We start from the raw sequence: 144179 nt of genomic DNA, 5'->3' as shown, positions 1-144179 counted from the left end.
AAAGAAAACACCTCCCCACCAGAAATTAACAGTCTCCTTAGTCCTGCTCTCCCAGATGGGGCTAGATAATTTTCTAGAATAGAAAATTAGGGAAAATACAGAGAAAGGGGACAGAGAAAATGGGGAGATAGAAAGACAAGTAATAAGGAAGAGAACAGAATAGGAGAGGAAGAATTAGTAAGAAAAAGAAAGGAGGAAGAAACCAGTGGGCCTGTGGTATGGTGACAGGTTGTCAGGGATTCCTTCAAAGTCACATAAATATTCCAAGGTCATTGATGACCAAAGTCTGCTTCACAGTGTTTTTTAAATCTAGTACATAGTATTCTATAGAAGTAAAAGTAATTGATTGTTTCAATTCTATGTGTTAAGGTGCAAACTGGCACCATACACAGAGGGCAAGGAGAGACTAGAGAAAGGCGCAGGCCATTCCAGATTGGTAGATGGCAGGTTTTAATAAGCAAGGGAACTAACTGATGAGGCTTATGTCAGGCAGCCTCAAGACAAGTAGATCTTCACATGAGCCCACTAGAATCTTAAAAGTTTATAGAGGCCTTAACAGGGTTCTGTCACATACAAGGTACAACAGATAGGCTCACCAACGCATTGTTCTCTCAAGTCTGCATCCTTGAAAACAGCTTCAGCTGTGGGAATAGTGAGCTGAACATACATATCAAGGAATGAGGAGGGTGAGGAAGTTCAAATTGTCCTGATCCATCCCTGAGTCAAGTGGTCACAGGCACAAAACAGACACAGGGATCAAGAGAACAGAACAGAGAACCCAGAAACGGACCCATAAATGTATGGCTGATTAATCTTCAACAAAGCAGGAAACAATATCCAACAGAAAAAAGACAGTCTCTTCAGCAAATGGTGTTGGGAAAACTGGACAGCCACATGCAGAAGAATGAACCTGGACCACTTTCTTACACCATACACAAAAATAAACACAAAATGGATGAAAGACCTAAATGTAAGACAGGAAACCATAAAAATCCTAGAGGACAAAACAGGCAACAACTCTTTGACCTCAGCCACAGCAACTTCTTACTAGCCATGTCTCTGGAGGCAACAGAAACAAAAGCAAAAATGAACTATTGGGACCTCATCAAATAAAAAGCTTCTGCACAGCAAAGGAAACTATCAGCAAAACTAAAAGGCAACCAATGAAATGGGAAAAGATATTTACAAATGACATATCAGATAAAGGGTTAGTATCCAAAATCTATAAAGAACTTATCAAACTCAACACCCAAAAAGCAAATGACCCAGTGAAGAAATGGGTTCTACTTTTTCCAAAGAAGACAACCAGATGGCTAACAGACACATAAAGAGATGCTCAACATCACTCATCATCAGGGAAATACAAATCAAACCCACAATGAGATACCATCATACCTGTCAGAATAGCTAAAATTAACAACTCAGGCAACAAAAGATGTTGGCAAAGATGCAGAGAAAGAGGATCTCTTTTGCATTGTCGGTGGGAATACAAACTGGTGCATCCACTCTGGAGAATAGTATGGAGGTTCCTTAAAAGTTAAAAATAGAGCTACCCGACAACCCAGCAATTGCACTGCTAGGTATTTATCCAAAGGATCTAAAAATGCATGTCACAGGCACCCCAATGTTTATAGCTGCACTCTCAACAATAGCCGAATTATGGAAACAGTCCAAATGTCCATCGACTAATGAATGGATAAAGAAGATGTGGTATATATACACAATGGCATATTACCTGGCAATCAAAAAGAATAAAATCTTGCCATTTGCAACATCATGGGTGGAACTAGAATGTATTATGCTAAGCAAAATAAGTCAGCCAGAGAAAGATAAATATCATATCATATGATTTCACTCATATGTATAATTTAAGAAACAAAACAGACAAACATAGGGAAAGGGAAGCAAAAATAATTTAAAAACAGAGAGGGAGGCAAAGAGTCTCATAAGAGCCTCTGAAATACAGAGAACAAACTGAGGGTTGCTGGCTGGGAGATGGGTGAGGGGATGGGCTTAGTGGGTATTAAGGAGGGCACTTGTTGGGATGAGCACTGAGTGTTATATGTAACTGATAAATCACTAAATTATACTCCTGAAACCGTTATTACACTGTATGTTTACTAACTTGGATTTAAATTTTTAAAAAAAAGAAGAGAAAAAAGAAAAAAAATTTTAAATAAAATTCAGCCCAAATATAATTACCTTGGTGTGTTTGGGTCCCTTGGATCTGTGTTAGTTATGCATTGCATTTCCACCATTTGAGATCTCTATTGTGGGAAGGAAAATGCTGCATTTGCCAATGAAAGAAAATGCATGGGCCATATGTAGGCCAGATATTACTAAAACTGCATTGACTGTCATTTAACATGACTTGATTTCAACGAGTGTCAGAGAAGAAGCCATTGCAAATATGAAAGGAGTGTATAAGGGACTCTGGAGAAAATTAATTCCCATATTCCACACTCTGAAACCAATGTTGAAATCGAAATGTGAGTGAGATTAATATGTTTTATTTTTCCTATAATTTTCTCTCCCTGTTCTAAGATGGCCACCAAGTCTTTATGTTTTCTTCTCACGGGAGTTCATGTTGCAAGGTCCAAGCAAAAGTTGCCTTAAGATTTTGCATCTTTCTGGACTTTTTTTCCTAAAAGCTTAAACTCATTTAGAGAGTTATGCTAAGTCTACAGGGGAAGAAAGGAAGAAATAGGGTGAGTGCTTGGAGGGAGAACTCCCAAGACAAAGAAAGGAACTGAGATCTGTGAGTTCAACAACAAAGAGGTCCCGCAAAGACAGAAGATGGCAGGGCCCCTGAGAGAAATGATCGCCTGGTGTTTGCTGAGTGCCAAGTAGGTATGTAGGCACCCAGCCTCGCAAAGACCCACACTCCAGCTTGTAGCAAAAGCAGAGAGAAAGACAAACAACTGTGTGGTATCGCTTACATGTAGACTCTTGGGGAGAAAAAAAAAAAGGCAAACTCAGAAACAGAGAGTAAAATGGTGGTTTCCAGGGGCTGGGCATGGGCAAAATGAAAAAATCTTGGTCAAAGGGTACAAACTTTCAGCTCCAAGACGAATGAGGTCTGAAAAGCTAATGTGAAGCATGGTGACTATAGCCAGTCATACTGTATTATATACTTGAAATTTGCTAAGAGGGTAGATCTTAAGGTTTCTCAACACCAAAAAGGAAAAAAAAAAAAGGAACTGCGTGGTGATGGATGTTTCTTTACTTAATTTTGGTAAACTTCACAATGTATACATATATCAAATCATCATGTTGTATACTTTAAATATATACAATTTTATTTATGATTTTATTTGTAACTCAATAAAGCTTTAACAAAAAAAAAAAAAAAAAAAGAAGCAGAGCCTGTCCCTATCCAAGATAAATGTGAGCTCGAGTAGACATCCATCTGAACCAAAAACAGGAGAATCATCCCCAAATATTCGCACTGTAGTATTCATCCCCCACCCATCCCACTTCACCAGCACTTTTGCCCAAGTTGGCAATAGAGAAATCCAAAAACCACTGAGGTTGAATTTCCAGCCAACACAATGAGATAAAGGCTTGGATCAGATTAAATTTGATTTAGAGAAGTGAAAGAAACTTCTTATACCTAAATGTTAGGGTAGAATAAAATATATTGCTGCTGACCCACTTTTAATGAGTCACTTTAATTTTGTAGAGTTCAGTCACATCTCACATTAAATGCAAAGTAGAATCATTCTTATTCTCAGCTTCCTCCACTCCCAGCTCATGAGCTACAATGTGTGAGACACTTTTCTCAACACTTCATTGCAACTCTATGAGGGAGATACTATTATTGCCCCCCTATTACATTTGAAGAAACTGAGGCACAGAGAGGTTAGATAACTTACCAAGACTGTAGCTTGTGAGCAAGAGAAGAAGGACTCAAAACCTGGCAATTTGACTTCAGAGGCCATGGTCTCTACCAGCTGGCTACTACCCTGACTGCACAGGCTGGGTGGGGCCTCCTGCCTTCAGACAAGAATCCAAATCATGTGGAACAAAAAGTTCCTTGTGCCCTCAATGTCCTGGTGTAGCCATATGATAACAAATGTGAAAATTGAACGTTAAAACAAAATAAGCTTCAGTGAATAGCTGTTGATGAACTGAATGTTTTCCTGGACAATCTCCAAAACCAGAAACTTAAAATCTTTTTCTACAATAATACTTCTTCTAGTGCTTTTAAGTTTTAAATATAGTGTCCTGAGGTCCAACCAGTCCCTTTTTTTTGTTGTTGTTTTTTAGTTTTCCACAGAAATAGAGAAAGCCCTATCAGCACCTCTTTCATTAAAGGCCATGTGGCTTCACACAAGGGAAATGCCATCCCCCACCCACCATCCCCCCACCCCCACCAGAGCTTGTGGGCATGGCTCCAGCAAGGAGGAAAACCAGAGCCAGTGGCTGGGCCAGTAGACTGTCACAAGGTGGGAACTGGGAAGGGGAAGTACATAGGCACCACCTTGTCTCTGAAGTGCGAACTCCCTCCACTCTAGACCCAAGAGGAAGACGAGGGCTGGCCTGTCATTCTGGGGAGGAGTATTATGAGGTGGGAGATGGGGTGGTAATAAAAAAGGAGCAAAGATCTGTTTAAAATCCTCAGCATATTCCCAGTCTAACCTCTTTTTTTTTTTTCATTTCAACACAATTTCAGCAATTATGTTTATCCCTTAAATGCCTCCTCTTGTTCATAACTTTGATGATTCTCACATGGGCTGTAGACTGTTTACTCTAATTGTGTTCTTATTAACATTCCCATTTTAAATGGCTAAAAATAAGACTTTGACCTTCCAACGTGAAAGCCTGTTTACTGCCCTTCCTCTGGGAGAAATTAACTTTGGAAATATCTGCAAGTATGTCCAGGGCGATATGTCCATTCATTTTTTTTTTCCTATTTGGTTCTTTAAGGTAGAGCCTCTTGTTTCTTTCTGGAAGAGACATGGGGGCAAAGACTCACTGGGTCCCCAAAGAAATATCACAAGACACTAGGGACAAATGGAAAAGGTTTTCATAGGAGAATGCTGAAGTGACGACTCTTTCCCACATACCCACTGATCTATTGCTTTGGGCTTCAGGAAAGAGACCAAATAATGAAAGTAAAGTATTTCTCTTAATAGGTGCCAGCCATTAAAAATGATACCATTTAAGTTCAATTTTTTCATGTAAAGAAAACTATCATTTGATCATTCCAGGACGAAAAAACATGCATTTCTACCAGGAAAAAAAAAAAAACCTCCTCTGAAATGTCAACATGAAAAAGCAGGATAGTGAGGATTTTTTTCCTATACAAAACTGAAGGTTAAAAAATATGAATTAACCAACATTTAAATATGAATTAAAACAATCAAAGATCAAAAGAGTTATTTTCAAAGACTTGGAAAACCTAACCCAACATATTCCCTGTGCCTTTATAAATGTGTGTGATAAGTGGTGAGTGTCAGTGCCAAATAATAATTCTATACATTTTATTGATAATTGTCTTCAGCCTGACATATGGAAAGAAACATAATAGTTGCAGGAAATTGCAGCAATATATTTAGTTCCTTTAAACCTCTACTTCAATCACCTTTCATAAAGTAAAAGAAATGAAAGGAACTTTGTAAGATATACAAAGGAAACTAAACTTATTGATATATGCTAGGAGACCCAAACCAATTCCTTTCATCCAGACACACATAATTCTTACTGCAGACCAGGCTTTATTTTTTGGATGAGCAGTCACTCCCTCCCATTAGAGCTTGGGAAGAATGACTATCTGTGATCATGTATCACTATCATTAAAACCAAGGAAATATGCCCATCCACCCCTTGCATATGAAAGGGAAGAAAAGTAAAAAATAATCATCATCAGTGCTTCCAAGCACTGACTTTTTATATCTTTTACAGAGATCATGAATCTTCCAAAATTAATGACAATGGATAAGCTTCCTCAAAGATTTTGCAGGATGCTGCTGGCACTTTTCTGCAAGGTAAAGCGATTTACTTTGCCCTCAGAGGAGGGAAAAAAGGGAGGGCTTAGAAAAATAAACTAGCTTGAACATAAAATTATAAAGCTGAAGAAATAACATATGAAAGAAACATCCCACCTATTCTCAATTTTAATCATCTCAAAACCTAAAGGAGAATTAAAGTTATTTATTTCCCCAACTGAGGCCATTTTTGCTGAAATTGCAAAACCAGTCATTTTGCAAAAGAAAGGGAACAAATAATAAAGATTTTGTGCTGTCCAGAGTAAATACTATGGATTAAAGAAGAAGGAAAGATGAAAATAAAGCTCAGTTGGAAAGAAGTAACTTTAATAAATACATTCTCTACTATGTACTTTAATAATAATTGATTAATCAACATCCAAAATATAAAAAATTTTCTGACAAAATAATTCCTAAATCCACAGCTGACTGCAGGAGATTATAAGTGATCAACAATATTTTGAAAGTTAAATATCCCTAAGATATTTACTGGTAATTATTCACAATTAAGCAAAGGAATGCTCTTTCTGCCCATTATGAATTAAACACTGATGAAACAGTAAAATTCAATTCAATTATTTTTTCATTCAAAAAGTATGTATTGAAGATCTGCTATGTGCCAAACATTCTTCTGGACACTGGACATACAGCAGTGAACAAGGCGGGGGAGGGGGAATCTCAGCTAGAGGAGTGTAAGAATAGAGCTTTTATTCCAATAAAGGAAGACCAAAAATGAATAAAACATATGCATGTTTGGCAGTGGTAAGTACTATGGAGAAACAATATAGGAAAGGATGATGAGAAGTGCTGAGGGTGGCAGGATTTGGGGAGAAATGGAGAGGGAGAATTGAAAAGTAACACTTCACTCAGAAGGTAGTTTTTGCGGGGCGCCTGGGTGGCTCACTCGGTTAAGCAGCCGACTTCGGCTCGGGTCATGATTTCGTGGTCCGTGAGTTCCAGCCCCGCGTCGGGCTCTGTGCTGACAGCTCAGAGCCTGAAGCCTGTTTCAGATTCTGTGTCTCCCACTCTTTGACCCTCCCCCGTTCATGCTCTGTCTCTCTCTGTCTCAAAAATAAATAAACGTTAAAAAAAAAGGTAGTTTTTGTGAAAATACCAGATATCTAGAACAAAAACATTTCAGGCAGATTAAACAGCAGGTGCAAATAGCAAGTGCAAAAGCCCTAAGGCAGGGGTATGGTTGTCATTTTCAAGGAGCATCAAGGAGTGTGTTATTTCTGAAGCAATGTGAGGCAAGAGAGTAAAGATGACCTCATGGAGGGAAAGGAATGAGATTAAGATTGTGGACCTTCTTCTAGTCCATTGTAAGAATTTTGGCTTTTTCTCTAAGTTGGGAAACTTTTGGAGGGTTTTGAAAAGAATGACATGATCTGAGTTCTATTTCAACAAGACCACTCTGGTTGTAGTATTAAGGAAGACCACCAAGAGAAAGGGACAGTAGAATGGAAACCAGAAAAAAGGTTATTATAATTAATCCAAATAAGATATGATGGTGGCTGGGACCTGAGTGGTAACAGGGAAGGTAGTGAGATGTGACAGATTTGGGGTGTATTTTGAAGGTAGAGTCAACAGGATTTATTGATTAAATGTTGGGAGCCAGTATGAGAAAGAAGAATCAAGTATGACACTGAGGATTTTGGTTGACTGTGGTCAACTGAATTATTAACTCTAATTCCTCATGTCTCCCAACATCAGCATCTTTCTTATTACCTCAATATGGGCATCATCTGTTTCTCCACCCCTTGACCTTGGGCTCAACCACAAGCTCAAAATTTGGCCAATGACATGCATATAGAAGTGACTGCCTGCTGGTTCCAAGCCTACGCCTTAAGAAGCCTTGCACTTTGTTTCTTGCCCTCTTATATCTTTGCCATCAGCTTGAAAAGAACATGTCCTACCCTGCCTGCTTGTTCCAGAAAAATAGGAAACAAGTGGAGTAGAGGTGATCAGGTGACCCACAGACCTGCACCAGGAAGGAGAACCGCCTTGGCCTCTGAAACTTGAAGCAGAGGTGCCTAGGCAAGGCCAATCTAGATTAGCCAATTGCAAATCAACCTTTAGATACATGAGTAAGAATAAATGATTATTGTTTTAAGAGTATCCTTTGAGAGTAGGGTAATTTGTTATGAAGCAATAGCTAACTGATACACTGAACAACTTGATAGAGATGTGTTTACTAAAATAAGGAAGCCTGAAAGAGAGGCAAGTTTGGGGGAGAAAACCAAAATCTTAGTCTTGGGCATATTAAGTTTGAGTTGCCCGTTAGACTTTAAAGTGGAGATCAGATAGAAATTACACATATCAGGCAAGAAGTTGAGGATAAAATATAAATTTAAGAGTCATAGGCACTTAGATGTTATTTAAAGCCATGAGGTTGGTTAAGATCTCCAAGGAAATGAATGTAGGTAACGAATAGGCAAAATCCAAGCCTTGGGACACTTTAATGTAATGAGTTTGAGGAAAGGAAGGAGACAGAGTAGGAGCAGAGGTGTAGGAGCAAACCCAAAAGAAGATGGTGCCTGGAAGCCTAATGAATCAAGCCATGTGCGGAGTAAGAGAGCCATTGGACCAATTTTACTGATAGGTGAGGCGAGATGAAGACTGAGACGTTACCGTTGGATTCTGCAGTGTGAAGGTCTGATGACTTACTAAATTTTGGTAGAGTGCTAGGGGTAAAAGCTTGGCTGGAATGAGTTCTAAAGAGTAGAGAAGATGGGCATTTGGGTGGCTCAGTTGGTTAAGCATCTGACTTCAGCTCAGGTCATGATCTCATGGTTCAGGTCATGATCTCAGGGTTCATGAGTTCAAGCTCCACTTTGGGCTCTCTACTGTCAGCATGGAGCCTGCTTCAGTCCTCTGTCTCCCTCCCCCCACCTCACAGGTCTGTGCTCTCACTCTCTCTCTCTCTCCTGCTCAAAAATAAACATTCAAAAAAAAATAGTGGGAGAAGAGGAAAGTGTCAGTATATATAGATTGGTCTTTAACAAGTTTTGCTACATAGGGGAGCAGAGAAATGGAGAAATAGCAAGAGGAAGAAATGAGATTTTACAAAGAGTTTATTGGATTGTTGTTGTTTAATGGTAGGGATAATGGCATTGTTTTTTCATATGCTGATGAGAATGATCTAGTAGAAGATGAAAATTTAATGAAGGGGAGAGGGGGACAATTGATAAGCAGGAGAGAAGAGGGCATATATGGAACTAGGGCTAGAAGGCAAATAGTCTTGGATAGAAGCTTATGGAAAGCCTCTAGATTGCTTGTATTTTCTCAATGGAATAGGAAGCAAGGCCAGCTAAGAGAGGGATGAAATATGCAATATGGGAATTTAAAGAGAGAGGAGAAAGTAGGACATAATGTGAGAGTGAAAAAATACATGGCCACATAAGGTCAGGCTGCCTGATCCCCACTTGGGGTGAGTGATCACAGATTTAAAGTGAGACCAACCACACACTTGTGTGTTTGTCTACAATCACAGTCTGTTGCATGGTTATAGGCGCAGAGTAGAAAGATGATAAGATTTACCCAAGTTGGGATTTTCCCCAACAAATTTCAGAAAGCAAGAATGTGCATCAGGGCAGCTGAGGATGTATGCAAGGGAGTGATAATTATTGACCCTGGAATTTAAGCTGGAGAAGAAGGGAAATGTGGACAAAAGGCAGGTGAGGGAAAGTGAAAAGAGGGAACCAGCATTTTCAGAGTTGAGGTTACTGAAGGGAGCTGCAAAGTTGGGGTGTCAGCAGGAAGTAGTTCAAAACAGAACCTGTGGAGAGGTTGCAGTTATTGGCAACAACAAAGTCGGGACATGAGTGACAATGAAGAGCTGCAGGAGGCTGGAGAACAGGATATGTGGGGGGGGGGAGGAGGGGAAGGAAAGGAGAAGTCCGGGTGTTGAAAGATTCATCTGGGCTCTGCTATTAAATTGCCAAGAATCCCATCAAGAGGAGTGTTAGAAAGAATGCCAGTGAAATAAAAGATAAAATCTTCCAGAAACTCAAATTAAAAGTTTTGGGTTTCTGCAAAATATTTATTTCACACCTTAACTGAGCTCATAGTCAGTAGCATTTGAATTTCCCTATAAAACATTTAACAGGGATCCTGGAAGTATAGTAGAACTCTGTGAACCTACCTCCACTTAACCAACTTGCCAGGTTACCTGATACTCCCTGGATCCCTGTAAAGCTCTTCTGTTGGAGCCCAGAGCAGTGGGACAGCCACTGGCAGAGGGCACTCCCCAGCCAGCTCCCTCGATGCCGTGCCCATCAGCCGAGCTGGAGACTCTCCAAGAGGCAGCTATGTTTGTTCCCAGCACTGTACATGTCACTTAAACTTGTTTTTGTAATTGCATAACTTAATGAAATACCATCTAAATCCACGATATTTGAATGCAAAACAGTCATGGCTTCTTTGAAAACCATGCTGAATAAAAGTGAGTCACTAAAAATATGCTGTCAGATTAGATGTGAGTGAGACAATCGGAGAGTATTTTTAAAGAATCATAAAAATGAAAGTGTCAGCACCCAGGTTGCTGTGCCCATGTCTTAGGTTATTGCTCTACATGAAGAAGCCAAATCAGAATTTTCAAATTATGGGTGTGGTTGATGGAAGCAGGGTGATGCAGAACTCCCATCAGGGGACACATACCCAAAATGAAGACAGTGGAGGGGCTCTTGGACAGCTCAGCTGGTAAAGCATCCAACTTGATTTCAGCTCAGGTCATTATTTCATGGTAGTGGGATCGAGCCCCTCATAGGGCTCTGCACAGATAGCGCGGAGTCTGTTTGGGATTCTCTCTCTCCCTCTCTCTCTCTGCCCCTCCCCCATTCGTGCATGCTTTAGAAATAAATAAATAGATAGATAAATAAATAGATAGATAATTACCTTTTAAAAAATGAATACCATGGGTCTACATTATAATACTGGTGAATGAATATAAATTTACATGTTCTTAAGGCAGGTAAAATCTATAAGGTGTCTTTTTAAAATAATTTCTTGCTTTAAACAACTTCTTCAATTAACCAATTTAACTACTGCCATGATTGCATTAGATTAAAAGGGTTCTGATGTTATTTTAAACTAGACCAGAATTTAGATAAGCAAACCACGGAGATGAAACAATTCATTCCTAAAGCAAGTCCATTATAAACATGGGAAAACATCACCTGGTTGAACTGGGCAGTGACTTTGATCTTCCTTGTTATTTGTGTAAAGTCTTGCCATTATCAGAATGGGAACAATGTTACAGGAACATCAAGGCCACACACTTGCCTTTAAGGCAGCCTGCTCCTGAATTCCTAAATAAATAAGAACCTCTGCATTGAAGTTTCCCTTTGATTCCTTTTATATTAGAATATGAGTTTTGGTATGATGAATTATGTTGTAACTTTACATTCATCATTCACCAGTGTAGGCTGCATGAATGTGGTTATGAAGAAGGTAAATAATTAAACTGACCTGCTCTAGTCCAGAAGGATATATAACAGTGCGACATAGGAAATATAACAGTGATTATGCTACTGCACAATTTGACCCAGTATTTCCACCCAATTCCAGAATGCTAGATGAACCAGGCAGCCCACAGGACAGAGAGAAACTCTGCAGAGGGCTCTAAAAACAGGGCAAATATTGCAAGGGTAGTAAGGAACAGATGAAAGGTGTTCAGCATGGTAAAAGAGGAAAGCCATCCCTTTTGAACACTGATGGACTCTATATTTTAAGAAGCAGAAGGAAACTAAAAATTTGCTGCAAATAGTAAGAAATGTCCTGTTCAAAGGAATTAGCCTTCTAAGTGGAACAAGAACACCATGAGATACACAGAAAAGGATCCAAAAAAAAAAAAAAAAACTTGTATGATACAAGGGATAAAACTAGAAACAAAACTATTTGCTCAGTCACATTCAACTAAGGCTTATACACATTCTTTAATAAGGATGATTGAAATTCTGGTCTCATTATCATCATTTAAATTTTATATGGCTATATTTAGGTTAACCAAATACTAAACTCTATATATTCTTCATCTCATAGCATGAATTCAGTCAAAATGAAAGTTCAAAGTTAAAGAACCGTTCCAGGTATTGTAGGAGCTGTGATTCAAGACTGAGTTATAGTCCTATTAACTACTGCAAGCAAACTTCTGGTACCCATTGCTGATAGCATCTCTTTCACAACAGTTTAGTGATATGTATCAGGTACTATAAATTCTTCATACCTACTCACCAAGTGATGCCCCATCTAGGAATTTAGTCTACAGAAATGGAGAGTGAATACACATTTATCCACAAAGGTTTGGAAATAATTCGAATTAACAACTATAGAGAAACGGTTAAATGATGGTACATTGATATGTTGTTGGGTCTTCAGTGAGACCAGAAAAGTAGCAAAATGATCAATGTGTATGTATATAGGGGATAATATTTGTTATTTTGAGAGTTGGGCCTTGAGTTCTTATTAGGATAGAAACGATTTCATCATAGGAAAGAAGGAGCAAGCTCATATACCCCAAGGAGGGAGGCGGGTGACATGGGTGAGTGAAATGGCCCATGTCTCAGAGATAACATGGAATAGTGGTAGTGGGGGTGTGGCTTACTGAACAGCAGTTACCTGCCTATAAAGACAACCAATCCTCAGCTCCATCTACTTATATCTGGGAATGTGCACTTGTGTATCTGGAAATGTTGCCATCTCTTCTGATTTTTTTTTTTCCTGAAGGAGCTAACCACCTGGATTTTTTTATGCTTTTTGCTTTATGGTCAATATTATACAGCACTACTCATAGCTCAAGGGCTGCCTAGGTGTCTTGGTGAATGTGTGTGTGCATGCACGGTGTGCATGTGTGTGTGTGTATGAGAGAGGGATAGAGAGAGAATGAGAGAGAGAGAAGGAAGCTCTCTAGGGATAGCCTGGATACGCTGGGACCAGTCAAAGAGTAGCTAGCTAAACTGCTCTGCAAAAAAAAAGTTTAATTTGGGGATGGGGGAAAGAAGAAAAAGGGAGAGAGGAAAGGAAATAAGAAACCAGCTAACATAGCAGCAGATGGGGTAAGGGCTTGTAAGTACAAGGATTTTTTTAGGGGTGTCTGGGTGGCTCAGTCAGTTAAGTGTCCGGCTCTTGATTTTGGCTCAGGTCATGATCTCACAGTTCATGAGTTCAAGCCCTGTATTGGACTCTGACAGCGTGGAACCAGCTTGGGATTCTCTCTCTGCCCCTCCCCCATTTGCACTCTCTTTTCTCTCTCTCCAAAATAAACAAATAAACTTTACAAAAAAGAACAAGAGTTTTTTAGATATCCAATTCTTTGGGTTGCACAAACCTTCAGCAAAGTATGCCATGCATACAAATAACCTGGATAAAGGACAGAAGCTGTTTTTTCTTCCACCGAGATTAATGTGGTCAAGAAGAGAACCAAGTTGAGAGATAAGTGAGTTTCAAGGCTTTAATAAAACAGGAAATCTGGGGCGCCTGGGTGGCTCAGTTGGTTAAGCATCTGACTTTGACTCAGGTCACGATCTCGCAGTCCGTGAGTTCGAGCCCCGTGTTGGGCTCTGGACTGATGGCTCGGAGCCTGGAGCCTGCTTCCGATTCTGTGTCTCCCTCTCTCTCTGCCCCTCCCCTGTTCATGCTCTGTCTCTCTCTGTCTCAAAAATAAATAAACGTTAAAAAAATTAAAAAAAAAAAAAAAACAGGAAATCAGAGACAGTACCATAAAAATGTAATTGGACATCCATGACACAGAAATTAGTGGGTGAATTACGGTAACCCTACCTGCTATTCCAAGATCTCAATGGTTTAGAACATAGAATTTTATTTTTCCTACACATCACAGTTCAATTGGTTGTGGTTAAGAGGGTAGAAGTCCTGCTTCATACAGTTATTCAAATTCTCAGGCTGACAGACAATGCAATGTATGGATTCCAAGGTCACTCTGGGCATTCAGCAAGTTCTTGATAGGAGAGAGAGAGTAGAGAATCATGCAAATTATTTCTATGGTCCACATTCTACTATCCATAATTCAATCATATGGCCATACCTAACTACAAAGAAGGCTAAAAATGTAGTCTAGACATATGCCCAGGAGAAAAGAAAAAGTAGGTTCTCTGACTCAGTGAATTCAAGCCAAGTTTGTTTAAATCTTAAGGAACTGGTAACATGTACATTGATAGATGGATGGACGGATGGATGGATGGATGGATGGAGATAAGGATATATGGATTTGGAGGAGAGATCCCCAAATATTTGTGTATATATTTATATGTCTACATCAGGGGGTGAGGGGGGGAAGTATATATATTCATATACAAATGGGCACTTTGTATGCCTTTCCCTTTCTTCGTCTTCTCCCAGAACCTCTAAGATATTGCCATGGTTCCCATGATCTTGCCGCCCCAGATGAGGGCTAACTAAATAGAACAGATACCTTACTCAACCTAGACCAATCTGAGCCCATTAAAGAGAGTTTGGAATTAAAGAGGAGCCGCAGTTTGAGTTCTTGAATTAGGAAGTCAAAGCAGAGACTGCTGGTTATCCACCAGTCCCCTTTGTCCACAGCAATAGGGTTGTAGCTGGGCACCTGGAAGCATACCTAGATTTGACATTTCCCAGCCTCTAGTGGCAAATTGTGGTTAAGTGGTTTAGTTCAAATCAAAGCACTAAGAGTAGAAGCTAGCTATACAACTTCTGGATTATCTGCTACTTGAAAGATGAGTCATTTCTCCTGAAATGGTGCTCCCCTGACTCCCTCCCACGAATTGGAAACCTGGATATGCCCATGAACCAATTTCAACCAGGCAGACTCTGTCAACCCTCTCGGGAATGGCAGGGCAAAAAGATGGAAGAAACCTAGAATCCAGAATGACTGCATGGAGCAGACCTGCCCCATTGCCCTGGAGAGAGACAGAAATAAACTTCTTTTAAGCCACTGCATTTTGGGGGCTCTTTGATGCAGCAGCTCAGCCTTTACTGAAACTAATACAAGGCCATGAACTAGAGTAGCCACATGCATGTCCAAAGCTGAAAAAATTAGTGTGCAAGAGCAGGAAAATACCAAAAAGAAGCAAAGATAAGAAAACATTCTCTCTTAGAGAAATGAAAAGAGCAAACCCTTCTTTCTTGATGTACTTGAATTTTACAGATGTCCTTTCACTAAATGTCCATTTTTGCTTGAGCTCATTTGAGCTTCTGTTGCTTCTAGCTATAAAACCTCTAAGACTATAAGACAGCATGAATGTCAAGAGCAGGTGTGTCTGTGAGGTAGGTGTGCATGTCATTTTATTTACTTTTTTTGGTAATTTCCCCAACACCCTATAATGAAAAGGCATTGTTTTTTTGTTTTGGGTTTTTTGTGGTTTTTTTTTACAGGAGAAAGGTTATATTGAAATTTTTTTCTACAACAAGAGGGGTTAAATAGGAAAAATAACCCTTCTAACAGAATTCTCTCTTAGCCATTCTTCTTGTCTGGGTGTGCCAGAAAATACATTAATAATAATGATACTCTTCCCCATATATCTGTCATGTGTAAGACACTGTACTATGAATTTTTAATACGTTATTTCATCTTTGCACCAAGTATATGAGAAAAATAATATCCCATTTTAAGATAAAGAAATTGATTAGCTTTCCCAAGGTAGCAAAACTATGCCCCCTTCCAAAATGCATATCCTAATCTCTAGAATCTGTGGATATTTTAAGTAACATAACAAGAAAGAACTAAGGTTGCAGATGCAATTAAGGTTGCTAATCAGCTGGCCTCAAAAAAGAGATATTATCCTGGATTACCAGGCAGACCCAATGTATTCACAAGAGTCCTTAAAAGTGAGGAAGTAAAACAGAAGAGTCAGAGAAACAGATATGATCACAGAAGCATAGTCAGAGGGATGCAATAAAAGGTTCCACCCACCATTGCTAGCTTTGAAGATAGAAGAAGGGGTCATGAGCCAAAAGTGCATTAAAAAATCACGATGTTGGAAAAGGAAAAAAACAAAAACAAAAAACAAAAAAAGATTCTCCCCTACAGTCTCCATAAAGGAAGGCAACCCTATAAGCACCTTGATTTTAGCCCATGAGACCCATGCCAGACTTCCAACCTAGAAAACTGTGTTGTTCTAGCCACTAAGGTTGCAATAGTGTTATAGCAGCAATAGAAAAGAAACACACCATGAACGTGACAGAGCTGCTTGTGGATGTAGGTAGAAAAGAAAGCTAAAATTAAAAAGAGTCTGAGACGAAAGAAAATGTGTCTGCCTGTGTGACTCAAACTGGCCTCTTCCTAAAAATGGTTAGAAAGAATTGCAATTAGTGACTGAGGTATAGAAGGGAAGGGACTCGTGTGATATGGTAGGCAAACCCTGAGAAATATTCGAGAATGTTAATATGCTTTCTGGCAGATTAATCAGCTCTGAAAACACCTGAAAACCTTGAACAGCCATATGACAGAGGAGCATATGGGTTTTGTGGAGTCTGGACAAAATCTGGCCTACAGATACTATTATAGATATGTTAAATAAATTTTGAAAATGGAAGTAGTCTTAGAAGCTATATAATCCAATCTTCTGGTTTCCAATTTATTTATTTATATTTTTAACAGCTTTATTGAGGGATAATTGATATACAAAAAGCTGCATGTATTTAATGTATATAATTTGATGAGTTTGGACATATGGTGAAACCATCACCACAACCAAGGTAATAAACATATCCATCATCTCAAAAGTTTCCTCATGCCCTCTTATTTTTATTTTGGTTTTGGTTTGGGGATTGGGGGTTTATTTTGGTGGTGGGGAGAGGTTCTGGTAAGAAAACTTAACATAAGATCTACCCTCTTACCAAAATTTTTAAGTGCATAATTCAGTGTTGTTAAGTATAGGCACAATGATGGGATATCTGGGTGGCTCAGTCAGTTAAGCCTTAGACTCTTGATTTCAGCTCAGGTCATGATCTCACAGTTTGTGAGTTTGAGCCCCACATCAGGCTCTGCGCTGGCAGTGTGGAACTTGCTTGAGATTCTCTCTCCCTCTCCCTCTGCCCTCCCTGCTCTCTCTCTCTCAAAATAAATAAATAAACTTTAAAAATTTGTTTAAAAAGTATAGGCACAATGTCATACAGCAGATCACATAAACTTCATCTTGCAAAGCTGAAACCATATGGTTTCATACAGAATAGAAATCATACAGAATTTGTCCTTCTGTAGTTGGCTTATTTCACATAACATAATAGTCTCCAGGTTCATCCTTGTTGTTGCATATAGTAGGACTTCCTTCTTTTTCAATGCTGAATAATATTCCATTGTGTGTGTATATAACACAAAAAAAATTAATCTCATTTCCCATAGAAAGGAAAACATCACTCCTAGAATAAGGCAGGAATCTGAGTAGGAACATATAGCCCATATGCATGGAACTTGATTGGCTATGTTCATGATTACATCCAGTACACAGGTGCTACATTCATACCTCCAGGGGCTGAAGGCTCAGTTCTTTGGAGTCCATAGCCCCATAACCCTTAAAGCTCTTCTCCTTTGGCTTCTAGGACCACACATTCATGACCCTCCTACTTTTCTTGATGCTCCTTCTCTGTTTCCATTGTCTCTCCTCTCTGCTCACCACTGTAAGAGCCCACCAAGGGACCTTTCCAACCTGCATGTTAGATTGATGATGTCAAATACAAAAGTGGGTAAAGAGTAGAGAGGGGGAGAATAGACTGGCCAAAGGTGGTGTTGACCACTAGTATAAGCTCACTTCACCCACTCCAAAAAAGGGAACATTTGATGAGAAGTTAGCACATCCAAAAGGGAGTGATAAAAATAAGACATGGGGGGTAAAGGTCCACCCGAAGTCTGGTCATTTAGGACCTAAGGACAAGCTCCATCAGGCACAATGATTTTTTTTAATGAGGCAATAGTTGTAGTCTGGACTATAAAAACCCATTTGGGTTTCTGCCCATGCCATCTTCTCCCAGAACTGCCTCCCTGCCCACAGGAAAGGGTCTCTGCAATTATATTTAAACCACCTTACCCTTCCACTCTGCCAACAGTCAACTGAACCAGGAATGGAAGTTGACCCACACCAGATCAATCAGATTCTCTTTCCCAAGAATTTGAAATTTGAAATCAAGCAGCACTTTCAACAATAGCCAAATTATGGAAAGACCCTAAATGTCCATCAACTGATGAATGGATAAAGAAAATTCCATATACAATGGAATACTACTTGGCAATGAGAAAAAATGAAATCTGGCCACTTGCAGCAACGTGGATGGAACTGGAGGGTATTATGCTAAGTGAAATAAGTCAGGCAGAGAAAGGCAGATACCATACGTTTTCACTCATATGTGGATCCTGAGAAACTTAACAGAAGACCATGGGGGAGGGAAAGGAGGGGGGGAAAGTTACAGAGAGGGAGCGAGGCAAACTATAAGAGACTCAAATACTGAGAACAAACTGAAGGTTGATGGGGGGTCGGGGAGAGGGGAAAGTGGATGATTGGCATTGAGGATGGCACCTGTTGGGATGAGCACTGGGTGTTGTATGGAAACCAATTTGACAATAAATTATATTTAATATAAAAAAATTTTTTTTAATGAAATTTGAATTCAGAGGCAGTGAGTCTGTCTTTAGCTAAAACTATAACATGTAAAACTCAGGAGTTTTAAAGTCACCATATTCCACCATGCAGATGGGTAAATAGAAAATCCCATCTGCAGGTTTTCAAGAAGATAAAAAAAAGTTCCAAAAAGTAGAATTAAACAGATGTGCAGGGAAGGCAAAGGTGAAGACAGAAAATTCTGAAGTCTTTCCAGTTACCAGCACTAGGCTTTTTTGGAGGCCCACTACATCCCTGTTCTTGGGTTCCATGAGTCATACGTAATAAAGCTCCCCATTGTAAACTAACCCAAATTATGCAAATAATACAAAAAAAAGTCAACGAAGTAAACGTTCAGGGGTGGAAAACAAAGCTAACAGTTGATCAATATTTTACTGTAATGTTTACTGAAATGAGGATCCATTTCAGTTCATATGTCCAATGTCCCTTCTCCCCGTGTGTCAGTTATGGTCCCACCTAACCTAGATCCTCATGTAAAGGCAACCACAAGGATAATTGCTCCGTCCACACTGGTGATTAGAAAGAACAGTATATTCAAAGTTGTTTCATTTAAAACCAAGATGAAAAGGATGCAAAAATGGAGCTCAAAGTAAAATTGAATCCAGCTACTGTTCCCCTTCCCATATTAGAATATTTTTCTGAAAGTGAATTCTCCAGAGAAGAGGACATCACAAAGGAAACAGATGGTTATTTTAAGGTAAGTAGGAGACACTCCATATTGCCTTTCCCTTGCTCCTTCCTTTAACAGGAAGGATTTAAGCAGTTACGGTTATTCCTCACATACATTTCAGCCATCCTGTTTATGCAGTGCAATAGATAGACAGATAATTGTGCTCCTGCACTACAAAACAAGCAGCTGAATGTGGAATGGGACTCCGAAACAGAAACCTTGCTGCTTAGCGTTAGTGAATCATCACATGAAACAAATTGTTCACTTTTTGTTCAGTCCATTAGCTATGAGGATGAAGGGAATTGCTCTCCCAATACATAATATTCCAATTTCCTATTTTCACTTAGCACTTCCCTTTCCTGCTTTACAAATAAAATGCATTTATATTCTGAACTTAATTTGTTTCCTCTGACCAGGACTTTATTTTCATTGGAGACAGCCCCGAGCAACTGTTCTCTGAAACAGAGCCTTGGGAATGCAGTACTTCTGACATAGAATGGGTTGGCTGGGCCTGCCTTGTAATACATGGACTGGTGACTAGAACATGTACCCACCAACCATTCTGCCCTCTATTTCAGCTTTTCTGAGCTAGAACTGCAGAGTGGCCCTGAGCCAACTTGCCATGATTCAATGAACTACAAATAATAGTTTGATTTGCTTAGCGTGTTTCTTCCAGAAAGTTCCAACCTTATATATTGTTTCATTAATTTAAGCAGGCTTTTATATTTTTATTCCCACTTCATAGATATAAATTTTGATGTCCACAGACAAATGCAAAACATCTCTGAGGCCACTGAATCGGTTAGCATCCATTGCTTTAGAATTCCCAGGTAGTGATTTAAGGCCATCATGCAAATGATCACAAGCCTACAGATTCACATCTGAATGAGATTCAGTCAGTTCTATTAAGATCTGGTCAAATAAAAGTATGAAGAGTCACAGAAATAAAAACAATGACCCATAACACTGGTGTCATACTTCTTTGGGCCATGAAGGTACAATGATTTCATCATCTACAAGTGTGGGACAAGCTGGAGATGTTTAAGTGCTGATAGATTTTAAAACAAGAAGAGAAGGAAATTAACATTTATTAAGTAATTTTTATGGTTAGACATATATATAATATTTAATTATGATAATTCCATAAAAAAATATATTCTTTCAATCCCACTTAGAAACAAAACAGAAAACAAAACAGAAGCTCAGAAAGTGTCGATATGTCTATAGAGATCACTGGGGTAGTAAGCAGAAAAACAAGACTTTGTACTTCTGTGTATCTGATTCCAAAGCCCATGTTCTCTCGCCATACTCTGAGGGAGAATTGTTGTTTAAAGCTGCTCAATTCCACTGAAAACGAGATCCTCCCAAGAGTTATGGTGTTAAAAGAAAAAGAAAAAAAACTGGTATGAGAAAGTCTTATACAGGTATCTTTTTTAAAATTGTTTAAAGTTTATTTATTTTGAGAGATACGGAGACAGTGCAAATGGGGGAGGTACAGAGAGAGAGGTAGAGAGAGAATCCCAAGCAGTTTCCACACTGCCAGTGCAGAGCTTGATGTGGGGCTTGAACTCACAAAACCTGAGATCATGACCTGAGCCAAAACCAAGAGTCGACACCTAACCAACTGAGCCACCCAGGCGCCCCATGGTATCTTAAGTTTAATTTGTCTTGGTATTCTTTTTCCATGGAACAAATCATGGCCTACGGATTGAACTGCAAGTAGCCACCTAGAACCCAACTAAATGCTTCTCTTGAGCAATTTTTCTGGCCACGTCTTACCGGAGGACGTCATACCATTCCCAGCACTCGAGGACGCGAAACAGGTCAGACATCCCATATTTCTCTGGCACAGACTAAGCCAGAAGGATATAAATAGTACTTCTTCAGGAAGTTGTGATTTCCAAAACCAAGTGGAAAAATGTGAAGAAAGCAAGTCTAAAATCTCCTGCCTCTCCTTTTGTGCTTTTATCCTGGGCGTTAGTACTTTTTTGGAGCCAGTGACAGCAGCAGTAAAATGAGAGCAAGGGAGGAGGGAGCATTTATTAGCTCACAGACCTGGAAAGTCTAAAGGTACATTTAGCTTCAGGCAGAGCTAAATCCATGGGTTTAACAATGTCATTAAGACATTGCCTCTATCTCTTATCTTAGTCCTACATTCCCTACATGGTGGCCCCTAGTAATTCCAGACTCACAAACTACCACCTTCCGGTCACAGAAGAAAGCAGCACACCTCTTTCCCAATGGTTCCAGAAAGAGCCAGGGCTCACCTCAGGACATGGCTCACCTCATGGACATGGCCCATCCCTGCACCAATTGTTGTAAGATAGCTCATTGACCAAGCCTTGGCCATGAGCCCATCCCTGGAACTGGGAAGTGGAATCGGCTTCACCCAAGCTATGAACAAAGCATAGGGGTGGGTGGTTCACAAAAGGAAAGGGGGGGGGGGGGGGGCTGCAGTTACTGGTAGATACTGGCAGCTGGCCAGTGTATGCAGAGTGAAAAACACCCTCAAAGGCATATTTCCAACGTGGGAAAACCTCCGTCCAGTCTACGTAGGACTCATGGGGATTTTTCCCTCTGTTCCCAGGCAGAGACTCAAGAGGCAGACTCAGTCTGGCAATTAGCTGTCCGCTGATCACCAATCAAATGTGCTGGAGCGGGCTGTGCTGATGATCTGCACTTGCAGTAATCATTTGGCTGGGTGAATCAAATTATACTTTCCAATGCCACTTCAAATCAGGATTTCTATGTCTGCACTCGTTTTCAGCAGTAAGTATTACCCTGCAAGTTATTTTCTTTGATATTGACTATACGTGGGAAAGGGAGGAATTTCGGCTTCTTTTAAATTCTGCTCAACAGGAAAGACCAAAAAGTTTTAGAGATTTGTGAGGAGGCTAATTAGGATCCATTCCAGCTTAATAGCTAGGCTTTCACACTGAAATGGATAGGGGAACATGTTCTGCCCTTACAAGGTAGAGATTTTTCTTCCAAGTATCTATCTGATTTGGGAACCTCATTCTTTCATAATGCCATGTGCAGTGATCAATCAGATGTAATGATCAAAAGGAAGTTTGTTTCAATCAATCCCGATAACAAATAACTGCTATAGTGGCAAACCTAATGTGTTCTTCACTTCAAATTCACTTGCCAATAATTGGCCTCATTAACGCCTGTGAAGTTAGCTGTTCCCTAAAATTGGGCAAGCTGTACATTAGATGTGTTCAGTGGTTTTCAAACCTTTGGGAATAATAGACCTACTGAATCAGCATCTTGCTAGTTCCATGAAAATTAACAAGCTAAAAAGTAAAGAGACTGCAAGGGATCTGGAAGGAGGCACCAGGAAATTCCCAGCACCTTCCTATAATTAAGATTATCTCTCTCAACCTAAAAATGAGGGCTAGGTTTGCATCTTTTTTAAAGATTTGATTTTGACAGAAAATGAACTTGATTTCTTTGTGCCACAAGCTTTCAAATTACCCTACCCACATCTGTCAGATGTTTCCGTTGTTCAATTATAAAAACTGTATCCAGACTGGATTATGAGAATGCTGTTTGCAGGCACCATAACCACAGACGCCCTTAGGTTGAACATCAGGCTCACTATGATCTTCCCAAAGAAGGAAATGTGCATCCAGCTGCTGCACCAGACCTGTCCTTCTTGGAGAGAGGAAGAAATGACAGCAAGTGAACCTTTCTGGGGTATCTGAAATATACATCTGGGGAGGTGGAAGGCAGCAAGAATAGTGGAAATAGACAACTGATTCGCTTTATGAGGTCTATTCCCACAGAAATGGCTGGATGGCACGGTGAACACAACTGTTTAGTGTGCTTGGAAATAAGGGAGCTTTTTTTCCTGAATTATCCTAAATGTCAGCACCACCAATTGTTCACCTACAATGCCTCATTTTCTACTTCATTTTTGCTTATGCAGTTAATATTTGTGGGTCATGAGGAAAAAAAAAATTGCATGGCTTTTTATCCTTAAGCTTGCCAGAAAAAGTTTAATCTAATATTACTTTGTCAAAGGAAACTTTAAGTATTTGCAAAAGACACAGGGTATCATTGGATATATGCTTCTCCAAATGATAACCCAGGTACCATTTTTCCAGTTTCCCCACTTTTCATCTGACAGTTCTAATCTACCCACCCAACTGTGTAACTTATTTAATTACTACTTTTAATAACGTCCACCATGATCCAGCAAGATACTGACTCTCTAGCATTGCAATAGCCTCCTAATTGGTTTTACCCCACCCTCCCATCCCCCTTGGATTCATTTCCACACAGCAGCCTGAGTAACCTCTTAAAAATGTAAATCAGATCTGTCACTGTTTTGCTACAGCTCTCCAGTGACTTTCCACTCCATTTAGAACATACCTGACCCCCTCTGAAACCCTATATTATCTTATCCTTGCCTCCCATGCTGCTCTCTTGTCCTTCCTCTGTAGGCTTCCACTGGCTTTGATCTTGCTGTCCCCTCTTCAAGAAACATTCTTTCCATGGGTCTCTTCATGCCTGGCTTCTCCTCATCCCATGGTTCTTAGTCAAATGCCATCTGCTCAGAAAAACTTACCCTAGCCACCTTATTCCTTCCTCCTGCCCATTGCTCCTTATCACTCCAATTTCTTCATAGAATTTGCTGTGGTCTCAAATAATCTGGCTTTTTGCCTGTATCTGCCCACCAGAATATAAGTTCAAAGTGGGCATAAACTTTCTCTGCCTTATTTACCACCATATCTTCAGTGTCTAGAAAAGTGTCTCATACAGTCCCTAATACAGTCTAAGCCACTGAATAAATGTTTTGAGGCCCCAGGTCATATATATTATAAAGAATCACCATTTCATGTTCCAGAACTGGTTTATTTTGAACACATGCAAATTTAATATTAGAAGCAGTATCTCACTATTAATTCCCTTGCCTTTTCCCAAAATATGGCAATCTGCATAAGAATCATTTCCCAAAATAAGAGAATGTCTTTGCAAATTGAAGAGGAAGAAAAAAAAAAAACTCAGACACACTAGAATACTCTGGACTGCTTTCTTTTTCATTATAAGTAAGACAAGGTTCATGAGAGTAAGCATCAGTGCTTGATTCTTTAGAAGTTGAAAATTAGATCAAATGAATTGGAGGACAACTACATCGTGTGTTAATGTTTTCCTTCTCGAATGAAGAAAATGAGATGATGTGAGCCATGACTCCATTTGAAAATGAAACCTTGTATTTCTATTTGCTTCCACGTTAAAGCGCACTGTTTTTCATTTTAGACTTTTCATGTTGGTAAATGTTGCAATACTTTGCATTCATTAGGCACAGGCCCATCTACTATGTGCAAGCAAGACAAGAACACATATATCATCCCCATAAAGCATCATTTCTAAATTACACAGTAAATAAATGAGACTAAGCCAGAAACCCAAGGCTCCACAACCCTCACCACAAATGTAAAAAAAAAAAAAAAAAAAAAATTAGCAACTTGGTTGGGTCAAAGTTCCCTACTCTTATAAGATGCAATTTATGAACAATCTATTAAGCTCTCATCATGCCAAATAAACGGATCATCCAAGCATACACTGGATGCCTGACCCTAACTTGTAACAGACAAAAATGCTTCCAGAAGAAAACTGGACTAATCAGATTTCTGGCTGTCTTTTGCCAAGGTGTGATGCATAAGAAACCTGGTATTGCCAGGAATCTTGGGTTGGTTTCTGATTAGCCGGTTATAGAAGTCAGCAGCAAAGTCAAAATAAAGTAGCAATTCACAATGAGATGACAGTGAGCAAGCATCTTTAAATTTATAATTGCCCTTGATTCTATTTAATTTAGCCTTAAGTCATGAGTCATAAGTGAGACAGATGGTTATACTAAGCAGGTATCAAATATGACAAGGAGCTAGCTGTGATTATTTGGTTGTACTATTTCCATTTGGGAACTTTTTCTGCCAACACTTTTCCTATGATGGCTGTTAAATTTTATAGGATTTTTCCCACCATTAGTTGTAATAGCATTTGCATATTAAATGCTCACGACAAATGAAAACCATGATTCCTTTGTTTCACACAGTGAAAACCATGGTTACTGCTCTTCCAAATGGAGAACAAATCTAAAAAGAATCATGTAATCCCTCCACCTTATATGATAACCTATATAAGCTCTGTGGGAAACCCTATTTACTTTGCAACTCTTCTATTTTTGAAACAACATAGATTTTGCACATGTGGGGAGAAAAAGCCAATCAGAAGATAGCTCAAGTGTTATTTTTGTTGAGGGAATTTGTTTACAATTAAATATAATTCTTCTTCCAGTCCACTTAACTGAGAACCTCCCCTCTCATGGGGCTAAAAGGGACAACCTTGATGGCTACTTATTACACCAAATTATGAAAACAAGGCGGAAGGTAGACATTAAGAGTTTCTTAGCCAATTTTCCTCTTTGAGAAAATTCAGCAACTAGTTCTGGAACTTTCTGGACTTATTATTCTGGGTTATTGTTCTAGGTTAGAATTTATAAGTAAATAATTACTCAGGGTCATCTAGACCTAGCAAAACAAGATGTAAGAAACGATGTCGTTTGGAATCTATAAAACTACTGAAATATGCAACTACTTGATCATTCTAGATCATTTTGCTTCAGCTTGCTCATCACTTCTCTACCACCAATAATCTCTCAAGGCACTATCTCTTCCATTTAAAATAGCATTTAAACTGCGTAACTGTCACATTCTGTCTACCAAATCCCTTTCCAAAACTCAGTTGTTCTGAGAATCCTTCAGAAACGAAAGACCCTCAGTAGTTAAGGAACCACTATTCAAACCTCTGATTTCTTTTCATTTTACCTCTCTCTGATGCATATTTTCACTCTTTTTCATGTTCTTCCCAAGTACATCTAGTACAAAAATTTCTGACTCATAATGGGCCCATATGAGTATGAATTCGTTTGAAATCACATGCCATTTGTTATTAAAAGAACATCTTAGAAATTGCTTAAGCAAATATTGTAGAATTGCTAACTTAAAAGTCATTTTGTCACCTTTCTCATCTCTTTTTCCCACCCTTTCCTTCATCCACCCAGCATTCTGCATGACAAAAGTACAATGTGAGGAACAGTGGTTGTGTTTGTTGAGAGAATCAGACAAAACTTATTCACTCATTCAGATTTTTATTTGTTCACTTAGTCACCTGATTATACCTCTTACAGCAAAGATGGCTAGAGATTTGTGGTGCATCACCATTATCTGCCCAAATTTGCCCAAACTTTGGGCAAACTGGACAAACTCTCAGAGATCTGGCTTGGTTTGGGGGCCGTGAGAGGAAACATCTGTGCTGTTGGAAGCCCTTGATCAAAAACCAAATCCTATTTAGCGATTAACATAGTTTTGTAAGTATTAGTTTTCCCTTCTCTACTACACACAAATATACCAAGTTGAATTTAGCAATCCAAAAGTGACATGCAATGGGCTGGAAATGTTAGTGCACAATTAACCGCTGCTTTGGGCAAATCACTTAACTTCTCTGAGACGCAATTTCCACAGTTTTGAAACCCAGGCTCTATGATATTGTTCTCTAAGACAAATGGATTAAACACCTGAGCATGATAATTCTCTTTATTCCAGCATAAAATTCATAGTCCCAAGACCTTCTGCCCATTGTTTAGTCTTTCCTAATGTCCTTTCTGGAAGTATTTTCTTCCAAAATACTTTGGAAAGCATGCCACAACTCAGTTTATACATGGTCAATGCCACCTACACATTCCATTTGCAAAATGTTCTCTTTTCTAACATTGTATAAATATTCAACCTAAAAACCATTCCAACCAGTGGGTTCACTAGTTTTCATTTTTGAAACAGAATACTGTATCTTTTGTTAATGTGATGGGAGTTTTCACACAATTCTGGGTTTATCTCAAATAGTGCTGTGGAAACACTGATACTATAGAAAATAGAAACAGTTTCACTGCTATTTTCATTTTATCTAATGAACACAGAGGAAAAGCTCAGATCTGAGGAAAAAAAAAAGTAATAAGCTGGAATCATAAGAGGGCTATTTGTTACAAATTTTAAATAGCTACAGTTTGGTTAAGGACACCAAGCAAGAATGTCAAATCTACTTAAGACATTTAAACATGTTACAATATTTCAAACAATGAGTGGTTATCTGTCATTGGGTTCTTTATGGTGTTTCACACATTAACACAGTAAATTACAAGTAGATAGAGATATGCAGAATTGTACAGAATTGCATGCTCAGTAGCCAAGCCATGACTCAGAGAGTTATTGGTGTTATATGACATTGATTGAATTGCTGCTAAGCCCCAGAAAGATCATTCTGGCAATGACAATGGTCCCAGGCATCAAATCCCCAGATACTGGTTCATTTTGTTCAAGGCATCACACACTGTGTTCAAATCACTGCGAAGGTCCTGCACCACGTTTTCAATACTTCTGGTGTCTTTCAGAATTTCAATACTCTGTGTATAGGGATTGAAGTACACAGAGAAGGGACGGGTAATTGACTTTGCAAAGTCCCTGCAAAATAAACAGAAATAGAGGGATAAGTGATCAACTGTCATTGGTATAGGAGATACAGATAGAAGGAAGGAACAGAGCCAGAAAAATAAAAAGTAATTTTCTGGAGATGGAAGAAACACAAGTTTACCTCATCTTTTCTTTGGCTTCTTCAAAACTTTCTGAAACAAAGTAGGCTTCCTGGAAAGTGGTGATAAGGCATTCCTGTAAGCAAGTGGTCTTTGGGTCAAAGGCTTTCACACATGCCTTGTCAGAAAGAGCATGCTGCAAAATATACCACGAAACCCATTAAACTCGATAATGAGACTTCCAAAGTGCCATGATGTCACAGTTCTATAACACAACTCAGTATTTTTACAGAGCTGCTCAGTTACTAGTCTGCCATGAAATACGGTACTCTCTAAAAATGCAGGGTAAAATGCGTGTTAGGGGTTTTGTTTTGTTTAAGTCTGTTAGAAGCTGAGAGGAAAAATGAGATTATGGTATTATTTTATGTATTATCAGACAAATTCATATGGAAGGACAGTTCAGAGCTATATCCCAAAAGAAATGGAATTTTAAATCTACGCTATGAATAGAAGCAAGGAGACAGCATAAATATGGTCCTAAATTTATTGCTATAAGCAGTGTACTAAAATTTCACTTAAATGGCAGAAGTAATAATTACCTGCGTGGAAAGGTAATTGGGACTCTGACTGAACTATTTGTGGCCTCATTGTGAGACATTTTGAGGCCAGGCACTGTGTATCAACAGAGTCTGGAGTGGGCTTGTATATTTGAGGGTGCTTGCAAAGCATTCATTTCCCTTCCAGCAAGTACAGCAGAGCAATACACAGCAGATAAATATCGTCAGGTGGGAAAAGGGAGCTAATATTAATAGTTACACTTATGCACAGAGAAGGCGTTAGGAAAACAGGGAAGCCAATGTAATTGCTCTTTGAACCATCATTAGCTCCATTCAACTCACTACATGACTGGCACTGAGAACAGCAAGAAACAATGGATGACTGTCTTCTCAAGATAAATTCACTGATGCTGAAAGTTAGTGGTCACTTCCTGCCACGTGCCACCTGCCTATTTATCGTCCCTAGATTAATGGTTCTCAAACCTCATGTGCATAAGGATGACAGAGGAGCTTGGGGAAAAATGCAAATACCCAGGCCTCAGTTTTATTTAGCAAGTGTGGATAAATCTCAGGAATCTGCATTTTAAAGGCTTCCGAGGTGATTCAGACTCCAGTGGTTGTGAACTATATTTCGAGAAATACTCCTCTGGATTCTGTCTTTTTCTCAATTAAAAGGGTAAATTAGTTGGGGGAGAGAAGCAGAGTGAGAGAAGAGGCAGCAGAAACTGTCTTGAACGGAGAGAAAATGGGCTCTACTCTAAATGTTACTGCTGTCAAGCTGGGTAACCTTGGCCTCTCTTCTGTGCCTCTGTTTCCATAACTGTAAATGAGAGGTTTGGGATGGATGATTTCTGAAGACACTTCATTCCAGCATCTGGGTTCCACCCAAAGCACTTTTCTCCCTCTCGGTACAAGAGGTAGATTGCTAAAGTTTCCTGGAGAAATGCTGAAAAATCTTTCCTGTTCAAATTCTTGGTACACCCCCAACAATTTCAAAATGCACGGGATGATTTGCTGCAGTCTTCCACGAACAAGGCTGTGGTGCCCTAAGTTTGAAAATACAATTGCAGACCAAAGGACTAACATGCAAGAGAAAGGGCACGAGGGCCCACCTGCATGTGATTTGCTTTCCTGCAAAGTTGCATTGTCCAGATCAATGCATATATGAATCAGGGAATGCAGAGGGCCTCTGGGAATGAACTCATTCATTCTTTTTGGCCCACAGAACAACTTCATTAAAAGCAGAAGGTCACTACACCTGAAATGCATTTGTGCCAGATTCAATCCAGTGCCATGAACATCAGGGGATTTGGGTTCCACATGACTAATAATTCTGTCCACATTTTAAAAACAACTTCACGGTTTCAAGAAACAAATGTCCTTTTCTGAGAGCTGGTGCTCCTTTGCAAAGAACAGGCCTCCTACTGACTTGCTGTGGTTTTCAGAATTAGAAGCGGCTTTCTTTGCAGCCATGTACTCGGGGTGGGTTTTACTTCACCCTTCACCGGTATCTATGTAAGGAAGGAGAGTGACAGATTCAGTGTCCTTGATCTTTCCATGTTCTCATGCTCATAATCAGGGGCATGAGGAGAGTGGTAGCCAAACAGACCATGAAAACAGTTAAACCTCTGCTCCCTCAGGCAGGGCATCCCTGCTGAGCCCAAGAATTTTCATTGGGTCAATACAAGCACAAGAAGGAGATGAAACTCATCTGCTTGGGTCTAAAAGGCTTTGCTAGGCCATTAGCCACCCAGCAGCCACCATGTGTAAAGGAGGCCTCCAGAATGTGTGTATACAATAACACAGACTGAAATCGGTGGGGTTTTAGAAAGAATTATCATGTGACAATTCCACTGGATACTCAGATGAGCCCATTTAGTTATTATAACTAGTAAAGGGGAGGAGAGTAAACCAAGAAAAAGGCCAGAAGGCGAGCGCTGTGCCCAGACTTCAAGTAAAGTCAGTGGATTCACAGAATAAAACTTGAGGCAAAGACCATTAGGCAAGACACATCACATTTGCCTAATGTAACAATCAAAGGAAAAACTGGGAGCTGATTATTTTAAGCTATCAACAATGCAGTCTATCCTCAGGGGCCTGCTGTGTCCGATATGCTAATTACCTACTGGGGACCTCTCCATCCACTGGGGTATGGGACCAGTGCTGCTCCTTAGCTATTACAATTATGGGGGTGATAGTGGTACCCAAAGATTAGCTGCCTGGAGAATGATAAGAGCCTGGAGTTGGGGGGCAACCAGTGGGTGAGGCCAAAAACGAGGTGATGCTCACACCTGTAAGTGGTCTCATTTACCTGTGGGATGACTGCCAGGAACATCCATGCAGCCTATGAGGTTCCTGTTTCTGAATACTAGAGTGTGACCCAAAGTCTATGAAATAGCATCCATGTCTCCACTGACACCCCATGGAGTGGAGCCCTACTGAGTTTGATTCTCAGCTCCCGTCCGCGTCTATCTCTAAGCTGCCTCCATGCGAGGGAGCAGCCTCCATGCTTCCCCACTATGTCCAGAGTAGATTCTCTGTAAACATGGAGTCACACTACTTGATGTCCCCGGGGACTTTGTGGCGAATCCTTCCCAAAGTGTTAGCAGTCTGATATCCTGAGGTCTGCAAGAATTTATCCGACTTTGGCAGACAGAGGCTTTATAAGGCTGAGAGAATGTGGCTGACAGTCTCTTCGTCTTAAGCCATTTTAAAAGTGCAAGAGTGCTTAAGAATCAGCTGCTCTCATCTAAATGCTGTCTAGAAGGATTGTTCTGTATTTACCAACAGTGCTAAAGACAAGTGTGCAGGACTGGGAGCTACAAGTCCTGGGTCCTAAACACAGTTGTCCCAGAGGCATGATATCGAATGAGTCAGACTTCTCCATCGGGACAGGGTGTCCTCTTTGATAAAACTGAAAAGATTGATCCACATGAATTCTAAAGTTTTCCTCACAATATTATTTTAAAAGGTCTACAGGGGTGCCTGGGTGGCTCAGTCAGTTGAATGTCCGACTCTTGATTTAGGCTCAGGTTATGATCTCATGGTTGTGGGATCAAGCCCTACAATGGGCTCCACCCTGAGCGTGGAGCCTGCTTAAAACTGTCTCTATCCCCTGTCCCTCTTCCCCTCTCTTCCATCACATCCTGTCTCTCTCTCTCACTCTCTAAAATAAATTTTTAAAAAAATTTAAAGGGCCTGCAGGTACACCGCACTCCCTGTCATCTCCCCCCTCTCCCCAGGCAGCACACATTGACCATAGCAACCTTTCCCATGGCCTAGGCATGGCCTTCCCACACTTCCCAACACAATCCTTCAGGACACAAATGAAGACTTATTTGCCATTACAGCCTTTTAAATACAAAAATTTTTTTTCCACATCAAGTTGCCTAGAACCTAATTATTACCTAAAGTTTCTATGTGACTTTGGGCAAGTTATTACACCTCTGGAAGCCTATTCCAGTATCCATCTGAAAAATGGGACTACTAATAGTATCTACCCCCCCCCAGGGTTGTGCCTGGCACATGGGAAGCACCGTATGCTGAGTTATTGCCACTCAGTGTGGAGATGATGTCGGTGTACACAGGCATTCAGCCACACCTGCCACCATTGATACAGCTCTTCTCCCCGCTGGGTCCAGAACCCATAGACAAGGAAACACGGCTCTAGCTATGAGGCTTTCAGGTTTCAGACCACAATAGTGCCTGCCCCAAGTTCACCAATTTAAAATCTTCCTTCCTCCCAGCCACCTGCCTTTGCAGACACAGGGTTATTATCTCAACTATTCTCCACATAAATCCTGTGATCCTCACCCTCTATATTAGGACTGGTTTAAGTTGGGAAAAAACTCAAGTGTGAAATCAGGTTTAGAGGTAGTTTGGGCCCTAGATTCTGAATAAGAATTTGCAAACACTCTTACACTCACACTGCAATCATCTTCTCCTTCCTCCCCACATCTGAACAGCAAATATATACTTCTGTATATGTAGATATGCATGTATGCATATATTTTTTTAAATTTCCCCAAATGTCTCTCCTGCTAACCAAGTACAAAGTGCCACCAACATCCCTATTGCTCAACTGGGTGATAACAGCATCACACCTTTTTTTTTTTTTTCAGTGATGTTGAAAGTTTCATTGGTTTGAATAAGTTCCTGTAGGGGCAAGGAACAAATTCCCGCTTCAAACAATCTCTTCGATTTGTCTGTGACTAGAGTTAGTGCTAATGGCTCCAGACTTCTCCCACCTTTCCCCTGCTCAGATGGCTCACACCTCCAGTCCCGGGCCCTTCCTTTTCCTGAAACCAGCACCGTTAGTAAAAATGGAGCTTCATGCTGAGCTCTACAGTGACAGTGCAGAGCCTGCTTAGGATTCTCTCTCTCTCTCTCTCTCTCTCTCTCTCTCTCTCTCTCCCCCTCCCTCCCTCCCTCTACTTTCCTCCCTCTCTCTCTCTCTTTCTCCACCCTCCGCTGTTCTCTCTCTCTCTCTCCAAATAAATCAATAAACATTTACTTTAAAAAGCAATACACAGACTTCAAGCTGTATTACAAAGCTGTAATCATCAAGACAGTATGGTACTGGCACAAGAACAGACATTCAGATCAATGGAACAGAATGAAGAACCCAGAAATGGTCCCACAAACATATGGCCAACTAATCTTTGACAAAGAAGGAAAGAATATTCAATGGAATAAAGACAGTCTCTTCAGCAAGTGGTGCTGGGAAAACTGGACAGCCACATGCAGAAGAATGAACCTGGACCACTTTCTTACACCATACACAAAAATAAACTCAAAATGGATGAAAGACCTAAATGCAAGACAGGAAGCCATCAAAATCCTTGAGGAGAAAGCAGGCAAAAACCTCTTTGATCTTGGCCTCAACAACTTCTTACTCAACACATCTCTGGAGGCAAGGGAAACAAAAGCAAAAATGAACTACTAGGACCTCATCAAAATAAAAAGCTTCTGCACAGCGAAGGAAACAATCAGCAAAACTAAAAGGCAACCAACAGAATGGGAGAAGATATTTGCAAACGATTAAATATCAGATAAAGGGCTAGTTAGTATCCAAAATCTATAAAGAACTTATCAAACTCAACACCTAAAAAACAAATAATCCAGTGAAGAAATGGGCAAAAGACATGAATAGACACTTCTCCAAAGAAGACATCCAGATGGCCAACCAACATATGAAAAAATGCTCAACATCACTCTTCATCAGGGAAATACAAATCAAAACCACAATGAGATACCACCTTATACCAGTCAGAATGGCTAACACTCACAACTCAGACAACAACAGATGTTAGCGAGGATGTGGAGAAAGAGGATCTCTTTTGCACTGCTGGTGGGAATGCAAACTGGTGCGGCCACTCTGGAAAATAGTATGGAGGTTCCTCAAAAAACTAAAAACAGAACTACCTACAACCCAGCAATCGCACTACTAGGTATTTATCCAAGGGATACAGGTAGGCTGTTTCAAAGGGACACATGCACCCCAATGTTTATAGCAGCACCATCAACAATAGCCAATGTATGGAAAGAGCCCAAATGTCCATTGATGGATGAATGGATAAAGAAGATGTGGTGTGTGTGTGTGTGTGTATATATATATATGTACATACACACACACACACACACACACACACACACACACACACACAATGGAGTATTACTCAGCAATCAAAAAGAATGAAATCTTGCCATTTGCAACTACATGGACGGAACTGGAGGGTATTATGCTAAGTGAAATTAGTCAGAGAAAGACAAATATCATATGACTTCACTCATATGAGGACTTTAAGAGACAAAACAGATGAACATAAGGGAAGGGAAGAAAAAATAATATAAAACCAGGGAGGGGGACAAAACATATGAGACTCATAAATATGGAGAACACACAGAGGGTTACTGGAGGGGTTGTGGGAGGGGGGATGGGCTAAATGGGTAAGGGGCACTAAGGAATCTACTCCCGAAATCATTGTTGCACTATATGCTAACTAACTTAGATGTAAATTTAAAAAAATTAAATTAAATTAAAGTCAGATTTCCAGATGATTTATCTCCTTATTAACTGCCACCCAGAGTGAGGAAGATATGGAAAACCCTACCCAGACACACTTTTGGAATTCCTGAAAGTACATCACAGAACAGGTAAGAGAGGGAACAACCACTGATGAGGTTAAAAAAAGAAGTCTTTGTGGTTCTCACATACAGCTTTTACAAGCTTTTCCTTATTTATTTTGTTTCTGTCTTCAAAGGCTGTCAAAAAATAAGCATTGTAATCATCGAAAAAATAAGAGGCAAAAATGAAAGTTATCCTCTGAGCTAGAGATACACCACTTGGGAGTCCTTGACCGGCGCTGTAATGCAACATCTACGCCCAAGAAATTTTAGCCTTTTACAGAACAAATTTTAAAACGTGTTTTGTTCAAGGAGAGAAGGCGAATTTTTATGTAAAAGTGACAAAGACTGCACCCAAACCTCCAACAACTTAGCTGGGACCTACATTTGGGCTGCAGTTTAAAACAACAAGAAAGACTTTACCACAAATGGTAACTGCATTCAAAATCATAAATGTGTTTGACACAGGAATTATTGCGATGCTATCAATAAAGTGATCCCCTGCCCTCCCCGGGTTCAGGATTATCATCTGTCCCCACAAACGACAGTTAGCCAGAAGTACTCAGAAGCTGTGTGAGGGTTCCGGACATTCGCACAGAGCGGGGCAGAGATGAGGGGAGGGGTGGGGATATGGAAAGCATCCTGTGTTATGTATTCTCTGTGAACAATCAGAAGATACTTCTCGGAGAAAGAATTTCTGAATTGTAAGAATGGTCCAAAGTAGCAATCACTGGGATGGTGGAGTGTAGAAATTTGAGAATGGAAGAATGCTAATGACCAGAGGTGATGGACCAGAACAAGATTCACGGCAGACAATGCCCTTCGGTGTACACATCCTGGCTGATTTCCATTTCTAGACTTTTCCGTCCACACCAAAAGCAACAAAAACAACAGATTCACCTCAATGCTGCCTACACATGCCCCATTAACCTGATTAGAGGGCCCTGTCGAAAGTTGGGGCAATGAGAGAGATTTGTTTCTTTTGTGTCTGGCATCATTTATAAACTTTCTGAGGAGAATGTAAATAGATGTAGCTCAAGAGCCACATCGTTTTCTAATTCTTTTCTCATGGAAATCAAGAAGCACTCCACAGAAGGCATGGGTCTTACAGGGATATGACATCATGCTATTGCTGTGGGCTTTGGTCACGGCACTGAAATGCTTTTTTTGTGGCTGAGGATTTCATTTAAAAAAAATAAATTACCACATTACATCAGGCTTTTGTCATGTTAAATGTTATCAACTACTCCAGCCATGCAGAGCCTCAGGCAGCTTCCTAAATGGGCCAGGATTTGATGAGAGCACACAATGCTGTCCGGACTATTTCCTGCATCTCATCCTCCCCTTATTCATCCTTTCCACTCCTCAAGAATCCGCTTGGGCAGCAAGGCCCTCGTCAGGAGCCTTCCCAGGCACGGCCTAGTAAGTGCCGGGCACACTGGTCACAGTTTGCATTAACAGATTGGCTGCTTACCCCCTTGCGCTAGAAAGTAAATTCTCTGATAACAGAGATCCCAGGCGGGACAGCCTACTGGTTACTGGCTGGAATCCTGGAGCCTAGTCCACTGGACGTGGGTCCAGCTCCAACACTTATTAGCTGTGTCACCTCGGGGAAGTTCCTTAATGTCTTTATGGCTCAGTTTTCTCATATGTGATAATAACACTGTTTACCTCATTGGATTGTTATGAGAATTAAGTGGGTTAATATGTTTAAAGCACCTACAATACTAATTAGGTCTATTTAAGTGTCTGAGGTAGCTGTTTTCTGCTTCTTCTTTCTTTCTTCTTTCTACTTTCTCCTTCTCTTTCTCCTGCTCCTCCTCCTCCTCCTTCATTATTTATTTCCCTAGAGACTGGCACAGTACATGGTACATAGTAGGTGTTCAATCAAATGTTTGAGGAATGAATTAATGAATAAATGGCACCATAAAGCAAACAGACTTAATAAAAGTACAGGAAAATTATATCTTTCAAGAATATAAACAACCAAGACGTTCCAATAATCATTACTCGACTCTAGGGATAATCAATACCCCAAATAAAAACCCTAAGATAGTCTATAATCCCGATCTTAGTCTGGATAATCAAAGAAAGATTAAATTATTTTCAGTACCACTTCCAGATTATACATCACACTGCATTCTAAATTCATCAAACCTTGCTGTCCCCCAGTGGTATAGACAGCACTTCTTAAGTAACCAAAAGATTTAAATGATCAGATGATCCAGTCCCCAACATTTCTGAATAAACGACCATTTTACTATATTTTAAGGCAAAAAAATAGCATTCTCTAAGCATCACTACACATATTAGCTACCTCTCTGAACATAGGTATATTTCAGCTTTTTTCCCCCAAATTGTATATGTCCACAAATGTTTTAATACACATTAATTTCACAGAAGCTAACATAATCTCAAATTCCCCTTGGAAAGGAAATTCTAGGGAGTCCATGGGAGCCATGGGGATAACAGAAATGAGAATAGCCAAGCTATCCTTATAAAGAAATTTCAATGAAGCGATCACTGCTAACTTGCTGCCCACTTTTCAGTACTAAATTTAGGCCAGTCGTATGTTACCCAACACTCAAGCATACATTTGTCATTCCCGTTGATCTGTGCACACGGCTGCTCGTCCATCTGAGCCACACCGCACACCTAGAAAGGCATGACCCATTTTCAGAAGTGCAAAAAGTTAGGTCAGCACCCACATCTGAGGTGCCACATCCCTGTATCAAATATTTATGACATACCTATGAGTAGAACTGCTCAGACAAACAAATCAATATTTTCCATGACCTTGAACCAGTTTGCTCAGGAAGGATATTTTCATTCACAGCTTCATACCTTCAATTCTCCAATGGAGGAAAGTAGTCCTGCTCCATATGCCCGTAGTTGCCCTTCTTGCTTGCAAAGGCCAAACTCAATTGTGAAGAAATAGCACTGAAAGAAAAAAAATGAGGGGAAAAAAAAAAAAAAAACCATGGACACACATCCAGTGAACTAGTTAACACAGTTCTTCTATAGAATAAATGGCACCCAAAATAAAAAGGTGCACTGGGCATAATATCTTCAATACTGTCAATGTAAATACATTTGAATCAAGATGCTTGTTGAAATGTATTCTCTTGATTAATAATCCCTCCCTAGGTTAAAGGCATACAGGAAATGTATTAATTACTAAGAGTCTTGTGCTTGGTGTATTCAGAAACCCCATAAGTCAACTCATATCCTTGGCAATAATTTTAAAAATTAAAAAAAAAAACTACAGATTTAGAAATGAATGATTATGCCATAGTCATACCAGCATAAGAATATACTTCTGTATTTGCCAAGTTGTGTTTCAGTTGACATAAATAAGTTCATGCGAACATAGAAAAATAACTTGGAATCCAGTAATCTCAAACTGATTTTTGCAGTTTGTTTATTCATTCAACAAACATTTGCGGAGTACCTACTAGGTGCCAATGTTTGGTAAAGAACTGTCGTACAAAAACAAGAGCAAGACCAAAAGAGCAAGTACACACCTACCAAATTACCAAAACCACAATTTTAGGCTGATTTTTTCAGTGAGATCTTAAGTGTATATCTACGTATGCTACACATAGACACGTGTATGTGTGTGTAGATACATGTATGTGTGTATATACACATATATAAAAACATATATAGTAAGAACCATTTCACTGACCTAATTTTACCAGCATCAACTACTACAGCTTTCCCAAGACATTAAAATCTACAGTTGTTTCTGTTGAGTTTAAGAAACCAGCCTAGACAGACAGAAACCTCTGAGCAACCAAAAAATCTCTCGATGCTCTTGAGAGAAGCTGAAATCACACTATTTTTGCTCTGGGAGAAAAGTGAGAAGTTGACAATGAGCAATACACATTGCATCAAATTAACACTGCCCTGCATTCGTGATGATAGAGCACTGACAGTGTTGAGAAAGAGAATTTAAACACCCCTGAAAAGGGGTGGAAAATAATAATTATTTCTAGCCCACAACAGCGTGCTCTATTTTCATTTGGAAGTTAAGATGTCCCTTTGTTCAGAAGGGTTTTATGTTTTTTAAACGTGAGGATGACCTGTGAAGTTCAATGGGCTGAACCCAAAGCACTGGTCATTGGAAGTCATGGAGCTAAACCTCCCAAGGCAAAACTTCCTTCCCTGATTCACCTCCCCAAAAGGGTAAAATTGTAGTCCTTCCTCCCCTCATCACCCACAATGCCCACCAGCCCTCCTTCTCACTCTGTTCTGACTTATCTTTCTTTCCCATCATACCACCTTTTTGACATGGCCTTTAATTTCTTTATGTATGATATACACTGTCATCTGTCTCCCCACTCTGAACTATAAACTCCATGAGAGTAAGTATCTGTTCATCTGGAACAGGGTCCCAATTGCAGCACTGTTGACACTTCAGGCTGGCTAATTCTTTGTTGTGGGAGGCTATCCTGTGCATTATAGAACATACAGACAATAACATTCCTGACCTCTACAGACTAGATGTCACTAGCATACCCACCCCACTTGTAACAGCTAAAAACATCTCTAGACATTGAAGAATGTTCCCAAGGTACCAACATCACTTCTGCTTGAGAACCACTGATACAGAATAGTGTCTGAAACATAAGAGCTCAATAAATATGTAGTGAGTAAATAACGAATGAGAGAATTATCTCTAAGTCAGGCTTGCTGTATGGCCGCATGACCTGGAAGAAAGAAACACATGAAGGGACCTGAGTTCTAGTCTTGGCCCTGCTTCTATTTAGCTATATGACTATAACCTCTCTGGCATGTAGTTCTTCTGCCCATGACATTCATTCTTTCATTCATTCACTCATTCATTCATCCATTCTACAAACACTCCTTGGACACCTGTTATATTCCAGAATCTGCTTTAGTTGCTAAGGATATGCAATGAACAAGGCAACAAAGTCCCTGATCCTGTGAAGCCTATTTGTTGCCAGGATGAGATTTAACAACAAAAATCGATAGACAGGATAATTCCAGGCAGAATATGCTATATATGTAATAAATCCATGTAATGTGTCAGGTATCAAGCAGAAGAGATGGCTATTTTAGATGAAGTGGCCAGGGAAGGCGTCTCTGAGGGAGTGATATTTAAGCTGCAACCCACTTGAAAAGCAGCCTTTTGTGCAAAGATCTTAGGGAAAGAGCACTCCCAGCAGAGGAAGTAGGTGCAAAGGCAGGAACGGATTTGTATTTCCAAGGGCGGTGGGAAGTCATTGGAGGGATTTCAGGCAAGAGCTAGACATGTTCTAATCTAGTCTCAAAAGATCGTGCTGGTGCTGGGTAAAGAACAGACTGTCAGCGGGGCAGGGGTGGAAGCAGAGAGACCAGTTAGGAGGCAGAGGCAGCCAAAGAGCAAGGGAGGTGGGTGACTTAGAATACGACTTGAGCCAGCAGGGACAGGGGATTGGGAGAAGTCAGTATCACAGAGACCTCAGGAGAAGAGCCAAAATAAGAGATCTGATCAAATGCTAAGAGACAGCCCTCAAGTCTGTCCTCCAAAAGATTTCGTACAATCCTGGGCACAATGAAGAGAAGTGATTGTACAGTTGTAGAATAAGAGTCCTGCAGGTTCAGCGTTGTTTCACCCAAAGGAAAACTCAAGTTTAAGGAGATAAAGTGATTTACTCAGGACCAGTCTAGATGGTCACATTTAAGAGATCTAGAGCTCCAAATTTCAAAGAGCTCGACAAGTCACATTTTAAAGTTTTTAGGTAAAAGATTAATAGATGCATGATTCCCCCTTACAACCAAAAATGGAGAAATTAAAGTCTAAAAGTGGAAAACTAGAATCTCATGGTATCTTCTTAGTGTGTCTTTGGCTGATTTCTCTAATTTGTATTGCATTTATAGCACATGATGTAAAATCCTTGGAGCCTTAGTATTGAATACAGAAGAGTGTATAAGAGAGAGAGAGAGAGAGAGGGAGGGAGGGAGAGAGCTGTCATGTTCAAAAGCCTCCAACATACACATATGGAGCCAGCTATAGGAGCATTTAGGTCAGCCTGTTAAGAGCATTTTTAATTTTTCTTATGCTATATCAGTGCATACAAAATGACCTAAATCAAAACAGGCTGGGGGTGGGGGTGGGAGGGGGTGCTGAGAAAATCTGGTGTGCCATTCACAAGGTCTTCACATAGATTTGGCATCCCATCCTATTCTAAGGCAGGAATTAAAAGGTCTGCATCAACTCAACTAAAGGTTCAAAGCTAAATCTACCAGTGTGTCCTTTGGTCCATGTGCTCTTAGAATCAGGGCAAGCTCAAAGGAAAGAGTCACTGTGCATCCTCCTTCCCATCGCTCAGAATGCTCCCTGGCCCCATACCTCGTCTGGGAGTCCTTCCAGAAACTCTGACCTTACGTAGCTCCATCTGCTCATTCGCTATCTACCTTTTCCCTTGGTTTCCTGCTGTCCCCAACCAAGGAAAGCCTCTATGCTACTTCTACAGCCTTTTCTCTCCAGAAAATTGGGGTTTTTTTTTTACTTTAAGACCATTTTCCATTTGCAGCTCCATGTGTGGCTAACAGATAAAAAGAAAATGGTAAAATGCACCGGAACTTCAGGTGTTGGCAAAATTTGAATTATGGACTTGCTCAGGACAATTTTTCTCTTTCTGTTTTCAATACCCGTGGAGCTCTCACAAGACAGAGTGCCCCGGGCATGATCACTGACAGGGAAGGGGGACAGCTGCACATTTCTTCTGTCTGGTTTTAAATGCAAAGCCTGCTTAGAGTTGAACTGGATGACCCCTGGAGACCTTTCAGAACTCAAGGATAACTAATTGCTTCCCAAAATTTTAAGAAAACATAATTTGTTGTCCACAGTACTCTCTCCAGATGTGGATCTATAATATATTCCCTAGAGATCTACCAAACAAATATCCTACCTATTAGCCAAAAAAAACAAAAAACAAAACACCCTGAACATCATAAGAACACCTGTAAAAGAGGATTGCAGGTTCTTGGCCACTGATGTCTTTTAAACAGAAACAAATAAAACGAAGACAATCACCTCCCAAATTAAAGGGTACCTTTCATCAGAGCTGATGTTCATGAATTCCACATTTTACATACCACTAATTATATGTAATTATTTATAAATATTTTATTTGAATATAATTACATATAATCATTAACTGAAAAACCAAAACAGGAATGATAGATCAGACTTCTTCCACAGAAGAAAAGCAGAATCATTTACATACATACAGTCATTAAGCAGAAAAAAAGTCTGAGTGACAAGCTGAAATGCAAACACTGCCAGTGGAAGGCAGCTCCTGGATGTGCCAGGCGGGGCGTGCGCTTAGGAAAAGGAGATAGGTCGCCCAATGCTGCCATCTTCAGATCACTACTGGTAGTACACCACTCTCGCAACCGTTCTGGTCAGCCAAATGGGCTGCAGGGGCGAGCTTGAGGGAACCAAGGCCACAGACACTCAACAAACCAACAAAATATACACTGGTCTCCCTGGTGACTTATGAAAACAGGGTGCAACATCTTTGTTCTGTTTGGTGTTAGGTACCTGAAGCTTTGGCTAAGGCACACACTCCAGTTAAAGAGAAATACAACTTTTTTCAAAGAACTTGTGATGGAAAAGAAATTTACTATTCCAATTTCCCTTTTAAAGGGTCCTTTTGCCTCCCTCTTCCTCCTACTCCCTGGATGCCTTGAAATAACTATATAACCTCTTTCTGAGAGTCCTTCTATATTCTTAAATTGCATTAAAGGGTACACACAAACATCCAGGAAGAAGCCTGGGTGTCTTTCACTTTCTCCAGGAAGGTGGCTTACACATATCACTTAATAATTGACTGAAGGGAGGAGTAAGCGAAACGTTCTCTCTGCCACCTCCACTACAAATTTGATCTTTACACACAGGTAGTATATATTTTAAACTAGTCACATACAGCATTCCACATCTAGAATTCCACTGTCCACACTTCCAGGACATGGGCACAAAGAAAGAGGCTAGCAAAGAGAGTTTAGAAAAGTCCTGAGATGTGCTAAATGTAACAAAAAGGTATATGCTAAATTTGATTTACTTTATATATAAAAGAGTCTCAGGTCCTCACTGAGATCTCACTTATCGTTATCTTGTACATGGTCTAAAGTTTACTCATGTAGCTTGAAGCCCATACCCTAACCTAAGAGGGGGATGAAAAAGACAAAAAATTCAGACCTAACAACTCAAAAACACAGAAATATAAAATTTGATACTTGAGCATACAAACCTAAACACCTCCACACCTGAGGTTATCGCTAAGCAATTCAACAATGATGTTAGAACATCAAGATAAAAGGGAAAATCAGCCGGAAGATGCCCCAGTTTAAAAAAGTATTCTCGGGGCGCCTGGGTGGCTCAGTCGGTTAAGCGTCCGACTTCGGCTCAGGTCACGATCTCGCGGTCCGCGAGTTCGAGCCCCGCGTCGGGCTCTGGGCTGATGGCTCAGAGCCTGGAGCCTGCTTCCGATTCTGTGTCTCCCTCTCTCTCTGCCCCTCCCCCGTTCATGCTGTGTCTCTCTCTGTCTCAAAAATAAATAAACGTTAAAAAAAAAAAGTATTCTCGGGGCACTTGGGTGGCTCAGTCGGTTAAGTGGCCAACTTCGGCTCAGATCATGATCTCGCAGTCCGTGAGTTCGAGTCCGAGTCGGGCTCCACACTGACGTCTTGGAGCCTGGAACCTGCTTCGGATTCTGTGTCTCCTTCTCTCTCTGCCCCTCCCCCACTCACACTCTGTCTCTCAGAAATGAATAAATGTTAAAAAAAATTTTTAAAGAAATAGAAAAAAGAGAAAGAGAAAGGAAGGAAGGAAGGAAGGAAGGAAGGAAGGAAGGAAGGAAGGAAGGAAGAAATGTATTCTCAGGGATGTCGCCTGAGTACAGACTTGCTATCTTACCACTAACTGGATATAGAGCAGTCATTACTACACATTTCCATTTTATAGATGGGAAGACGGAGACTCAATAATTAAGTGACTTTCCCAGATTCCACAACTCATAGCAGGCAGAGCTAGGAGTCAAGCTCATGTCGAAACTTCAAATCCAATGTTCTTCCCTCATCAACAAGTTCACTTACAAATGTAGGGCCACTATCAGTCAGTTCCTGTTGCTGAAATAATGAAATCCTTCCAGAATGGGTATATAGCTATAACCCCACACTCCCCAAGTCCCTGCCACCACCACACTGCCCAAGCCCCATCCAGGTTCCAACCTCCACACCCTCCCCACCACTACTTCTTCATAATCTAGCAAATAAGACCCCATGCTTGTAAAACTGGGACCCCCAGAACACAATTCCCCACTACAAGCACTACAAGCATCTGTTCTTTTTTTTTTTTAAATTTTTTTTTTTTTCAGCGTTTATTTATTTTTGGGACAGAGAGAGACAGAGCATGAACGGGGGAGGGGCAGAGAGAGAGGGAGACACAGAATCGGAAACAGGCTCCAGGCTCTGAGCCATCAGCCCAGAGCCTGACGCGGGGCTCGAACTCACGGACCGCGAGATCGTGACCTGGCTGAAGTCGGACGCTTAACCGACTGCGCCACCCAGGCGCCCCTACAAGCATCTGTTCTATTTGGTGCCTAGATCATATCAAATGGGCAAAGGAAGAATGCTACTCAAAGATGTTCTAACATCAGAGTCTGTACTTTGATAAGTGCAAAAAAATAAAAGAAAAACTTAAAAGGGGCTCTGTGTCTCACGGCCCTGCTTTCACAGCGTTTTCTCTAACATCTTTCCATCCTAGTTCGAACAAGTAGCATGTCAAAATATATACTCGAAGAATTGTTGAAAGGTGGAACTGTCCCAGGTCCCCTCCCACTCACCCCTCTACTGCCCATCCCCAGCTACTGGGGTTTGAATTTTAGCTACATCATTTCAGTTTACAAGCAGCAGGTATCTTCTCTCCTTTGGCCCAAATTCCCTTAATTTCCATTAAATTGCAAATGACAATAGGACTGGAACAGGAATGAGCTTTGATAGCTAAGCAGGAAGGTTTTTCTTAATATAATTTATTGTCATATTGGCTTCCATACAACACCCAGTGCTCATCCCAACAAGTGCCCTCCTCAGTGCCCATCACCCACTTTCCCCTCTCCCCCACCCGCCATTAACCCTCAGTTTGTTCTCAGTATTTAAGAGTCTCTTATGGTTTGCCTCCCTCCCTCTCTGTAATTTCTTCCCCTTCCCCTACCCCATGGTCTTCTGTTAAGTTTCTCAAGATCCACATATGAATGAAAACATATGGTATCTGTCTTTCTCTGACTGGCTTATTTCACTTAGCGTAATACCCTCCAGTTCCATCCACGTTGCTACAAGTGGGCAGATTTCATTCTTTCTCATTGTCAAATAGTATTCCATTGTACATATAAACCACATCTTTATCCATTCATCAGTTGATGGACATTTAGGGTCTTTCCATAATTTGGCTATTATTGAAAGTGCTGCTATAAATATTGGGGTACATATGCCCTTATGCATCAGCACTCCTATATCCTTTGGGTAGATTCCTAGCAGTGCTATTGCTGGGTCATAGGGTAGTTCTGCTTTTAATTTTTTGAGGAACGTCCACACTGTTTTCCAGAGCGGCTGCACCAGTTTGCATTCCCACCAACAGTGCAAGAAGGTTCCCGTTTCTCCACATCCTCTCCAGCATCTGTTGTTTCCTGATTTGCAGGAAGCTTTTGGATAGAAATGTTAAGGCAAACAAATCACCATCAGAAATAAAAAGTAAAAATGGGGACTGTACTGTTTAATCCCTGGAAGAGTCTCATGCCCCTGAAATGTCCCCCAATCACCAGACATCAATTTTTGTTATTGTTCCTTTGACCATTTGATCTACAAATACTCCCAAGAGTAGCACATAAAGCCACATTACACCCGGATGCAGTGACTACCCCAATGCTTTGTCTCCAGAGCAAGGGTTCCTGATGGCGGAAGTTCTCAGGGACCCGATTTCAAGAGACAGCAGAAAAGGGGGTTTTGCATGCTTTGTTATTTTGGCCCAAGCTAGCCTTGGATACAATAAGAGTGTAAGAAATGTGAGAAACTTAGAGCCAGATCCATTGGTCTCCTGCAGTCTTGGGGCAACAGATGTTGTGTAACCACAGGCCACTCACACCACATCTGAAAGCCTCCACTGGCAAAACGAAGCTGCTGCTCATGTGTTCACACATTCAGGGGCCAGTCTCTGTATAGATTCCAAGTACTAGTGTCCAAATGCCTCATGTGATGGTAGCTACACCTAGATTTCTACACTCATATTTCAGCATGAGCCTCTAAACGAAAATCGGTATAGTTCTTGCCAAGTCACAACTTAATCAAAACACATTTTATCAATTTATATTTACTAAATTCCATAGTGCTGAACTCCAGCTGAGATTACAAAAGTAGGTAAAGATGTGGTCTCTATGCTCAAGACATGTGGAATGTGGGAGTGCCTGGGTGGCTCAGTTGATTGAGCATCCGACTCTTGATTTTGGCTCAAATCATGATATCACAGTTCACCCCTCACATCAGGCACTGAGCTGGCAGCATGAAGCCTGCTTGGGATTCTCTCCACTGCCCACCCGCCCCGGCCCACCACCTCTCTCAAAAATAAATAAATAAACATTCAAAAATTTTTAAAGAGAATCGTTAAATATGACTGGGGAGACAAGATTAATACAAAAATAATAATAATAAACTGCAGTTTTTATCTTCCCACAAACTCACTCTGTCTTGAAATTGCAGTGTGCTTATCTGTCTCGAACGCAAAGAGTATGAAGTTTGTGTTAGGCTTTTAAGGATTAATGGGCCCTTAGAAGAAGGATTAATGGGAAGAGGGGAAGTAAGTGGAAAGGGTAACTTCAGGGGCCTGCATGAGGAGGGTGACTTCTGGGAACCCCAAATGAGCATCAAAGGAAGGTAGAGGTAAGTCAAATGATAGAATGTACCAGGTCACAGGCTCCACTTCAACCGGTAGAGACCGCCGCTTTTGCCAGCCATTCGGCTCAAAAACAAGTAGAGAAAAAGAGGAGGGTTGGGATTTGAGTAATGTCTTGTCAGCTAGAAGACGATGATCCTGAATTGTGGAAACAGCGTATATTGTCTTGGGTTAAGAACGGCCATCGAATGAATTAAAATGTAAAAACCTAAGCTCTGAGGAAACATTACAGCAAACCTTGTGGAAAATTGATCATCAAATATAAGAGGAACATCCGTAGGGGGGAAAAAAGCGTCAGCAGAAAACAACTTTTATTGAAGAATACATTGACATAGGCGATTTTCAGCAGCACTGCTTTGGTTGGGATTTTTCTGTATGTCTCTTAACTATTGCTTCCTATATTTTTTTGGTTGCTTCCAAGAACAAATGGATGATTTTGTTTCAGAGCCCTCTGGCCATTTCAGTTTTACTGTCCCTCCTCCAGCTTATCTGTGAGCATTTTCAAAGAAAGGCCACCTGACTTATCATTTAACATTTACTAGTTTTTACGTCAGGATTTAATGGTATTTTTTAATCTTTTAAAAAAAATTTTTATTTTTATTTTTAAAAAATTTTTTTAGTGTTTATTTATTTTTAAGACAGAGAGTGACAGAGCATGAGCAGGGAAGGGGCAGAGAGAGAGGGAGACGCAGAATGTGAAGCAGGCTCCAAGCTCTGAGCTGTCAGCACAGAGCCCGACGCGGGGCTCAAACTCACGAACCGTGAGATCATGACCTGAGCCAAAGTCGGACGTTTAACCGACTGAGCCACCCAGGCACCCCCCAAAAAAATTTTTTTTAATGTTTTATTATCCATCTTTGAGAGAGTGAGGCAGAGCATGAGTGCGGGGAGGGGCAGAGAGAGAGGGAGACACAGACTCCGAAGCAGGCTCCAGGCTCTGAGCTGTCAGCACAGAGAACGATGCGGGGCTCAAACTCAAGAATCATGAGATCATGACCTGAGCTGAAGTCAGACGCTCAACCAACTGAGTCACCCACATGCCTAGCTATTTTTTTTTTATTATTAAAAAAGGAAGAAATAGAAAAAAGAACTATGATGAACTAACAGTAGTGATCAGCTTGCAGTCAGCAGGAGAGCCACCCAAGCAGTTTGCCCACCCCTGAAACCCTGACAAAATTCACTCTAAGACACTCCATCCCCAGGGCTAGGCTCCAGGTCACAATGGCCATGTGCTGGCCCAATTACAGACCTTCACCATCCCACTGCCCTAAAGTGAAGGCCCACACTTCTCTGTATGGCAGAAAAGACCCTCCGTGTCCTAGCCCCTGCCTCCTCCAGCCTTATCTCTCAACCCTCTGCCTCCCCATCGTCCACTCCTCAGGGAACTATTGGCAACTGTGCAGACTGCCATGCTCTCTTCAGCTTCCCATCTAGGCCTTTGCACATGACCTTCCCTCTGCATGGAATGCCCTTGTCCTTGTCCAGCTCCTTTGCCAATTCCTGCTGGTTTGCCAGCTTAGGTGGCTCTCTCCTCTCTCCTGGTAGAGCACTTCTGGATCCATGTGGATATTGCCAGTCTTGTCTGTCGTCTCCACCAGGCTCTGAGCTCCCTAATTTCAGGTAACTCTGACAGGGTCTGACTTGTTTGGGTTGTTCTTGTTGTTTAATATCTGGTCTCCAGCACCCAGCTGACATGCAGCAGGTGCTCAGCAAATACTGAAAGAGGGAGGAAAGGGGAAAGCAAGGAGAGTTTTCCAGTGGGCCAAGCAACAGGTCAATGCCAGTCTTCCAGATCAATAACTACTACCTTCAGCAAATATTCCAATATTATAGACTTTTCTGTAAAGATGAAAACCCTCCTACAGTAGAAATCCAATCAGTTTTCACCTACAGCTTCAGAAATAGATCTGTCCCTTGACATCTCTTCAACAACAGCCAATGGTCCTCCAAGCCATTGAGGGAGGGAGGAGCCATCCTACTGGCAGGCCTTCAAAGATTGATTGGCAGTTACTTCCTGCAGAAGCTCAGTAGTCTTGTGGTTCAGTGGCCCCTGGCCTATTTCATCACAAGCAGTAACTCTGAAGGTCCACTGATTCTGACCTCTGGATCCTCATCAAAAATGTTGGGGGGAGAGTTTTTCAGTTTGCCAGGTCTGAAACTTGTAGGTAACTGGAGACTAGCCAGGGAAAAATGCTAACTGTGCATTGTCAGGGTGTGAAGGAGTTTAAGTGTGATAGATCCAGGCCCTGAAGTGCCTCACGGCCCAGACTGCTCAGAATTAGCAACCACGAGGAATTTCTGTTGGCATCACTGCCCAGACCTTCACTGAGCAGATGATGACACATGAGATCCAACGGATGCTATTTTCTCCTGAAGATGATTTTGTGAGATGACCACCCATCCAATGCTGTTTTCCACAAAATTCTCTGGCTCTTTCAAAGGTATTATGAATACAAATAGGCTTCTTTTTAATGAAGCCCTCTGGATCTACAGCTATTTTGAGTTTCACAAGTCAAAAGCTGGTTTTATGTTCAGTAGTATTACTCGTTGGACCCTAGATGTAGTACCAGAGTCTCGATAAAGCATCTTCATAACAAAGCAATTCACATTGTTTGGTTCTCTTTCTAAAGCAATTCCATCTTTTTCCAAACAACCCTTTACTGACTTATTATGTAACTAGCTACCTTGAAATGGTTAAACTTCACCCTGAGGACACACACACACACACACACACACACACACACCATTTCATTGCAGGTAGGTGGATCAGCATCCCATTTATATATGTGCTTAATCTACTTTGCACAGAAGACCTACTTAAGCAAATGCTGTAGGTTTGAAGTGCCCAAGAACTGACTTTTATAACCTAAGCAATTCTGAGCTCCTTGAAGGAGAAGAAAACTGATGAGCACATTCTCAGCCATTCATCCTTTGGCATGTCCTAAAATGTTCTGCATCAAATCACACATTCTCCCCAGATGTGGTGATTTTAAAGGTCAGCTCTCAGAGGCTAGTATGAAAAATGAGGTTTTTACTGACTCCCAAGTAAGCTGTGGGCAGTCACCACTGCCTTTAGAGGGTCGTTTTATTTTTATCCCTGCATTACTAAAAGCAACACCCTCCCAGACATTAGGGCTAAAGAGCTTGCACTTGCTCACCTATTTCTTTCCAGGCAAGACCAAGAATCCTGGAGACAATTATACACCTGAAAACTGATGAGAAAGGTATGTTTAGTGGGGAAAGCCATTCTTACCACTCCATTACACCAAGCAGTCTTCTATCTTAAGTTTTTATTAATGAAGTCATGTTTCTTTTCCAGTCACTAACCATCAGCCCTACCATCATCATCTCTCACACTCAGAGTCGACACTAACCATCTATATGTGTAAATGGGCTGAGAAGATTTACCTGTGAACTGGGGTCCCTGTCACAATGAGGGTCTATAGGTAATTGAACCTCCAGATAGCATTTCAGCTCAATTGAGCTCCCCTATCTCTAATAATAACCACTGCCTTACTGAAACCTACTCTCCACTACAGTGCTAAGCACTTTACATCATGCTCGCAATACCTCTAAGAGGCAGGCACTGCAACAGTAATATAATAGGATAGCACTTTGACTTTGGAGTGTAAGATCAGGGTTCAAGGGTAGGCTCTGCCATTTACCTGACCTTAGGAAAGTTGTTTAGCCTCTCTGAGTCTTAAGTTATCCATAAAATAAATAAAATGAATCGCTAACATTTATTGAATTCTTACTATATGCCAGTGCTAAATCCTCCCATTTTACAGCTGGGGAAACTGAGACTTAGGCTCAGTAACTTGGGCAAGTGTTGGGGTGATAGAGCTGAATTGGAATTGGTTATGCCTAACCCCCAAAATCTATGATGTCTGCACTCTATTACACTGTTTGCCCCCTCTTCTCTGCGACTGAATGCTGCAGGTCCCTAGAATTGATGCTCACGTCATATTCTTAATAGCTGGGCTTGGCGTGTGCCAAGAAATACAGGGGTCTGTCTAGCTTGCCCGCAGCCATCCTTCCACAGCTGGCACTGGGCTAAGTGCCTTTATTCCTTTGTGGCCCCAGGATCAGCCAAGTAACACAGCACAGGCTCATCAGGAGCCAGAGAGGAGCACGCACTAGAAACCAGTCATTAAAGGAAGCCACGTCTTCTGAGTCTTGCAAGTGGGAAAGAGCACTGCAATTAGCCTGGCTCAGGAGACCTGGGACCACAATAAATTTTGGCTAGGAAATAAAACATATCAAGCCTAGAGCACCAATCCCTCAGTTCTCTCTCCCTTCCTCTAATCAGCAGATTCCCCTGATCAATAAAGGGGGGACAGGCAGGAGACTGAAGATGAAATATGTCTTCTCCATTCAGGATCATGGACCCCTTCTAACAGAACAATAACTAAGCTCTGGCCAATTGTCTCCTTAGGTAAAGGCAGTCTGACTCCCAGAGACACTGGTCTTTTTAAGAGAAGCTAGGAATCTGGATGTTCATGTGTTAATGCACTTTTTTTTTTAATTTAAGAAAGGTGTAAGATGTGTATGTGTGTATGTGTATACACATACACACATACACACATATGTATGTATGTATATGTGTGTATGTGTGTGTGTGTGTATAACTCCACCTCCCCCAGGTTCAGACATTAGCCTGAAACCTCCCCCAGGTTCAGACATTAGCCTGAATCCTGCATCTGTGACAATAATTTGCTTCCAGGACACTGAGTGCATATCTCTCCTGCTTCACCTGGTCACTCTTTGCTCTGACATCCTAAACTCCTGAGAAATGGTCTGGTGTACTAGATTAGGACCGAGAAAATCTAATAGTTCAGTCCCTGCCACTATTTTACTGTATGGTCTTGGATAAGTCATTTCACTAGTCTGAATCTCCCTGTATTCATCTGTATAATGGGGATTCCTTTCCTCACCAAATTTCTATTGAGCACCAATTGTGTAATCAGCACTCTGTGGACACCGGAGACTTTGTTAGGGGATGATAATATGAGTCTCACCTACCTTGAAGTGCCATCATGGGACCCAAATGAAGAAGCACACATCAAATGCTCAAGCAATTACAGCAAGAGCTGTAACTCAGATGAAGGTTCTCTGTTCTGAGGCGATTAAGATCACAGATATCTTCATGGCTGACTCATCCCATCTCAGGCCTCTGATTCTACAGAGTCATTTCTACGGAGAAATTACCTGCTGCATAGGTGATTATGAGCTTAATTACAGGTCAACAGTTCCTGAAACTCAATCAAAGGAGCTTTCTGATATGCAAACAATCTACTGAGATGCAAAAGTTTCCTAAAGTATTAACACCTATTCTATCAGTAAGCATATGTAACAGCAAATAAAAAATTAACAATCTGACTGCTGGGAAAAGTCTCCCCACCTCATCAAAATCACCTCTGATCATCCTGAACCTGACCTAAGTGCCCTCCTTTCCCTAACTTTGCATTTACCAAGTTATATTTAAATCCCTATTCACTTATGTGTACCCCTCACTAGAAATAGTCCCCAAGAAGCAGGATCCTGTCTACCAGCTTCACAGTTGAATTCCCACCGCCTGAACATATAAAAGATGTTCAGTAAATGTTTACCAATAAATAAATGAGTGGGCCACAATTGATTCTATCAGAGTTGTGGAGAAGATATTTAGTAGGGACACAGCAAGTTCACGCCTTTGATAAAACACTCTCACAAGGAAGCAGAATCCAATGCCCCTTTTTTTTTTTTTTTTTTTTTTCCAACGTTTATTTATTTTTGGGACAGAGAGAGACAGAGCATGAACGGGGGAGGGGCAGAGAGAGAGGGAGACATAGAATCGGAAACAGGCTCCAGGCTCTGAGCCATCAGCCCAGAGCCTGACGCGGGGCTCGAACTCACGGACCGCGAGATCGTGACCTGGCTGAAGTCGGACGCTTAACCGACTGCGCCACCCAGGCGCCCCCCAATGCCCCTTTTCTCACCAATTATAGCTTTGGTTTTTATCTTGGAAGAGCTAAGTCTTCTTCATTAGTGTTAAGAGAAGAAAGGGTGAACAGCCCCAAAAACGTTTTTGTGAGCACTGAACATCTAAATGTTTCTAAAGTATGCCAATTTACGGTATCTCCCCATGTGTTACTACAGAGAACTTATAAACCTTGCTAGTTAGACACCAACATAGGACCCCTGTGTACAAACAGAGACACATCCAAAATGCATCAAAACTGGAACAACATCTTTTGGAACTCTTCCAATAGCTTCTTTGCATACTCTTATGTTAATGCAGCCAGCTTACAGCCAAACTCCACACACCTGGCTTGAATTCTCAGAAACTTGAACTCATAAGGAGGAAGAGCAGCCGAGATGTGAAACCCCAAATTTATTGCTTTCTTTAGTTATTAAGGGAGTGCTGCATGTATCAATGAACAGCATCACTCCTAATCTGCTTGCAAAGTTTAGTCAGGAATTCATATTTCATGCGCTCTCACCAGCACAAACAATATTTATTCATTTGTTTTCCAAAGCTGTTTCCTGCAACTTGCCTCTCTCTGTGTTCACTCAGGGGAGGTGTGCTATTAACTCTGGGGAGGTCTCCTCCATCTCCAGGGAGAAGCTTGACATCTTTTAGGGGAGGCCATACCTTTATTATTTATGGTTAAAACACTTCACGTTGCAAAGTAGCATCCTATCTCTGTCTAAAACCCCTTTGTAATATAAACTGCATAGTCTGCATTTCAGAAGGGAAAACTGAATTGTTGAAAGAAAATTACCCAAGGTCACACAGGGGACTTCCCTGCCCTTGAGTCTTACTGATGTGGCCACCTTGACAGCTAAGAGTACAGTCACGTCAAATACACTAGCTAGCTTTTATCGAATACTTAGCACTGTACTAAGCAGGTTTACAATGCATTATCTCATTAGTCCACAATAGCTCTGCAAGACTCAATGGTATTATCATTATTCTCATTTTAAAGATGAAGAGGGGCGCCTGGGTGGCTCGGTCAGTTAAGCATCTGACTGCAGCTCAGGTCATGATCTCTCAGCTTGTGGGTTCGAGCCCCACATTGGGTTCTGTGCTGACAGCTCAGAGCCTGGAGCCTGCTTCAGATTCTGTGTCACCCTCTCTCTCTGCCCCTCCCCCACTCGTGCTCTGTCTCTCTCTCTCAAAAATAAATAAACATTAAAATAAAAAAATTTTTTTTTTATTTTTTTTTAACGTTTATTTATTTTTGAGACAGAGAGAGACAGAGCATGAGTGGGGGAGGGTCAGAGAGAGAGAGGGAGACACAGAATCTGAAACAGGCTCCAGGCTCTGTACTGTCAGCACAGAGCCCGACGCAGGGCTCGAACTCACGGACCGTGAGATCATGACCTGAGCCAAAGTCGGACGCTCAACCGACTGAGCCACCCAGGCGCCCCTAAAATAAAAAAAATTTTTAATAAAGAATCAGATCAAGTGCTATGGGGAAGGATACTTATGACTTTACCCAGAAAGAGAACAATAGGAAGGGTGGATATCGATTAGATAAAAGTAGTACTCACCAATAACGACAAGCTAATGCAAAATTAGAAAATAGAAAATTAAAATAGGTACGGAAACCAACTTTTAATTTAAAAAAAAAAAGTGGCATCTGCTAACTTTTTTCTCCAAAATGAAAGAAAAAGGAAAAGCAAACGAAACTCATTAGCTACATATGATGTTCACTGGACCACTTTGCAGTGTACCTGGGTAAAAAGTCATAAGCCCTGTATCTCCAGAGCAATTCCAATTTATTCTTTCTTGTGTAGATGTAAAAGATACAGTCTCTCCTGACAGCACAAGTGTTTGATAAATGGGTGAACACCTCATTGCTCCTTTTCCAAAGCCAAGACTCCCTTTACCAAGCTCTTACTTGACATGCCAAAATGACTTTGGAAAAACAAGAAGGCTTTATACTAAATGTTAATAGTGGTTATCACTGGTCTGATATTACAAATGATCTTTATATTCTTTTCCTTACTTATCCATTTTTTTAAAAAATTTTATACAATGACTATATGTCAGTTGTGTAACAAGGAGGAGAAACAAAGAGTTTTGGTAAAGACTTTTCAATAACAGAGTCCCCAAGTCACCCTGCATCCACCCTCCCTTCCTTTCAGAGAGAATGGTTGTTTATGGACACTATAAAGGACAGACAGGCAGACCCTGAAAAATGATGAGGCCCCTGGGTGATTTATTCCTCCCCACCCTCCCAGCATTTCTTACTTACATCCAGTGTGGATTTAAGCCCTCAAATGACAGCATTTCCATTTTCTGGGAAACCTCTTCCCACTATGAAGTCCACTCATCAGAAATATTCCAGAAATGCCCATCCTTACAGTGACAAGCATATAAAACTCTAAGCAAATTACAATATTTCTAAGAGGGGAGCAAAGAGATGTTTAATCACCGTGTGTTCAGTCTCGTGTCGTGTTTCTCATTGTGCTTCCATTCATCGTGGTGGCTCATAATGTACAGCAATACATTTTACATCTACTAAATGTGTTCTGGGTTTTTATATCACAGTTCAGAAGAATAGCTTTGAAAATCCTTTTGACTCCTTTATTTGAAAACTACATTTGTGGAATGGGGTAATTAAATTCCTATAGTTTGATATAATATTACCTCTGCTATTCTAGCTCATAAAAAAAAAAATTCCAACCATCTTCTCCCTGCTTTTGCTAGAAATGGAATTATACCATAGACATTTCTGTTAATACAAGTCTAAGATTTTGAGAGCCTACTCCATTGTAGTTAAACCAGAAAACTCCTTCTCTTGTACATCTTTATGGAAATGAAAATGACTGCAGAAATCTTCCGTGCTTGATGAATGCACACTAGCTTACTTTGAGAAGAAAAAGTAAGAAGGGCTCAATGTCAGGGCTTTTGAATCACAGGAAGAAGTTATCTCTAGATGAAGAGCTAGATGATTTAGGGTCTTTAAATGACTCTAAAATTATTAAATCAATAATATACAACCCTGGCTGCAGTTAGGATTTGTTGGGTAATGGTGAGATCGAGTACTACCATACCTGAGTATGAGGTAGATAATGACAAGCCACACATCACAGAAGTATTTCCTTTCATTTGCTCCTCGTTCAGCATCAGGTGGGAGGAGAATCTCCCAGTTTTAAAGAAGACATTTGAGGCCCAAAATGTTAATGTGATTTGTCTCAGAATACAAGTTTAGGAAGTAACAAAGCTGGTACTCATATAAAAAAGAGAAGAGATAAATGCTGGCAAGGATGTGAAGACAAGGGAACACTTTTGCCCTGTTAGAAGGAATGTAAATTGGTGTAGCCACTATGGAAAATAGTATGGAAAACTTCCTCAAAAAGTTAAAAATAGAGCTGCCATATGATTTAGCAATCCCACTTCTGAATATATATTCAAAAGGAATGCAAACAGAATATTAAAAAGATATCTACACTCCCATGTTTACTGTATTATTATCCAAAATAGCCAAGATACAGAAACAATGTAAGTGTCCATCAATGGACGAATGCATAGAGATGTGGTATTCATTCAATGCAGCCCTGAGGAAAAAGGAAATTCTGCCATTTGCAACAAAATGGATGGACCTGGAGGGCATTATGCTAAGGGAAATAAGTCAGACTTAGAAAGACAAATACTGTACGATCTCACTTATATGTGGAATATAGAAAAGCCAAACTCTTAGGAACAGAGACTAGATTGGTGGTTACCAGGAGCTAGGGAGTGAGGGATATGGGGAGGTATTTGTCAAAGGGTACAAACGGCCAGTTATAAGATGAATAACTTCTGGGGATCTTAATGTCCAGCATGATGATTAGAGTTAATAATACTGTATTGTATACTTGAAAGTCACTAAGAGACTATATCTTCACAAAAAAGAAATGGTGATTCTGTGACACGTTGCAGGTATTAGCTAACTGATCAGACCACAATATATGAATATATCAAATCAGTGCATTGTCCACCTTAAACTGCCACAACATATGTCAATCATATCTCAGGCAAGCTGAGGAAAGTGAAGAAAGCTGGCACTCAAGCCCCACTGGACCAGCTTCGGGTTTAGGCCCTTTCCAGCACATCACACCACACCGCATACTGCCCACCAGACACCCCAAAAGCAGCTTCATCAAGTGCTGAGGGACTCCAGCGGTGGGCCTGCGGTGCTCCTGCATGAATAAAATTAAGTGGGCACAGAGCTCACTCGCAGCACAGAACGAATAGCTACCAAAGCAGCTCTATTTTTACGAGTCTCCAAATATCTAAAGTAGGTTGTTGAGCTTTTTTTCCCTCATCTGCAGTTACACGATGGCTCTCTGAAGCCCCTAGGATACAATTTTAAGTGACGAAGAAAGATTTGAGTTGCAAAAATACACAACTATTCTGGGTTACAAATGGATTTGTTTCTAACCATAGTGGGCAATATACAGCTCACTTTTTTAATTCCAAATAACCGTGGTGTTCTCACCATAGCTGGCAAGGCATCTCATAATGGCATTATCATAAGTGAAACATACACAAACAGAGAGAGAAAATAGCCTTAGCTCTGATATCAAAGTTCTCAGAAGAGAGATAGTCAGAAGGAAGTGTGGTCTTAGAGCACCCAGGCAAAAAAACACGAAGGGAAAACACTGAAAAAGTTAAGCTTCTATGGGGCTAGCTGAAGAAATGTAGCACCTCGTAGATTCTACAATTTTTCTATATGCACAGAAGACATAAAAGTGAAAGTAATGAGTTGGAATAGATACTATTAACTTTTAATTAAGTTACTCTTACAAATAATATACACACTGATCATCTGCCCAAACATCTCAATTAAGAATGTATAAAAGTGCATTCCTTCCAGCTTTTTGTCAGCTTTGTATCAAATGATCCAAACAGCTGAACTAGTTCAAAGACTCCGCATGGAATAAATAAGCCTGGGGCTTATTGCAAGCTTTCTGTAGAGATACTAAAATGGTCATTTTTAATGTCATCCATCTTCAGAAAGAACTAGAGCTGGGTGTAAGTCTTTTAAAAGCATACATAAGGGGAGCCTGGGTGGCTCAGTCAGTTAAGCGTCCGACTTCGGCTCAGGTCATGATCTTGTAGTCCGTGAGTTCAAGCCCCGCGTCGGGCTCTGTGCTGATTGCTCAGAGCCTGGAGCCTGTTTCAGATTCTGTGTCTCCCTCTCTTTCTGACCCTCCCCCATTCATGCTCTGTCTCTCTCTGTCTCAAAAATAAATAAACGTAAAAAAAAAAATTTTTTTTAAAAAAAAAGAAAAAAAAAGCATACATAAGTTCCCCACTCTGAGCCAGGTAGACAAAGATGTGAGACCGGGAAACAAGCTAATGTCCTCCCACAGGCAGGAAAATATTAATTAGCAATTCATAAACTAAGGTTACCTTTACAATTACATTTCTAGTGTGAATTATAGTCGATTATTAGTTTAAGACTGACTACATTTCATTACTATTCTCAGCATGAGAAAGTCCTGGTTATAACTAGAAATTCAAGCACACTTGATTCATGACCATCAAAAGCCCCAATCAATGCAAACTCTTTTACTTGGAACCAATAAATTATTTGTTTTGATAAAATACAAACAGAACCTTATATTACTAATTTCCTGACAATGCTTTTGTGGAAAAAAAGTTAAGCTGGTGAACGGGTCTCTGTTCACAATGAATTCTCCCCTTTCAAAAATCATTCTAGATTTGTATCTCCTAAACTGTGTTCCTTAGAATATTAATAGCATAGGATGCTAACATGTGTTCCATAAAAAGAGACTTCTGCAATCATATAATGTACTTTCTTAATTCTTAAGTTCACTGTTTTTACATTTTAACATTATCTTACAAACAATATCAAAAATTTTGCTAACTAAATCTTTTTTCCCCTTTAGAACAAGCTATTGAATTAAGAGTATATTTTACAATCAATGGCATCTTTAAACAGGGAAAACATGGTAAGTTTGGAGAAATAAGTTTTTTATCACCTGTGGAGATTCACCCTACACATTATCACATTAGAGTCCCTGAAAAGTCTCAGTACTTTAAAAAACAAAGCTGTTTTCTTTTTTTAACTCAATGGTTCCCAAATATATTTGCCCGTAGATCCCTTCTTTTCTAGAACCCATAATAACATTTCATGAGACTAATGTTCTGGGAACATATTCTGGGAAAGAGTGCTTATTCTTTTATTACCATTGGCCAAGACTCTTCTCTCATCAGCTTTCCCAAGACCCAGTGACAGAAACCCTCAATCATGAAGTGAAGGTAAGTATGTGTCAGGGTCAACAGAACTGAATGGATGACCTAAAACTCTCTGTAGAGAGAAAATTCCAACTAGGCCAGAGGCCAATTTATTCTGCTTGGAAACATCTGAGGTGTATTCATACTGATTGCTTTCTCTTACAAATGGTGCACAGCTTTGTCTGTTTCAAATGCCTCCATGATGTGAGAAATGAATAGACTGAACAGAAACCATCTGCATGATGGGACACACCGTAGATGGGAAGCACCATTTGGTGAAAGGCACCCCTTTACATTTCCCAACATTGGGAAGGAAGCGAAATCGATATTTTTCTAGGACTGATTCCTAAATCCACTTAATCAGCAAGTTTCTGTTTATGCATTCCCATAAAATTGGATAATATAAGTCATGTGGTCAAAGAGCAAGCAGCAGGGGAGTTTAAGAGTAGACACTCAAAACAGAACCAATGACATGGCGCTCATAGATGCAAGCATTCATTTTCAGGCCCAGACCAAGTCCTAAATAAACTCATCTCATATTACACAATATTAATCTCCCAATACTCTATGAATCCAGCTTGTAGAAAAAAAGTATCAAAATATGGAAATAAGACTGGAAGATTACCATGTGTCTTTTGAATGAAACATTCAAGCATTGTCTAATAGGCCCATGGGCCTATCAGGTCAACTGACCCTCTTTGACTAACAGCATCAGCATTACCTGGGATCTTGTTAGAAATGCCAGATCTTGGGGCACCTGAGTGGCTCAGTTGGTTGAGTGTCCAACTCTTGGTTTTGGCTCAAGTCATGAACTCCCAGTTTCCTGAGTTTGAGCCCTGCGTCATTGAATCCCTGCTTGGGATTCTCTCTCTCAATTTCCCTCTCTCTCTGTCCCTCCCCTGCTCACATTGTCTCTGTCTCTCTCAAAATAAATAAATAAACTTAAAAAAATTTTAAGAAACAAAAACAAACAAACAAAACAATGCCGGATCTCAGGCCCCATGCTGGGCCTACCTGACCAGAATCTGCCTTTTAACAACATCCCTAACTTATTTTATATACATTATGGTTTGAGCAGCATTAATCTAGGGAACGTAAGCTTTCCCGACTTCCTATTTACTACTCATTAGGGCCCAGACGTTGTGAAGTTAGATGGTAACTTGTGAAGATAGATAAATCGCAAGTTATTTTTGTCCACTAGACACGCAAATGATTTCTGCCTGGGAGAAAAGACAACCTCAAGGTTATGTAGTTTTTGCCCATAGAACACAAATGACTTTGCACCTTATTCCAGGTTCTTTCTTTCAGGGACGATACGGTCTCAGTCTCGCAAATTCTTCCTTGAGCTGCATTTATCATCCTGCTTTCCCCTCATTAATTAGTTAAATAAACTTTTGACATGTGCTCAGCCCACATCATGGCAATCATGCTTGTAACTGTTTGCAGTTTAATTCAAAACCAGTCATCTCTCAACAGCGATAGGATACTTCCCTCTAGAGAACACTATTTTCTTAGGAAAAATAGTCAGCAAACGGTAATTAAAAACATCCACTATGACAAGAGATGAACCGAGCATGGGTTGGTCCCTCAAGGATGATGGTAGGTCTAACATGTACTCTAACCTCAGATACAAGGGCTGGGGACTGAGAGCCTAGTTCTGTTTCAGCTTGCAGACATGGTTTCTAGCCAAAGAACATTTTGTTTTATTTTAATTTCTGTATATGAAGGCCTTTAGATGTAATGTGCATTCTCCAGTTCTCCACAGGCTCCTACACTCCTTATTATCGTATATCAGGCTGTTTCACACATGTTTGCTACCTATCTGGCCCCTGAAGGCATTTAAGTTTACAACCCTTAAAGAAGACACTAATCTATTAAATCCACTTAAGCCAGCACTACGGTGGGAAATGGCTCGTCTCAAAATCATAGCACACTCCAAGCAGCCCTTACTGGGAATATTTTTGCATATCTATCATGCACAGACCCCGGACAGCTATGATGAGTATAAAAAGAGTGCAGCTGCCAAAACCAGTGGCCTTATTCATTATCCACCAGAGGGCAAATTATTTACATGTATAACAATGCATTTGAAATACATTTACCAAGCATCATCATCAATTTCTTCAGATACAAAAGAGTTTCATTTAAATGGTTCTCAGAGCATAGAAACCACTGGCTACATAAACAGCAGAGATAGCTTCATTCTCAAAGCTAAGCATTATTAAAATGTCAAAATAAATATCATGTAGAAATATAGCAAGAAGAAGCAATATCGCTATAGGCAAATAGCCTGGTCCCTCTGAAATCAGACCCAGAAGTTCAAAAGCAGCTTTGGATGAAACAGAATTTAGTGGTGGCCAATTAGTCCTACTGGACGTTGTTTTCTTCCTTGGATGGATTTGTTGACAGCACATCACAGAAAGTTATTAAGTGTCTGCTTTTACTCCCTATTTCCTAAGTGCTTAAATTCACTAAACAAGGAAAAGCAGGCACTATATAAACAGAGTCATTAATAATATAAATCTCACCTAGAGTAAAAGAATAATACGGCCTGTCTCATTGTGCTGCATAAATAGTGATTTCTGTGGTTTTCCATTTGTCCTCTCTATGGATTTTTCTCCTTTGGTACATCTCATCTCTCATTTTACTCCAGTACATCTTCAGGGGACTTAATGGGAACAACTTTGAGGAAATCAGCTAATAACATGTCCATTTCTCATCTGGACAGTTAAGAGGCCTCCCAACCAACACTATTCCCCCTACCACTGGACTTTTTACACCTCCCAGTGAGGCTGTAGTCAGCCCTTAATCTCTTAGTCTTTGTAACTGGGTCATTAAATTGGGCTTTTAGCTACAGTATATGGCTTGAGAGTCATTAATATGCACGTTATCCAATAGGTTATGTATTCCAGGGTTTACTTTGAAATGGCCTGGCCAGAATCTGTTCTTTCTTTCAAAACCACCTTCCAGCAGTTTCCCATTCACTTTGTTTCTGACTGAGAGATGCGTTATGGTTTCTAAAGTCAACAACAGTTTTAGGAGCATTTCAGGGAAAATCTCCCTCCCTAGCCTCCTCACACTGTGAGTCTCTCCCCCATACTCCCCACAGCACGCAGGAAAAGCTTTCCAAATTTCTCTTTGGTCTGCGAAACACTTTTCTTTTCTTTTTTCTTAAATGTTTATTAAATTTTTATATTTATTTATTTTGAGGGGGGAGGGGCAGAGAGAGAGGGGGAGAGAGCGAATCCCAAGTAGGCTCCACACTGTCAGTGCAGAGCCTGACATGGGGCTCGATCTCACAAATGGAGAAATCATGACCTGAGCCAAGATCAAGGGTCAGATGTTCAACCAACTGAGTGCCCCTGCGAAACACTTTTCAGAGTAGATGGGTAGAGTCTATAGACTCTATAGACTTTATAAAGCTTCCAGCTTCTGGAATCACAAGGCTTGTGAGAGGCAGGAAAGGAAAGGGAACTGGGGTGGGGGCACATGCAATATGAGAAAAAGAGAAATGAGTAGATCAGACAAAACCATGGTGAGTTCCCCCCTCCACTCCCCCCACCCCACCAACTCTCCACTGCATTTAGAAGAGGTTCAAAATCTTTGTGTTAAAGTCTTTTGCAAGTTTTACTCTCTTGGGTTTTGTTTTGTTTTGTTTTGTTTTGTTTTGTTTTGTTTTGTTTTTAACTGTCAAAGCTACTGCAAGATTCCAGGCAGGATTCTTGGCTCCCTTGGGGGACACTTGATCCTCCTTAACCTGTCACCAGCTACTTCCTACATAGAAATGAACCTGTCTTATGTGAAATTTAAGAAACACAACAGATGAACATAGGGGAAGGGAAAGAAAAATAAAAACAGAAAGGGAGGCAAATCATAAGAGACTCTTTTTTTTTTTAATTTTTTTTAAACGTTTATTTATTTTTGAGACAGGGAGAGACAGAGCATGAACAGGGGAGGGTCAGAGAGAGGGAGACACAGAATATGAAGCAGGTTCCAGGCTCTGAGCTGTCAGCACAGAGCCCGACGCGGGGCTAGAACTCACGGACCGCAAGATCATGACCTGAGCCGAAGTCGGCCGCCCAACTGACTGAGCCACCCAGGTGCCCCAGAGACCCTTAAATACAGAGAATAAACTGAGGGTTGCTAGAGGGGAGGTAGGGGGTATGGGCTAGATGGGTGATGGGCACTAAGGAGGGCACTTGTGATGAGCACTGGGTGTTGTATATAAGTGATGAATCACTAAATTCTACTCCTGAAACCGTTACTACACTACATGTCAACTCACTTGGATTTAAATAAAAATGTTTTTTGAAAAGAAGAAGAAATGAAACTGCTGGCCTCTGCTCCCAGTTCTGAACCCCAGTCTCCACCACTGAATTCAGAACTCAAACGCATTTGGAAGCTTCACCTTAAATCCACTTCTTCTGCATACCTTCTCACATATATTAATAAAAGCTCACACTGACTCTGGATTTTCATACTTTTGTGGATGAAAGGTCAAAAGCTCCTTGATGCAAGTATACCTTTTTGTCTTTTTCTTATTCCTACCTCATGGTACCTAGGATTCTTTAGCCATTTAAAGACTAACTATTGATTGGCTTTTGCAGAAGTACATGTATATTCCAGGAAAAAGGCAATGAAAAAAAATGAGAGAGAGAGAAACATGATTAATGACCCAATGATCTCTAACAGACGGAAGCACTTTTAGCTGTTGGACCTAAGGCAATCATAGCCAAGGGTATTAGAATCATGCTAAGGAATGTAAGTTCCAAAAGAAAACATATTCATCCTATAAATTTACTGGTCCTAGTATAATAGGTTTCAAGATACAAGTATTCAAGTATTCATTTTTTTCCCTGCAAATTTAAGTATAGAAACAAAAAATAATGCTCCCCCCAAAGATGTCCTGCTCTAATCCCTAGAAAGTATTACGTTTGCAGATATCATTAAGAATATGGACCATGAAATGGTGACATTATTGTGAATTATCCAGCAGGGCCCAATCTAATCACATAAGTCCTTAAAAACAAAACACCTTTCCCAGCTTCAGTCAGTGAAGAGAGATGTGGCAATGGCAGAGAGATCAGAGAGTTGCAACGTTGCTGGCTTTGAAGACAAAGGAAGAGGTCCATGAGCCAAAGAATGCAAGCAACCTCTAGATACTCGAGAAAGCAAAGAAACAGATTCTCCCCTGGGGCCTCCAGAGAGGAGCACAACCCTGTTGACACCTTAATTTTATTTTCTTTAATGTTTACTTATTTTTTGAGAGAGCAAGCAAAAGCATGGGGGAGGGGCAGAGAGAGGGAAAGAGAGAGAATCCCAAGCAGGCTCTGTGCTGTCAGCCAACACAGGGCTTGATCCCATGAACCGTGAGATCATGAGCTGAGCCAAAATCAAGAGTTGGTCGCCTAACTACCTGAGCCACCCAGGCATCCCAACACTTTAATTTTAGCTCAGTGAGAATTGTGTCAAACTTCTAAGCTTAATGAAACTGTAAGATAATAAATTTGTGTTGTTTTAAGTCATATGTAATTTGTTAACAGTAGTGATAGATATCTAATACAAAAGGCAATCCTTGTTTTCAGCATGGCCCTGCAATCTGGTGAGCAGGCATTCCCTGCTGGGTCCCCAAATCAGAGAGATTTCTTATTCTGGCTGAAACTGTCCCTCAGGTCCCCCCCCCCTTTCCCCCTTTGCAACTTGGCTGACTTTTTCATCTTTCAGGACCCAGTACAAACTTTCCTTCCTCTGAAAAATCTTAGTTTTACCTATACAGGCTACAAATTTCCCAAACGTGAGGACCGTGTTATATTCTTGGTGAATGTTAGTTTGAACGATGGACTTAATTAATTATCACTTTATGGAGTGTAAAAATAAAGGCCAACAAACCTACTTTTTTGTTACTGCTTTTAAAAAAGAAATAAGATCACTCACTAGGATCTACCTACATTCACATCCATGCAGCCCTACCTTATTCCTTCCCGTCCTCTCTTTGGACACACACAGAGCCTGGCAGAGTTGAATCCCGATTTGTGACTATTCAGAGAGTCAGACAAATAAGCAGTACATTCATCCCTGATGAAGAGTACAAGTTATAGGGAGTTAAAGGCTGAAACCAGGAAAATTTCAAGGGAAATCTTCCAGGCACGGAAAAAGTTCTAAAATGTGGAGTTTAAAGACAGAGCCAAGGTTTGAGAATTAAATAACAGAACTCAGCGGTGTGGTGGTTTTAAAACATGTCTACAAACCCTCTGACACTCCTTTCTTCCAAAGGTGGAGGCTAATCTCCTTCCCCTTCAACGTGGGCTGGAGTGAGTCCCTTCTAACAAACATAATATGGCTGACATGAGCAACATGTGATCAAGTCAGAGAAGTCATTACAACTTCCTCCCCACATCGATCTCTCTCTTTCTCCTCCTCCCCCTCCCCCCATTACTTGCTCTAGAGAAAGTGACTTGCCAATAGCCACATGAGTGAACTCTCTTGGCAGAAGATTCCCAAATCTTCACATAACTGCAGCCCCAGCCCACATCTTGACAGCAACCACAGGAGCGTCCTTGAGCCAGAACCACTCAGCTGAGATGCTCCCGAATTCCCAAACATCAACTATGAGATGACAAATGTTCGCTGTTTCAAGCCACTAAGTTTTGGAGTTATTTGTTATGCAGTAATAGATAGCCAATATACATGAGATACATTCCCTAGGGCAGAAGTTGCAAATTGGAAGTTAAGATCCTGATTCTGTCTACAAATATATTTTCCTCAGCTCACAATGTTTTTTATGAGCCAAAATCTTAAAATCATTTAAATTCATTTAGAAATCTAGATTTCCAATCTCTCTCAAAAATTTGGAGAACTGGCAACACAAAGCCTGCACTACTGTCTGGCAGCTGCCAGTGAAAACCGAGGACCTGCCTTCGGCAGTAGGCTCTAATGGGTTTACTGAAGCCCCCATTGACCCCACTAATTATTCATCTCTACATTGACACTAACAGCATGGCTTTTGCACTGCTGCTTCTCTTATATTAGAAAAACATTTCTCATTTCTTATATCTCTATGAAAACTAGGAAACAAAAGATGAACTGAAAGGGCCAGTTGTCTTAAGAAATGTAGGAGGGGCGCCTGGATGGCTCGGTCAGTTAAACGTCCAATTCTTGATTTCAGCTCAGGTCATGATCTCACAGTCATGAGTAACAGCCTGGTGTCGGGCTCCGTGCTCAGTGTGGAACCTGCTTAAGATTCTCTCATGGGGTGCCTGGGTGGCTCAGTAGGTTAAGTGTCCAACTTAGGCTCAGGTCATGATCTCACAATTTGTGGGTTCGAGCCCTGCGTTGGGCTCTGTGCTGACAGCTCAGAGCCTGAAGCCTGCTTTGGATTCTGTGTTTCCCTCTCTCTCTGTTCCTCCCCTACTCGCACTCTGTGTGTGTCCCTCTCTCAAAAATAAATAAAGGTTAAAAAAAAATGTAAGATTCTTTCTCCCTCTGTTCCTCCTGTGCTTGCTCACACACACGTGCTTCTCTCTCTCTCTCTCTCTCTCTCTGTCTCTCTCAAAACAAAAAACTTTTTTGAAAAGAAAAGAAATCTAGAGCATGTATTTCCTGGTAGGAGTGAAGAATATCCCTACATGCCTGATGTGACATCAATGTGTATCTATAGCAAATACACACAACTTAAGCTTCCATTTTTAATTCCTCTGATAGCTTTGTTCATTTAGGCAAATGGACTGGCCCCTGTGTAAGTGAGTGTGCTAAAGTTGTTCTTTCTTACCCTGGTCTCTTCGAAATGGGGTTAAGGTAAGGTAGATATGCTTGCTAGATTTGCATCTTAAAGGAAGCCACCAACATGACATTTTTCCTCTCATATTGCTTGTTTTGAGAAAAAAACCTTGTGGAGAACATAGTAACTATTAAATCTTTCTCTGGTTTTGTACTTATAATAATTGTTTAGCCTAAGCTTCTCATGGCTGTCTCAAATTGTGTCTGACCACACCCATATTCACTAATCAGTGATAACCTCAAGTACAACCCCTACTTTTTCATAAATGCATAACTTTTAGTATTCCTAATGTTTCTAGGGAAAAAAACATTGAACTAGAACAGAAGTCAATGAAATTCAGCACACAAGCCAAACGTGGCCCACTGCCAGCTTTTATAAGTAAAGTTTTATTGGAACACAGCCACCATTCATTCATTTACATACTGCCTCTGGCTACTTTTGCATCACAGTGACTTAACTGAGTAGTTGTGACAGAGACCTTATGAGCTGCGAGCCTAAAATATTTACTCTCTAGCCACTCCTTGAACAAGAAGGATAAAATATAAACATCTTAATGGCTGATAAGCTAAGAACACGTTGTACATCAAAGGAACACAACGCAGTAATCACTGAAGTCACCATGCCTTCTCCATAATATTTGCCTTGTAATCATCATGAATGACTCTAAAGCTTTGTTTACCTTACAAATGGATATAAATAGAACAGTTTTTTTCATTGAAAATGAACTCACGGTGGCTAGTTTCTGAACATCTTCATCTGATGCTCCCAAAGATGCCAGGCCTATTTCTTGTGAAAACTGAGCAAACTTAGGATCCGCGAGTAGTGGAACATGTCCCAGGAGTTCATGACATGTATCTCTGACAAGAAAAACATCATAAAAATATGTTATACAGGAAGTCCAAACTGTCACTGGTAGAACAAGACTTAAAGTCCTAAATAGAACCTTGTTACTATGATCAATTACCGTTACCAAATTTCATCAGTTCTAAAACTTTTTATCACCTTTTAACATCTCTGAAATCCAACCACACCTCACAATTCATGGCATCTTAAATTGTGTGATATACGATATTTTTAATAAGTTGATAGCAACTACTATTTTCAAGTGCTTGCCATATGCCAACCACATGGGAAGTGTTTTATGACAAATACTGTCTCTTTTAACCCTCAAGGGAAAGTGAGAGAATTAAAGTAACTTCTTAGTGCAAAAGCCTATAGAGCAGGGATGGGCAACCTACAGTCGCAGGCCAATCTAGCCCACTCCCTGTTTTCGTAAATAAAGTTTAATTGGAACACAGCCATGCCCATTCATTTATGTATTGTCTGTGGCTCCTTTAGACTAGAACGGCAGAGTTGAGTAGTTGTGACTGAGACCAGATGGCCCATGAAGCCTAAAATATTTACTAGCTGGCCCTTCACAGACAAAGTTTGCTGTAAGGATAAAGCCAAAATTTTAATCCAGCTTGTGGTGATTTCTAAACTGTTGCTTTTAACACTTAAGTTGCACTGCCTGCCATGTTACACTTTGCGGACAGCAGAAAACAGCAGAGGGATTATATTGTCATCATCAAAGTGACTTTTCCCATAAAGAACTTATCTGCCTATTACACAGGCAACTCCCTTGAGCCTGCACGTTGGAAAACCTTCCCAGTCCTCTGCTTTGGGCAGCCTGAACTAGGTAATAATAGAAGCTTAGGTCTGTTTTCATTTGCCTGAGCTTCCATTTGGAGCCAAATGATCAGGCAAAGGCAAGTATGTGTCACAGTGAAGCAAGGCAGATGCCTTCCTGAGTCATTGCCACGAATCACACACTGTTCCCTGATACCAAGCTATATTAGAATGAATTCTCCTATGACTCTCTGGGAATGGATCGAGAAGCTGCAATACTTTATTTTCTTGACGAAAAGTAATTATCCAGGTAGTCTTTGAAAGATGTTTCCTGACTTCACCTGGCCTCCTCTGAAGTGTATCACTTTCAATAGGTGCTAAAATATAAATGCCAGGTGCTACCACTATTATCATAAGTATAAAGTACATTGGGTGGTTACATGGTTGAAGCAAGTGAATGGTGGTCAAGGGTACAAGACTGATGCCCATATAAAACAGATGGCATTACTCAGTCAAAAAATCTTGTTCCCACAACTCAAACCACATCCCCAGCCTTGGCTAGCCACTTCACAGATACGTCAGGTTGAAAGGGTAGCCAAAGGAGAATGTGTAGATGGGATACTAAAAGAAATTCCCAATTTATTCCCTGTCAGCTGTGTGCCAATAGCTTTCTTTTTACACAGAACTGGATTTGTGGAAAAGAATACATGGCAGTTACTCTTCACTCATATTATTTAAGGCAGAGAATCAGACTCATTGAATTCTAGGGAATAAGGAGAATTCAAATATTATCTGAGCCCTTCATTTGACCTATAAAGAAATTAAAAAGAGAAGGGAGAAAAGAAAGCTAACATATTCTGAGCTCCTATTATGTGTTGGGTACTGTACTAAATGCTCTTGTATCATATTATCTATACTTACAAAGAAGACTTATTATTCCCATTTGATAAATGGGGAAACTAAAATTCATGTAAATTTAACTATCTTTCCAAGGTCACAGTCTCAATAAAAGACAAGATTTGAAATCAAATTCCTCCAACTTAAACAGCTGTCCTCTTTCTGCTCTGTTGTTTTAACTGGAAGATGTGGAGTAAATGAGAAGGGATGGGTGAGGGGGCACAGCTTACGTGGTTGGGAGAGAGCTTAACCAAGTTGGTTAGCACAAGTACAAATGTAGTCAGTATGTTGTGAATCTCTTTTCCTGCCACCCAGTGGCCCTCCATTCCTTGAGGAGAATTTTTAAGAATATCTATCTTAAGATGAGTCCTATCTAAAACCAATTCAGTCAGACTCTCTGGGATAGACCAGAGTATCTGCATTATTCTAAAGGCGCTGAAGGTGCTAAGAAGGCACAGCCAAGGTGGAGACCCGCTGTCAGAACAGATGATGCTCTGGAGCTCTACTAGCAGGCTTCAAGCAGCAAGGACATGAAACTAACACTCAATGTGATTATGTAATCTTGAGCTGCTCAAATTTAATTCCACTGAAATGACATCATAATACTGAGGAATAATGAAAGGTGGTGAAAAATAGTTCACTACGTAGCTAATCACTTCTTCACGTGCATTTGATTCAGTTAAAGGTCTAAAAGTTCTATGCTGGGAGTGGACCCTATAGACGTGCTCCTGTGATCAGTTTTTTAAAAGGCCATGCAGGGGCACCTGGATGGTTCAGTCGGTTGGGCATCTGACTTCAGCTCAGGTCATGATCTCATGGTCTGTGGGTTCGTGCCCCACTTCTGGCTCTGTGCTGACAGCTCAGAGCCTGGAGCCTGTTTTGGATTCTGTGTCTCCCTCTCTCTCTGCCCCTCCCTAGCTTGCACTCTATTTCTCTCTCTTTCTCTCAAAAATAAGCATTAAAAAAAATTAATAAAAGGCCATGCAGTCTGCACTGGTGTTGGAATTAGGATTGAGTGGCCCACCATGGATAAATCTGAATAACTCCATTGTAGCCTATAATGTAAATACTAAAGCACCCCTCCCTATCCAGGCAGAAAAGATGACAATAATAATTCCAAAACTAGACCAGATGTCAAACTGTGGGGAAGTACTGAAGGTGACATAAACAAACAAGGTAAGCAGAAACTAAAATAGTGATTATTGTGACCAATGCATATTGAATGCTTACTATGGGACAGGTACTGCGAGAAGGCTGCTGCAGAGGACAGTCTTCTATCTACCTAGGTACTAATGGAATTCAAAAACATGAAGATAGAAGCAAAAGTGAAAAGTTGGCAACTACAAAGGAAAAAAGAAGGAAAACACTAAGATCCAAAGACATTAAGGAGTCAATTCCCTATAATAAAAAAGGAACTAACGCCTAGATTTTAAGTTAAGGTGTCATTATCAGAAACCTATAATTCTCAGCCACCTTAAGAACCTTTAATCGCATCGCAATGACAAGGTAATCCAACTATATGGAGAAGAGGATAAAAGCAATAAATCTGACAGAAAGAAATCATACAATATGGCAGAATACACTATTTCCTTAAGAAGGAAAGCCTGAAGCAAGATGTCTAACAGAATTACTAATGGAGCGTGAGGGATGCCCTCTGCCCTGTGATAAGTAGAAATGATTTGTGTTGTATCTCAGTAGTCTGTGCCTTCTTCTCAGCTCTGTGTCCACACAGAGACCCTGAGAAAGACCTGCAGCTCAGATTCCTGAGCAAGTGTGCATGCAGCATGGACAATATGGACAGCAAGTCCACTTCTCATTGAGCCAAGGCTCTGCACACCCATATTTCAAGACCAGAAACAAGCTTATTGTCTTTCATGACTTTGGTGCAACATTCTCAGAAATTAACACCAGATCATTCCCTATCCCAGTCTTTGGCTTAGATGTGCAGTGTAGACAAAGGTAACAGAAGTGCCCAGAAACTCTTCAAGCAAACAACAAAGAGATTTTTAATGTTACTAATAAAAGCAATTACTTAGCTTTGAAAAATTGACATTTTTTTTAGTTTCTTTGACACCAAAGGATCTAGAAGCTTGGATTGACTATGATTTTTAGAGGCTGAAAACTGTTACAGACTGTTGGGAGTCTGAGGGAAAAGGCTGAGCTTTGTCTCCAACCGTTGTATTAATTAGGTTCCGTTGGGCTGAAATCATGCCATTTCGCCCTATTTTACAAAGTACAACAGTGATTCTGTCCTGCATATAACATAGTTCACGATCCCTCCATTGGTTGTATCGTCCACAGCCGGACCCCTGAGTATCTAATTATGAACAGGGTTCCAAGGTGAGTCCACAACTATTGCCTTATCACAACAGATCTCTCTAAAAAGATTCAATTATTTGGCTATAATTGCACCTGTCAGCACATGCTGCCTCCAATCTCTACATCGGCAAACTTTTCTCTTTTTAACTCACATCGCTTTGATGCATTTTCGCCTGAATAATGCTTTTCAGAAGGCTTTTCACAAAAGCGCTCTGTTCACTGGAAATGTAGGACCTTTCAAAACTGTTAACACTGTAAAACATCATGTCTCCTTTTGAAAAAAAAAAAGGAAAAAGAAAAGCTAGAGCTGATATCAGACTCTAAACTTTTGCTGCTCTAAATTGGAATCTTCTCTGATAAGCCCTGTTAGGAGGATTCTAAAGCCTGCTGAAATGGGCCCACAAAGGGGCCTGGGCAAAGTGCCTCAGGGGAATTCTTAAATCATTCTAAGAAAGTTGCAATCATCTTGCTACGGGGAAATAAGGGTCCTGGTTGTTAAGTTCACATTCAAAATGAGTCTGGCATTTTTCTCCTCTTATCAGTTTTCAAAGCTGACTCCTCACACTACGTGTTGAACAACTCCTTTTTATTTCTGCTGTAAATTAAAGCCTTTAGGACGCAGTGAGCCAGCATCCAACATTTGCTTCCCATCCCAAATCAGTGCAACTGTCTTTTAAACCATATTTCTATAGTTTTTGTTTGTTCTAAATGACACAGAAGCCAACGCTTTAGCTAAATCATGAAGGGAAGGAAAGCAAGATGAGTGGGCGGGGTGAGGAGTTTGCACTGGTGAAATGGTGCGGGAGGATGAGCTGGGAGGCAAAATTGGGTATCTTTTTCAGCATTCACACATTTGGTGGGTGAGTGCAAGTAATCTGGGATAACACCCCGGGACACGTTGAAAAGGGGGTGACTTGGTTTGTTTTTACTGCACCGAGGAGATGATAACAGGACTTCATTTGGTATCGAGGCAATTTTCCTTCAGTGATCTCCTTGGAGCCAAATACGGAATTCCTTTGGTTTAGATTTAAAATAGCATACTGTAAAATCTGGCCCAGATAAAATTTTAGGCAGCCCTTATGATCACTCCCTCTTCTATCCCTATTGCAGTATAGATAAATAGATACGTGGCCCTCTTTCTGTGAAGCTGAGCACTTGGATATTGCCCTAGAGGAAATCTTTACTTTTTTCCCCCTAGGAATCATCAGGAAGGCCACCAATGTTACTCTTCTTCACTACAATTCTTTTGAGACCGACAGAAGATATTATAGTTATCTTTTTTGAAATTTTGTTCAAGAAGCATTTATTGTATGCCTGTTATGTACCAAGTACTATGCTCGGAAGTGAGGCTTAAAAGTAAATAAGACATAATCCTAGAATAACTCTTAGAAAGCCACCTTATGGTTCCATAAAAGGGCAAACAGCAAGTACTAACTTTCCTGATCCAGTGAGAGACACAGTTTGCAGCTCTTACACGTACCATAAAAGGGTTGCAAGGGAAACTATTGATATGTCTTTAGTTCCCCCATCATCTCAGATATTTCTTATTCCTTGAAAAAATAAGGAATTTTGAATTCTTTCTCTGCCCCCTCCCCAAATTTCACTAAATATTAAGGACACAGTATAACATAATGGTTAAAAGTATATACTCTGAAGTCAGACCCAAGTCCATTTCCCACATTCCTGCATAGGCAAATGACTTAGAGCAGTTCTGTGCAATAGGACTTTCTGCTGGAAATATTCTTTATCTGCATTGTCCAGTATGGTAGCTACTTGAAATGTGGCTAGCACTACTGAGGAACTAAATTTATAGTTATTTAATTTTAATTAATAAATTTAAATAGCCATGTCTCTACCACATGGACTGTTTGCTCATCTTTTAGAATGGAGATTATATGGGTCCCTATCTCATGGAGCTCTTGAACAAGGATTAAGATAACCCATTGAAAACATTATTTCCCAACAAGTTATGTATCATTAATCATATTACATTAAATTATACTTACACCTACATCTGTACCTCAGCAAGTTTGCCCTTTCGGAAGATATTTTATCACTTAAACAAGATCTAGTAATCCTCTCCAAGACAGATGTCATGCCATGTTCGTCTTGGGACACCTGGCACATAATAGATACTTGATAAGTACTATTTCAACTCAACTGAATGGAGTGGTGATGATGGGGCTCTCCGGCTCCATAAAGAGGTAAATCCAAGTGGCTCGCAAGTACAGTTTTCCTAATTTCCAGTGTAGCATAAGGGCATTGAACTAGGTCTTGGTTTTGCTATTTCCTAGTTGTAGAGCCACAGGGAAACGACCTGACTTCTTTGAACTTTGGATTTGCCACCTGTAAAATGATGACAGCCCTGCCTCCCTCATAAAAATGAGTGGAATCATGTCCACCCAACAGAACATGTGTGGGAAATGTAGGTCCCTTTTTCCTTCTCTTTGGTGGTGGTGGCTTCTGTACAGGTCAATAGATGTAACTCTCTGCACAGCAGTGAAGAGGTATGACCAGTGGTTACGTCTTCCCTGCCTAATAATTTCAATCACTTTGAATTTCTTCTTCTGAACTTGCAATTTAAAAATGCAAATATTCCTGAAAAAAAATTCTCCCAGGCCATCTCAGTCTTCCACACCTGAAGGTGCATAAATGAGTTTCTCCTTGACTACATGGCACTGAGGGAACATGAATTGTGGCTCAGGTGTGGCGTTAGGCAAACCTTGGAGGTGGGTAGGAAGGAATCCTGCTTTGAATCCACTAATATATATTTATATATATTTGAAGGCTTTACCCCAAGTCACTACGGATAACAGCCTAAAAGAACAGAAACAGAGCTCCAGCAGACACTTAGGTACAGTTTGGTTTCAAAATGCACAGGCTTTAAATAATGTATAGGACTTTTTATTTTTCATGGAATATCTATTGTTAGAGTGCTTGGGGCACTTGAGACAAAAGGCTCTATAAAAAGTCTTAGGGGTATTTTTGCTTTTAGGCACCTCACAAAACTAGACCCAATTTTATGATTGAAAACTTGGGAGTCCAGGCTTAAGGAACATACGTGGCCTTGTAACTAAGCTGGAATTTGAGGAGATCTGTCAGCCTCCCCAGGAATTTAAGAGGTACCAAGAAAGAGTGGACCTATTTGGTATTTATATAAAGCTTTTCTTCTCTGCAAAGATCAAAGCATTATTTCATTATCCCTCACACAGAGAGGTTAAGTGGCTGCCTACAGTCATGTGGAGAGCTGATAGTGGGGCCAGGATTTCAGGTGCTGCAGCCCCTAGGTCCTTCCACCTGAGGAGACAAACACAGCAGCCTTCTAGCTGCATTTCCACACCTTAGTGAAGCACTATTCCCTCCCCCTCCCCCTTCCTGGTGAAAGAGGAAACGTCTCCTCCTGATAAATAGGGCAGGCTCTGGCCCTGTGAAGATCAAAGGAGAGGGTGGGATTCTAACAAAGACTGGTAGCCCAACCGACCAAAGACTGGAGAGGACCTGCATAGCTCCAGATCATCCAAAAGGCACATACAGCAGTTAAGGTTCTGGCACCAAATTAAAGTAAGATTGTTACTCTCAACTATGTCCTATAAAATTGGTGATTAGAAAACCAAGAAAGAAGCTATTCAATGTCATATGCAGAAGTTTCGAGTTTCCCTGTTTAATGGTGCTGTTTAACGTAGAATACTGGCTGATCTCACAGAAGCTGACGCTATGAGTCTACTTGAGTTCAAATCCTGACTACCCACTTACCAGCTATGTGACCTTGAGCAAGTTACCTAACCTTTCTGTGCCTCAGTTTCCTCATTTGGAAACTCAGAATAATAACAGTAACAACTCAGAAGGTTGTTGCATTAAATGAGTTCATCCACATACAATACTTAAAATCGTGCCTCGTACATAATAGTCAATAAATATATACTTGTTAATAGTAAAAAATATTATTGCTTCTGCTACTACAGATGTTGTTGTTGAAATTACCTGTTACTACAGACAGACAATGACAATATTTTCAGGTCTTGGGGCCTCTAATGTCTCAACTAGCCCTGGGAATACCCCAAACCAAACTTGTCCTGAAGCGGAAGATGGCTGCTTTGCTGAGGGTGTGAGCTCTGGGTTCAAATGCAAGAAAAGGAGGCCAGATGGGATTGGCTTTCTGAGAATGTGCCATTTCCTGAGAACACAGAATGCTTCCGTGTAATCCTGAACAGCAACAATGATAATAGCACCGTGGAGAAAGCCAGTTGGCTAGGCAGGAAGCTTGGCTCTGCACTCCAGGCTCCTATGGGAAAGAGCAGGTTTAAGCTAAAGAGAGTTCATAGGAATGAAGGTTAAACTCTATAAAGTTCTGGCTTATCTTCCCAGCTCTGCGGTAAGACCTTGCCCGGACTCGCCTTCAGCAAGTCCCGATATTAAAAAACACCCACAACAGTCAGGGCTTAAGTCAGACAAGTTCACATGCCCAGAATCTCTCAGATGGCAGCAAGGAGGGAAAATTGAGAAGGGAAAGATCCTATTTTCCTCTCATTACAGACCTAGTGAGAGGCATCTGTTAGATCAGGAGAGGAGCAGCCAACCTTTCTTATGAATGTGAAAACCTACGTCTTTACCTACTGATGCTATCACTTAACAAATGAGGATTAATGTCTGAGCCACAAGGAAAGAAAATAAATGGCATCTTCTGCCAGTTTTAGAGAGGGTTCTGTTGTTCTAATAAGCAAAGGCTAAGCATAAAACTCATTCACTTTACTTAGAAACAGATGAAAAATACTGTCAGAAATAATTCACCTTTATTTTTCTTATAAAATTGAAACACAGCAGTAATTATAAGAAAAATCACCTGACTGCAAAGCCTTTTTAAAACTTTAAAACAGTTATATTTAAAGATAACATTAATTGCCCCTAAAATGTTCAACTGTGACAAGAGAGAATTTCCTCAACGCGAATGCATTTAGTTGTATTATAGCAATAGACATCGCAATATTTGTCAGTGGTGTCATGAATTATGTCCTAATGGTGGAAGTTTGCCTTGTGATTTGAAAAGTGGCCTACCAGGAGAGAGCAGAAGAAGATACACCCACATCAGTACGTGCCGAATAATCAATCATCCCAGCGCAGCTCTGAGTCAGGAACTCCCTCACTGAATAAGCTTATACTATGCTGTGCCAAGTATATTTTTGTTGCTAGTATGTTAAGCCCAACGTCTGAAAATAAAATAGAATGAATATTTTAAATGTTTTCACTAAAACATTTTTAAAAGGCATTTCTGATACAAAATTGCATTATTACTTTGGTAATAGTTCTTCTGGAAAGACAGATATTGTACTGGCTTGACCTCAAAAAATTGATGTCAGAGAATGTACATTTATATTTAAAATTCCTGGTTGCTCCTCCCTGAGAAATAGACAAGGGGTAGAGGGCATGTGCTATGGATGTGTATTTCAACACTGCCCTGGCAATGTTTTAAGTTTCAAAGGACATCCAGTACAGTACCATGAGGCCTCGGCCACCTCTGTTCAGAAATCTAGATCGGGGTGGGTTTGGCCTATGTTGAGGAGAACTAGTCCAGACTATACAGGAGTGAGTGAGTGAGTGAATGAGTGAGTGTGTTTGTGTGCATGTAGCCTTAGAAAATAGGGTTTTCTTGCCCTATCCTTCTTCACTTCTGAGATTTCAGTCAATCCACACAGCTTCTGAAGGAAAGCATGAAATCTGGCCCCAGGAGAATATGGTTTTCTTGAGCTATATATACTTTTTTTAATATTTATTTATTTTTGAGAGAGAGCACGAGCACAGAAGGGACAGAGAGAGAGGGAAACAAAGAATCCAAAGCAGGTTCCAGGCTCTGAACTGTCAGCACAGAGCCCGACACTGGGCTGGAACTCATGAACCTCAAGATCATGACCTGAGCTAAAGTCGGATGCTTAACCAACTGAGCCCCAGGCATCCTGAACTATATTTCTTATTAAAGAGGAGCCTGGGTGGTTCCATTGGTTGACCTTCTGACTCTTGATTCAGCTCAGGTCATGATCCCAGGGTTGTAAGATCATGCCCTGCATCGGGCTCCATGCCCTGCTTAAGAATCAATCTCTCAGGGCGCCTGGGTGGCTCAGTCGGTTGGGCGGCCAACTTCGGCTCAGGTCATGATCTCGCAGTCTGTGAGTTTGAGCCCCGCGTCGGGCTCTGTGCTGACAGCTCAGAGCCTGGAGTCTGTTTCAGATTCTGTGTCTCCCTCTCTCTGACCCTCCCCCATTCATGCTCTGTCTCTCTCTGTCTCAAAAATAAATAAACGTTAAAAAAAAATTTTTTTTAAAAAAGAATCAATCTCTCAATCTCTCTCTCTCTCTCTCTCTCTCTCCCCCCCATCTACCCCTCTCCTCCACTCATGCTCTTGCTAAAATTAAAAATTAAAAATTAAAAATTTAAAAAAAAAAGAGCTCTGGGGTGCCTGGGTGGTTCAGTCAGTTAAACGTCCAACTCTTGACTTCTGCTCAGGTCATGATCTGATGGTTCACGACGGAGCCCCACATCAGGCTCCATGCTGACAGTGAAGAGCCTGTTTGGGATTCTCTCTCTCCCTCTCTCTCTCTGCCCCTCCCCACTCATGCACACGTGCTCACTCACTCTCTCAAAATAAATAAATTTAAAAAAAAAAAGAGCTCTGCATTTCTAAGATACCACTGGGCATCAGGACTCCAGATGTAATTAAAAATCATATACACAAGTACATGTGCACATGCAAATTCGGTTAGCAGATGTTCAACAACCACCTTGCACAAAACACATTCAAGGAGTCTGTAGAAACTATGAGCAAGAGACCGCAGATCCCCTGGAAGGACATGCCCAGGGAGGAGAAATCAAAGGAACTAAAGCAGAGCTAGGGAGAGTGGAATACATACTGCATCTGAAAATCCAAAGCACCTTGTAAGAACCAGAAGCCTGATGTCAGAGACCAAACCAGGGAGTGAGGGAAAGGTCCCTGCCTACAGTTTGCTTCTCCTCCCAGTATGCCTGAGACTCCTCAACTGAATCACAGCCACTCCAGCAAGAAGCTTCTAGAGACAAACCCAGGGATGCTGATGCCTCCCTGATCCACTCTTCTCCCTGGGGAAGGAGAGACATGTCATTCATGTCAAACATGAATGACACATCCCCCTACATGGCAGTCCCTTGGGGACCCGCACTAGTGCTTGGCAGGAGTTGCCAATCTCCTAGAACTTCTTCTTAATGTAATATTTTAAATATTAGTTCAGGGGCGCCTGGGTGGCGCAGTCGGTTAAGCGTCCGACTTCAGCCAGGTCACGATCTCGCGGTCCGTGAGTTCGAGCCCCGCGTCGGGCTCTGGGCTGATGGCTCAGAGCCTGGAGCCTGTTTCTGATTCTGTGTCTCCCTCTCTCTCTGCCCCTCCCCCGTTCATGCTCTGTCTCTCTCTGTCGCAAAAATAAATAAACGTTGAAAAAAAAAATTTAAAAAAAAAAAAAATAATAATAAATATTAGTTCAAATAGAACTTAGAACATGTCACAGGATGACATTATTTTTTTTAATGTTTATTTATTTTTGAGAAAGAGAGAGAGAGAGAGAGAGAGAGCATGAATGGAGGAGGGGCAGAGAGAGAGGGAGACACAGAATCTGAAGCAGGTTCCAGACTCCAAGTTGTCAGCACAGAGCCCAATGCAGGGCTCGAACCCACGAACTGAGAGATCATGATCCGAGCCATCCAGGCACCCTGGAATGACATTATTTTTAAAGTTAGGACAATGAGCTTTCCTGCCTTTTAAGTGGGACAATATTTGGGGTTAGTTACACAAGGCAGAAATATATACCTTTTTAGCACCATGTAAAGTGCAGACTGGTTCCCTCTTTTCCTCTCTCTGTTTCTTTCCCTCCTTCCCTCTCTTGCTCTTTTTCCCTCATTTTAATAAGGGGGAGGTGGGGACAACTTGCACATTTCCTTTTGCCCTTCTTCTCCAGCTTCACAGTGAATAACCACTTTTTTATTCTGAAACGATCCTTATCCCAAACACAAAATAGATGAGCAGGATAGGATGCCCCTTACGGGTGTGATTGAAGAGAGGGTCCTCTGAGCCAAGTGACTTATCCTCACAGCTTCAGTTGCTGCCTATAATTGCACCAGTAAAGGTTCAGGGTTTTGCCTGAAGACCGTGAATGTGTAAAAATTGGTCAAAGGGTGTCCAGACATGTCCCTGAAATCAGAGTAAAGCCACTGGGAAGAGGGGAGGACACTCCCCAATACAGGGCTGCAGCCTTTCCGACAGAGGCCTCACCAACACACCATGCATGCCCAGGGCTTCAAATAAATCCGCAGGATTCACTCCCCTGTGCTCCCTCACTCCACGGATCTCTGACTGGGTCTGGGACTCTGAGTGTATCTCGAACCTGGCACCTCCTGATAGCAGTACTGTCCATGGCTTCAGCCCACACAGGACTCAGTTTTCACCTTATATGCCAGGTTTGGGGATCCACTGCTCCCTCAGTCTGACCTCCTTGCTTCCACACCGCCTGTGCCAACCGGCTTTGAGTTCATTGCAATCTTATGAAGGAGACTGACACATGCAATTAATTACCACTCAGTGTTGTCAGTGCCATAATCGAAGTGACACAAAGTGTTACAGGATCATCCAGCTCCGACGAGAAGAAACTTCACAGAGAAGGTTGTGACTGAGCTTTCATCTAGAGAATTAAAAGGATTTTACCAGAGCCATTGCAGGTAGAATGAACCACCTGTGCAAAGGGGCAGGGGCATGAACCAGCAGGATCACAGGTATGGTGAGAAGTGCAGTGTGACCGGAGCATACGGTTTTGGAGGAGGCAGAAAGAGAAGCAGAAGTTATAGTTTAATGAGATCAGACTTTTCTCTCTACACACAACACAGAACAACGGAGGTTAAACAAGGGAATGCTATACAGCATTTATGTTTCAGAAAGGAAACAAAGTCTACAGACTGTGTCTCAAAGAAAAGAGAGCAATAACTGGCAGACAGAGCAACAACGTCATCATGACCTGTCAGATTTCTTCTAGAACAGTGGTTCTCACTGGGGGCAATGTTGCCCCCCTCAGGGGACAACTGGCAGTATCTGCAGACATGTGTGGTTGTCACCTCTGCCCTCAGTGGAAGGGTGCTCTTGACATCTAGTGGATAGAGGCCAGGGATGCTACTAAACATCGTGCAAGGCACAAGACAGCCCTCCACAACGAAGAATTGTCAACAGTGCTGAGGATGAGAAACCCTGTTCTAAAAGATGAGGTGGCCAGAGGGTGCACTATGACACAGCCACAGTGGATTTCCCCGAGAGGCAGAGAGGAGACCTGGAGATGGTGGGCCTTCTCAAATGACTGTGCCACAATTCACGTGCTGGGTAATGCTCACATACCCATGCACCCTGGATCTCTGCATCTTTCCCTCTCCTTCCACTGAGTGAGAAGGACGCTGCTGTTGGAATAACCTTGAATTTGACCCAATAGATTTATTTAAAGGAAATCATTTATAAACTTCAATACTCAATTAGTGACAAAGTGGCGTGTGATCATAGCCGATCAAAGCATGTAGCCACACAATGGTGATGTGCAGAATCCGTGCCCTGAGTGCTGCATAAGGGGAGAAGGAGATATCTCCACTTCTAGCAAAACCAGTAACCTTTCAATATAGGTAGAACATAGGGAAAAGCAAGTCAGTCCTCCCAACCAAGAAAACCAGGAGTCACTGATTCTCCAGAACGTTCACTGCTGTCCTCCAGGCCAGAAAACTCTCCCCAAGGAACCAATCCAATCTGCCATCACTTTTTAAATTAAAGTCCCACTATCTGGCCAAGTTTAGAGAACACAGAGCCTTTAGAATGTAAAATGCTGAAAAAGACCAAAGACATGTTTAAAACCCAATATTTGTTGAGAGCTAGGATATCAAAATGCATTCTACCCAGACTGAAAAGGAAAATAAAATCCTTTTTTCAGATAATGTCTTTTTGCAGCTTTCACTCTCATTTCTACCTGCGTCTTCAGGGCTCACCTTTGTCTCATTAGCGCTGCCTCCACTACAACATTTCGGCAATTGAAGGCGGTTATTTGGAAGCCGAGTACAGGCACCAAACACAGGGGCCAAGTTGAACTTCACAAATTGGAGAATCTGCCCTCTGTTGGTTTTCAATTGAGGAAATGGGATTTCATTACAAAGACAATGCCTGGAAAAGTGCTTGGGCAGGAACCGGCACTCCCCGTGTGGTGCCCCATCCATTCAAGGCTGCAGCTGTGAAGGGACTTGGGACTTTGCAATACAAATTAAAGGGATCTTTACAGAGAACTGTGTCTGCACAGTTTATTTCTGGAAGGGTGCAGTGGAAACTGGCACCAGTGGTCTCCTGGGGAGGTGAAGGGAGTGTCAAGGGAGCAAAGGAGGGAAAGGAAGTCACTGTTTACAGTGTGCTTTTTTTTTTTTAAGTTTATTTATTTATTTTGAGAGAGAAACAGTGAGCATGAGCAGGGGAGGGGCAGAGTCAGAGGGAAAGAGAGAATCCCAAGCAGTTTCCACACTGTCAGCACAGAGCCCCATGTAGGGCTTGAACTCAGGAACTATGAGATCATGACCTGAGCCCAAATCAAGAGTGGATGCCCAACTGACTGAACCACTCAGGCGGTGTCACCACCGCCCCTTTTTTTTAAGTCCACAGTGTGCTTTGAATTCTGAATTATGTACATGTATTACGTACTCATAAAATAATAATTTAAAAAACAATGAATGATAGAAAACCCACTCCCCCCAAAAAAAGATTCTGTAAAACACCCAAGTTAGCAAGTCCCAGGTTTCTATCCTCTGACTTAAGCATCCTCTTGTCTGTATGGTCATGGGAGTCATAGAAGAAGAAAACACTCACATCTATAGTGGGAGCTTTAAATTCACTTCTGAACTCCCAACACTTACTTCCAACTACCAGGGGCTTCTCCAGGATGTCCACCCCTGGGCACCTCAAAGACAACATGCCCCAATCCCAAATTCTCCTCTTCTCTCCCTCCTTCCTTGCCCCTTCCTTGCCCTTTCCTTCCAAGCCTGATCCTGCTCTAATATTCTCAGCCATTTTTAGAAAAAAAAACTATCCATTCAGCTTCCCAGTCTAAAAACCTTAGTATTATCTTGAGGACCTTCTCCTCACCCTCATGGTCACCAAATATTGTTAATTCCATTGCGATGATACTTTTCAAATAGGTGACCTCCTGTCCTATCCCACTGACCTTTTCTAGGTCAAGAACTTATAAACTATATTCCTTCACTGGAATGTGAGCTCCTGCTGCTTTTCCAACTTGTTCATTCTTTACACCTCCCCATCCCCCAGTCCCCATCATCTTTCTCAAATACAATTATCTGATCATGCTCAAGAACCTTGGATAACTCCCTGTTGCCTACAGAATTGTCCAAGTTTGACAAATGATCATTTACACTGCGAACTGAAAAAAAAAAATCCATCCTTAATACATAACCTATGCTCTGGCCACTCTGGTGTAACAAGCCTTGCTCACTTATGCCTCTTGTGAGCTTCCACAACTTTGCACTTGCTGTCTGCTTGACTTGAAAGCTTTCCCCTCCCTCCCCACCCTGCCTTGTACAAAAACATAAATTCTTATCCACCCTTCTAGACCCCCACTCAGTTTACACCCTCTCTGAAAAGCCCTTCAGGACTGCTTTATACACACCCTCATTATAGCCCTAACCACACTTGCATAATTATTTATGTTTCTATCTCCCCTGCCAGAATGTGAGCTGCTTTAAGAAACAGCTGCTATATTTTATTCATCTTTGAATCCACTGCACCTCCCTGCTAGCATTGCACATAAATGTTTGCTGAATGAATTGGCTGAAAGTACTTTGGTAAAAATGTAACACATTACCCCAAAATTTTATAGATCTCTGTGGCTAAAATCTCATTTCTTTGCCCTCTCTCTCTGCATACCTATTGGCACGCTATCACAGGTCTCACGAGGGCCAGTTATTCAAAAGGAACTAACAAAGTGCCTGCTATTTGTAAACAGGGCCATTTGTAAACCCTCTGGGCTAGATTTAGAGATTGCCTTTCTAACTCTGACAATGCTCCTTTGAGTACTCACTCCACTATAAGAAGCATTTCTTTTCCAAATGTCTTGAGTCCTATAAGTAGTAACCTTTGTTTACCCTGAAAACACTTTCAGGGAAGCTGAAAGGAGCTTAGAAAGCAATGTAGTGACCCTGCTGGGACCTACCTGGTCAGTGAGCCGCCTGCCTGCTGAAGAGGAGGAGGGGAACTTCAGAGGCTCAGCTCAAATCCCTGCCTACGTCCACCACCACCACCAGCTAGTCAACTGCTTCAACCTTCAAGGACTCTCTGCTCCACAGTGAAGATCAATGGCAGCCCATTAATCACAATAGTATTCTAGTAAAACAGCATCATAAGCAAAGTGATAACCCCAGTGTCCTGAAGAACAATGGGTAACAAATGAGAGTAAGATTAGGGGTCAGTGCTTATTCAAGTGGAGCCCAAGGGGGCAGAGACCCAGTGACAACTCCCAGTCTTGGGCTCTTTGGCTCTTGCTCTTTTCTCTCTACCTGGAATATTCTACCAGGAAATATTTGGAAAGAAGAAAAGGAGGGGGCGCCTGGTGGCTCAGTCAGTTAAGTGTCCGACTCTTGATCTCAGCTCAGGTCATGATCTCACAGTTTATGGGTTTGAGCCCCACATCAGGAGGCTCCCCACAGAGCCTGCCTCGGTTTCTGTCTCTCCCTCTCTCTGCCCCTCCCCCACTCGTACACACTCATGCTCATGCGCTCTCTCTCTCTCTCAAAATAAATAAACAAACCTAGGAGTGCCTGGGTGGCTCAGATTGTTAAACTGCAGATTCTTGACTTCAGCTCAGGTCATAATCTCACAGTTTATGAGTTCAAGCCCCACATAGGACTCTATGCTCATAGCAAGCCTGCTTCGATGCCTGTCTCCCTCTCTCTGCTCCTCCTGCATGCTCTCTTTCTCTCTCTCAAAAATAAATAAATGTTAAGAAGAAAATTCCTAATAAATAAACTTAAAAAAAAAAAAAAAAAGGAAATATTTGCATTCAGGTCTCTGTTTGAATGTCACTTCCCAAGAGGCTTTCCTGATGACTCAACCCAAAAGAGCAACATCCACTACTATTCATCTTCTCACCCTGTTTTATTTGTCTTTAAAGCACTTTTAGCACATCACAGCACTTACACCCAATATCATATTACCTAGGTGTTTGTATGCTGACCATTGTCCTCTACCTCCACTCATTCATCCAAGAGAACAGGGACATTGTCTTTAGACAGGGACATTGTTCCTAGACAATCTAAGCACATAGTAATCTCCCAATAAGTGTTTTTTTTTTAAAGAATAGAAAGAAATATTCAAGTAGTTTACAATTTCAGTAAAGATGTAAGACCCAAATTAAAAGGTTAAAATCTAGCATGGTTAAATACATGTAATAAGTGGATGATAAGGAAAGCAAATAACATTTGCTGAGGAAAAAGCGATTGTGCACGGGGATGGCAAGAGAATGTTTCCCAGAGATGAGATTTGTGTCTGCCTTGAAGGCAGTGGAAAATTCAGTAAGTTTAAGAAACCGTACCAGTAGGAGCCAAGATGGCGGAACAGCATGGAAGCTTTTTGTGTTTCGCATCCATGAAATACAGTCAGACCAACACTAAACCATTCTACACACCTAGAAAACTGACTGGAGGATTAACACAACAATCTGCACAACCTGAACCACAGAATTCAGCAGGTACGCGGCACAGAGAAGTGAACTTGGGGAGCGAGAGGCACAGGAAGGGAGGTACTTTTGTGGTCAGAGAGAGGACAATGGGGAGGGGGGAGAATAAGGGAAAAGCACCCCTCCCCAAAAGCAGCTGGAGAGAAAGTGGAAAATTGGAAACAGCCTCAGGGACTAAACTAAAAAGGGAGAAAGGAGAAAGGAGAGGGTTTAAATTCCATCAAGACTGTAAACAAGGGGAGTGCAAAGGCTGCAACTCCGCAGCTCAATACCTGGCGGTGCTCTGGTGGGAAGGGCGAATCCTCAGGAACAGAGTGGGGTCCAGGAGGTTCTCGGGCCACAAGGGGAAAAGCAGTTCCACTGCTGGAAGGACATTTGGTAGAGACTGTTGAAGCCACCTGGTCCCAGCAGACCCCAGAGAACAGCCACATTTGCTGTTGCTAGAACAAGGTCATTAAGGGTGAAGCCTGGTGCTAGATGTGTGTTGTGATTTTCCAGAATCCCTGAAAAGCTGCTGCAACACTATCTCGCGAGCTTTTTCTGAGGCGGGCTGGCACCTGGCTGCAGTCTTGGGGCACCGGCAGCAGCAGGGCCCAGCGACATTCCTGGGTGCAGCCGACATTCGGCCATTGCTCATTCAGCCATTGCTCAGTGAGACCCGCCCGCAGAGGGGCGGAACGGGTCAAAGCCGCAGTCCTTCGGAAGTAAGGGACCGGGATAAACAGCCGCATCTGAGACAAAACTTGGGAGACTGGGGCCTGGTCACGGAGAGTAAAAAAGCAGGGAGTGGACAAGAGCTGAAGACAGAGGATGGGTGCGCGATTGCTGATGGGGAGAACAGACTGGGTAGCCGGGCGCCGCCATTTTTATCACTCCCACGCATGTGCATGCGCACCTACAAGCGCTGCAACAATGCACCCCAGTAGGCTAGCAGCGCCATCTAGTGGAGAGCGGAGCTGTTACAGTGAGCCCCGCCCAACTGGGCCAACTTCACTCTTCAAGAACACACGTCTCACCGAAAGCTTAATTTATGGAGTATAAAGAGCTACATAGACTGCTTCTAGGGGAAAATGAAGCAGTTTCAGTCCTACTTCAATCTGCTAGCAGGCTCAATTTTCATTTTTCTTTTTCTCTTTTACAATTCTTCTCTTTTTCTTGAATACAGAAAAAGAAAAAATTCATTTTTATTTTCAATTTTTATTAAAAATCTTTCTTTAATTTTTATTACTATATATTTTACTTTGTGTAATTTTTTTTTCAAATTCTACTTTACTTCCATCATTTTATTTTAGTCCACTTCAGTGTACTCACCTTTTCAAATTTTCAAACAATTTCCTTTTTTTTCTCTTTTTCTTTTTTCTTTTTCGTTTCTTTTCTTTTTCTTGAATGCAGAAAGAGAAAAACTTCGTTTTTACTTTCAATTTCTATTAAAAATATTCTTATTTAATTTTTAATTTTGCTTACTATATTTTTTGCTTTTATGTAAATTTTTTCAAATTCTATTTTACTTCCATCATTTTATTTTAGTCTACTACAGTATGTTCACTCTTTGAAATTTTCAAACGATTTCTTTTTTCTCTTCTTTTTTTAATCTCATTTATGTTTTTTGTTTCTTTTTTCATACAGAAAATGAAAAAAATTCATATTTATTTTTAATTTTTATTAAAAATATTTTTCTTTAATTTTTTTCTACTATATTCTTTACTTTTGTGTATATTTTCTCAAATTCTATTTTACCCTCATCATCTCATTTTAGTCTACTTCAGTGTATTCATTTTTTCAAATTCTCAAATGATTTCCTTTTTTTTTCCTCCCCCCCTTTTCTTTTTCTCTAATTTGTCAAACCACTTTCAACACCCAGATCAAAACACAGCTAGGATCTAGCATCATCTATTCAATTTGTGTGTGTGTGTATGTTTTTAATTTTTAATTTTAATATTTTTTAAATTTCAACTTTTTAATTTCAAATTTTCTATCTCATTAATTCCTTTTCTCCCTTCAAAATGACAAAATGAAGGAATTCACCTCAAAAGAAAGAGCACGAAGAAACGACAGCCAGGGATTTAACCAACACAGATACAAGCAAGATGTCTGAACCAGAATTTAGAATCACAATAGTAAGAATACTAGCTGGAGTGGAAAATAGATTAGAATCCCTTTCTGCAGAGATAAAAGAAGTAAAAAATAGCCAGAATGAAATTAAAAATGCTATAACTGAGCTGCAATCACGGATGGATGCTGCGGCTGCAAAGATGGACAAGGTAGAACAAAGAATCAGCGATATAGAGGACAAACTTATAGAGAATAATGAAGCACCACAAAAGAGGGAGATTAAGGCAAAAGAGCACAATTTAAGAATTAGAAAAATCAGTGACTCATTAAAAAGGAACAACATCAGAATCATAGGGGTCCCAGAAAAGGAAGAGAGAGAAATAGGGGTAGAAGGGTTATGTGAGCAAATCACATAGCAGAAAACTTTCCTAACCTGGGGAAAGACACAGACATCAAAATCCATGAAGCACAGAGGACCCCCATTAGATTCAACAAAAACCAACCATCAACAAGGCATATCATAGTCAAATCCACAAAATACTCAGCAAGGAGAGAATCATGAAAGCGGCAAGGGAAAAACAGTCCTTAACCCAGAAGGGAAGACAGATAGGTTTGCAGCAGACCTATCCACAGAAACTTGGCAGACCAGAAAGAAATGGCGGGATATATTCAGTGTGCTGAATCAGAAAAATATCCAACCAAGAATTCCTTATCCAGCAAGGCTGTCATTCAAAATAAAGGAGAGATAAAAAGATTCCCAGACAAACAAAAATTAAAGGAGTTTGTGACCATTAAACCAGCCCCGCAAGAAATTTTAAGGGGGACTCTCTGAGAGGAGAAAAGATAAAAGTATATATATATATATATATATATATATATATATATATATATACCAAAAGCAACAAAAGATTAGAAAGGACCAGAGAACACCACCAGAAACTCCAACTCTACAAGCATCATAATGGCAATAAATTCATATCTTTCAGTACTCACTCTAAACGTCAATGGACTCAATGCTCCAATCAAAAGACATAGGGTAACAGAATGGATAAGAAAACAAGATCCATCTACATGCTGTTTACAAGAGACCCACTTGAGACCTAAAGACACCTTCAGATTGAAAATAAGGGGATGGAGAACCATCTATCATGCTAAAGGTCAACAAAAGAAAGCCAGAGTAGCCATACTTATATCAGACAATCTAGACTTTAAAATAAAGACTGTATCAAGAGATACAGAAGGGCATTATATCATAATTAAAGGGTCTATCCACCAAGACCTAACAATTGTAAACATCTATGCGCCAAATGTGAGAGCACCTAAATATATAAATCAATTAATCACAAACATAAAGAAACTCATCAATATTAATACCACAATAGTAGGAGACTTCAACACCCCACTCATAGCAATGGACAGATCATCTAATCAAAAAATCAACAAGGAAACAATGGCTTTGAATGACACACTGGATCAGAGGGCCTTAACAGATATATTCAGAACATTTCATCCTTAAGCAGCAGAATATACATTCTTCTCCAGTGCACATGGAACATTCTCCAGAACAGACCATATACTGGGACACCAATCAGCCCTAAGTAAGTACAAAAAGATCGAGATCATACCGTGCATATTTTCAGACCACAACGCTATGAAACTCAAAATCAACCACAAGAAAAAATTTGGAAAGGTAAATACTTGGAGACTGAAGAACATCCTACTAAAGAATGAATGGGCTAACCAAGCAGTTAAAGAGGAAATTAAAAAGTATATGGAAGTCAATGAAAATGATAACACCACAACCCAAAACCTCTGGGATGCAGCAAAGGCGGTCATAAGAGGAAAGTATATAGCAATCCAGGCCTTCCTAAAGAAGGAAGAAAGACCTCAGATACACAACCTAAACTTATGCCTTAAGGAGCTGGAAAAAGAACAGCAAATAAAACCTAAAAACAGCAGAAGACAGGAAATAATAAAGAGTAGAGCAGAAATTAATGCTATCGAAACCAAAAAAAAAAAAAAAAAAAAAAAAAAAAAACAACAGTAGAACAGATCAATGAAACCAGATGCTGGTGTTTTAAAAGAATTAACAAAATTGGTAAACCACTAGCCAGTTTGACCAAAAATAAAAAGGAAAGGACCCAAATAAATAAAATAAAAAATGAAAGAGGAGAGATCACAATCAACACAACAGAAACAAAAACAATAATAAGAGAATATTATGAGCAACTATATGCCAAAAAAATGGGTAATCTGGAAGAAATGGAAAAATTCTTAGAAACATATACACTACAAAACTGAAACAGGAAGAAACAGAAAATTTGAACGACCCATAACCAGTAAGGAAATCTAATTCGTAATCAAATATCTCCTAAAAAACAAGAGTCCAGGGCCAAATGGCTTTCCAGGTGAGTTCTACCAAACATTTAAGGAAGAGTTAACACCATTCTCTTGAAGCTGTTCCAAAAAATAGAAATGGAAGGAAAACTTCCAAACTCATTCTATGAAGCCAGCATTACCTCGATTCCAAAACCAGACAGACACCCCACTAAAAAGGAGAACTATAGACCAATTTCCCTGATGAACATGGATGCAAAAATCCTCAACAAGATATTAACCAACTGGCTCCAACAATACATTAAAAAAAATTATTCACCATGACCAAGCAGGATTTATACCTGGGATGCAGGGCTGGTTCAATATCCGCAAAACAATTAACATGATTCATCACATCAATAAAAGAAAGGACAAGAACCATATGATCCTCTCAACAGATGCAGAGAAAGCATTTGACAATATACAGCATCCTTTCTAAAAAAAACCCTCAAGAAAGTAGGGATAGAAGGAGCATACCTAGAGATCATAAAAGCCATATATGAACAACCCAACGCTAATATCATCCTCAATGGGGAAAAACTGAGAGCTTTCTGCTAAGGTCAGGAACAAGACAGGGATGTCCACTCTCACCGCTGTTATTCAACATAGTATTGGAAATCTTAGCCTCTGCAATCAGACAACACAAAGAAATAAAAGGCATCCAAATTGGCCAGGAGGAAGTCAAACTTTCACTCTTCACAGATGACATGTTACTCTATATGGAAAACCCTAAAGATTCCACCAAAAAACTGCTAGAATTGATTCATGAATTCAGCAAAGTTGCAGGATATAAAATCAATGCACAGAAATCGGTTGCATTCCTATACACCAACAATGAAGCGACAGAAAGAGAAATCAAGGAATCAATCCCATTTACAATTGCACCAAAAACCATAAAATACCTAGGAATAAATCTAACCAAAGAGGTGAAAAATCTATACACTGAAACATATAGAAAGCTTATGAAAGAAATTGAAGAAGACACAAAAAAATGGAAAAAGATTCCATGCTCCTGGATAGGAAGAACAAATATTGTTAAAATGTCGATACTACCCAAAGAAATCTACATATTCAATGCAATCCCTATCAAAGTAACACCAGCATTCTTCACAGAGCTAGAACAAATAATCCTAAAATTTGTATGGAACCAGAAAAGACCCCGAATAGCCAAAGCAATCTTGAAAAAGAAAACCAAAGCAGGAGGCATCACAATCCCGGACTTCAAGCTATACTACAAAGTTGTAATCATCAAGACAGTATGGTACTGGCACAAGAACAGACATTCAGATCAATGGAACAGAACAGAGAACCCAGAAATGGACCCACAAAAGTATGGCCAACTAATCTTTGACAAAGAAGGAAAGAATATCCAGTGGAATAAAGACAGTCTCTTCAGCAAGTGGTGCTGGACAGCAACATGGAGAAGAATGAACCTGGACCACTTTCCTACACCATACACAAAAATAAACTCAAAATGGATAAAAGGCCTCAATGTAAGACAGGAAGCCATCAAAATCCTCAAGGAGAAAGCAGGCAAAACCTCTTTGATCTTGGCCGCAGCAACTTCTTACTCAACACGTCTCCGGAGGCAAGGGAAACAAAAGCAAAAATGGACTACTAGGACCTCATCAAAATAAAAAGCTTCTGCACAGCGAAGGTAGCAATCAGCAAAACTAAAAGGCAACTGACATAATGGGAAAAGATATTTGCAAATGACATATCAGATACAGGGTTAGTATCCAAAATCCATAAAGAACTTATCAAACCCAACACCCAAAAAACAAATAATCCAGTGAAGAAATGGGCAAAAGACATGAACAGACACTTCTCCAAGGAAGACATCCAGATGGCCAATCAACACATGAAAAAATGTTCAACATCCCTCATCATCAGGGAAATACAAATCAAAACCACAATGAGATACCACCTCACACCAGTCAGAATGGCTAACATTAACAACTCAGGCAACAACAGATTTGGTGAGGATGTGGAGAAAGAGGATCTCTTTTGCATTGTTGGTGGCAATGCAAGCTGGTGCAGCCACTCTGGAAACAGTATGGAGGTTCCTCAAAAAAATAAAAATAAAACTACCCTACAACCCAGCAATTGCACTACTAGGAATTTATCCACAGGATACAGTGTGGTGTTTCGAAGAGACACATGCACCCCCATGTTTATAGCAGCACTATCAACAATAGCCAAAGTATGGAAAGAGCCCAAATGTCCATCGATGGATGAATGGATAAAGAAGATGTGGTATATATATATACAATGGAGTATTACTCAGCAATCAAAAAGAATGAAATCTTGCCATTTGCAACTACATGGATGGAACTGGAGGGTATTATGCTACGTGAAATTAGAGAAAGACAAAAATCATATGATTTCACTCATATGAGGACTTTAAGAGAAAAAACAGATGAACATAAGGGAAGGGAAACAAAAATAATATAAAAACAGGGAGGGGGATAAAACAGAAGAGATTCATAAATATGGAGAACAAACTGAGGGTTGCTGGAGGGGTTGTGGGAGGGGGGATGGGCTAAATGGGTAAGGGGCATTAAGGAATGTACTCCTGAAATCATTGTTTCACTATATGCTAACTAATTTGGATATAAATTTTAAAAAATAAATAATAAAATTAAAAAAAAAAGAAAGAAAATGTGCCACTGTTGGGGGCACCTGGATGGCTCAGTTGGATAAGCATTCGACTTCAGCTCAGGTCATGATCTCACAGCTCATGGGTCCAAGCCCCACATCAGGCTCTGTGCTGACAGCTCAGTCTGGAGCCTGCTTCAGATTCTGTGTCTCCCTTTCTCTCTGCCCGTGCTCTGCTCGCATTCTGTCTCTGTCTCTCTCTCTCTTAAAAATAAATAAACATTTAAAAATTAAAGAAAAAAAGAGAAAACAGGCCAGTGTTTCACACTGGGAGACTACAATCCATGTGTGATAAGGCCAAATTATGAACACGTGAGAGTTCACAGCTTACCCAACCCTCGGCCACCCATTGTCTGAGAGAGAATAAAAGCCCCAAAGGTGGATTCTCTCAAAGAAAGCTGACAGAGTCAAAGAATCATAAACCCCATATAAATCTAGAGGTGGTAGGTAGGACTGGAGGAGTGTTCAAGAAACTAAGACAGCAGGAAGAGCATAGTAAAAAGTTCTGAGTTTGGGGGTGATGTGAAACACTGAAGGAGAAGGAATCAGTCATGAGAATTGTCATGGTGTATGTGCATGAATTTCCTTAACATGGAAGAGCCTCCTCATGGGAAGAGACACGTGAGTCCCAGCTGTGTTAACGCTGACTTATCCCTTTGTGCCTGCATCTTCCCCTCAGTAAAAATGGAAATAATCATCTACATCATGGGATTGCTGTGAAGAGTAAATGAGTTGATGAGAGTAGCACCTGGCGTGTTGGGATTATCCTTATTATTGGCATTTTGAGCCCTGCTCCTTTAAATGCAACATCGTCCTAATGGTCTATAGGGATCGTGGCTTTATAAAAAGTACACATGTTTTAAGGAGCAATATCACCAACAGCTGGGCCAAAGCCAAAGCTTCAGTGTTGAGATAACCTTAAAGAGACAAACCTAAGTGAGGATACGGAGATCCCACATACCCAGCTGAGGAATTTGGTTCTTTGAACGAGCACTTGGCTCGCTGGCTAGACTGACACGATTACTTCGGAGATCAAAGAGGGCCTAAGTCACTTCCAAGTACAGTGAGCACTGACCACTTGACAGTGTGGTGGTCTTCATCCAGCCTAGGCATCCAATGTGGGTACTCACGGTTCCGGGGTGTAGAGGGGGTCCGAGCCATGCCGGACGTACTGAGTGCAATGGAACACTCTGTAGGCCAGTCCTGCCAGAAAGTCTCGCGGACTCAGGTATCCAGCCACCGGCCTCACCGTGAAGCCTGATCTTTCTAAAATGGCAACAGAAAGAACCAACTAAGTATTAACTTGACAAGGTTTGAGGGCCCAAGCACGGTGTCCTATTATTTATAAGGAGGTTCTAGAAACAAAGTAATCAAGGTCTTAAAACTCTTGACAACTAAATGACATATACGGTTAATAGCTATCATGTTTGTGGTTTCTGATTACTAAAATATACTCCCAAATGATGGTTTCCAGGGGAACAAGGCATTTATTAAAATGGGGGGAAAAAGTGAAAAAATTTTGAAAGATTTAAATTCAGAAGCTAAATTAGGATAAGAAAGCTCAAATTCACAGGACAAGTGATGCTTACCACGTATTACCTGGTATGTTTCTAAAAGACACACGCCCCCAGGTGGGGATCCATTCTGCCTGTGTGTGTTCAGTTAACACACGGTAAATTCACCCCCTTCGCTAGCCTTGTGGAATCAGTTCACACTACAGCTTTCTATCATCAATACCACCTAACTCCTTCATTCCACATTGCTGTTTTCTATGATATTATGAAAACAATCATATTAATTTCTGTAATTTGAAGAGATACACTAAAGCTCTACATGTCTATTGGTTTACGGTAAGAGGAAACAAAATAAGTGGAATACAATGCAATCTATGAAACTGCCCTATCCTGCTAACTCAATTAGGCCGTGGGTCATCAGTGTTCTCAGTTTAAGCACTACCTAATGCTTGCTTTTCATGAAGGCCCAGGAAATTTACAACGGGAGAACTACTCTTATCTCTGACACCAGCTTTGTAAAGCCTCCCATTCTGAAAACCTCATCTCATTAGGAGAACGTCTCGGAATGGCTAGAATGGTTTTAAAAGGCAAGAACCAATTAAGCTTATAAAACAAGTTCATCCTGGGATTTCTGGTATCTACATGAAAATATTCCTGTTCTCAGGCCTCCTCAGACCCATAATTCTAACAATAATATGTTCATTCCAAAAGCTTTTCCTTTGGATTTTTCCCTAGAGAATATCAAAAACTTAAGTCGATTTTCTTCTTCTTCTTTTCTATGCAATGAAACCGGTGTATCCCACATGTAGGACCTGTGTGGGGGTGCACAGAGGATTGGTCCTTTTTTGAATAGTTATGTATCTTATTTTTTATATAATTTTTAAAAAATATGTGACCAACATATCATCAAGAACTTTGAATTTGTGGATATCATTGCTTATAAAGTTTCCTTTTTAAATAAATTAGGTATTTATGGGGCGCCTGGGTGGCTCAGTCAGTTGAGCATCCTACTTTGGCTCAGGTCATGATCTCACAGCTCGTGAGTTTGAGCCCCGCGTCAGGCCCTGTGCTGACAGCTCAGAGCCTGGAGCCTACTTCGGATTCTGTGCCTCCCTCTCTCTGCCCAACCCACTCGCATTCTGTCTCTGTCTCTCTCTAAAATAAACATTAAAAATAATTTTAAATAAATTAGGTATTTATTTTTTTAAAGGATTTTTTTTTTTTTTTTTTTTTTGGGACAGAGAGAGACAGAGCATGAATGGGGGAGGGGCAGAGAGAGAGGGAGACACAGAATCGGAAACAGGCTCCAGGCTCTGAGCCATCAGCCCAGAGCCCGATGCGGGGCTCGAACTCACGGACCGCGAGATCGTGACCTGGCTGAAGTCGGACGCTTAACCGACTGCGCCACCCAGGCGCCCCTAAATTAGGTATTTAAAAGTGAGTCAGTTAACAGACAAATACCACATACATTTACATTATGCTTGCTAGGTGCCAATGAATGGTGCAGACTGAGCTCCCAGTGTCGGATTGGTAAGGGTCGTGAAAAGAACAGCAAGAACAAGAGCAATAATAACTAAGACGCTGCTGTGCTTAACGTATATCAGGAAATAACTATAGGGCTTCTAGGTATAGTGGTTATTTCCTTTCCCAGCCACCTTGCGAGGTAGATTAAAATTGTGATCTCCATTTCCAGAGAAGAAACTGAGGCACAGAGAGGTTAGGATAACTCATTGAGGTTACCCAGCCAAGGACTCAGCCCAGGAATTCTGCAGCCAGATTCTGTGCTATACCACACCGCCTCTCATCAAAATATTAAGTTGGGAGACAGATGTGGCAAAAAATTATGGGATGGTATTCTAATTACTGGAGTCTGAGAAACAACATGGTAAAAAGCAATTCCCGTAGATGAGCCATCAAGCCCATGGTAAATCTATAATACGCACATAACTCTGTGGGAAACAAAGAGGGACATGCCAGAGGCAAGGCCGTTAGGGAGAATATAATCCAGTTAAACAACAGCCTAAGACATTATGTAATTAGGCACTAATTAAGTGATACTGATTAGTGGTTCTCAGTCTCTTTGTCTTAGTACCCAATATCATGGGTGGTGTTCACACATGGGGCTCTCCCATTGCACTAGGTGTGGTTCTCAGGGTACCTGCTCTCAGACCATGCCTGTCTCTCTCCCGATACACACATGATCTACAAAGAAATCCGAGAGGGAAAGGTCAGGGTGACTGTTATGCTCAGGATTCATAGAGGTGGCAGGACTTGCTCTGAGTCTTGAAGAATAGGTAGAATTTGATAGGTGGAGAAGGAATGAGTTTTCTAGCAAGAGACAGAACGTGAGCAAGGGTATGGAGAGCCCACAGGTAGAACAGAGGGTGTGTGCAGCATGGTTGTCACAGGAGACAATCTTGGCAAGCTGGGTCGGGGGCCTTGAATTGAGGCTGAGCCGTTCAGAACTTGATTATATAAACCAGAGATCAGCACAGCATGGCCTATAGTCCAAATCCAGCTTGTTTTTCTATACCCCATGAGCTAAGAATAATTTTTACATTTTTTTTAATGGTCACATTTAAAAGCTTATCTAAGTACCTACATAATGGCCTCAATTTTGCCTCTTGGCCAACAAAAACTAAAATATTTACTATCCGGGCCTTCACAGAAAAAAAAAAAATCCAGCCCCAGTAACATCAATGGGGAGCCACTGATAGCTTCTGAGCAGAGATGCCAGGAAGGAAGTAATGCCTTAGGAAGCTTCATCTGGAAGCAGTGGACAAGAGGGTAGAGGGGAGAAGATACAGACATCAAGTCTGTAAAATAGGGACCTCAATTTGGGTGGTGACAGTGGGATGGAAAGAAAAGAGCAGGTTCATGATGGTGCCAAAGCTAGACGTGGCAATACCTGGAGACTGCGGTAAACTAAATAATAGCCCTCCAAAGATGTCCACATGCCCTAATGTTCTGAACCTGCAAATATGTGGCAAAATGGACTTTGCATGGGGTGATTAGGTTAAGAATTTTCAGATGGGGAGATTATCCTGGATGACTCAGGTGGGTCTGATATAATAACAAGGGTCCTTACAAGAAGGACAGAGGAGGGTCAGAGTTAGAGAAGGAGATGTGACAAAGGACCGAAGAAGTTGGAACGGTGTAAAGAAAAGGCCAGGGGCCAAGGAATGCAGGTGGACTCGAGAAGCTGAAAGGCAAGGAAATAGAAGCCTCCAGAAAGAATGCAGCCCTGCCAAGACCTTGATTTTAGACTTCTCACCTCCATCACTGTGAGGTAATGCAGTCACTATATCTGTGGTGACGTGTTACAGCAACGATGGGAAACGAGTAACCAAGACCATTTACACAGCTGGGAGGGTGGGTAGGAAGTCAGGGGAGGGGTCCTTAGAAGTGGGCCTAGTGAGTCTAGAGAATAAAGTATCACCGATAGGGGCGCCTGGTTGGCTTAGTCGGTTAAGTGTCCAACTTCAGCTCAGGTTATGATCTCACACTCCGTGAGTTCAAGCCCGGCGTCAGGCTATGTGCTGACAGCTCAGAGCCTGCAGCCTGCTTCGGATTCTGTGACTCCTACTCTCTCTGCCCCTCTGCCTCTCACTCTGTCTCTCTCTCTCTCAAAAATAAATAAACATTAAAAAATTAAAAAAATAATAAAGTATCACCGATAGAAAGGGTAGGCAGGCAAGGAAGTGAGTCCCAGGAGAGGAGGAGGGCAACAAGGCTTCTGCTTTTACCGCTGCTGCGATGGAAACAGGGGGAGAGGAAAGAACAGAGAACCCAGAGACTCAACCCCAGTGAAGCTCAGAGGACGGAGTGCAGCCACATGAAACCCCACCCCCATTGGCCACGCCCAGAAACTCTCCCAGTTGCTGTCCCAGGAGGGCCAGGGAGGAGAGCGACCACGCAGAGGACATGAACTTGAGGTATCACTGTACCTCATCTTGTTCCTTCCCATATCTGCCATGACTATGGTCCCTGGCACATAATTTATTCATACAAAAATTGCTCTGATTAATTGACTGGTTTCCCCCAAAGGAAAGTCACTAGTGTTCAAGATCACCCATGATATTTCTTCATGCAGTACATAATTTTTAACAAAGCAAATAAAATGTCACCTCTGAGGCCGATCTATCCCTATGTAGCCCCACAGAGTAGTTCCTGGATCAGAAAATCTCAAAGCTGAACTTGCAAACATCCTTTGGGGTTTACCACATAAACAGCCAACCATGAGAGAGCCCACCGCGCCCCTGAGTGGCATGAACAGCTGAGTCCCCCTCCCTGCCCATGGTCCCTGCTCTGCTTTCAGCAGGTGGTCCCAGGTATCACTGCTTCCGTGCTCTCCTTTTTATTATTATTATTTTTTTAATGTTTATTTATTTTTGAGACAGAGAGAGACAGAGCATGAACGGGGGAGGGTCAGAGAGAGGGAGACATAGAATCTGAAACAGGCTCCAGGCTCTGAGCTGTCAGCACAGAGCCTGACGTGGGGCTCGAACTCACGGACCACGAGATCATGACCTGAGCCGAAGTCGGCCGCTTAACCGACTGAGCCACCCAGGCGCCACCGTGCTCTCCTTTTTAAATCAAAGGGAGTTTGTCCTTTTTTGTAAAAAGGGCCATTGCTGCAATGTGTGTCCTTGGAGGACAAACAAGGATGTTGGCTGGGAAGAGAAGAGACAGCCTGTGTGAAGTCTTACCTTTGAGAAACACGGACACATCTTCAAGTTGAGGCACATTGTCCTCCCGGTAGCCACAGTGTTTAGTCAGCAGAGGGAAGTTTTTCAAATACTCCCGGCAAGCATGAGTGGGATACAGTTTGGAGAGCTCTCGGAACACAACGCCCCATGTTTTTGTTTCTTCCTCCGTGTACTCCACCCTGGGAATGGGCTGGCCACTGGGCAAGAGAGAAGAACGAAGAATGAATCTAGCTCTGTAACTGAGTTAAATGTATTCTCATTTCATACCTACCATTATTTTTTTTATTTTTATTTATTTATTTATTTTTTTAACATTTATTTATTTCTGAAAGACAGAGATAGAGCATGAGCAGGGGAGGGGCAGAGAGAGAGGGAGACACAGAATCCGAAGCAGGCTCCAGGCTCTGAGCTGTCAGCATAGAGCCCGATGCAGGGCTTGAACTCACGAGCTGTAAGATCATGACCTGAGCCGAAGTCAGACACCTAACCGACTGAGCTACCCAAATGCCCCAAGAATTATTTTTTTAAGTAAATTCTAACCTTGTAAATCTGTGTATTTGGACTCCTATATAAATGATTTGATTAAGTTATATCTTCATACATCCTATGGAAACTGGATAGGATATATGTTCTTACACTGAGATTAATAACTAGTAAGAGTTCTGCATTGGGAGAAACTGATTTAGGTACAAAGCTGTGCTCTGGAAGCCTTTCTTGCAATCACCTAACAGTGGCAATAAATGGATGTTTTCTCTAGAAAATGAAATTGCCTGTGGGTTCTCTTTCCCTTGTGGGAAAATCACCCTAATCTCTGAGTGTAATTTTGAGATTGTTTTGTTTAGTGAATAAAACGTCTGGGAAATGCTTAAAAATATATATATATATATACTGAATTCTTGGGGTGTCTGGCTGGCTCAGTCAGTAGAGCATGTGACTCTTGGTCTTGGAGTTGTGATTTTGAACCCTACACTGGGTGTGGAGATTCCTTAAAAATAAAATCTTAAAAAAAAAAAAAACCTATACTAAATTCTAAAGTGAGAGTTTTACAAACTTCCCAAGAGGGCCATTCATTACACGTCATGTCGGTAGGTTCATACGTTAAGCTTTCTCACTTTAGTAGAGGGGGTCAGCAAACTTCTGCAAAAGTCCACAAAGTAAATATTTTTTTAATGGTTATTATTTATTTTTGAGAGAAAGAGAAAGAGACAAACAGCCAGAGCATGAGCAGGGGAGAGGCAGAAAGAGAGGGAGACACCGAATCCAAAGTAAGTTCCTGTCCCTGAGCTGTCTGCCCAGAGCCTGATGTGTGGCTTGAACTCATGATCTATGAGATCATGACCTGAGCCTAAGTCAGATGCTCAACTGACTGAGTTACCCAGGCGCCCCATATGAAAGAAATATTTTAAACTTGTGTGCCATACGGTCTCTGTCAGAACTGTTCAAGTCTGCCATTGTATCTCAAAGACAGCCAGAGACAATATGTAAACAAATGAACATAGTTGAATCCTAATCAAACTTTCATTACAAGACCAGACAGCTGGCTGGAGTTGACCTACAAGCAGTAGTGCTGATGCCTGGATTAGAATATCAAGAGGTGACTCAGGACTGGAACGGGCACCGAGAGCTTCCTGGAGGAGGCTAAGCCTTGTCCCAGGGAGGATTTGTGAGTTCCCGGACAGAAGGGTAAGGGGGAATTGCTGTTCTAACGGTAGCCAGTAGCCATGAGCAGGAAACAGAGCTCCTGAGGCAGCCTGGGACCAGTAGAAGGAGGAGAGTATGGAAATGTGACTTTACAAAGCTATTGTTTGATAGACCAGAATCCAAATTTAGCCTCTGATGAAGATACCTATTTTAAATGTGAATTAGGGTTTGAGAAAACCTCTCATGACATACTCCCCGCCCCCCTCCCACTGCCCACCTTGGCCACTCAGTCAGAAGTTCTGGCCCTGCAGTCAGCACATATATGCACACAACATATGGAAGTCCAAATACATACACATCAAACTAGGAATTCTACCGCTGCCATCTACATAACCCAGCCTGCAGCAGGCAGCCACCACAGGAACCCAACCAGGCAGCGAATTGCCACTCAGGGTTGCAGCAGCTGCAGGGCGCCTTCAACAAGCTGGGACCACCAGGAGTACCCCCTGAGGAAGCAAAAAAAGGGAAGGAGACAATTACAAGATCAGGCTAACAAACAGATCCAGCAACCATTCTGTATACTTCAGTGCATTCCTGCCAAAATGCTTTCTGTTTAAATGTTAGGTCCAAATGTGGTTCCCACTGCCCCAAATAATTTCTATTTAAAAAAATATTAACTGCAGTACATGAGGGAAAACACATGTAAGAAAGAACAAGAAATTAGCATTTGCTTTCTCTAAGTACCAAGACTGGGGCTTATGCAAACCAAATTAGAACAAGATTAGCCTTGTTTAAATTTGGCTGTTGATAACAAATAAAAAATTACAACCTGGCAAATATTTGCGGAGAAGATCAAGACTGCTAAGACTTAGCATCTATGATAAGTTTAGAATGAAAGCTTGAAATGGAAAGGTAAAAATAGAAAGGATGTGATGAAATAAATATACAAACAGTCTGCCTCTGGTTCCAGAAAATTCAACGAAATCTATTTGAGTCAGGTAAGCCAATAAAACTAATAAGAGCTGTGCACAATCAGAAGTTAGGAGAGCGATGAGGCTGAAACAATAAATGAAATATTGAGAAGCCATTTGAAAAGAATCGTTAGGTCAAACTTTTCCCTTCAATGCTAATCTGCAAACCTTTCAAAGGGGAGCTGAATGTAGCCCACAGCAAACAGCAGAAGGAAAGCAGGTGGAGGGAGAATGGGAACAAAGAGTTTTACAGATCTGTTACTGAGTAACGAATCTCCAGGGTCAGTCTTGGGTATATGGAGAGTCTTGTACATTTTCATTGGTGTCCCCTGTCTGTCCTGCCTGGGTGGCTAATTAGCCTACTCCCTGAGTTCTTGGCTGCCTGTATGGCTGCTACTCCAATGGCAGGTAAGGCTGACCCTGATCGTATTGAGACAGCTCATTCCACTGTAGGCCCTACCCCCCAGGTAACTAGGTAAATGTTTTAAAAAATTTCTGACGTTTATTCATTTTTGATAGAGACAGAGTGTGAGCAGGGGAGGGGCAGAGAGAGAGGGAGACACAGAATATGAAGCAGGGTCTAGGCTCTGAGCTGTCAGCACAGAGTCTAGCATGGAGCTTGAACTCACAGACCGTGAGATCATGACCTGAGCCGAAGTCGGATGTTTCACTGGCTGAGCCACCCAGATGCCCCTCCAGGTAAATGTTTAAAAGCCAACAGCATCACAAAGCAAATCCTAATTTGATCCATTTAATTTCTATCATAAAATTCAAAATACCAATATCCAAGCAAAAACAAGAAATTTCCTATTTTTCTCTGTAGTTAATAAGAGTATATAATTAAACCCCATCCTTGAGGGCTCACTATGGGCCAGACACTTTTTTAAGGTTAAGTGATTTTTTTATTAATTAGTCCACTTGAGTCTCACAACAACTCTGTGTGGTAGACACTATTATTATCCCCATTTACAGATGAGGAAATTGAGACTCAGAGAGATTAGGCTATTTGTCCTAAAATCATGGAGCCAGGCTTAAATCCCAGTCAGTCTGGCTCAAGATTGTCTGTAGTCTTAATTAGTTGGTATACACCAATGAAATAAAAAATTTATTCCAGACACCAATTTGTTTTCATGTACCAAATGAAATAAGACTTATAGGTATGTATATTTATATATAGAAAAGCTACTATACAATCGTATGTAATAATGGTCCTTCATTTTTTTATAGGTCACGTAAAGTATGTCTGTATTTATTCACTTATTTAACCCTTTCAGTATGACTGGAGATACTGCTTAGAGCACTAGGAAAGCATATGTGGTTTTAAAACTTTGAAATTTGACATTTGGAAAAATTAAAACTGTAGTCATGGGGAAAACAGAATGCCTTGCCCTTCTTTGCCCTTGTCATGGATTAATGTATTTTTGTGTGTGAATTATATATGAAAAGGATGACAGGAGGGTGTTCTGATCTTTTTAGGGCCTATGTTATATACCCATAATCATTTCATATCTATCTATGGGTACACATTCTAATGTATATGTAACAGGTATCATATTTCAGCATCCTTAATCTCTGCTCTGGCCCAAAACTAAAGTCACTTAAGTACTTCACATTCTAGAGAAAGCCCCTAGCAGCTGGAGCTGGCCAGCCCCTTGCAGGGCTTATTAAAAGGCAGCAGAAATGGTCCTACTGCTAAAAAAGTTCTCTCAGGAGTGCCTGGCTGCCTGGCTGCCTGGCTGGCTGGATAGAACACGCAACTCTTGATCTCGGGGCTGTGAGTTCGAGCCCCACGTTGAGTGTAGAGATTACTTCAAAATAAATCTTTTTTTTTTTTTTTTAATTTTTTTTTTTTTCAACGTTTATTTATTTTTTGGGACAGAGAGAGACAGAGCATGAACGGGGGAGGGACAGAGAGAGAGGGAGACACAGAATCGGAAACAGGCTCCAGGCTCCGAGCAGTCAGCACAGAGCCCGACGCGGGGCTCGAACTCACGGACCGCGAGATCGTGACCTGGCTGAAGTCGGACGCTTAACCGACTGCGCCACCCAGGCGCCCCTCAAAATAAATCTTAAAAAAAAAAAGTTATCTTATACCATCCTTCCCGCTTCACCCCCAAACCTCACCCACCAGTCGAACAGGATATAAGAGATGTGCAGGATTGTGGGGAAGGCCAGCCTTTGAGGAAAAGGCAGGTTCTTTCCCCTTACCCAAGTGAGGAGGGTAGGCTGTGCGCATACATGTCAAACATTTAGAGGGACCGCCCACCAGAAGTGGGGCCTGGCATCTCATTTCCCAGCTGGACCCTGGCAGAGCAGCAGGACCATGGGACCCCCCCCCCCCCCACCGGTGTGGCCACCAGTGGAGCAGCAGAGGACAGGAGGGTATCTGGAAGCTAGGAGTAGAGTGCTCTATGGGAAAGAAGAGGGGCCCTTTGACATGTGTCCTCTGAAATTGGAAGTTCACAGGAACGTGGAGCCAGATGCCCAGCAAAATCTAGAGATTTTGGTGGAATCCAATGTGATGTGCCTGGGAGGAAAATGCAGAGGCCTCACCCTCTCTAATTCTGCTCAGCCCTCAGGAGGCAGAAGTGGCTCCCAACACTCCTGCTTTGTGAGGGGTTCATTCCCAAGCTCTGGTGCACACAGCCTGGAGAAGGGGTTGGTGGTGTGGCCACTGACAAGGCCAAGGGGATGCAGGGCACATGTCTGTAAGGATGGAGGTGGGGGGAAGGGTGCAGCCCCAAGAAACTATACATCACGCTCTGCAGAGACCATATCAACAGAGACCACCCCAGCAGAAAGGATCTGTCTAGACCCGGGTAATCCTGGTTCTAACAATCCTGTAAAAAGTTCTCAGCCACCTCCCTCCCTCCTTTTAGCTTCTAACTGTAGAGGAACGAAGTCTTTGAAGAGAGAAGAAAAGGTGTCTCAGAACCAGCACACGCACATTTACACACAGACACATTCACTCCAAATAACAGAGGGGGAAGGAGGATACACTTTGAATCAAGTTTGAGATTAATCTTTTTTTAAATGAATGGGACTAGGCTTTAAATACCCAAGTGAGACTGTACTAATAATTGAAAATGACAGCAAATTAGATGTTGCTAAGGAACTTGCTTCCCAGCAGGAAAGTAGAATTCAACACAACACAGTTGAAAGCAGTGAGTGGGGAAAATAAAACCATTTTACCGTTGGTATAAACCCCAACAAGATGAGACTTCTCAACAAACTAATGACATGTAAATATTATAATTAGATCTTTAGGGAGTCTCCTCCATGTATATGGAATTAGTTGGGATTCCACAATTCTCAATAACCGCCAAAATGATTATTCACAGATTCCTAAATTACTGGAGAAAAATAGATCCAACTTTCGGTAGCTTCTATTCACTGCCGATTCCGTTCCCTTACGAAAGATGGTAAATTAAGGCTTTATAAACACAATAGGGAACCAGTGCTCGGTGAAGACAATATCAGGGAAAGGACTACAGTGGTCACCGTAGATTTGAGGCTTGATGATGGGAAAAAAGAAAACCCTGGTGCAATATGTTACTCAGAGATGACTGGGAACCTCCTTTGTAAATATTGAAGGCTGTGGGAGGCATCTTTCTGCCTATAAGTTTAAATGCCACGCTTCCTAAAGGTGGGGATGATTCTGAAAAACCTGCCTTGTCCCCACAGAGAGAAGAAAGTGGAAAGTACAGAGACAAACATTACTGGGGACAGGTACATTTATAGTCATTGTAGGCAAGTCCCGAGCTTGTTAAAGTTGTTTAGCAAATACATTTTTGCTACTGAAAGCCAGGGACATACACATACCGCCCGGAGGCTGAAATTATGGGAGTTCTTTCAATAGCCAGATGAATAAGGCAACAATGCCTTTTGTTTTATGTAACTATTTCTTTGATCTTCTGCTCCAGCAGGTCCAACCACAAGACATTTTTCTTATACATTTTTTTTTTAATGTGGGGGATTGGAAAATACTTGATTCCAGCGGTACATCCTGGCTGCCTCCAGGAGTCCTTGCTGGTGGGATTCCAAATGTGAGATGCACTCTCTTTGCTTATGTTATGTTATCTTTAGAGGAATTCCAGAGTCCGGAAGCAATTCCCTTATTCAGGGGAGGAAGATGTAACAGGCTGCAACTGATAGTATTTACATCAAGATGGCAACATTGGCTGAAACACAAGGCAGATTGTGCTCTTTGAAAACAGTTGGATCTCCTCGGTGGCAAGAACCAAGCAGAGCAGAAGGTAAACAGAGAATTGGTTAAAGGGACGGGGGAATCTGATAGAAACAGTTAGGAATGAACTCATTTTCTATTTGCTTTCATTACATGCTCCTCGGGCCAGGAGATGCCTCACTTATTCAACAGCTGTTTATCTGCCTGGAATAGACTATCCCTCTCCTCTCTGCCTCACCTTTTCTCCCTTCCTCACCTTAGGCAGTTCTCTTGATTGACACTTCCACCTGGGGGTTTGCAGAAGGGAATTGAGAAGAGATGAAATGTAAAAATCCATCAACTTTGCAATTCATTAGCAATTAGCAGCTCCGCTAAGGGTTTGAACCAGGCCTTTGGAGGAAGAGTATGGAAACATAAAGGCAGGAAGTCTCTGTCTCTGCTCCTTCTTGACTTATGATGCACCCACATGCTGCCCTCCTCAACGAGCAATGTGCCGCATACCCTGAATTCTGCATAACTTTCAGGGAGCTTCTGTAATCCATCCTCTTTCCTTCCCATCCAAGAAAACATAGAAGAACATAGAAGAGTAAGACTGACATTATTCTAACTTATAAGACTAATCTTGATCTTGATCCAATGGAATTTTTTTAAAAAGAAACATTCATCATTCACAAAATTTACTATCAATTGTTACCAAGAATGTTACACTTCATACAACTGAGGTGTGAGTCGCTTCTGGTTCTGGTGTAACTGGTGACCATAATGTCATCCAGTTCTGTGCCAGTTGGTACCACCTTCATCAAACAGTAGCACCTGCAACCAGGTGTCCCCAGACTAGAGTTGTAAAGGTCCACAATTGTTCAACAGGAAGATGGCTTATGCTTCCGGGACTGGAAAAAATGTTGCCACAAACCAGAACAAACAAAATCCTAAGAAGTGGATGGATTCCATTAAAATTTAACCAAAAAGCAAATGCCATTTTTTCTGATTTCCAAAAGCCAAGGGAAAAACGTCTAAGGCTCCTGCATTTGATAAAATTACACTTCAGAATTCAGACCATAAAGGAAACTCAATAACTTTATGATGAAATACTGTCAGCAATACCAGGGGGGTGGGGTGGGGGAAGTAACGTATCCAAATATAATACTCGACTAAGTCTACTCCCCCATTACAATATACGCTCCTTGAAGGCAGGGATTTTTGTTTGCTTCGTTCATTTTTGTATCCCTGTCACCCAGAGAAGAGCCTGGAATATACAGGTGTTCAACAAATATTATTTGTTGAATAAGTAAATCAATCAATCAGACTAAAGCAAACCACAAATTTAAGGGTGGAGAAAAATTATAGGTATGTACCACAAAGTCTGGCAGATATGTATTTGTCTTACTCCACCTACACTGTCAGCGCAGAGCCCCACACGGACTCCATCTCACGAACCGTGAGATCATAACCTGAGCTGAAATGAAGAGTCGGACGCTTAACCAACTGAGCCACCCAGGCACCCCCCTGCCTCATATTGTAATTGCTATCAAAAAAGTAAGTCCAAAGACCTTGAGATTTTAGTACGTTTTCTGGTAGCTTCCAATTATCCCTATGTACTACATACTTTATATGTCAGGGTTTCTTTTTTCTAATTTTCTTAACTCCGGCTTCCCAGGCATTGTCACCTATCCTACTTGTAGCCTAAATTTTCATCAGGAAACAAAGCAACATCTACAAACCCAAAGGGACATAAAAGCCAAACTTAGCTGAACACAGGGATGTTTCCTTTGCTGGACATCTTAAGGAATGAACTTTCAAAGATATTTTCAAAGACACAGAGCATGATGATTGAATGCTATTTTTCTAAAAGGAAAGTCACAAATCAGTACAGTGACATAACAACCATCTGTGTTATATCAGGATTTCAAGCCATTCGAGTTGTCTGACATAAATAAAGTGGCTTGATGAGAGTTCATTTGGTAAGGAGACGGGCAGCCCGAGATGGCTACGCTACGCCATAGAGTAAACGTAAAGGCACAAACTCATTTTCAGCTAGTCCCCTAGGCCAGTCAGGTAAAGAGCATTTGTGATCACATATTTTATTTGCTTTTGCAAATGAGTTTTGCGCACATGAATTCTTGCAAATGAGTCTATGGGCCCTAAGGAACTTTCAGATGGTGGCAAACAAAAACGTTAGTTTGTTTTGTTCACATTGTTAATATTGGTGCTGCCTTTACAAGAGCATAATGAAAATAAACTATTACACCTAGGGAGCCTCAGGGAGAGTGAAAATTTAACTCCTCGAAATTATTTGTTTTTATTTGTCCTATGCATCCCAGGATAGGGCTTCCCACCATTTTCTCGCCTTGCAGAAAGCCCTCTTCACATTCTAGAGGAGTGATTTTCTTCCACCAAAACTATCATGATATTCAATACAAAGAGCAACAACAATGGGTCTAACATCCATCGATGCGTGCCTGTTCAACATACAGAAGGAAGTGGAACTCAGAGAATACAATCCAGAAAAGAGCTGCAATTCAATAGCAGCCAAAATCTCAGGGCACACTGGAATGAGGAGACCCAGCCCAGGGTCTCCAAGGACTCCAAATGTAATCCCATACATCTTGCATCATGACCAACAGGGACCAAACATTGCTAATTACTGGGCCCTGATGTCTTTTAGCGGTGGATGAGTGAATATGGCTACCCTACAGTTCATGGCCCTAAGGAAACTGATAATAGCATCCATCCATTCATTTAACTGTAACAATAACAGGAACATAACAGCATATCACATGGATAATGTCATATAATGCTCACCTTCTCAAGTAACTAAATGGCTGTTAGTATCCCTATTTTATGGTTGAGGAAACTGAAGCTTACAGACATAGTCATCTCTCCAAGATCAAACAGCCAGTAAGTGGCACAGCAGAGATTCAGATTATGGAAGGCTAGCCCTAGGGACCCCACACTTCACCAACACACCTCAGTGCAAGGTACTAAGTACCTAATGTGTAGGAAGCATGGAGGTTGGCTTCTGTTTCCTCATTTGAAACTGAGGGAAATAAGACAACCATACAGTGCTGAGAAGAACACATGATGTCATCTGGAAAGCACCTGGGCCAATGCCTAGCACCTAACAGGTACTCAGTACAGTTGGATCCCTTTCTCCAGGCAAAAAGGAATGAATAAAATCTCATCACTTCCCTGCAGGGTTGGGAATAGGTCTGAAGACAAAACAACACTCTTCTGTATAAATCCATACACCTCTCAGACAGGACTCGTGGAAAATAATTTTAATCCTTCATGTTCCTGGAAATCGTTTTAAAGTAAAATACTCATATTTCATTCCCTGTGAAAGAAGCTAGAATTTGGTGCAACTCCTGTCCTTGTTAGTGACACCAGGCCATACTGTGCTAATGTTTTCCCCAGCTGTGGGAGCCATGTTATAATCAGACAACATCCTACTGAGGCATTCATGCACATCTAAAAAACCCGCCAAGCCCAAAAATTGAAAAGGAGAAACCTTTTCCAAATCAATTTCCCCTTTTGTCTTTCTTTCAATTCTCAGGCTCCCTTCCTTTCAGCCATTGAGCTGAACTTCAGGTAGAGAGAACATTTGGCATGAAAATGATTCTTCCATAAAGCCTGACATCTTTTAAATACTTCCAAGAACTATGCATTTCAAATACACCGAGACTTCTGTAGAGAGAATAACTTTTTAAAAACCCAATCATTTAATTCTTCTGCTCTTGTTTTCAACCTGTGTATAATATCATCTATGTCAGATGGAAGTTGCTACATAGATAGAAAAAAAGAAAAAGAAAAAGAAAAAGAGGCGTGGCCTCCTGAGCAGAGAAAGATATTTAGATTCTCCAGAAGAAGCACTCTTGAAAATCCTAATGTGACCTTCCTCAGAAACCATCCCAGTCATCTGGGAAATGACCCCCGCACAACAAATATTTGGTTTTGTTCTACTTTTCAATTTACCGCTCCATTTCAGAGAAATTAAAGCATCAACAACTGGTGTTTATGCAGGAGTCACAAAGTACCCAAACAGCCACATATATCTCAGTTTCATTCAAAACCTGGGAAAGCAAATCAATGGAGGATAATGGAATGGGATACAATTAGCTCAGTAGGGGAGAAAACATATTTGCCTTCTAAGGTGCGTCTCCTAAAAAGGCAGAGAAGGGAAAAAAAATTAAAGCTTGGGCCCACATCACAACAAAGCCCACAATTCATCAAGGTGACCATCTGCCAGCAAAACTGATGAGGAAAATAGAACTAAGGATAAAAACTTGCCGCCCCCCACCGTTAAGTTTTCTTCCCTGTTAAGAAAGCAGAACTTTTCCCTTTCATTCTTCCTCCACCTTCTATTTGTGATGTTTCCAATTAAGATTCACCTATCTAAAAATAGGTAGTGTGGCGCTCACAACTCCTGTTAGTAATGTATTCCTTTTAGCTACATTCTGAAACCAAGCAGGATCCATAAATCATGCCTTTTCTCCCATGAAATGAGAAATGCTAGGGTCACCTGAAATTTCTAGGAAGGTGGAGAAGTGGAGCCACCCCAGTTATACTTCCGCAAGTTGCAATAATTGCAAATGCCTCCTAGGAAAGAAACAGCATCGGTAATCCTCCAGCTCAAACAAAAGCTAAGTCGCCACAGGTTCCTGAGGTCGGGAAACCCCCGTGTGGACAGTCGAGGGTGAGGGAGGTAAGCGCAGGGTGGCATCTGCTCTACCAGTATCCGCCAAACAGTTCTACTGGAGGTCTGGAGCCTGCCTGTGTCTCTGATCTGTCCCCCTCCTTCCTTTTCTTTGCAAACCTAGGGGACTCCTGCAGAGTCATGTAGCGCAAGAGGAAACAGAGAAGACTCCCCAAAAAGTGAGATGCTGGCTTGGAAGTCACATCCATTCCATACTATGTACCTATTCAACATCTTCGAGGCCTTGGCATTTCAGTCCCAGAAAGTTGTGTTGACATGTGGGGCTGTGGGTGGGGGAAGAGGAGGGTGGCAAAATAGCCTTCCTCTGCTTTGATGAGAAGAGGAGGTTAGAATCATCGCCAGTCCATGTTGAATGAGAGGATTCTCTCTCTCTCTCTGATGGAGCAGAGTAGAATATTCACAAGCTCACCCAAATTGAATGTGCCTGCTGGGCTGGTGATTGCACTTTTCAAATATCCCAGTCCCCATTTGGGGCTGTTTTGTTTTAGAGTCTCTGTTTAGCTGTGTACTTACGCTCACAGCAAACGAATCACAAAGGGTGCAATTCCGTTAAATCAAAAAATCAAGAAATAAATCGTTTGGCGACTAGAAAAAGCCAGAGAGGGACAAATCCCTGGCAGTTGTTTTTCAAGCTTCAGCGCAGCTGTGTTTATTTCCCTCCATCATCTATCCCACAAGGGGCAGGCCTCAGGCAGGACAGGAAGAACACAGGACCCGGCAGGCCGGGCGAAATTGCTACACAGTTTGGGACATGGCTCTACCTCGCCAGGGCCAGGTACATGTTCCAGGCACCCTGTGACATGGCTTAGCCTTGAAGTCAGACTGGCTGGTTTAAGTCCTGGCTCCATAAAGCCTTAAGTGAACCGAACACATACAAGAACTGTGCATTTCAAATATGCTGAGAATTCTGTAAAGAGAATGACTTTTTAAAATGCCAAGTCTTAGTTCTGTGACTGCTATTTTCAACCTGTGTATGATATCACCTATGTCACATGGCAGTGCTACAGACGTGGCTTCTTGAGCACTGATGGAGAGTGTCTTTAAGAGAAGTACACTTGAGGGGGGCCTGGGTGGCTCAGTCGGTGGAGCTTCCGACCTTGGCTCAGGTCATGATCTCAGTTTGTGAGTTCGAGCCCCGCGTCGGGCTCTGTGCTGACAGCTCAGAGCCTGGAGCCTGCTTCAGATTCTGTTTCTCCCTCTCTATGCCCCTCCCCTGCTCATGCTGTCTCTGTCTCTCAAATATAAAATAAAACATTTTGGGGCGCCTGGGTGGCTCAGTCGGTTAAGCGGCCGACTTCGGCTCAGGTCATGATCTCGTGGTTCGTGAGTTTGAGCCCCGTGTCGGCTCTGTGCTGATGGCTCAGAGCCTGGAGCCTGTTTCAGATTCTGTGTCTCCCTCTCTCTGACCCTCCCCCATTCATGCTCTGTCTCTCTCTGTCTCAAAAATATATAAACGTTAAAAAAAATTTTTTTTAAATAAAATAAAACATTTTAAAAATTTTTTAAAAAAAGAGAGAGAAGTACACTTGAGAGTCCTGTAAGCAACCTTATTCAGAATCTATTCTGGTCATCCGGGAAATAAACCCAGGCCTACAATATTTGCTTTTTTCTTCCTACTCTTCAACTGATTGCTCAATTTCAGGGAAGTTAAAGCATCCACGGCTGGTGCTTATGCAGGTAACATGATCAGCTGTGTCACCTTTAGCAGATTTCTTAAGGTCTCTGAACCTCAGTCTTCTCATCTTCAAAATGAGCACAATAATGGCACCTATCCCAAAGGTTTTTTTGTGAGGTTAAATGAGCAAAAATAAGCAAAGTATTGAGCACAGTGTCCAGCACATGGCAGGAATTTTACTGAAAGAAGCAAAAACTACCCGAATATGCCAACTGAGTGGTATGTACAGTGAACACTCCTACCACCGTCAGCCATTCAGGGATTGAGCCAACACAGTCCAGATGCAACCCGCACCCTCTAATCTTAGCTGAGACTCACTGGCCTGGGAAGGCCTTGGAGAGGGCAATGTTTCAACTGAAGAAGCGAGCTGCATGCAGGAGTTACACGAAACTGAAAAGTGCACACACACACACACACACACACACTCACACACACACACATACACGCATATATTTTTGAAAAGCTCCTTTAACCCAGCCCACCATGGAGCCTGAAATTCCCTGATTTATGCACTCCTTAAGGTCTTTTATTCATTTTAAATGAGCTTAACGAATGATTACACAGAATCGAGGGACACCAGCTACTTAACACATGATAATAATCACATCTATAGATGCAACCCCAGCTTACACCAGCCAGCACCTGGGCCCTGTAATCACTGGTAATCCCCCCAACCAACAAGGTGGGTAAATATCGTGCCCGTTTTAAGGTAAGAGCACTGAGACGCAGAGAGACTAGGTCAGCGCTCATGGCCCCCGAGTGTATTTGGTGGAGCAGGAGTTCAAACCCAGCTCCCTCTAGCTCCAAAGTCTATCCATTCTTCCACATGTGCTGCCACTCCCGTGCTCTCACGAGGAGGACTTCTACAGACAGTACACTAGACCCAGTGTGGCGGAGCTGTTCGAGAGGGTCTTGAAGAAATAAAATTGAACACAACCTCGGTATAGGGCAGCCAACCTCCTTCGCCTCCAGTGAAGCCTGACTCCTGGCCTCTATCCCATGTGTCCCCTCCCATAGGGTGGCAGGGTTGGGCAATGAAAACAAGAGACCACATCAAGAGTGATGGTATGTCCCTTCTGAGGCTACATCATAAAAGGCATGGTAGATTCTACCTTTGGGCCACTTGATTTGGGGGAAGCCAGCTGCCCTATCTTGAGGACACTTGGCAGCCTAGCGGAGGGACACATGTTGTAAGAAACTTTGGCATCCAGCCAACAGCCATGCGCATGACCATATTGGAAATAGATCTTCCAGCCCTAAGCTTTCCCTGGTCAATACTTTGACTCCAGCTTCATGACAGGCCCTGATCCACAACCACCCAGCTAAGCCCCCTCTAATTCCTGGCCCTCAAAAACTTTGTGAGATAGTAAATTGTTGTTTTAAGCTGCTCAATTTGGTGGTCATTTGTTATATGGCAATAAATAACCAATACAGTGTAAAAAAATCAGACAATTTCAGGGCCTAAAGACAGTCTTGGCCAAGGGGAATGGAGAAGGGTATTAACCAAAAGGTAATACAAAGATTTGGAACATGCGGGTAGACAAAAAGGAGAGACCAGTTGAAGTGAGAAAAATTAGAATAATATTAGCAAGCACTTATGTAGCATTTCCTATACGGTGTTCTAAGTACTGTTAATATATTAGCTCACTTAATCCTTTTAACGATCCTAAAAAGCAGTAGTAAAGTTACCCCCCGTATCCCAGATATGGAAACTGAGGCATAAAAGACAAATCATTTGTAGGAGTCACTCAGCTGGCAAGTGTTTAAAGCCGGAATTCACCCCAGGCTTCTGCACTCTTAAGCACACCACACACTGCCTCCCATGTTGAAAGAAAAACCAGAGAAAGCAACCAAGGTCCTCCAAGTGGGCCAGGAGTCTGAGTAAACTCCAGGCTTTTGGTGTAGACTCTTTGATTATTGTTTTGAGAGAGATAAGAATAAAGTACACTGTATGGCAATGTTCCATTGATTTCATTGAATCCTCAAAATACTCCCAGGAGGAAGGCAGAAGAGATATTATTATCCCCAACTCACAGAGGAGAAAACTAAGGCTGCGAGATGGACTGAAGTGGTTCCCTGACACCATCTGAAGTCAAATGAGTTTTCTTGGCAGGTCAGGGAATTTTCCAACTTGAAGCAAATTCTGACCATTTTGAATCTCCCTTGTTTACCTTACCCTCTGACATTGCATTTACCTATTTACATTTCAGTTTCCATGGACTAAAAATAAATAAATAATAAATAAAAGAGGACGTAGCCCCTTGAGAAGGACGGAAGGTACATGTACTCCCTTAATTTCAACCAGAAGAAAGTACATCCATAACAAAACACAATCACAATAATATTCAAAATCAATTTAAGCAAACAAGAGTGGCATAATTAAAGTCAGAGCTCGGGGCCTCTTTCCAAGAGAGTAAGATGGATTGACATAACTCCCACCCCCACACACACACCAAAAATATAATTAAATATGCACGCATGCTGTTGAGGAATAATCGTTATAATAGCCCTCAAAGAAAAATGCGTTTATTTCTAGTCAATTGAAAAAAAATGTATTGCTGATTCTTCTTCCCCAATAACCTAGCAATTGTGAAAGCTACAGAAATGCAGCAAAGCTAATGCCAAGGTTAAAATATGAAAGAGCCAATGACAGAAAGCTGGATAGTTTCGGACAAACCTAACAGCTACCATATCACAGTCATAATTTTCTCTTCCTCCACATGCCATCTGCCCCCCACGCACTTCCATTTTCTCTGAACTGTCTGCACGCACATCGCACCATCTAATCGAGGGCTACTTCTTTTTCTGTTTATCCAGGAATTTCTTCTATTTGGGTTGGGGAGAACAGGGGGTGATTCGCATTCTCTCGCACAGGATTTTAGAAACAGTGCCCTCTCAATCCAGGGCGTTCATTCTCAGGTCTTCTATGGAGGAGTATTTGCACTAATGAATGTTTTCCTCTGCTATTATTGGTGAGGCAATTAGGCCTTCCCGACACTCGTGGCCACATGGCTCAGGCATGTCTGCAGGCAGTGGTGGACCTCTGGGTAATCAATCATGTTTCTCAGCAGCGCTGTCAATCAGAGACTCGCCTGAGTGGCACCCATCGACGGTTCTCAGCATGCCGACACCTTCCCTGCTCCCTCTCCTCTTTCGGGTTCATGGTAATGCACACTTTGAGCCTGCTGTTTTTTCATCATAGACTGGAATTTTTTCATTTTCTCTGCTTGTGTTGATTCTTTCCCCCTGCTTTATCCTTTCAAGACTATCACAGAAAATACAGTATTCAACACGAATCCCCCGGAGGGCTTCTTGGCCCTGGTTTCAATATCTATTATTCTGCATTTCAGTTCTCTTCCCTCCCTAAACCCTCAGCACCTCACACTACATCATGCCAATCCCTACAACAACCCCAACCATCGGTACTCCATCTCTGTCTGTATCTCTCACCATATATTTGCCTGCTCAGGATCCAGAAAGCCTTAACTAATTATTAAGGGGAATTGAATTGCTCTCCACCTGTCAGAACGGCCCCTAATTTTATCACCAGACTAATTTGCTGGGACATCTCATGCTGGATTTTTCAGGACCACGTCAATTTTAAGTAATCTGCTTCTCAGACTGGAGGTTCCAAGCTTCGGATTGGAAAATCAGATTGTAGCATGCTGCCAGAAGCCACTCTAAGGAGCTTATTTTAAGTTATTATTGTGTTGACATCTTTTTCCTTTGCTCTCAGAAAGCCATCAGCACTAGAAAAATGCCTATTTCGATTAGAAATTGCATCTTTATTTTTTGTAAACTGAAAGGAAACCTAACTTACTTCATGGCAAACTGGAGACAATGGGCCAGGCCCACCTGGGATTCGTTAGCACCTGTGCCCCACACCCACACGCACCAGAACCCGAGCTTGAGCCCCAGCACTCCATGGGCTTGTGTGCACGCTCGCACATACACACATATATAAACACACACACACACACACACACACACAAATAGCTAGCCCTTAGCTATCCTCAAACTCATATTCAGAGAAGCCACAGCAGCAATGACATAAAAGGCATTAAGGAATGATTCTTTTCTCTCTACTTTCCACAGGTCCTGGGTTTGTGCTTTCCAGATCTAACCTCTCCTGATAGGCATCTTCCTCACTCTGGCAACTTACAAGAAGCACCAAGGCAACTGACGATCTGTATCTGTATTGTGGCAGCTTCCCACACACACAAATGGGACTATGATTGCTTTCTATGAAATCTTTCCCTAAAGAAGGATGTCGCTTTGCCCAGAAAGCTTTGGTATAGGCAACAGTCTTTAAATGGGGAACTGAAGTCGTTTTCATCTAAGGATTACTTCTTGCGACATTCGAGCTACAGTATTTGTTAAGGTGGCAGCATGGTGTTAACATACCTAAAGAGCTAAACAATAATAGTTCAACTGGAAACTGAAGACAGGCTGTGACAAAAGGGAAGTGGGAAGACGTAATAATAAGTGACATATGATATGATAATAAGTGACACATGATCACAAATCGTGTGCCAGGGCCTGTGCTAAACACAACACGTGCCTTCTCTTCGGTAATCCTTACTACAACCCTGGGAGATGGGTCGTATTTGGAGACTCACTTTCTAGATGATGAAACAGGCACAGTGAGGTTGATTACCCAGCCAGGAAGCAGTGGAGTCAGGACTTGAACCCCAGACTGTCTGGCTCCAGTGCTCTAATCATTTTGTTGTTTTTAATCTCTTTGTTGTTAGAGGTAGTCAATCTGGACTCAGCACTGTCCCGGGAGAGGCTTATAATGCCCCTGGATTCCAGACTCTCTTAAACACCGTTTGGTTTGACTCTATATCCACCAAATAACATTCAGGTTAGCATTTAGCCTCTCTGGGGTCATGACAACAGGGAGTTTTGTGAGTCATATGAGAGTAGTTTCTCCCTGTATAACGATGAATTGGCGGTTTCCTGCCAACCTCAGCCTCTTGAACATCAGGGCCCTTGAAACTAAGCACCCCCTAGCCCTGCAAACAGGGGCCAGATCTTGGAATGTTTCAGCTCCATCCAGAGCCTTCTCTGTGTAGAATCTCTACCATTTCCAGCTGCGGGTCTTGCAAGTCTGTGTCCTGTTGCAACAGCGTTTGAATGGAACAGACCCAGGCTCCCACCACCCTCCAACCTCTTTTCCGTTCATACATAACCTTTGGAATCATCTTCTCAGCCACCCTCTGCCTCTGGAACCAGCCCACACCATCTTTTGAGCATAGACTGTTTATCGCCCACCAATGCTGAGCTCCCAATTTGGTCAGAATTATTCCACCGAGGAGGAGGCCACCATCAACAGCCTGGTTGGCATGCATCTGCTGGCCTCCTGCACCTACCTCTCTCTGGGCTTCTATTTCCACCATGCTCGTGTGGCTCTGAAAGGCACAGAACACTTCTTCCCCAAGTTGGCCAAGGAGAAGCATGAGGATGCCCAGCACCTCTTGAAGATGCAAAACAACACAGCAGCCTGGCCCTCTTCCAGGACACACAGAAGCCATCCCAGGGTGAGTGGGTTAAACCCTGGGTGCCATGGAAGCCGCCATGGTTCTGGAGAAGAACCTGAAACAGGCCCTCTGGATCTCATGCCCAGGTTCTGCCAACACAGACCCCCAGCTCTGTGACTTCCTAGAGAACCACTCCCTAGATGAGCAGGTGAAACTCAGCAAGAAGATGGCAACCACCTGGCTAACTCCACAGGCTGGCGGCCCCCCAGGCTGGGCCACATAGGTATCTCTTCCAAAACCTCATTCTTTGAGAGGCCCTTCTAGCATCCCCTGGTGCCAAGGCTTCTGCCTGAGTCCCTCCCTGCAGGCACTAGGCAGCTTTTTAACCACCCTGGAGCCTTCTCCTGAGTAGTGGACCAAATGGAAACAATAAGCTTTTTGCAGGAAAAAAAAACGTCCACCATTTCCAACCACCAATTTTTACTTTTGTTTTCCATAGACATGGCAACTCAATTTTACTCTTCAGCTAAGGGAAGGTGGCAAATGTAAACTCTTGTTAGTGCTTTGAGAACCTCACCCTCCATCATTTTCACTACATGTTCTTTGCCTCTTCTCTCCATCTCAATATATTTTCCTTAAAACACAAACACTCCCCATTATCAATGCTCTTTGAAAGTGTTTGACTCATATATACCAATTCTATTAGTGTCACCACAATATCAGCTTGCTTTGTCCAGTTTCTGGAATCTACCAAGAAGAAATTAGTAACATTTGAGATAGATCCTTGATCACTATGCTAATAAAACCCCTTATATATACATATACATATATATACACACACACATATATACATATATGTACATACATATATTTTCACATATATAATACATATATCATCTATGCATAAAATACATACTTATCCATCTGTTTTGTCTTTTAAAAAAGGCTCTGCCAAGCACTGAGCTTTTATCATGTCCTGGGGAGTTCATGCCCTAATGACCTGTCCCACCCACCCACCCACCCCCCCTTCTGAGGATCCATGTATGACATGGTTCCCCTGGGGACAATCTGTGAAACAAGAGGAGCAAATCTTAAGTCTCACAATCACTCGTCAGACCCTAATGTGAAAAAGTGAGCTCAGCCCATCAGAGTCCCCTCTTAGCAATTTGACTGGGAAACAATGGGAGATGGGGCTAGTGAGTGATGGTGCTGAGGGTAAAAATGGGGCAGGAGGTCGGGCTTGGGCCAGGACAAGCCTTATGTATGCTGACATTGTGAGGGGGTAGAAAGTCACATGAAGCTAAAGGCGGTCAAGAAACTGCTTGAGAGGTGGGGCAGGGGGGACCTGGGTGTCTCAGTTGGTTAAGTGTCTTGACTTTTGATTTGGGTTCAGGTCAGGATCTCTCTCAGGGTTCATGAGATAGAACCACACATCAGGATCTATACTGACAGTGTGAAGCCTGCTTAGGATTCTCTCTCCCCTTCTATCTCTGTCCCTCCCTTACTCTCTCTCTCTCTCTTCCTCTCTCTCTCAAAAATAAAATAAATTTAAAAAAATTTTTTAAAAGCTGCTTGGAACAAAGGAAATAAAAATGAAGTAGACAAGGGCATTTGGGTGGCTCAGTCAGTTAAGCCTCTGACTCTTGATTCCAGCTCAGGTCATGATCCTAGGGTGGTGGGATTAAGTCCCACATCAGGCTCCGCACTGAGTGAGGAGGCTGCTTGGGATTCTCTCTCTTTCCCTCTCTCCCACTCACTCTCTCTCTCAAAATAAATAAATTAACATTTTAAAAAATGGAGGAGACACATGTGGAAAAGCATGTGCCAAGTGGTTCTGGTTTTTAGGATCATAAACATGGTGGAGAAAGAACAAAAGGTGTCTGGGTCTTGGGAGGAGGAAGGGAAGAGCACTAAAGCAACAAAGGAAGTTATACATGAGCCAACAACTGATCCAATCACGGGTGTGATGTGGGGTCCTTTGTTTGACTTTGCTTTAAGCCCCTGTGTGTTATATTCCTTAACGAAAAAAAAAAAAAAAAGGAAAAGGATAAAGCAAACACTGATACTCTCTAAAACACACAAAATGTCTGAAATTCTCACCAAGGAAAATTTGCCCCACAGGACAGTCAAGCTTCTCAACTACTCACAAGTAAAATAAGAAAGAATCTCTCCTATCGGGTATGGATTTACATTTTGTTCTGAAGACAAGGTTCATGTAGCCGATCACACACCAGACAAAGGAAAGGCAGCAGTGTGATGGTCCACGAGCTTTATTAATGTGAGCAGAATATCCTAACATCCACTCCATTTTCCTACACACGGCCTGCAGTCAACACATGACATCATTACTGGTCTCAAACATCCTGTCACTGCTACTTAGCACCATGCATTATGCATGGTCCTAACCCCAATCCTGAGGTTCTCCAACTTTATCCCCACCCTGATCTGGGATTAGGTAAGAAAGTCTTCCATAAGCCCTCCAATTTATAGCGAATTTCCCTTTCCATGTAAAGCAAACACATGTATTTTTTATTAACGCCGCTTACATGAACCCTTGTACCAATCCTGCTGAATCTTCTACTTTCACTGGGGAAACTGAACATTGAAGGAGATTACTGACAAGTCAAATCAAAAGTAAAATTAAAACACATTTTCCGGGTGTGCCCGGGTGGCTCAGTCGGTTAAGTGTCCAAGTTCAACTCAGGTCGTGATCTCACGGCTCGTAGGTTCAAGCCCCTCGTGGGGCTCTGTGCTGACAGCTCAGAGCCTGGAGCCTGCTTCCAGTTCTGTGTCTCCCTCTCTGTCTGCCCCCTCCCATTCACGCTCTGTCTCTGTCTCTCAAAAATACACATTAAAAAAAATGTTTAAACACATTTTCTAGACCCTACAGAGTATATAAAAACGGCACCTTGTCTTGGTAGAGCAGCAAAGACAATGGTGAAAATGTAGCACTTGGCCTGTGACCTGCAGGACTCATTATTTTACAATTATACCTGCATGTCAAACATCAGTGTTGGCATTGAAACCCTACAAAGTTGGTGAGTATTTAAAATGGCTCGTGCCTGCCTTCTGCAAAAGGTAAAGTGAAGACAAGACAGGTCTATTTAGCACAATGTGTGTTTTCCCTAATTCGCCAGCAACAAGTCACAGAAAAGAGTTACACAGGTACTTACTATTTATAACCCATGGCCACATCCACAAAATACTTTCTTCTCTGTCGATAGACATTGTCCTTAAATCCCTTAAACAGAAAAGAGATTAAGTTATTTAACAAAGTACCAAAAAGTAGCTGCAGAAGGCCTAAAAGAAAATCACTGGGGTGTTTCTTGAGTGTTCAATTCAAATGTAAATCCGATCCTTGGATGACCATCTTGATGACACAGGCAGAAGCGAATTGTGCTTACAGTAAAACCTCATTAAATTTGGGTTGTACTAATTTGGGATGCGCGGGATTTCAGGCTAAAGTGAATGACACCCTTTGGTGTTCAAGTATCATTTACATGCAATTGATGTTAATCACAAGTCAATCTTACCCTGTTCATTAAAACAGGTCCCTCTAACATGGTGACTCAGTAAGTTAACCTAAATGTAATTTTGTGTAAATAACCAATAAATGCACATTTATTAAAAATCCTGTCATTCAGAATAATCACGGAATCCCCAAATTAGCATGAATTAAAGAGGTTTTGCTGTTTTCTTAGGAGGATAGCCACACAATGCAAAATCGATCATAAGGGATTCATGCACAGCATAGCAAGTTAGTTCCATTCCACGGTGACTTCCCGTGATGCTCTTTAGTCGTTAGCAACTGCGAGACTCTTATTCATCATCATGCACCTGGGAAATTAAACATCCTGTCTGCCACTGTTCTGTCAGGCGGACTACTACTGAGAGGAACCTCCTGGTTTACTCAAGAATCTCTCCTCTTGTCAACAGACTTTCCATTCTCCTTTCCTTCAGGTACTTTCAATCAATTCTTTCTGGGGTTGTTTCTTCAAACCGCTGGAAACCCAGAAGGAGTTGTTTCAATTTAACTTCTTACGTCTGCAACCCCTGCAACCTTAAAAGGTAGCCAGGAAGCAGTGACCACTCTGAGAATGGAGGCCAGGCAAGACGGGCCGCTGGGATCCCTGGCTCTGAGGGGAGAGCTGGGACAGGCCCACAAAGGCCTAGACTACCCCTGCTGTGGCTAGCATGTTTCTGCAAAGGTGGGCTGGTCAGAGGAACCTCAAACTCAGAGAAAATCATTCTGTTCTCTTGTATGGTTGGAGGAGAACTGGCCTTCAGGACTGTCTGCTGGGCTGAGGTAAAGAACTTCCACTGCCAACAGCCTTTCTCTCAGAAGAGCACTCCTAATAGCGGGAGACAGAGAGAGTATCTGAGATCACCCAAACACGCTGCAGAAATGAAGTACCCGCACCAGAGAAGCTGGTGCCGTCTTTCTTCTGCTATGAATTGGGAATTTTCAAACCAGTATTCACAGGCAGGCTTATGAAAACTTATAATGTGCACACGCAAAATGACGTGACCGTAGCTACCACATTCACAAATGCGCCTGTGACCTGAAAATGGCTCTCCTGCTTTCAACAAGAAAGTATAAGTTTCAACTCCCTAGTGATACCAAGCAGCCCAGGATGCTAAAACTGACGAGTTCCAAGCACCTTTATTACTCAAGAGGAAAGAAGGCCTGACAAAGGGAAAAGAGTCATGTGAAAAGCACAGCACCTGTTCCCCAGCTCCTGCCAAACCAGACACCATCCTGCAAGCATCGTTGTCTGCTGGGCTTCCCAAAGATTCTCAACTGCCTCTCCTTGGCAAACACCCGCACCTTTTCCCAGGCATGCAAGAGAGTGATTTACTCATCGTGCCTCATTAGCCTCGGATGGCAGTGGTTACGCAAACACCAGTGGTGATCCAGAGCTTCTAGGCTGGAGCTGTGGACTAGCAAAATAAAAGAGACCCCAGCTACACCAGTGATTACAGGGACAAAGAATTCCTTGGCCATCTATTCTGGACTGAAGGCAGGGAGAAGTTACCAGATATAACAGAGGGCGCCCTTGTAATATTTGGAGCATACTCATACCAGGAAATTATTCCTCATTTACCTGAAATTCAAATTTAACTGGGCATCCTGTACATTTATTTGTTAAAGCTGGCAACCCTAGTCCCCAGTGAATATCTGTCGCATACCCATCCTTCCTCTCTCCATTTAAATCAAGGAGAACTAAAGACCCAGCCAGTACCCTAAAGAGCTCAGCCAAGTGTGCGTTGGCACTCAAGCAGCTATCCCAAATCGTTCAATGCTGGTGAAATATTAGAATCCCCTGGGGAGCTTTAAATAATACTCCAGGGCGCCCGGTGGCTCTGTCAGTTAAGCATCTGACTCTTGATTTCACCTCAGGTTATGATCTCATGGTTGGTGAGATCAAACCCCACCTTGGGCTCCATGCTCAGCCGGGAGCCTGCTTGGGATTCTCTGTCTCCCTCTCTCCTTCTGTCCCTCCCCTGCTCATGCATGCATTCTCTGTCTTTCTGTCTCTCTGTCTCTCTCTCAAAATAAATAAACATTTAAAAGAAAAATAAATAAATAATACTCCAAACCTAGATGCATTCCCAGAGGTTCTGATTTCAGCACTCTGAGGTGAGACTGGCCTCAGTAGTGTTTTTAATTCTCCACAGATTATTTGAATGGAAAGCTAAGGCTGACAATTGTTGAGCTAGAACATTCGTTCTCAAAACACTAGAGCTCATCAGGATCTCCTGCAAATCTTCTCAAATGCAGATTCTAGGGTCCCTCTTGAAAGCTCTGATTCAGGGGGCTGAGCTCCAAGGAATTGTATTTTTAATAAGCACTTTATGGGTGGGCCAAGAATCACACTTTGAGAGACCCTCCCAGTCCAGATCCTTGCTACTGAAAGTGTAGCAGACCCCCAGTGAAAGCCTCAGCTGGGACCTCACCAGACACGTAGAATCCCAGAACTCCCATCTGCACTTTGAAAAGACCCTCCAGGTGATTGTCCATTAAAGTTTGAGAGACACTGACCTAGATAGATATTTAACCCTTTCTAGGTAGCCTCAGCAACCTGACTCTCCCATCCCAGCTCCTTCCGAGCCAACCAAGAGCAAGAGTGCCATCCTAAAACGATAATCCCTGTCTTGAAACTGAGATTATTCCCAAGCACCCAAAGTCCTTAGACAACGTTCTCCGTGCTCATCAAATAATAACCTACGAAAAACACCAATTTACCAATACCAGACTTCGCATAACGAACATTTGGCGTGCTTATAAAAGGAATACATGTGATTAAAAAAAAATGACGAGTGAGATAGTAGATTGCTAAGTACTTGCAATTATTTCAACTGGCTGCACAGAAAATAAGAGAAGGTATCATAAAGTAGGTGTAATTAGGAATAACAGAACAGAATTAAACACAGAAAAATTCACACTGAGTATCGGAATAAATTTTTTTTTTTCAAAGCAAGGTCAGTGGTTCCTGTGGTTGCTCCACTAACAAAGCTGACCCCCTTTCTCCAGGTCAAGTAATTTAAAAACTAGACGAAGGGGAACATTTGGAAATACGAGGTTAGCAAAAATTCATTTACTATCCAGGCACTGATCTGAATGACACAGCATTTCCATCCCTGGGATTAAGCATTTACTCTTGCCAAAATGCTTTCCAGTTGTTTTATTAAGTAGGCTTTTCAAACGCCCCTTGGAGGTCAATAAGAATTTTATTTCCACTTTTTACATAAAGAATTTGAGGTGCAAAAATAGAGGGACTCGCCCAAGGTCATCTTGCAAGTTAACAGCTGGTATCCGGAAAGTCCCATTACTGCTAAACTCTTAAATCTGGCGTCTGTGCTAATTCTGACTCTTCTAGAAGTGGGAAAGGGGAAGATAACAAATGGATGATTATTAAAGGCACTTTTGAGTGTTTTTCTAACATTTGGGAGCATCATTCATGAGTTACTGTGAATTATTCTGAAATTTTAGACTGGCAAATGTTAACACACCACATCTTTGGATAAATTCAGCCTCTTGAAAACAATGCAATTGAATTAGGTCTGTTTGACCATTACTTGAATGGTATATTATGAATTGGTTTGAATTGGTATATTGCATGAAATGACTAATTCGATTGAAAATTTCCTTGTTTATTGAAGTTGTCATAGTTTCCTCTAAAGCAGTGGTTCTCAAACTTAGATGTGGGCTTGTTATAACAAACCCCCAGGTAATGTTGATGGGGCCGATCCTGGGACCACACTTGGTAAACCACTGCATAGAGTATAGTCACACTGTCACATTTCTAGATTTCTTCCATTTAAAATAAAGGAATAACTGTACACCATTACCCTCAGACTGCAAAGCCCTTCCATAAACATGACTGATCTGCTTGGGTTTCACTCTTTTATCTGCCCATTTTTCGACAAGGGACACCAGGAAAAAAGTGCTTGTAACAAATGAGTACATTGCTTACTTCTCCCAGACTATTAACTATACTTCATTCTGACCATAAAGAAGTTCCAGGTCTCTTGTGTTAAATAAAAACTGATGTAAAGGGGGAGGTAGGAAATAATGGGAAATGCTTACCTACGTATCATATTTCTTTACAGGTGGCCATTTTTATTGGAATAGACGAGAGATAGTGGTAAATAGATTCAGAGTAGATGTGGGAAGAGATGTGTTTTCCATCACAACCTCATTCTAAAACCCTCTGCCCTTCCATTGAGACTGAAGCCCACCACATTACTCTGCTCCTAACTACCTCCAGTCAAGGAAAATAGCGAGGAGAATTTTATTCTCTCACTGAGCCCCATAATGCCTAGTCCTCCCTCATTTCTCAGAGGGGTGATCAATTTCAGTTCATCGTTTTTCCAAGGGTCACCATCTGCAAGTATATCTCAGGCTGTCTAATACTACAGAAATATTCTCCAAGGTTTTGAATCTCCTCCTCTCTCCAATCCTTTTAAGAACAAATGTTATGTGGAAATGCCATCCTTCTAATCTGCTTCCAGCCACCGCATATGTACAGGGAAGCTTTATCATTTGAAAGTCTGCTCTGCGTGATGGGGAATACATAATAAATTGCTCTACAATAAAGCGTCACAGCACACAACATGGCACACTAGCTGGCACACGCGTGCAGCTGGAAGAGCCTGCATGGAATGGATCTTACTGGACACTTACTGGGTGATCGGCGTCAAGCTCAGAACCATACATGAGAACTCTGTGAGAGCATTTGTCTAACTCAGAGATCTTCCGGGGGAACCAGGGCACATCCTCTAGCTCTGTTGGAAACACAGTGCGAGTTCAAAAATATTAGCTCACAGATTGTATTTTCCTCTTTGCAACATTTCTCAGATTGCTAAATCACCCGACAAGGAGAAGCTGGCCTTGCCTTCCTCCTCTGTCCAAATGTTCTCCGGCGGATTCAGCGTTACAATTGTACTTTGAAATTTCAGCAACTGGATGAGCTCGTTAAATTCCGTTTTGCCACACTCACAGTCCACGAAGATTTCAACCTCTGAACTTCTTCTCCGGGATTTCCTGGACTCGATATGAACCATGTTGACATGTTTCTCCTGTGGAAATGTAAGCAACATCTCTAAATTACCTTCAGGGCACAATAAAAGGGACGCCACAGGCTGTTCTTATTCAACTCTTAAGAACAGGTGCTAAGTGCCCACAGAGGAGGAAAAGACCATCTCCTTGCTCTTTGGTTGACTAAAACATGGAAATGTTTCCAACCACTACCTCTGTTAATGGAAATAAACACTGTATATAGTTTTTCCTGTCTTATTTTTTAAAAAAAGAGGGCATAAAAGAGCATACACAGGGCCCTATAAAATGTATTATAATTATGAATATCATTATTTTCTTGAACAGCGCACATCCTGCTGGGGGTTGTACATGGCTATTTGGAGGGGGGAAATTAGTTTATATCATCATATGATCCCCAAATTTATATTTTTATTTTCATATGTTTCAAAAAAAATCACCATAACTAATCTCGAATCCCTGATTTTATAACAGTATAAGTTTTCCTCACAAGTTAAAGTTTAAAACACAATAATCTTTGAAAAAATAAGTACATGGTACAAATGGCAGGCAAATGAGGCAGACATTGGGCAGGTGGTATGAAAACGACTGATAGTTGGGAGACACAAGCCAAAGTGCAACCCACATTGTAGAAAAAGAAAAGGAAGAAAAGCAGCCAAGAAAGTATCTCTACAGGCAAAAACAAAAACAAAAACAAAACAACAACCAAAAAACACACCTAAATGGGACCATTTATCAACTATTCTGTTTCAGCAACCTCCAGACTAGGTTCATGCAAGGATACATCATTGCAAACCTCACCCTGTGACGGATTTCAGGGGTAAAGTTCTCCTTACAATAAGGTGTTCAAGGGAGGGCAGCAATTTAGTACTTTATTTATCAGGTTGAAATTTGCCCAGCGATGCAGTCCACCCTTCCCCTGAGTTAACTGAAGACTAAGTTCTCCTCTCCGCCCTACCCTGCCCTTACATAAGCCAAAACCTCCCCATCACACCAGATGGTATATTGCAATTATCAATTCACATTTCCTCATACAATCCTGGATGGTCTCAGAATTTTCAGCACGGGAGCAGGATAGGTGGTTTCCAGTACAGAGTAAGATCGAATCAAACAGATCCTCCCCTGTATAAAGAAAGTAGTCCTGTGACCAGGAAACTAGATACTCTATTTCTGTTTTTATTAACCTTTACAATAACACCACATTTTCTAAATCGGCTGATAATAAAGGTAAGACTAATATTAAGGTCAAGAGTCTTCACACACATGCTGTGTCACTTTGGGCTCTTAATGTCCATTGGTTGAAGCAGAGTAGGTATTTTTAGACAAGGGAACTGGGGTTTGGATGGGTTAAATGGTTTAGCTCTGACCCCATGACTAGCTGATGGCCTAGTGAAAACTCTGGGCTGCTAACTCCTTCTCCAGGGAGTCTGGCCTGCCTTTGGGCACTGAATGGCGACGGCCCTGGATGATACAATTATGTGCGAAATATTTCCCCAGATTTCCATTACCACTGTTAATGGTGCCTGATCCTTTCTTCCAGGTCAAGAAAGAACAAGGAAATATTTGCCAAATGAGGCTGCTAATTCCCCCTCTATGGTCATCAAAGAGACCTTACAATAAAGGCGTCCTATCTGTACACTTCGACAAAGCCCTTTCACTCATATTAGTGTATCACAACAACCTTGTTTGGTAGGAATGATTACCGCTACTTTACAAATGAAGAACTTGAAGCTAGGAAGCAGCTAGTGATTAGCCAAACCAGGAGAACACAAGTCGGAATTCTCTGACTGCAATTCCAATCACCTTTCCACTGCACCGACGGGCCCTTAGGCACCATATAGAGCTGGGCTCCCTATCTTGCAGCCCAAATCAGCAGCCAGTGCCCCCAAACCAGATGCATTTGTAAGGGACAATGCTTGCTGAAGAGTAAGGTAGCCATCAGGTTTCCAGAGGGCAACAGTGTTTCTGGGCTTTTCTAACCTCCCCCTCAACCAGGCTCTTTCTTGGGGGTTCAAGCCACCAAATTGGACCTGGAAAAAAAGCTACTACATTTCTATAAAATAGAGCTAGCCCTAGCTTATATATGGGGAGATTGACTCGTCTTTCCAAAAGATGTTAAATTCATGAAACAATGAGGCATAGGAAACTAGCAAATGCCTCTCCTTATGTATCTCATTTTAGGCAATAAATGTGCTCATAGAACATGCACACAACTCAAATGTTAACAAATCAAATAAGGCTGCAGGCTCTTGATATTTAAAGATAGCCTGTTGGCTCCTCTTGCATTTGCTTTCTCAGGTGTGAGACTCCCATTTTTAATTACTGACTTTCTTATCTGACTATAGTCTGAGGAATTTCTAAGAGGCTAACTCAGAATTAATAAAACATAGCTGACGCAAATCTGCTCATTTCATTGTTTGACAGACACACTTCCCTTGTAAAGCTTCATGAAATTTGGTTTCTTTGAAATGGATTCAGTGATGTTTCACAGCAGAGGACAGGTGTGTAATGGGGCACATGATCACTTTTAAAGTTATGTAATGATGTTTTACATTTACCTGAAAGAGTTTCAACGCTTTTACCAATCCTCCAACTTCATTTTTCAACGAGAAGACAACAGCCGTCTTGCCACTTTCGGGACCAGTTTCACTTTTGCTGTTCCCCTTGCTGCTTTTTTTATCATCATTTTTGCCAGAGTTAGCTTTATTTAACTTCAAGAAGGTAGAAATACACACACATACACATACACATACACATACACATACACACACACAAATATTGATTAGGATTCCAGAGTTCCCCTAACTAGAGTTTTTGTCAGATATTCCATTCATATGCCAGAAACTTCAGCAATCCTATACACTCAAAGAGAAGCTACCACAGAACTCATAACTTTTGATCATAAATACTGATCCAATGTATTCTGGGACACTATTTTCCAAGTGCTCTAAGATACCCCTCAGTGGTTGAAATCTGATCCAGGGGGGTCAGATTTGGTTCACTTTATTTAATAGTAACAAAAATCTGACCGTCATAATTTCTCATATATAAATAATTCCTGCTTTTCTTTCTAGGTTTATTTTACAGCATGAAATTTGGTCTGTTAGCCTACTTGCATAATATGGAAACTATAGTAATTAGTAAATAAAACAAAAATTAAGACCAAACATTTTTCACAACAATAATTTTAGTTTCAATTAAATCTTCAAAATAAACTACCCATTTCATTCTGAAATATGTCAGGACATGCACTGAAATTGATAACCTTACTTTCTGCAATTAGATCCACATTGTCAGTGTGAATCTATATCTGCACAAGTTCAACACAGAGGAGCATATTCAATTAAGGCCATCTGTGTTAGCGATAATATCTGAAAAGTGGCTGTTACAATCCAGCCACAAATAAAAGAAAAAAGGGAAAGGGAGGAAGGAAGGGAAAAAGAAAGAGACAAAGAGAGAAAGGAGGGAAGGAAGGAAGGAAGGAAGGAAGGAAGGAAGGAAGGAAGGAAAACTAGCTAATCATTAGAAGCAAAGAGTAAAATCTGAGAAACTGAACATGATTAATACTTCATTAGCCATTCAAGATATTGTAATACAGGACTAAGTGATGACTATTAGCCCTATTGGTTAAAGACAAAAAATGGCAGATTTCAGAACTTGGATGGATCACATTGTCAGAAATACAGAATAAAAAAGCTGGGAACTTTCACGTAAAAGACAAAGTGAAGTTAGGTTGTACTTTTTTGTGTTCTTTATACGCAAACGAAGACTTGAGCAAACAGAGATGTTTCTCCCTGGAAAGTAGTAAGTTGGTACAATCAGACCAGGCTCATGAAACTGAGTTTCTCACGTAACTGAGAAAAGTACATTGGATATGTACCCAGTGAACAGGGACTTGTCACTCTCTTCCTCTGATTTCCCTACCAGCTTTATTTTTACATGTTTCACATTTTCACATTGCCTCACTCACCAGATTTTTATATCATGGAAATGAATATTTTATTATATGACTTGAAAGAGAAAAAGTTCATGCAGACATTGGCATTTGACAGTATGTTTAGTCATTAAAGGCTCAAATGCCACAGCACTCTCACACAACATCTGCCTTATCCTCACCACATAACACACAGATCTTATCTATTTAAGTAGAATTTTTTATACAAAAGGGTCATACATTAACCATAACTCTGAGTTCTTTGTTTTCCTTCTAGCAGTTCATTATGACTTCAAAATTCCTCAGTGTAATATCTCATCCAAATATTCATGATATTTAGATGTTAAAAAATCTATTTACATGTTTGGTCTCCTTTCTGCAAATTGATTTAAATAGTTCTATAAAACTTACCCCGATTACTTTTCAACACTTTTACCACTAATAATGCACTGTACAATACAACCTTCTGGCACATGTTTGGAGCTACAACGTTAGAACAGAACTTTCTATGACACAGACTGAATTGTAATTGGTTTGATGAACTCTGAGGTTATAATAATGAAATAGTATTTAATATTTCAAATCACTAGGAATCTGAATAGATTTTTCTGTTCATTGTCTTTTTTATTAAATCGCATGACTATTACCTCAAATCAGGATCTAAAATCCCACAAAATGTTTCCTTTTTTATTCTGTTAGTATTTCAATACAAAAACTATCTTAAATACTGAAGCAAGTGGTATATTGCTTTCATTACTCCATCAATTAAAATGGGGGGGGGGAATGGGGTAATGAGGAAAGCAGGAAAACTTTTGAAAGGAACCAGACTTTCTTTTATTCCAATAATCAGCACCTATAGGCAAGAATAGAAAACATTACTTCTGTGTTTAAAAAAAAAACAAGCTTTGTAGATGGTTAGAGGTATAGGAGACACAATAATCTTGCGGGAATCACAGAAATCTATTTAATTTCTTCTCTCTGTTCCTACTCATAATAAATGGCCTTTCAAAATTCTACACACTCTGTTTAGTTGTAGATATAAGACATTGGTTCCTACAACCTATTGTTCCTGATGTTCAGGAACTTCTCTACTTTCTACTTATAAACTTTGAGGAAAGGAAGTTGAGAACATAGCGATCAATATACCCACTTTATGGAGAGAGAAGAAAGACTGAAGGCAGACAGCAGGGAAGCAGGGTATACAGATGATAGAGGAACAAGTTGAGGCGTGTGTGCTTGGTCTATATCAGGTGTCCCTGTGGCAAGGATAAAATGATGGCTACCTTAGAAAACACTCCTCTAGAGTGCCAGCTACTCAGTACTCACTGTTAAGCTGCCAAGTATCTGATGCTCTTCAGGCACTGCTGAATCCAGAGAAAACCCTCTCCTTGCCCAGTATTTACTGGAAAACATCATCATTGCCGGCTGCATGGATCCCGATGTAATTTTCTTTCTCTGCAGCAGGGGGGACTAGAGGGGCAGTTAGCAGCGCTGGAGGAGACAGAGCGGAAGGGGAGTAAGATAGACGGCTGCTCCAGGCTCTGTCCACAACCCTGGTGCTGACGAAAGAGCAATGAGAATCGTCCCCTCCCCAGGCTCCTTTATATGAGTGACTGGGGACTGATGGAAGGCTGATTAGAAAGAAACTCATTTCTGGCTGCCGATGGCCACGATCAGATTACAGACCTGAAGGCTGGGGTTATCTGTGCTCCTGTCGTGGTTTGTTTCATAGGTCGAACAGTCGTTTGGGTGTGGGTGGTGGAGAACAATACATAATGGGGATGTTATTTGTAAAAGAAAACATCTGTTCCCTGAGGTTAGCTCTCATCTCTCAAACCTGCTACTGGCAAGCTAACCTCAGACTTTAGGTGACTATGAGTTCAAAGGCTTTGGGCTTTCTTTCCAAAAGGAAAAAAAAAATTTTTTTAGAAAGATCAGCACTGCTGAATCCTTAAGCCATTTTATTTTGTGTTGTTTTCTGATCTGATGTGTTACAACTGTATGTGTGTGATGGCTTTCATAAAAGGCACTGCTTCCCAATCCTACGATGCCGCTGTGTGGTGATATTCAGGCAATTGTATTGTAAAGGATATGTAAGGCTTTGATTTAGCCACATATGTGGTTGAGACACTAACCCTAGAATCTTCTCCACTTTGTGAGAAGGAAAAGGAAAATAAATGCCTATATATCAGTCATTCCTTTGATGCTATTGACGGTTTCTGAATTTTTCCTCTCCACTTGTAACTAGATCAAATCCAACAATTTGAAATGTATAGATCAATTGAAGTACTTACTATTCAAACTTTAGTAAGTGATAATCACCATGTCACAGGAAAATATTATCAATCTCCTAAAGGCTGGAAGACTCTTCACCAGATACGCTTATTTGACTGCAAAACTAAACAAAACCTGGGGCTGGTGCTGCTTCTCTGTACAGAAAACAAGATGAAAAATTTTCAAAACAGAAATGGATGAACTAGTATTAACTGGATATTAATTGTTTCTGGAATCTTCATGGAACATAATTATTATTTGACCTAATTTTGGAAATATTATTTGGCATGGATTTCCTCCAAAAATCAGCTCTCACAAACTTATAGGAAGATGAAGTGTATTTTTTTAAGATTTTATTTTTAAATAATCTCTACACTCAACATGTACTTACAACTCCGAGAGCAAGAGTCATATGCTCTATGGACTGAACCAACCAGGCAGCCCCAGTAAGATGAAGTTTAAATACATTCATTGAGGTTTAGAATATAGGATTTTAAGATTTTCCAACACTGTCCTAAAACATTTCAGTAAAATCATGCTACTTCTTACTATTAAAAATATAAAATACATTGATTGAAGTAATAATAACAATAGCTAATATTAGTGAGTGCTTAGCATTTTCCAATTTCTATTCCAAGAATTTTTTTAGGTAAAAACATGTTTGATCATCACAACAACACTAGCAAGGCAGTAACTATTATTTCCATTTTATATAGGCAGAAACTGAGGCACAGAGAATTTAGGTAACTTGCCAAAAGGTTCATACAATTAGGGGCGCCTGGGTGGCGCAGCCGGTTAAGCGTCCGACTTCAGCCAGGTCACGATCTCGCGGTCGGTGAGTTCGAGCCCGGCGTCGGGCTCTGGGCTGATGGCTCGGAGCCTGGAGCCTGTTTCCGATTCTGTGTCTCCCTCTCTCTCTGCCCCTCCCCCGTTCATGCTCTGTCTCTCTCTGTCCCAAAAAAAATAAATAAACGTTGAAAAAAAAATTAAAAAAAAAAAAAGGTTCATACAATTAAAGAATGGCTGAGGCAGGATTTAAATTCAGGCAGTCTGCCTCCAAAATCCATGCTCTTACATTATATAGCCTCTTAGGTATTCCACACGAGGAAACCTAAGTAGGCTCAAGAGACCACACATACATAATTTCAGCTAGAACAGGGTTTGGGATGATGTGTAATTCAACAAAACTTCATTACGCAGACACTTTCTGTTAGGCATTGAAACTGAGTTCTGGCGATGCAAAGATGAATGAGATACAGTCCCTACCCTCAAGCAAATCACACATGAGCTGCAAGAAGCACACATGAAAATAAATAAGTGAAACAAATATATTGACTTATGAACAGAAGACATTAGGAGCACAAGAGACAGGGTGCTCAATGCTACCTTAGGAGAGTTGGAAGAGGCGCCTAGGAGGCACTGCCTGAGCTGAATATTTATTTATTTATTTATTTATTTATTTATTTATTTTATTTTTAATATATGAAAGTTATTGGCAAATTGGTTTCCATACAACACCCAAAAGATGCCCTCTTCAATGCCCATCACCTACCCTACCCTCCCTCCCACCCCCCATCAACCCTCAGTTTGTTCTCAGTTTTTAAGAGTCTCTTATGCTTTGGCTCTCTCCCACTCTAACCTCTTTTTTTCTTTTTCCTTCCCCTCCCCCATGGGTTTCTGTTAAGTTTCTCAGGATCCACATAAGACTGAAACCATATGGTATCTGTCTTTCTCTGAATGGCTTATTTCACTTAGCATCACACTCTCCAGTTCCATCCACGTTGCTACAAAGGGCCATATTTCATTCTTTCTCATTGCCACATAGTACTCCATTGTGTATATAAACCACAATTTCTTTATCCATTCATCAGCTGATGGACATTTAGGCTTTTTCCACAATTTGGCTATTGTTGAGAGTGCTACTATAAACATTGGGGTACAAGTTGGGCTGAATATTTAAAAGTGAGTATGTTCTGGGTGTCTACGCTAGAGAAATTAAAGCTTGTATTCAAACAAAAACCTTTACAGAGGTTCTGAAAACAGCCCAAATGTCCTTTGGTGGGTGAATGGATACATAAACTGTGGGACATTCATAAAATGGAATACTTGTTAGCAATAAAAAAGGAACGTAACTATTAATATACACAAACTGAATGAATCTGAAGGGCATTATGCCAAGTGGAAGAAGTCAGGCTTGAAAGACTGTGTATATTTATATGACGTTCATAAAAAGATAAAACTGTAGTGGGGGAGAACTGATCAGTGGTTGCCAGAGTTTATGGGTGGGGGAGGGTGTGACTCCAAAGGGATAGCAAGAGGGAGTTTGAGGGGGAATATTTTATATCCTCATTACGGTGTTGGCTACACTAATCTCTCCATGTCAAAATTCAAACTGCACAAGTTGATTTTACTATATGCTAATTTAAAAATAAAATTTTAAAAGCTTCAAAAAAAGTGTTTGTGTTTGTTAATCAGAATGGAATAGGAGATAGAAAGTAAGCTATTCACAATGAGATACCACCTCACACCAGTCAGAATGGCTAAACTTAACTCAGGCAACAACAGATGTTGGTGAGGGTGCGGAGAAAGAGGATCTCTTTTGCACTGCTGGTGGGAATGCAAACTGGTGCAACCGCTCTGGAAAACAGTAGGGAGGTTCCTCAAAAAATTAAAAATAGAACTACTCTATGGCCCAGGAATTGCACCACTAGGTGTTTACCCAAAAGATACAAAAATGCTGATTTGAAGGGGCACATGCACCCCAATATTTATAGCAGCACTATTGACAATAGCCAAATTATGGAAAGAGACCAAATATCCACCTACTGATGAATGGATAAAGAAAATGTGGTATGTATATACAATGGAATATTACTTGGTGATCAAAAAGAATGAAACCTTGCCATTTGCAATAATGTGGATGGAACTAGAGTGTATTACACTAAACGAAATAAGTCAGCCAGAGAAAGATAAATATCATATGATTTCACTCATGTGGAATTTAAGAAACACAACAGATGAACATAGGGGAAAGAAGGAAAAACAAGATAAAAAACAGAGAGGGAGGCAAACTATAAGAGACTCTTAAATACAGAGAACAGACTGAGAGTTGCTGGAGGGGTGTTGGGTGGGGGGAAGGGCTAAATGGGTGATGGGCATTACGGAGGCACTTGCTGGGATGAGCACTGGGCATTATATGTAAGTGATGAATCACTAAATTCTACTCCTGCACCCATTACTACACTATATGTTAACTAGCTTGGATTGAAATAAAAAAAAATTTTTAAAAAGAAAGCAGGTTATTCTAGGTAGAAAGAATTTAAGAAAATATACAGAGAATTGTTGTTGTTCAACAATGCTGGAGTATGGATTTGAGGCAAGGGTGCCCTGGGAGAGAGAAGGCTAAGGAGGAAAGCGGGGTCAAATTCTGCTAAAACTTGAATGGCATTCGGTGGGCTTTATGCTTTATCATCACCTTTTGCTGCAGGTGAAAGAGAACAATTAGAAGGGCGTTATGCAAGTTAATAGCATAACCACACTGGTATCTTAGACAAGAAGCAACTTGGAGGAGACTTCGAGACTGAAGGTATCCACCCCACACCACTTAGGGCTTGAAATAGTCTAACCAGTAGATGATGACCTGGATTAAGGCAATAGCATTAAGGATGCAATGGCAAAACCAGAGATGTTAAGGGATAAAATCCATCGAACATCTGTACTTGGATGTGAGAGCAGGGAAAAAAGGTGCCAGAATACCTTCTAAGTTTCTGACTTGAGGGACTGGGTTAATGACAGTGGCATACATTAATCTAGACCACACATAAATAATAGCAATTTAAGAGAAAAAAATTTTTAAGAGAGAGAGAGAGAGAGAGAGAGCAAGAGTGGGGGAAAGATGCCAAAGAAGAGAGAATCCCAAGCAGGCTCCACATTCACCACTGAGCCTGATGCAGGCAGGGCTCCATCCCATGACCCTGGGATCATGACATGAGCTGAAATCAAGAGTCAGACATTCAACCAACTGAGCCACCCAGGAACCCCTGTGTTTTACAATTTTTAAAAATGTTTTCATAATAACTAAATAAAACCCAAGAGAACCCAGGAACTAAACCATGGAAGATGCTCACAATTAAAGGTAGAGTGAAAAAGGGAAGCCATCAGGTAAGAAAATGATTAACAAGGTGAAACATGAAAGCTTAGGAAAGAGATAAGAAAGACTTGTGGTCAATAGTTTTAAATACTAAGGAAGAGGGGTGCCTGGGTGGCTCAGTTGGTTAAGCACCCGACTTCGGCTCAGGTCATGATCTCATGGTTTGTGGGTTCAAGCCCCGCGTCAGGCTCTGCACTGACAGTGTGAATCCTGCTTGGGATTGTCTCTCTCCTTCTCTCTCTGACCCTCCCCCATCTTGTGCTTCCTCTCTCTCTCAATAAATAAATAAACTTAAAAAAATAAATAAATTCGTAAATACTAAAGAGAAGAGGAAGGAAATGAGGACCAGAGGAAGACCACTAGATTTGGCTATGAAACTGTTGTTGGTGACTTTAAAGAGTGCAGTTTTAGCAAAAGAGAGAACATAAAACCCAGTTTACAGGAGTTAAAAGGAGTGTGGGTGCTGAAGTGCAGGCCACAGGTCTAGATCATCTATATAAGATATCAAAAGACACTTCCTAATTAAGAACATAGATTTAACTACTTCTGCTCCTTCCAGGAATCCAGCTAAAACAATAGTATAAGATTTCCATTCCTTTTTAAGGCACAAAAGAATAGCATAAATTCAAGAAACAACAGCAACAGAAAATGAGAAGCTGAAAGGAGATGAGTGATCGAAAATTTTGCAGACCCGAGAAAGCTAAATTTTAAGCTATCAAAGACTGAGAAGCAACTCAATTTATATTGTAGGTTCCCATAAAGACTCAAACACCTCTAGAAGAGGAAGCAAATGGAGGAGACTGGAAGAGAGTGGTCCAAATTCTGTTTAATTTCAAAATTTAACAAAGTTACAGTAATCGAATTGAGACTGTATAGGGAAAGCAAGAGGGACTTAACTCCCTTAAAGCCACTGGTCTGAGGTAAAAGTTAAGTTTCCATACGCTTAGAAACAAATACCTCTTTCTGGGAGAGAGAACAAATGAGAGATAACAGCCATTAATGGGAGTAATGGTTGTCAGAGCAAAATTAGAAGTAACAATTTAAAGCCTGCTTGCACAAGTATTTCTATTTTCCAGGAGCCCTAAAGAATGTTGACCACGAGGAAAGGTATCCTGTGATTGTCTTGTGTCTACTAATCAGTAATGACCACAAGATAATGACCATGGGACTGAAGGACGCTTCCCCACTCCCAGCCTTTCACTCTTTGGAAAAGTGCCTTTATAAGCCTTACATGTTACCCCTTTGGGGAGTGATATTCCTTTTTTTTTGTAGACTCCCTCATATACAAGCTATCTCTAATAAACTCTGCCTGCTTTCTTTCTCTCAAGTTCAGTGTTCATTTCTGTGACATTGAGACTCAAGAACCTGGTGCCGGGGCAACAAAATCAGTGCGGCACTGCAAAAGGATAGACTTACAGATAAATGGAAACGAATTTAGAGTCCAGAAATAAACCCTTTACATTTATGGTCAATTGATTTTCAACCAAAGTGCCAAGACAATTCAATGGGGAAAGGATAATCTTTTTAACAAATGTTAAAAAACTGTATCTTCATAACCTTGGGTGAGGTGATTGTTTCTCAGATATGATACCAAAAACATACTCAGAAGAAAAATAGATAAATAAGATTTCGTCAAAATGAAAAACTTTTGTTCTTCAAAGAACACAATCCAGAAAAATAAAAGACAGAAAAAATTAAAAGATAACCCACAGTTTAGGAGAAAATATTTGTAAATCAAGTATCTCATAGGAGACAGTGTCCCAAATATATAAGAAACTCTTATAACTCAACAATGAAAAGACAAATAAAGCAGTTTTTAAATGGGCAAAGGATTTGAATAGACATTTCCCCAAAGAGTATATGGCCAATAAGCACATGAAAAAAATGTCCAACATCATGTCATTAGAGAAATGCAAATCAAAAAACACAATTAGACACAATTTCGCAAACCACTAGTATGGTTGAAATTAAAAAGTCACATAAGTGTTGGAAGGAAGTGGGAAACTTGAAGTCCTCATACATTGCTGGTGGGATGGAAATATGGTACAGCCACTTTGGAAAAGTTTGGTAGTTTCTCAAAATGTTAAACATAGGGGCGCCTGGGTGGCGCAGTCGGTTAAGCGTCCGACTTCAGCCAGGTCACGATCTCGCGGTCCATGAGTTCGAGCCCCGCGTCGGGCTCTGGGCTGATGGCTCAGAGCCTGGAGCCTGTTTCCGATTCTGTGTCTCCCTCTCTCTCTGCCCCTCGCCCGTTCATGCTCTCTCTCTGTCCCAAAAATAAATAAACGTTGAAATAAAAAAATTTAAAAAAAAAAAAATGTTAAACATAGAGCTATCATATGACCCAGTGATTTTACTTCTAGGTATATGTCAGTAGCGTAGTCGCTTCAGAAAAATGTTTGATAGCTCCTCCAAAAGTTAAATCTAAAGTTACCCTATGACTCAGCAATCCCACTCTTAGGTACACCTCTAAGAAAAATGAAAACATACGTCCCCACAAAAACCTGTACATGGATGTTCACAGCAACATTACCCCAAATAGCCAAAAGTGGGAACAACTCAAGTATCAACTGATGAAAAGACAAAACATGGTATATACATAAATGGCAATGTAAAGGAATGAAGTACTGATATGTGTTATGGCATGAATAAACTTTGAAAACATGCTCAGTGAAGAAAGCCAGTCGCAAAAGACCACATATTTTATGATTCCATCTACATGAAATGTCTAGAAGAGGGCAAAAGAGAGGAAAAGGAGAGGCACAGGAAGTAGATTAGTGGTTGCTAAGGACTGGAAAGAGGGGTGGGGTAGGTAGGAATCACTACTAACAGGTGGAGCGTTTCTCTTCAGAATAATAAAATATTCTAAAATTAGATATGGGTGACAGTTGCAAAACTTTGTGAATATACTGAAAAACACTGAAGTGTTTTTAGAGAGTGAGTTTTACAGCATAAGAATTCTATTTTAATTTTAAATCTTTTCTTAAAGACACTCTATTTATTTTTTTAAATTTATTTTAAAGACACTATAAAGACCTATATTTTCTGCCCCTATTCTGCATAGCCAAGACACCTCCCTTCTTGCCCCCAGTAGATGAATGGAGCTTATTCTCTGGAGAGGGTAAAATAGACGGCCTCTGGACTGACAGGCACCAAAGTTGAGAATAGGGGTATCATCCTGAAAGGAGAGTGATTAAATGAACTGGATACAGAGACTCACAAACCTCAGAAGGCTGACAGCCAGGCATTTATCCTCCAGCTAGGCAAAGCCTAGAGCATCTGAACAAAATGAAGCAGTCAGATCACCCTACAGTGAAGCCCACAGTTGACAAGCCCCAATTTAAATATTTGGTAGAGAGTGTGGGGTTGGATTAGTGAGAATTATGTATAAGATCAGTAGGTGAAAAGCCTCGATAAGAATTAGCTCCTCACTGTATGTTAACTATACCAGAATTAATCTTTTTTTTTTTTTTTTAAGGAATTAGCTCTCAAAGGAAAATGAATGTTGTGGCTAAATTGCCTCAGCTAATTGCTTTGATCTAATCCATATTGCGGTATCAACTATATTGGCAGGTGGAAAGATACAGAATTTTGCATATGCATAGGGAGGACTGAGGGGAGGGGAAAGAGAGGTAAATCCGCATCTTCCAAGATGGGGAGTCAGTGGACAATGCCTAAAACTGAAAATTAAAGTAGTAGCAACACAAGCATATTATAGCATCAAGAGATATGGAAGTAAATTCCAAAAGAATTAGCTGAAAGCTGGAAATCTTGCCAACAGGGAAGAGAAATTAGAGAGTGGGGAGAAGGAAAAAGACAGTTTCTCGTAACAGCAAAACGTATGGAAACCATGTGCATATGTGACATTAATTACAAAAATTAAAAATTTTAGAAATAAATTATACTGCATCAAAATACAATGCTAACTAATTTGGACGTAAATTTTAAAAAATAAAAAATAAAATTAGAAAAAAATACAACACTAGTTTTGGATAACCCTGAGTTTAAATCTTTGCTGAGCCACTTACCTAGACATATTTGAGGACCTGTTACTTCATGTTTCTCAACCTCCATTTCTGTCATACAGGGTGATTAATATCTACATTTTATAGAGCTGTTATGTCAACTAAATGGGATGTGTTTATAGTGTTTATCACAGTGACTGATAGATATTAGATGCTCAAAGTGTTAGATATATCCCTATCCCTCATTGATTCTGAAACCAGAGGGATAGAAATTTGGCACTGGTTTATAATCTTTGGAGAAGACGTCCAAATGCAAAATATTACAAATGAAGAGGGCCATGTAATCATTAATGGCCATGTGACTAAAAAGTTAAGAAATAAGACAGGGTCTACAAAATTAGGGAAGTTTTATTTTAAGGACATCAGTGAGTCCTGAACAAAGGTATTTGTGATACCTATTGAGGCATTTGTGAAAACAAGAAAGAAATAATATAGGCCATCCTTTACTCAGCTGGAAAACGGAAGGACCTCCAGCCTGGGAGGCTTTTGACAATCAGGACAAAGATATAGAAAAAGGTGATATAAATAGACTAAGGAAACCAAGGAATATACATGGTTCACAATTGGAACAGACCAATCTTCCCACTCTATCAACTTTCCCCACCACACACACATACTTCCATTTTATAGGCAAAAGATGAGAGACCCTGAGGACTTCCTATTTTTCCCTTACCACTCACTCCAATCACTCTTGACATCAAGAGAAAGCTAAGCTTCAGAGATGCAGAGATATGTGTTGGGGGAAATGATAAAAAGAAATAAACTAAAAGTAAGAAAGAATTCTCCTGGCTACTCCCAAGGCAAATGGAGAAAGCAGGTATGAAGTTATTAAAGAATAGCTATGAAATGTGAGAGTATGGAAATAATTTAAAGAGAATCAATAATGATTATTTTGAAATTGGGAATCAACAAAAGTCTGATCTTGTCCTTAAATAATTTATTGTTCGGGTTTTAAGCCACTATTTCAGCCATTCAAGTTTATGTCACAAGCAAATTTGATACATGCCTTCTGTGCTTAAACTCATGTTGAATGAAGCAAAAGAAAAGGCTGAACTTGATAACACAAAACCAACCTAATTAGTTTGCTTGGCTTTTCTTCCCATTGACATCTGACTCCTACATCTTACAGGGTGAACTTCAGGCTCCATGGCAGGAATTGTTCACCATCATGACCCCACTCCTAGTTCCTCCAACTTCACCATATGAATACCATGCCAAAATAAATGTATACCATGTATGAAGTATTTCCTTGCTGCAGTAGTAATTTATCAATAAAAGGAAATGAAATAAGCCTGCCATGACTACGTTTTGGGAAGCTCAAGCAGGCCCCTCCATAACACCATTTTCAAGGTATTCACAAACCAACATCATGTACATAGTTAATGAAGTAGCTGTTTATCTGGTACTTTAAATATCTACAAAAGGATCCAAACAAATAAGGCAGCGGGATGAAAAAAAAGTCATAGGTTCAACTAAAACCTTAGAAAAATGTCAGTTTAACTTTTGAGTCTTCATCAAAATTGATTTTAATCATGATAGTCAATATGACTATGCTCACATTTCCACACAACACCACACAAGTGGCCTCCACCGCCTCAACCTATATTAGAACAGGTGAAGGTATTTATAACACAACGGACACGTATTTATTCCTTTCGGGTACCCCTAAATACTACAGAAAATATTATTTTGAGGGGGGGAAATATAAACAAAGATAAAGCTCTAAACTCTGCAAGAAGTTTGTCTCAACCGACCAGATATCTAAACAACATAATCTAAAATTAAATCACAAAGGACGATTTGCTGTCTGACTGAACCTACCTATGGTTGAAAAATAACCTAAAACAGCAACCCACCACCTTAGGCATCTATTTGTTCACTGATAAAATGTTCACTGTCAAATAAACACCATAATTTCCATACTACTAAAAAGGCTTACTGCTGATAGATAGGTTTTATGATTGTTTTTAATTTTTATGATTACTGTATTTGCTATATTGACCAAGAGGGGTTGGCTTGAGAATGATCAGACCTCATTAATAAGCAAAATATGAGAAATATGCTGGTGTTCCCTATCATGTTTTTATAACAACTTTCATAAAAGGAGACTGATAAAAGACCAGCACATTTAAGCAAAATTTGAAGAGGATAAAACTGAAGCACAAGGGAGATAGTGCTTTACTTTGGAGTCAGTAGTCAGTGTTTCAGATGAAACCAGAATACATGGTTCAAGACTTAAACTCAACATGACCTCAGTCAACAGGAAACAAACCATATGGTGTCCCAAGGCTGTTCCTGTAGGATACTATGTTTTGAGGGGGGAAAAAACAAACCACAGAGCTTTAAGATAAAAAAAGATGGCCTGTGTGATATTTGGTTGCCATCAGATAACAATGATAGCATTTATCAATGCTTAATCATGCCAGGCACCACATTAAACGTTTTGTATGTTTTCCATTTACTCCTCACAACTGGGGTATTATTTTTCACCTCCAGATGAGAAACAGAAGGCTCAGAGAGAACAGTTATGGTCACAAAACAAGGCAACTGAACCAGATCTCAAATCCATGACTGTCTGGCTACAGTTTCACTTTTCTGTTCCATATTCTTAAGTTCAGTGGACATTTTCTACTATGAACAATTGCATCAGTTTGACTGAATTTTTCCCCTGACATCTGACTCCCAGAACTTATGGGATAAACCCTATGTCCACATCATGAACCTTACAAAGCTTAAGATGATGAAAGCATCCACATCCTACCCCAAGCCACCTTGAACTACTTGAGGAAACAAATGCCTCAAGCAAGTTGCACTATTTGTCCAGAAGTACCCCATTAATTCATATTCTTTGTGTTTACATGGGTATGTAACTCTAAATTATGACCAAGACACTTTGAAATCAGTGATAAATAACAAGAAAAATAAGGTATGCAACACTCCCTAAGGATTTTAAAAGCAAGTTTAGGGGTGCCTGGGTGGCTCAGTCAGTTAAGCGTCCAACTTTGGCTCAGGTCATGATCTCACAGTTCGTGAGTTTGAGCTCCTCGCCTGGAGCCTCCTTTGGATTCTGTGTCTTTCTCTCTGTTCCTTTCCTGTTCGCCCTCTCTCTCTCAAAAATAAACACTTAAAAAAAAATTTTTTAAAGACAAAGTTTAACAAAGAATAGCATGTAATATATTTAAAATCCATAGTGATGCTGTCAGACAAGGTGAGAGCCCTTCAGACAAACTTGGGAATCTTAGAAAAGAGATTAAAATAAGAGGGATCCCCCTAGACCAAGGCCATGCCTTTCATGGATTCACTCTACTGTGAAACTATCCCATGATATGCTCAGCCACATGCAAAAGAATGAAACTGGACCATGATCTTACACAATACACAAAAACCAACTCAAAATGGTTAAGAAATGCTTACAATTGGGGCACCTGGGTGTTCAGCCAGTTAAGCATCCAACTGTTGGTTTCGGCTCAGGTCATGATCTCACAGTTCATGAGTTCCAGCCCCGCATAGGGCTCTGTGCTTATGGCACAGAGCCTGCTTGGGATCCTGTCTCCAATCTCTCTGACCCTCCCCCACTCACTCTCTGTCTCTCAAAAATAAAAAAGAAATGCTTACAATTATTGAGTCTTCATAGAATAAACTCCCACTCTTCTAAACTTACCTTTTTATGTCTATTTCTGAAATATAGAATTGAAAAGGGATATGGAAATGTCAGCAACCTGGTATGTGAAAAGCATTGCAAAATCAAATTTAGAGAGTGGCCAAAAGAAGCAGTAATTTCTGTGGCAACAAATCTCCTTTTCCCCCTACAATATGGTAATCGTATTACTTGGTATTTACCCCAAAAGTACAAAACACTAATTCGAAGGGACACATGCACCCCTACATTTATTGCACCATTATTTACAATAGCCAAGCTATGGAAACAGCCCAAGTGTCCATCCACCGATGAATGGGTAAAGATGTGGTGTGTATATATGTATATGGGTAAAGAAAATGTACTGTGTGTGTGTGTACACACACATGGGTTCAAACCCTGCATCAGGCTTTATGCTGACAGCACGTGTCCTGCTTGGAATTCTCTCTCCCTCTCTCTCTGCCCCTCCCCTGCTCATGCTCTCTCTCAGAAGAAGAAGAAGAAGAAGAAGTATAAAA

The 144179-nt window shown here is 41.1% G+C and overlaps 1 protein-coding gene across 2 annotated transcripts; it reads right to left on the bottom strand.

Moving 5' to 3' along the window:
* Nucleotides 1–27426: 27426 nt before the first annotated feature.
* TPH2 (tryptophan hydroxylase 2) lies at nt 27427–131006 on the bottom strand. 2 transcript variants are annotated; one of them, XM_032593750.1, is made up of 11 exons: nt 130901–131006; nt 128200–128369; nt 125481–125664; nt 125270–125370; nt 120255–120322; nt 98415–98611; nt 93322–93457; nt 67246–67372; nt 37389–37484; nt 27924–28057; nt 27427–27793 (listed from the first exon to the last, which is right to left on the bottom strand). In XM_032593750.1, the coding sequence occupies exons 1-11, from the start codon at nt 131004–131006 to the stop codon at nt 27619–27621; spliced, it is 1494 nt and encodes a 497-aa protein (XP_032449641.1). In that variant the 3' UTR covers nt 27427–27618. The 2 variants fall into 2 exon arrangements, with proteins under 2 accessions (XP_032449641.1, XP_030177522.1); XM_030321662.1 differs by having other exon boundaries at nt 128200–128352; nt 130902–131006.
* Nucleotides 131007–144179: the final 13173 nt, after the last annotated feature.

This window comes from Lynx canadensis, chromosome B4 (assembly GCF_007474595.2).
Source record: "Lynx canadensis isolate LIC74 chromosome B4, mLynCan4.pri.v2, whole genome shotgun sequence".
In the NCBI taxonomy this organism is placed as follows: Eukaryota; Metazoa; Chordata; class Mammalia; order Carnivora; family Felidae; genus Lynx; species Lynx canadensis.
Note: the sequence above shows the minus strand (reverse complement) of the source record. Positions and strands in the feature narration are given on the sequence as shown.

Coding starts and splice junctions, on each gene's coding strand:
- TPH2 (XM_032593750.1), bottom strand. CDS start 131,006: ATGCAGCCGGCAATGATGATGTTTTCCAGTAAATACTGGGCAAGGAGA. Junction 67,373..93,321: donor CCCCTCTACACCCCGGAACC/GTGAGTACCCAC, acceptor TTTTCTTGTCAG/AGATACATGTCATGAACTCC. Junction 27,794..27,923: donor GAAGCCAAAGAAAAGATGAG/GTAAACTTGTGT, acceptor TTTATTTTGCAG/GGACTTTGCAAAGTCAATTA.